Here is a 135,875-nt window from a genome sequence, read left to right on the forward strand (position 1 = left end):
TCTCATCTTATTTCAAACTTGAAATTTCACCTGTATAACGTTCAATTGTGGAGCAACAATAGAAAGTCATGGACTAGGGGTCAAATGGCTTGACATCTAATCTTAGATGAGGCGTTAGTTAGTCAAATCATTTGTCCTCTATGGGCTTCTGTTTCCTCTCTTGTAAAATGATGATGTCATAATTCTCAGTATTCTCCAAGGTCTCAAATTCTATGATTCTCTAATACTCCAGGACTCCATGTGTCATTTCAGCTCTGCTAGGAAATTAACATTTTTTTAAAAAGTAATTTTAGGAATAATGAAACCATTGAAGATATTTTTTAAAACTTACTGCAATTTTATTTTATAAATGAATTGTTTTAAAAACCTCATCTTCCAGAAATTACAGAGTGCACACTTAATTGCAAGTCATGCTTTGTCAGGTAGCACCTCACTTGCATGCCTTTTCTAAGCATCTGCAGAATTGTATGGTATTTCCAGAGCGCCACGTGAAGAAACTGGGCAATTTTGCAATTTTGTATAGCTAAAAGATAGTTGTACTAGTTGGTGGTCTAATTCCTACAACAGTCCTGAAAGGCATTTGCTTTCATCTAGCAACTGGCTACCATGGTGGTAATGGACGACTTTTAAACAGCTGTCACAAGCTGAAAAAAAACAAAATAAAAAAGCCACCCTCCTACACTATGTAAAGACAGCCTGCCAATAGCTAAAACAAATCCTTCTTGGAGCAATTTAACAAACAAACTTTTTGTTGTTGTTGTTACTATTAAATAGAAACTCATAAAACTCAAACAAACTGGCTTCATGTTTCCCACACACTTGAACAGCCTAACTTTTCTTATGGGATCACAGCAATTAGTGGTTTCCAGATGCATTTCAAATGTGTTAAGTGCCTGCAGGAATTGGCTTTTAAAACATACCCACGTCTTCAAATGCTTCAATCTCAAGAATCTACTATAATCCCCATGAGGGACTATGATGTCTGTGTAATGTTTGACCACAGTTTGGTGCTTAAGTTGCAATTAATATTAAATAGGAAAAAAAATTGGGAAATGAAAAAAATTCTGTCTTACACGCCTTTTAAAATTTCCTCCTTTTTTAATGATCACATTACCAGTTCCCTTGTTATCCTGAAAATCATGGAAATAATCACTAACTTCTATTGGAGAAAAAGCTGGAATAAATGAGATTCTGAGAAGAAAGTTCTTGGTGTCACTGCGTTGTTAGGCACTCCTGGAAAACTCATTCCTGGACTGTGGCTAATTGAACTACAAACATGTCAGTCTGACAGCATTAACAGTTTATGACTCATGCGTTGGAATGTCCAGCTTTCTTCACTTGCTCCTGGACAATTTCTCCCTGTCATGAGACTCTTCCTTAACTGGAAGACTGGGTCCTTATGTTTACACCCAGTATTTTACCTTTGATTGAAACTAGACAGAAGGCAAGTTCACGGTCTGTCTTCTCGTAACTGTCAGTGCTGAAAACAAGACATGAGAATAAAAACATGGCTTTTGGGAAAAATGCATTTAACAAGTGGTTTATCCTCCATTGACTGACGTAGTTATCTTCCCTTGAGATACGGCCAAGTCTCATGTTCTTTATATTTTTTCCTTTTAGTTTCCACGTGGACGACTCTTAAATAAAAATGAGAAACACGAAGAGAAATTAGTCATGCTCACCAATCAGTCAGAAGATTCTGAAAGGTAATTACAGACGCATTATTTAGAGGATACATGCCTCTAATAGTAATATTCTAGTAGGAGCACTTCAGTTTCCAGACAAAGGTTTTCAGTCTATTAAGAGTAGACGAGAACTTATCTGGATACAACCATAAAGAGTTGATAAGAAATATATGGTGGATAACAGTGTGGACTATTTGAACACATTTTTTTTCGCTGCTCTTCAAGGGGCAAGAATCATAGCAAGTTACGGAAGTTATTTGATTTTTTTTTTAAGTATTTGATAAATTTCCCTTGACAAGTTTGGATCTTCAGATAATTTCTCCTCAATAGCACACATTTTCACCTAGGAAACAACTCTATATCTTTTTTTTTTAATTTATTTTTTAAATTTATTTTCGTTGCTGCGCGCGGACTTTCTCTAGTTGTGGTGAGAAGGGTCTACTCTTCTTTGCGGTGCACAGGTTTCTCATTGCGGTGGCTTCTCTTGTTGTGGAGCATGGCCTCTAGGTGTGCAGTCTCAGTAGTTGTGGCACGCTGGCTTAGTTGCTCCGCGGCATGTGGGATCTTCCCAGACCAGGGCTTGAACCCGTGTCCCCTACATTGGCAGGCGGATTCTTAACCACTGTGCCACCAGGGAAGTCCCAACTCTATTTCATTAATAGGGTGAAGAGTAGCTATATCTTCTCTCCTGAGTTCTTAAATCCTTAGCTCAGGTATAGGATGAGAAATGTACTAAGTCCCTTAACAAAAAATCCCTTCTTCAGTCACTTTCTACATTCTATCGACCATTTGTGGCTTTTCTCAAGCTTCACTCTATTAATTGACCCATGTAGTTATTTCTTTGACTTCTTATTTGGCACCTTTTTTTTGTGCAAGATATTGGGCCAGCTGCTTCTAGACAATGAATCAGATCCTGTCCTTTTCCTCTAGCTGCTTGCAGTTTAGAAGTGAAAAGCCACACACACACCTAAGTATAATAAATGTTGAATGTTTCGTGTCATAAAAGAGGCACAGATAATCTGCCCTGAGACATCAGAGGAGGGTGAGAATCCTAGTTGTGAGCATAAAGAGATGCGTGAAGAAGGATTTGTTTGACCTAGTTTCTGGCAAAAAGAAAACAGGGGGACAAATGGAAAAAAAGAAAAAGGAAAGTGTATTCCAGGCTGAAGGCAGAATGTATACAAAATGTTGTGTAGGTAAGTTGAGGACTTGTGTTGGTTCCAGTGAGCTTTTTGGTTTGACTTCCACATCTGGCATGTAATACAAAACTCATCTTGAGTGAGAGACTAAATAGTTGAGGACTTATTGTACACGCCAATGTTTCTCTGTGTATAAAGACAAAATTTCTTTCAAGTGAAAGATAATTTAAAGAAATAATTACCCTCAGGTTCTCAAGTCGGTGTTGCTCAAACTTGGGTTCTCATAACCTGTGGATCTGGAGACATATTCTCAGGGTTCTTGGTCTGTGAAAAACTTCATTAAAAGAAGCCCATAGGTACTTCCACTGTGAGAATCACGACTGTGTACAAGGGAAGCCAATAAGAATTCTGAACAAGGATTGACAATAGGCTAACCTGGCCACAGTGTCTGAAATTGGCAAAGGGGGGAGGTGACTAGAAGCTTGAATAAATATAGAATTGCTGATTTATCCCATTCCTCTCAACCGGTTACATTCAGTATCAATAACAAGCATTTTAGCCTTTAATTGTATAAATTTAGCCTTTAATTGTATAAATTTATACAATTTATAAATTGTATAAATTTAGCATTTTATTATGCATCACAGTTTATTATTCTATAATTGTGCTGTATGTATAAGTCTTGTCTCGTTGATGAGATTTTATCTACCTCAAGGGAAAGAACTCAGCATACAACGGTATAACCCACTTTAGCAGCAGGCCTATAATAAGCATTGATCAGTTTCATATAAATTATTATAAAATGTGTAAGCAAAATAGAAATTCAGCTCACAGGAGTAGTTTGAGGATTAACCGATTATACTGACAACCTTTAAGGTACTGTAGATATTATAGAAGCGTAGAAGACAACATATGATGTTGAACGATTTCTAGGAAAGATGATACCCCACATTTGCCAAACATGGACCTTTGGCAGCAAAGGTCCATATTTGGCAAATTTTACCAGTTTTAAAAAAAAGAGAATGAAAGAGAGGAAAGGAAAGAGAAGAAGGGAGGAAAGAAGGAAGAAAAGCAGGCAAACAAACTATTGTTTCTGTGTTTTGAAGTTATGTATAGTCTAGCTTTTCCTTCAGTATAACCACAATGCAAAGAAGTAGGGTTTACCTCCCCATCCCATCCCACCCCACACACCATTTTCTTCCAGGTGGAGAATTACAAGGACTCTGTAAGCTCCTGAGTCCCATTCTATTGCCCCCTCTCCTCAGCAACTCAAATTAATGTTTAGAGTCTCTCCATTTACCCATGATGAAAATTACTCAGAAGTTAGTAGTTAACATATTTTTTTCTACAGTAGTAAAACTTTTGTATTTCTAAGAGAATGAGACAGGTAGGTCCTTTGACAGTAACTTAAAATGCTCAGGAGATGGTTTTCAGGTTAACCTTTTAGGTGTATGTGACTTGGAGTCCAGAAGAAGGATGGTGGATGAGGCAGATGCTACAGTCCATACCCCCCTCTCAAGGGAGGTGAGAAAGAGAGAAGAAAGCAGGGAGATGAGAGGCCACAGAGTAGGAACTGAATAGTGAGTGCTGGTCATCTTTCCCTCTTCCTCTCCTGAACTGACCCCTTTCTACTTGAACCATTTTAGGTTCTGCGGGGTAAAATCTGCCACTTCTTGAAGGTGATACACTGATATCACGGTTGTCATACCAAACTTCTTTCTAAAGTAAAGGGGCAGAGGAAACAACTTTGATCCCAGTGAGAAACTATCAAAGTAAAAACAGTATTTTATGGTTTTTATTTTTCCTGTTAACAAAATCTCAAAGCATATTGTTTAAAAAGCAGCCCCATTCAATATATCATGATCCTGGGGTCATCCTTGCTTTGATGTACTCTTATAAGACCAGCTCCTCATTTAAATTTTCCTAAAACAGAATTTTTTCCCTGTCCTAACATCTATTTTAAGAAATTTATTTTTAATAAATTATGTGTTCAGAAAATTATAATTATTACCTAGCAAGGAAAACTATTATGATTCATTATAGCCTCAAGTAGAGGTAATCACAGTAGAATAAAATGAATGTTAAATTCCCATGACGTCCCTCCTTTACCTGGCATTAAACTCACTCAAATTAGCACTTGTTCAACCTACGTATTGAACGTGGTCAAATACAATCTCTGTTATTCATTGCTTTCTGGGAACAATACACTGGTTTCAGATGCCCTTAAGGAGCTCCTGTGTCTTTCCCCACATTCAAAGCGTTTAAATGTCTTGATGCAAAACACTGGTGGACTTTAAGAAAATTAAACAACAGGTTTTTGTTTTTTGGTTTTTCTTCCCATACATGAAGAGTACACTACCCTCCAGATGCAGTATTTGGAAGCCAAAAAGCTGCTGGCTATTAAACATCCCTTAAAGCTTCATTTTTTGCTCATAAAGGGAGGAACAGTGTAGGGATGTTTACGGGGTGATAGGCAAATATTTTGGTTGGAGCAAGACTGTGTGGTAAGCGAAAGCTAAAATGATCATTTTTATGATATCATAAGCATTTTTACAATTCTTTTGGCCTCTTCATTTTTAACCTACTTCTTACCTGACCCTAAATTAAACTATTCTGGGAGGGCCATTTATACAGTTGCTGTCCACATGGTGAAGAGAGAAGTGAATGGTGTCATCTACTTTCTCAGACTGGCATACGTATTTTCTAACCATTCATATTGTTTTGTCAGATAAAAGAGAAATTAATTTTGAAGTGCTAAGTGTTTTTAATTACTCACAGAACATCACAGATCCTCATCTATATTTTCTCATAAATTTTGTTAATTCTTAGTCATGCTTTAAACAGTTTCAATATTTAAACTTATGAGACAAATTTGTCAGTTTTTCAGAAATTACAGTTCTTCAAACTAATAAACATCAAAGTTACATTGGGTTTCTGGACAAAAGTCTAATTAAGTCTCTTCTCTTTGCAAAATAAGAAAGTAGCATCTCAAGCATGTGTTTATGTGTAATATATTACATAACATTAACTTTTATTGGATGGATACATTCACAGAGATATAAGACGAGGCTTTTAGAAAACTTGTGTTTTCAGCCAGACTCCATAAAGCACTTTTCAGAAAAGCTTTTTCCATACAAACAACACCCATGGGATAGACTTTCCATTTTCTAAGGCCCAGCTTAAACAAAATGCCAAAGAAGGTATCTATGGTATATCTTTTGTCTGTCTGTTTTTAATACTTTATGCCCACATAAACTCTTTGTTTGATTCAATGCGACAATAACTTGTAAAGTTACTACCATGTGTTAGGAAGTGTTTGGGGAAATACTGTTGGAAAGAATACCAAATTAGAATTCTCCAAAGGAGCTACTTATCAGTTAATCTCGGAAGAACTGGCACTACCTCTCAGCATGAAATTTGTGTATCTGGAGACTGGATCTGCCAACTTTTACCTCAATGGAAACATCTTTGGCATTAACTGGGAAGGCACAGAGGTCACTTGGAGGTCTAACTAGGCCCCAGGCAGGCTGCAGACAGCATGCAGCCAGCTGAAGGAGTTATAAGTCTGTTCTTTCTGTGTGTGGCAGTTCTTGAGTTGCCCTTTTTTTTGCAGAAAGCTTCAGAGTTTAAGCTAATGACATGTCCTCCAGCATGGTAATTAAATACACAGACCCTTCTAAGGCAGTACATTTAGTTTCGTGGCTTGAATTTGATGTGGTTCAAGGCCAATTAACATGATGGAAATATTGCATTAGCAAAATTCCAGTTTTCAGGGCAATTTGGAAATAACAAGTTCACAACTCTCTTTATGCTGCTCTGACAGGAAGTTATATCAAAACACTAAGTGAGGAAATATTGCGGAAAAATGAAGGGACTTGAGTTTGGAAAATTCAATTTGGTTCTGGTTTGGATCTTTCTCTTTTATTCCTTCATATAAATTGAAATTTTAAGTTTAATGCCCTCAGTGAATTGGGTTTTTTCATTGCTGGTAGGCTTCTACTTTGAATACTATATATGTCTCTGATCAAACATAGGTTTACTTTAGAAAGTAGGGAGGTTATGTTCAGAATTTGTTTGAAATCAATTTTTATTCCCTGTTTTTAGTCATTTATACCATTTGCTAATTTTTATATTGACACAGTGCTCACTTTATATTCTGAATATATTGCTCTGTTAGGAAGGATTGTAATTACTTAAATCACACATCACCTCACTTTCCAAGGAAACTGCACTAGGGAATCATTTTTCCGTTTCACATCTAGGAAATATTTCTAAGCTGGAGACATCTACTTTCCAAATACAATGACTTTCATTGTTCTAACCATGTGAGTTCCATTAGTCTCCTTATATTACCAGCTCAGTATTTTCAATTATCACAGAAAATATCAGCACATTAAAAAGTGAAATAAAATTTATTTTAAGACTCCAATCATTCGGATGATTTGCCTTTTTAAAAGTTTTTATTTTATTCTGTACTATATCACACTTTATTTATTTTAGAATATAAACAGGAGGGGAAATGTAAATATTAGCAACGAAACTTAGATGAGTTTCACACCCTATACTGTTGTTATTATCAGTACTTGAATACGACACTCTTGAGGTGTTACTGTTCAAAATCAGATTTACATTTATTTAATACCTTATACAGCTTGGACAGTCTTTTCACATTTATATCTAAATTTAGAGTAGATTACAAGCTACACAGAAAAGTAAACTTCAGTATGTGATTCTTGGTTATTTCCAGTTGCTTCTGTGTCTTACCTGCCGAAAGGTTAGTTGCTCTTTATAGGAAAAGAGCTGATCACAGTGAGTAGCACATGGTAAAGTCTCTGAAATGTTTGTTGAATGAGTAAGTGGAGACTAATTTAGCTGATAAGTTTGCTCTGCCCCTCCGCTAAACAGAACATTTTTCTGACCATTACAAATGAACCAGCCACCATGCCGCCATCTTATTCTCCTGGTCTCTTTCTTTTTTGAAAATAGTTTCTATTTTCTAATTATAACAGTAAAACGTGAGTTATAAGTCAGTTCTTTCTGTGTGTGGCAACTCTAAGAGTTGCTATATTTATGTAGAAGCCTTTAGTGTTTGCAAATACAGATGAAAAGGAAGAAAAGAAAACTCAGGTTTAGTCCTAACACCCAAAATAACTACTGATAGAATTTTTCAGATCTCTCTCTACCTCTTTTTATCTTTTTCTTTAAAAACAGGACTATAGAGAAAAGGTTGCTTTTGAAAATTTTTAAGTAGGTATATTATAAATATTTTCCCAAGTAAATATTCATCTCGATCATATCCGGTTATATAGCCATATCAATATTGATTTAACTGATGCCCTGTTTGAGACATATAGGTTGTATCTAATCTTTTACTATTAGGAACAATGCTGCGACAGATATACTTGTATTTAAATCTTTGTGCACATTCACCTTTGTTTTCTTAGGGTAAATTCCCAAAAGTGGAGTGTTGAGTGAAAGTACAGAAAAATTTAAAACTTTTGATATGTACTTAACAATGCTCTCAAGCAGAATAACCCCAGTTTACCTTCCCTCCAGAAACAGAGTAATTTTTCTACATTGTTATTATTGCTCCAAATATTATTCACTGTTGAACCAAGTACTTCACTCTGGTCAAAATTTCTTTCCTAAGAATACTATCCCTTACTGGAGTTAAAGTTGCTCTGCCACTTCAGTTGGTCAGCTTTCTAGAAGTCCTTCTCACCAAGTGAGACAACCTACCCATACTATTTTCTCTACAGTCAACCCCATGAGTTACTTTTTTTCTAATATCCTCACTTCTTGAGCTCTCTTTCGTTCTCTCCAGTCTGGATTGTTACTCTTTGGCCAACAGTGCAGTCTTTCCTAGAACCTTCTTTACCACCTCAGAATTTCTAATCGTTGGTCTTTTCTGGCTGTTCAGTTTTTCTAGTGAGGGTCTTTCCAATCTGTAGTCTTGAGATATATGAACGGCTGTACTATTTAGAGCAAAAGTGAGGGACGAGATCTCAGACTACTACAGTTTACTATGTAGATTTCCATGCAACCTCTCAACCCCACACCAGACCTCTTCTGTGCCTTCTGTCTCTGAATCCAGAGGCTTTGGGTTTCATCTTTCCAAAAGAATAAGCCTCTGGCCATGCCTGGGGTATTAAGACAGCTGCCTGGGAATAAAGACGCAGACAGAGAGAACGGACTTGAGGACACGGGGAGGGGGAAGGGTAAGCTGGGACGAAGTAAGAGAGTGGCATGGACATATATACACTACCAAATGTAAAATAGATAGCTAGTGGGAAGCAGCCGCATAGCACAGGGAGATCAGCTCGGTGCTTTGTGACCACCTAGAGGGGTGGGATAGGGAGGGTGGGAGGGAGATGCAAGAGGGAGGGTATGGGTTTTGCTTTGTAAGCCACATTCAAAATCGTGTTCATTAAATAACCTAGTTAAGCCCATTTACATTTGTTGATATGATCGGCATGTTTGTTCTCAATTCTGTCGTATTATTTGATGTTAATATTAATGTTAGATTTACTATGTTTCTCTCTACTTGATCCGGCTTCTTTGCTTATTTTTAGTACTTGTTTTTGCATTTAGAAAAGCTTATATTTTTATTCTAGTTGTTGCCTAACTCTATGCTAATAACTCAAACTTCCCTTGATCTTTTTTTCCCCCTTAATTAGGTTTCTCCTATCTGGTTTGTTAGATTTAAGTGATACTCTTTGACTCCTATCTATAATCTATGCAGCTATGAACTTATGCTAATTTCTACTTTTTCCCTTCTCCTACAACTTTTTCAATTACTTTTATTTTGTCAGAACGCATATTTAGATGATGCTTTTTCATGCTTGTTCTCCCTTTTTTAGTCTTGGGTATACTCTTAGATCTACTATTTTAACACTCATCAGCAGTCTTTTTGCCAAAGTTTTCTTTAGTTTTAATACATGTAAAACAGCTTAACTGGATACAAGATTCTTTACTCATACTTTCCTAAAATTATTATTTTTTATTTTTATTTTTTTGCGGTACGCGGGACGCGCAGGCTCAGCGGCCGTGGCTCACGGGCCCAGCCGCTCCACGGCATGTGGGATCTTCCCGGACCGGGACACGAACCCGTGTCCCCTGCATCGGCAGGCGGACTCTCAACCACTGTGCCACCAGGGAAGCCCCTAAAATTATTTTTAAAATGCCGTGTCATTTTTGTCTTGCTTCTTATGTTTCAGTCAAGAAACTTTGTAAGTTTCTTGGTAATTTTTACCCCAGATGACGGATTCTTAAAAACTAAATAGGTTTACTAGACTCTGTCTTGTAATTTCGAAGGCATATGGGGGTGGGGGGGGCACTTTCAACAATAAAATTAAGATTTCGTTTTTTACTTTGATTATAGTTTTAATGGTTGTTCTATTTCATTGTTTTATTTTTCTTATTCAGCAAAATCAAATGTGTATTGGATATTTTTTTCTGTTCTATATCAAGCACTTCCTTTCTGATCCTATTTATTTCTTCATTTTATTTTTGTTCCTCTACTCAAAATCTCTTATGAGACTCTTAACTAAATCTCTTCTTCCTTGGATACTTTGTAATTTTACCTTCACCCATGAGATGATTTTTATCTTTTTTTCAATTTTTCTTTCCTGAATTTGGTCATATCTCATCTTAAATTGTGCTTTCACTCACTTCTGTCCTGGGTTTTCTTGAATTTATGATTTAAGGTTCTCTTTTATATCTAAAAATGTTTATTTAGAGATGTTTAGAGCTTGTTGGAGTTTTATTACAGTTTTCCTGTGCATCTTTTATTACAGTTTTATTACAGTTTTCCTGTGCATCATGTTTGGTTTTTTAGAGAATATTTTGATCAGCTAAAATCTGTTGATTCTCAATTTCTGTTTTTCTTCTTGTAGCTTTTAGGGTTGTCAACTGTCCATTTTATAATCAGTTTCCTAGACTGGAAATAATAGATGTCTCGATGTAAACTTGGTGAGAATGTCTTACTAGGTTTCCTAGTTCAAGAGGACCCTCCTCTGATGGTAAAGATAAATGCTTTTTCTTTGGTGGTTGGTGTGTTCAAGGTTAATGTATTTTGTTTTTATAGGTAGGGTTCAATTCCACAGCCTGGTTTATTACATCCCTTCATCACCAGACTCCACAGGATGCTTCCTCCTTCCAAGTCTCATACTCTCCTTCACAGTGGTGCCCACCCAAGGCTGCCACTGTCAGGGGACAATTCTGCATGGGTCTTTCATGTTCATGCATGTCTTACAAGCAGAGACACTGAGTGCCTTTGTTCTGGGTTACCTTCCCAAGACATTTATTTTAAAAAATTCTTAGAAGACAAAAGTAATGTCTTCTCTGGACTGAAGGGCACAGTTGCTTACAGTTTTGGAATATAGTGTCCCCCTTCATAGCAGGGGCAGTCATATTTACTGTCCAGTATAAAATATTCATTTTACTAAGATCAGGGCTCCTCCTCTGTAATGCAATAAACTTCGTCACAAGTGCTACCTGGCTACCTTTGCACCTCTCTACAAGAACTAGGCTTGAGGAACTAGCCCAGCTTATCAAAAACACCAATACCTGGCTACTGCTATTTCTGTGAGCAATAAAGTCCTTTGTCTCTGATATATAAGTCTCATCTCTTCTGTCAGTATCCATAAAACACTGATGGGCTAAATTGTTAGCCTGCAAGGAGAAAGTCTCAGCCTCTTCACAGTTCTTGATGGCGGCCTTTTGATCTTTGAGTCACCAGAAGCCAGTTCTCAGACATGTTCTGAGTGTTTTCTCATTCAGAAGGGAACTTTCACCTCCTTTTTTTTGTTTTTCAAAATTCTGATATATTCCTTTTGAAAATATATTATGAATATTTTCAAACATATACAAAAGCAGAGAGAATATTATGGTGAAGCCCTTAATCATCACAGCAGTTTTTATAATATTCAATACATAGGCAGTCTTATTTCATCTATATCCACACCTATCCCCCAACTTTGAATTATTTTGAAAAAAATCGAAGATGTCATTTCATCTGTGGATATTTCAGTATTTCTGAAAGATAAGTATTTCTTTTAAAAAACATACCCACAATATCATTATTACAACTAACATATTTAACAATTCCTTAAAATCACAAAATATCCAGTGTTAAGATTTTTCCCAATTGACTTGTTTCTATTTACAGTTTATTGAACTAGGATCAAACATTTGATAATTCTAGCTAATTATCTTTTGTTCTACAGCTTCTTCTCTTTTTTCTTGCAGTTTTGTTGTTGCTGTTGTGTTTTGTTTTGCTGTTGTTGTCTCTTGAAGAAACTGGGTAATTTACAGAGTTTGCCAACAGCAATCACATTGATCATATAATACATGTTCCTCTGTCCACTGTATTTACTATAAATTGCTCCTTAGATCTAAAGGCTTGGTCAGAATCAGATTTTATTTATTCATTTGGCAAGACTACTTTATAGGTGATGTTGTATACTTCTACCTGAAAATACTTAATGTTTGCTCATCTCTTTTTTGGATTACTATCAGCTTCTGATAATTGCTTAGATCCATTCATTTATTATTATGATTATAAAATAGCAATAGAGCATTCTACCATTTCTTCTTTATTATGTAGAATAATTCTATAAAAAATTTCCCCAAAACTATATGACTATTCTGAGATACAGATTATACAGGAGAGGCAATATAAATAACTTGATTCTGTCATGTACCTGTTTTTGAAATAATGGGGACATTTTTTTCTCAGGGAGATTTTTTTGATGTTCATCACCACTAGACCACAATGGGTTTGCTCCTCTTTTCAACTCATTCTTCACCAGACCCTGTTCTGGCATGGTTCCCAAATCTAGCTTTGTTGGTTTGAGATTGAAATTTGTAGTACTCTCTGTCTCTTATTGCTATGGACTGAATTGTGTTCTCCCCAAATTCATATGTTGAATCCCTAAGCCAATATGACAGTATTTGGAGATAGGGCCTTTAGGGGGTAATTAAGGTTAAATGAGGTCATAAGGGTGGGGTCCTGGTGCAATAGGATTAGTGTCCTTATGGGAAGAGACATCAGAGAGCTGCCTTGAGTTCTCTCTCTCCACACACACACATGCAAAAAACAGAAGAGATCATGAGAGCACACAGTAAGATGGCACAATCTGCAAGCCAAGAGAAGAGGCCTCAGAATAAAACCTACTTTGCTGGCAACTTGATCTTGAACTTCCCAGCCTCCAGAACTGTGAGAAATAAATTTCTGTTGTTGAAGCCACCCAGTCTGCAGTATTTTTTTATGGAAGTTTGAGCAGGCTAAGACACTTATTTATGCTACAGATCCCTATTGTGGATTTTATTTGCCCTTCTTGTTGATCTGTAAGCATTTTGGAGGATGTGTGGAGGAATTTGGATTAGGCAACTGCTAAAATGTAACAGGAATCTAGAAGCCCAGGCAATATATTGAGAAATAATCCCCTAAAGAAACACATGCACTTTTATTATCAAAGGTATGATTACCAAACCTGGTTCAATTTAAGATTATTAGAAATGTTCCAGAGTACAAGGATTTATTTCATCTCTTTATAGTGGTAATCTTTATTTTCTTTATCGTATGGTATAATTTATTAGAGGATGATGAGACCCCTTCTCATCAATGGCTCAGAGAAACTCCTACCTATTCTTTTGAGCAAAACTGATAGAAGTTCTTATTTACTGACAAGTAAAGAGCATCCACTATATCAGTGACACCATTTAAAAACAGTCTTGTGGTGGAAAGTGTGGTTTCTTGAGTCAGACTGCCTGAGTTCAAATCACACTTTTTAGGTAAATTACTTAATCTCTCTAAAAATCATCGTTTTCTCATCTTCCTGATGGCAATAATAATAGTCATGAGGATTAAATAAGATAATACATATAGAGCTTCTGACACATAGTAAGTATTCAGTCATCCTACAGATGCATTTAAAACAACCAACTTAACTTATGGTTAGAAAATGTTTCACCTTAAAAATATTTCAGTTGTCAATAACTCTCTCTATACTTAGAAGCAGTCATGTAAAGTTAGGTAGAAGCCTATATAATGTCCCCAAATGTGTCACTGACTTGTTTCTTACAATAAGAAATATAAGAAGCATTGAGGACAGTTCTTGGCCCATAGTAAACTTCAATAAATATTTGTTGATGAGTGAATTAAAATCACATAGTAAAATTATGTACCTAATATTTATCTCACCCCATCTGGGATCAAAGCATAGAGGACCTTGATTCTTCTGCAGTTATTTTATAGAGCTTCAGAGACACACATGTATACATGTGAGACTTTCCATAACTTTACTGATCTGAATTTACAAGGCAATATTCTTTCTGTGTATAATGCTGCTTGGGTTTATATAAGCATCACTTATGCCCATTGTAACATCTTTTTTTCTGACACCAAATGAGTGACTTTTTCCACAACCAATTCTCCAACACCAACTGTGTGTCCAACAATTCAATTCAATTCTGACACTAGCTACTTGGAGTTAGACCCCACAGGTTAAGGGCTCAGTCCCACAAGACTGGCCTCACTTTGAATTCCAGTCACAGGGGCCACCTATACTTCTGACTGACAGGTTATAAATTTGGGGGATCCTATAACCCTCTCCTCAGGTTCTATAATTCACTAGAATATTAATACCTTAACTCAGTGTTAGAGCAGTTAAATAGAACATTTAAAAATCACCAGACTTATGAAATAGTCTAGAGAGATTTAAAGAAGTAGAGCATCTATATAGAATTAGTTGCTTAATTTATCAACATTTAATAAATCATGTACAGAGGTCCCCAACTTATGATGGTTTGGCTTATGATTTATTTAATTTATGGTGGTGCGAAAGTGATATGCACTCAGTAGAAACTATATATCAAATTTTGAGTTTTGATCTTTTCCCTGGCTGGTGATATGCATACCATACTCTCTCATGATGCTGGGTGGTGGCAGGAGACAGAGTTCCCAGTCAACCGTGTGATCACGAAGATAAACAACCAATACACCTGCTACCATTCTGTCCCCATACAACCATTCTGTCTTTCACTTTCAGTAAAGTATTCAATAAAATAGACTTTGTGTTAGACGTTAGATAATTTCGCCCAACTGTAGGGTAGTATGAGGCTAAGCCTTGATATTGGGTAGGTTGGGTGTATTAAATGCATTTTCGACTTATGATGGGTTTATTGAGATGTAGCCCCATCTCATAAATCAAGGAATATCTGCATTAGTGTATCCTGGTTTCTACGAAACTAGAATAGATTTAATATTAATGAAATCTTTGATTTTCCTGAGACTTGTTAATTAATTTCTCTCTATGATTTAGAAGTTCCTGCACTTAAAGCTGTCAAAGCTTAATGTCTTCTTTATGTTCTCAGTTATACATCATTGATCACTGTTTTTTTACTGATCTTGAGGTTATTTTTCTCTGTGCCTCTGAAGAATTCTCTGAACTTTCACGGTCCCTTCATCTTTTCTCTTCAATTGTGGGTATTTAACAACACCAACAAACAAACGGCAAAAAACATAAAACAAAACAAAAAAACCCAGACCACATGTAAAGTAGTCTCACTAATGTGACTCTCCATGACTGTTCTTTTCCAATGAGAAGATTTTCCTCTACCTGACCACCTTTTTCTGCTCTTAGCTCCTTGCCCTTTGGAGTCGATACTTAAATTTGTTTCTATTTTGAAGCAAAATGTCAAGAGGCAACCCCCATTAATATAAAATTAGATAGCTCTGTACCCTCAGGGGCTTAGTACAAGATCCAGGTTATATATAAGTCTAACATTTCAACACCTTTAAGTAAACTTTTATTTTAAAAGTCAGAACACTAAGTAATGTGTCTATGATAAAATGCGTCTGACAATAATGAATACTTTGTAGACCTCTCATTTCTCAAACTACCCAAATTTGCTCCTCCCTCAGTCTTCTGTCTCAGTAAAGGGCAACTAGCATCTCTGCCCAGATTATTGAGTAGCCTTCTAAGTAGTCTCCATGCGTTTTCCCTTGCCTCCCTGCAGGCTACTGTAAACCCAGCAACCAGAGTGATCTTTCCAAAATATGTCACATCATATTACTCTTTTGCTCAAAACCCTCATCTCCTCAGAGTAAAAGTCAAGATTTTGTTAACACCTACAAGCCCTCCATGAGCTAGCTCCCTTTTACCTCTAGTATTATTGACTACAACCTCCCCTCCAGCTCTGTCTACTCCAGGCATACCTTCCTCCTTGGGTTCGTTGGACACACCAGGCAAGCTCTAGCCTTCGAGTTTTGACACAGCAGTGAGTGGAATGCTGTTTCCCCAGTAAGCCACAGGCTCACTCCTACACCTCCCACAAGGCTTTGCTCAAATGTCACCTTGTCAGTGGGCCTTGCCTTTGATTACCCTACATAAAGTTGGAATCCCTACTTCCCCTACTTCTGACACTCCATAGTTCTGATCCCACTTCCCTTCCCTTGTTTTCTGTAACACCTCTACCTGTGAAAATGATGACTAGACAAAGAAGTACTGCAAATGGGAAAGGGAAAAGGCATCTGCAAAGAAAAGTCAGTCACGAGCCAAGACTAACAGTTATAGAAGAGAACAAGCAAATAAAAACAAATATATTGAAATATGATCAACATCATTGGTAATTAGGAAAATACAAATTAAAACAACAGTAGAATACTCATTGTTGGCAAAGATATTAATACACATAGAGCTGACGTCAGTTGCAGGAAAATAAAAATTCTTATATATAGCTGATAGAAATGAAAATTGCTATAACCAATTTAGAAAGTAATCTAGAAGCATTGTTAAAAGTTTAAATGTTTATACCCTTTGGCTAACAATCTAAATCTATTCTATGTAAATAAAGCACCAGTATGTAAGAATAAATCTAGACAAATATTTCTTTTATGATGTTAACTAAAATGACATCAAAAAGAAAAAACTGTTAGAAACAACTTGATATTCCATCATAGGGAAATAGTTAAATAAATTTGGCCCATTTATAATTTTCAATATTATTCGGCCATTAAAAATAATTGGTTAGATCTATATGTATGAACCTGGAGGAATGTTCAGAAAAATGCAAAATAACCAAATAATTAGCAGGGTAATGTATAATATGACTATATTTTACTTTTTTAGAAAAGGAAGAAAAATTATCATATAATCATATAAATATACACATATTTGTGTGAGTATAGAGAAGAATATGGAATTGGTGCAAATACTAATTATCACAGTAAGGTGGAACTGAGGGAAGAATAAGTTTATTATTTTTTAATCTTCTCTAGTGTTGGCTTGTTAAAGTGAGTGTACTTTTATAGTGTACAATACAGAAAAAAAGAAAACAGGCTTTTATTTGAAAATACATAGTCTAATGCTTTGATAAATGCAGAATAAGTGTATGTATCATATCAGAGGACCTAGGTTTTTATCTCAGTTCTCACAAAAAGGTGACATTTAAAATTAATTATATGATTCCAACATTGAATTGATCTAGGGTAATTCCTTTAATTTACACATGAAGAAAATGAGATTACCATGCACAAGGCAGGTTCTCAGTATAAGGCCACTGAATAAATGAATGGATGCATTAATTACTAGACAAAGAACGAGCTAAGTACTTGCTCAAATCACAGCTAGTTAGTGGCAGAGGTACATCTGGAATACAGATCTTCCGATTCCAGGTGCAGGGCTCTTTCCCTTGACAGAGGCTTGGGAAAGCAACATGGAGAAAGATGTGTGTATGGCCCAAAGCAGTGATAAACTCTGGCTCTAAATTTGCCTAAGGCAAAAATCATGATGCACAGAGTAAAAGACCATAGTTACCTTTTCCTCTTAGAAAGCTTATTACTTTTTGTTTGGGGTTTTTTGTTTTTGTTTTTGTGTTTTGCTTTTTGAAACATACAAAATAATGCTTAGAAATGAATTTTAAACACATGAGACACAAAACAATGTCTAACAACCAGATGTTCTATGCTGGAGCCTGCTGCTCTGTCAGAAGCAGGCCAGTGACTACACACCATCTTGCATGGAACAGCCTCGTGCTTTCGGTGCTGAGTCCTACTCTGGTCCTTCCAAGCACTAACTAAAGTATCAATATGGCTACCCAGTTGTCCCCTTTTGTGGAACATTTGATTAGCATGTTTTCTGGACTTTCCTCACACCCCAAACTTCCTCTCTTGCCCCCTACTCACTCAGGCACGTCAGAAGCATTCACTGACGAAGCCTAGAGTCCATTCATAAATTAACTCTAGTTATTGCAGCCACCAAATTTCCCCCTTGACCTTCAACTCCTACTCTTTTCCCCAACAGACAGTTCTGCTTTTACTAACATTCAGAGCCTCTTACCAAAAAGTGACCTTTACTTTCACTCTCACCTAGCAAATCCAAAGAGCCAGTTTCGCTTTTCAATACTTCCCTCCGGATTTAGTTCCACCTAAGGTACATTATTTTCCAGTACAGTTCTGTTTTTCCTCTTAATAGAGCCTGAGCAGAGGACTTGAAATGGCCAGCTGGGCTGAGGGTTCCAGAAATATGCTGGATGAAAAGGAACAAAAAGCTCTCTGCGGGAATAAAAACAAACAAACAAAAATCTGTTGAGGAAAATATAATCAACATGCCTGTTAGCCGGCAGTAATTCCCTGATCATTAAATCAGCCACACAGTAAGTGTCAGCCACAGTTCTGTTTGAACTAGATTGTTCTGTCATAGGAAAAGGATGTTTTCTAATCAGCAGTGGTTACCTAAAGCACCAGAGGAGCTGGGAGCCTGCTAGTTAGGACGTGTGTTCAGGGGTCCCTTTCTGCATCCAGAGACTGCTGGTGACCCGACAGCTGCCAACTGCCAAAATTTTGTGTAAAGATGAAAAACGTTGTTCAGAGGTGTGGAAAACCCCCCTGAGCCTAGCAAATTCTAACTAGGTACAGTTTTGAGAAATTGGGTCTAAATAAAGACAGTTGAGGCCCCTACTATGAGGTTTTTGAGAAATCTTGGACTCAAAAGTGTCCTCTTCTTAATTTAAGATTATGCAGAGGGAATTTGTAATTTTTATAGTGTCCTATTCATCACAATCTTTCTGCAGTTATCCCAGTAAACCCACTGTTTAGCACTCTCAGGTGTGGTTGGTGTCACCTATTTGGGTGAGAACAAAAGCAAGAGGAATTTCCTGTAGCGTGTCTGTGTCCATTTGGGGGCGTTAAAGAACCAGTCGCAGGTGGTTGCCATGTCTCAACATACAAACAGAAGAAATGTCAAATGCCACCCCAATGTTGCCAGGTATGGGCTTTGCCTCTGACGATGGTTTTTGACAGCAGACACAGTTTCCAGGGCGCTGCTAGCCCAGAGAGTGCCTTTGTGTAATTGAGAAACAGGTGCTCTTCTTTCTGGGTGTATGCGGCCCCACGCAAGAGCTCCTGGCTTGGCCAGAGAAGCATGGGTGAGATCCCAGCCTTCCGCAGCACCAGCCAGGTGCTCTGACACAACAACCCACAAAACTGTCCTCAGTGAGCTACCCTGACAAGTTACCTGCCCTGTCACCTCAGAAGGATTAAGTAAGCTTCCTTAGCTTCCTTTCTTATCTGAGGGTATCAGAGGGATGCTTCAACTCCAGATATTGTGTCTTGGGGTTGACATGACCCGTTTCCTCTTCTCTGGGACGTTATTCCCCAGCCATTGTAGCTAGGTGCACACAAGTAGTTCCAGTTCTGTGGGGGGGAAATTTGGAAGATAATAATCAGTTCAGTTATTAGTTTAGTTTCACATCTCTCAGCTAGTCATGGGTTGAAATCTTCAATCAATGATTCCCAGTTGCCACTTCCTTTTCTAATCCATTGACCCTGACTCATGGTCAAGACACCTGGAGTCCTTGTTTTCCCTGCCCAGGCAGGGGTATTTCCAAGCTACATGAATAGCAAGACTCCTTTCTTATAGGCCCCATGCCCGACTTCTTTTACTTTTAAATGAAAATTGCTGTCAAAGTAACAATGAGCTTCATCGATATATCTTTAAGCTCAGTAGCCTACCGATATTACAGATATTTTACTGAACTTTTCCTGGCTCTCACATTCCTCACTTACAGCGTCCCTAAGGTGGTGTCAGCCCCCACCTCCTCGAAAACTTCTCGGCTTTCCTTTTCTCCTGATTTTCCTCTAGATTTTCTTGTTCTGTTTTGGGGTTATTTTTTTTTTTTTTTTTTTTGGTTGAACTCTCTCTTTTCTCTTGTCCTTGCACAGTGCTTTCAACTGAGCCAGCCATGTTGCATCTGGGTTCTCCCAAGTTTTTTATTTGTTTTGTTGCTAGTTTCACTAAACTTCCTCCTAAGTTTTTTCCAACTTTCTATCTCTAGCCATCATAGAAGGTCTATACCCTTTCCAAAACACCTCTTTAAAAACATTACATGTTAAAGATAATCTTTTTCTTAGTAAGCTCCATAATTATTATTATTTTTTTTTAATTTAAATACCTCAGAGCTGTATGAGTATTTTATGAGGAAAAACTCTAGGGTCACAGCGCCAACTGCAGTCACTTTTGAGAGGAAGGGTTCTTCTCATAACGTATCCCATGATTCTGTTAACACTCTCTTTGAACCTACTCATGTTTTCCAAGCAGATATACTAAACTCTCGATAAGCTTCAGGCAGTGAATCTTCTTGATCAGCATAGCTGGCCCTCACTGGATCTTCTGAGCCATGTTCATTAATGAACTTGACAGCAAATTCACTGCAGTTTGTTTGGAGGCAGGAAAATGTTATAGCGGCCATTTGTAAGAAATCCTGTAAGCTCCACAAGCGGAGGCATTTTTTTTTTCTTTTCTGCTCATTGAGATAATGTGCCAACCACTAGCAAGAGTGTCTGCCGTATAATAGATGTTCAATAGTTATTTGCTGAAGGGATAGATGATAAAATCCAGTCATTTTTTATTTTACTTTTTTACCTCTGTAGCACTGTGAGGATGATTCATAAGGAAAAAAATCTTCAATGCCTTCATTGCCATGTAAACCTCTTTGTAACTAAAAATTTAGGCCGCAGATATCAAACTCATATGTTTCGGGTTATATTTTCTCTGAATGTGAGTCTCTACAATGAAGGTCATGTACTACTTTTCAGCCCATTCCTTTAAGTTTTTTTACCTTTCCTGTAGTCCATTCCTTTTGCTTTAACATTTTGGTTTGCAAAGTCTATTAAAATGTCATTCATTGCTACTGTTTACCTTTCCTTTCCTGTAGTTTACAAAAAAAAAAAAAAAATGAAATCTTTCCTAGCCCAGATCCCTAAGAGAAACCAGATCGCTATGCTCACCCAGAAATTTGTCTATTATCTTACTCCCTTCAGTTCTTTTCTAGAATCTATTTTTAAAACATGACAAAACGTTTTTATATGCATTCAATTTTTAAAATTGCCTTTGCCTATAATCTTAGTGGAGAGATTTTATGTGTGTATTTAATCAATCAAGCAAGATTTGTCCTTACAGAAACTTTTCTTTCCACTGCTTAAATTACTTTCATGTTAGTAAATCTGTATCATAAATTCTACTTCTCACTGATAAGGTCTTTGAATTTCTTACATGGCTATTCATAATTAAAATAGTATTAGCAAGCCTTATTTCTGTGTTGGCTAATAAATATTGAGGAAAAATCCTAAATTTGTCCTCAAATTCCTTCAGAATTCTTGGGTGAATCCCACTATTTTGGTTTTCTGTTTGTTTGTTTTAATATTTATTTATTTACTTACTTATTTGGCTGCGGGGTCTTAGTTGTGGCACGCGGGAGCTTAAGTTGCCATGTGTGGAATCTTCCTTGTGGCGGGCGGGCTCTTTTAGTTGCCGTATGTGGGATCTAGTTCCCCGAACAGAGATCGAACCCAGGCCCCCTGCATTGGGAGCACGGAGTCTAAACCACTGGACCACCAGGGAAGTCCCGCACAATTTTAGTTATGTTTAGCTTTATAGCTAGGCTTAGAATAGATCTTATGTGCACTTAAGCTTGGCCCTAGATGTTAAGGGACACTCAAAATCTTTAACAGTTAAGTCAAAAATCAAGTTTCTTAACTCTGAACAGCCATCTACTTGATGAGCACAACTTTTACATTGTACTGATAACTTTCTAACTGGTTTAAGTTCATTAAGCCTAATACTTTGAGCCAAGTCTGTTCATATTTGCTCTTGAATGTTTTAAATTGAATTTCTATGCTACTCATGGATCTCTTTACTGAAGGAAAGGCCTTTAATACTCTGATGATATATTAATCAGAAAAAAAATACAATACTTTATATACCCCTAGCCCCAATTTACAAAAATATATATGTGCATAGAAAGGAAAAAGGTAAATTTACCACGATTTTATTCTATATTAAAGTTGTATTACTATTATATTAATTATAAAAGTCTTTATTACTGAAAATGCTACTAGATATACATACTTATATTTGATATGAATGTATATTTTTAAGTAATTATTAATTCTTTTCATCTTCACAACTAAATACTTTTCCCTGGCTATTTATAATTCCATTTTTAATGACTAAGTCTGACCAATTCTTTAGTTTTCCAAACTTCACTGGAATTCTGAATTTAATTGTGCTATGATCTCCATGGCACAGTCAAGCACACGCAATTACTTCCTGAACAAGTTCCTAATTTTTAGCTCTTAAAAACCGAACATCGTATGTGGCCCTTTCTTTTCTTACTGTCTTTTTTTTTTTTTAAAAAAAAGTACTTATATAGAAAAATGAACTGTTTATTAAAAAGATCTGTTTCTACCAGTATTAGAACTGGTGATCTCTTCTAATTCTTTACCTTTGGCAATCTACACAAAAGCTGTGCTCAATGAAATGCAATGAGAAGAGCTCACCTTGGGCGAGTTACTTCGTCTCCGGGAACCTCAGTTTCCTCACCTGTAAGACAGGGGAAGCAGTTGCTACCTCAAGGAGGCCTTCTATGGAGTGAATGCGATAAAGCATATGCAGTGCTTAGTGCAGCATCTGGCTCAGTAGACGCTGCCATTGCTGTGACTAGCCTGGCCAGGGGACTGTGTGTTTGTACATATTTCAACAAGTGTCAGGTGAGTAAAGGTGAATGTCGTTTTTTTACTAGAATGCTACTGTTTCCCATCTATTCTGTCATCGCTCATCAGAACAATGTCACCTCACCCACCTGCTGGTCTTGTTTTCACTACAGAATGCTACCTGGCCTTTGGAGATGATTTTTTTTTTTTTTTCACTTGATCTCAAAAGTGCCAGTTAAATGTGAGATTTGCTTTTTCTGCCAAGTATTCTAACTTACCGTGTTTTAGGAACGCCTCCTCTAGTCTTGGTGTAGTTGCATTTATACAAATACCTGAATTGCTTTTATGTCAATCTTGTAAAGATGTCTGAAGAACAAAAAACAACTTATACCAAATAACTGTTTCACTTTGCTGGTTTCCCGCATAATCATGACCCTTGATAATTTCCTTCCGAATTCAATGATTTGATGTTTTATAACAAAGAGAAACCAGTGTTGTTTTTTTCCATTTCACTCAAGAATAAATGATCCATTCTCTCTACTCAGAAATACACAAGGTCAACAATAGTTTTATTTTATAGTTTTTGAATCTAAAAATAATGCTGTGATAAAAATCCATTTTATTTATTTATTTATTATTTTATTTTTGTCTGCCTCAGGTCTTAGTTGAGGCATGCGGGGTCTTTCTAGTTGTGGTGTGTGGTGCAAGGGCTTCTGTAGTTGTGGCGCACAGGCTCCAGAGCATGTGGGCTCTGTAGTTGCAGCACACGGGCTCACTAGTTGTGGTGCGCAATCTCAGTAGTTGCGACATGCAGGCTTAGTTGTGCCGCAGCATGTGGGATCTTAGTTCCCCGACCAGGGATCGAACCCGCATCCCCTGAATTGGAAGGCGGATTCTTAACCACTGGACCACCAGGGAAGTCCCTAAAAATCCATTTTAAACCCCTGTGCTATCCCTTGATGCCAAAAGTCATATCATTGTGTTTTAAAAAAAAAGTAATTAATGAAAGAAAAACACTCCCTTTATGCGCATTTCTTTCTTTTGGAATCTCACCCAAAATCATGAGGACATAAGCTCTTGAAGGTTAATGGACTTTATTACACAAAGAAGTTTTAAAGAAATATTTGTTGAATTAAATGAGAAAAAAAGTCTTCCTGAGCTTGGGTTTTTTCTTTTTCTATTGTGCATGGATTTTAGCACTAACCCACATTTCCAAAGGCAGGCTTCTATAATCTGAGGATTTCAACAATTTTTAATATGTTTATTATGAGAAGTCCACAGGGAGGTGAAATGCCAGACATTACAGAGCAAAGATGAAGACATTCAAAGTTTGGGAGTTTTGTTTATTTATTTTGTGTTTTTTCCTACCTGGGCTTTAAATATTATGGTGGAAAGAGCTCATTTCATTTTTGGAATCCTTGGGTTAGAACAGATTATCAAAGTAATTGGATTCACACACATGCTCTTCCTCCACATTCTTTTAGAAAAGCAAAACCCTAAATCATCTTTGCTTTGTTTCGGTTTGCACTAATTCCACAAATCTCCAAGAAGATTTATAGGCCTGCATCTTAGTTTCTGCAATATAATGAAATGCTAATTTCATTTTCATAAGATGATTTCTACATTGAGTATAAGGTAAAGTGTCAAACCGATTTTATTTTTTTAGGTTTACTATTTATGTACTTTTTTATTTTAAAATAATTTCAAACTCCCAAGAATTTCTAAGTGTATCAAGATCTTTCTTTTTTTTTTTTTTTTTTAACTGAGCCATTCAGAAATAAATTAACACTGAATTATTTCGTGTGCATTTCCTACAACCAAGGACATTCTCCCATGTAACCACAAGAAAGAAAAAAACTTTTCCTCTACCCTCTTAGGTTCAGTGTCGGGGGGGCCTGCTAATTTAACCGACAAAGGTTGATTAACAGGAGAAAAGGAATACACATTTATTAATATTTGTATTTTCATGGGATTTCACAGAAAAGAAATTCAAAGAAGAAGTTAGACTCAGGAGCTTCTATACCCTTCTTAGCAAAGGAAATAGTGTTTGGGCTTCAGGGGACAATAAATTGTATGGAAGTAACTCGGAAATATATGGGCTATTTTAGTAAGGCTTGTTTATGCAGACTCATTTTGGTTGCCGGCTTTTGATCTCCGGTGATGAGTTGTTCTTCTCATCCTGGTATAGGAAAAGGGCAAAATTTATGCCACCTTCACAAAAGGAAATTTATGCCCTGCTTTTAGGGAGATCAAGGAGGGCTGATAACTCTTACCATACTTGTTGATTCTTCAACTCAAAATAATCTTCATATCAAAGTGGCATATTTTGAGTGTGGCAAATTCTGATCCCCTTTGAATCAAAATCAGAAAACGAACATTGTAACAATACTATCATATAATCCTCAAAGCCATTCAAGTTTTTGCCAATCATTCTGTTCGTGTCTTTCCTAGACAAAGAAGGATCCAATCCAGGAACATAGATTGCATGTAGTTTTCATGATTTTTAGCCTCTTTCAATCTGGGACAGTTTCCCAGTCTTGCTTGACTTTCATGACCTAACACTTTATACATTTTTAGCAGGAATACCACAGATGTGAAGCTATGTTTTGATGCATCCTATCAGATGGTCAGTTTGGATTTTTCTCATTACAGGTGATTTTATTCTTGATCATTTCGTTAAGGTGGAGTCTGCCAATATTCTCCAATGTAAAGTTACTCTTCCGTATTTCCTTTAGTATTAGCTAAGTATTGGCGGGGGGGAGATCCTATGAAATGATGTAAAGATGCCATTCCTCATCAAAATTTCAGGCATGAGTTTTAGCATCCATTAATGTTTCCTATTTAAATTATTACTATGATGGCTGCCAAATAGTGAATTTCTGATACCATAATTTCTTCTACATTTATTAGTAGGTATTCTAACGTAAAGAAAAAAGATTTCTCCTGTCCCCATTTATGTCTATTTCTAAATTTTTTATCAGTATAAATTAACTAATCCTATTTTTTTAATGAGTTATAATGCATTTATATCATTACTTATTTTGATGTGAAATTGTCCCATGTTTAACCAGTTCTTTAAGTATTTCCTAATTTCTAGCACAAAAAGAAATTCTAGGCTCATCAATTTCACATCCATATGAACACTGAAAAAAACAGAGAAAGAAAGAAAGAAAATGAATATAGACCATTTCAATCTTTAACAAAGTTAACTTACCACTATAGTAGGAAAGCTATTCAGTGTAAGTCTATTACATAAATGTCAAACAACAACTGCAAATTTAAAAAAACTTTATTAAAAAAGAAAGAAAATTTTTATTAAAAGTTTAAAATTCGGTAAAAAAAAAGCTACAATTATTACAAATGTACACACCACACACTTCTCTCTCTCTGCTGACCTCAAAATTCAAAATAAATATAACAGAAAATGTGAGCAACATCAGAAACTAGTTTCTACCTGAACTGAATGCAGAGTGCCCTCTAGAGGCATCATTTAATCAATGCAATATTTCCAACTGCAAATGAACCTGTTTATAATATAGCTCTGTACAAAGTTTTCAGAAGCACTTCTCATTCAATACGTAGGTTTACTCTACGCATACTAATAACTCATAATGATTTGATTCAGTGTATTATGTACCACCTCTAACAAAGCTAATGCAAGGGATCCAACAAAATGTGGCTCTCACTTTATCAGCTAGACAAGAGAATTGAGACACATGATCACAAGATAAGACATCGAATTGTCATATGTCAGTTTGTGACTTTTGGTGAAGCTATTACCAAATCTGAGATCTCCCAAAAATTTTATGCAGAAGAAATGTCTCCATAATTTATTCCATTATTTCCTCACCATCCATAGACGAATCAGCTGTAGATTCAGCTTGCAAGCTGCCTCACTTGGCTCTGTACTTTTATGTACTGCTGCAAACTTCAAAACTGCTGGTGAATTAAAATCGAGAACTGTAGTCACATCTTGAAATGAAACTCCAACACAGATGTGAAAAATTCTCATTTAAACTGATATAGTTTAAATAAGTATTACTTAAAGATCAAGTAAATAGAAAGGTAAACTACTTCTCCTATTATAAAATTTTTATACAGCTCTCAAGTATATGGGGGTCCAAATTACTTAATACTTCAGCTATAGTTATTAAAAGTATCACTTTCTCACCTTCTTTGCAATAATTTAAAATAATTTGAATAAAATTATTTTACCAGTGGCTGTTCCTTAAAAAAGTCCTTTCAAATATTTGTCCCAATGAAATTCAGCTATAACAATATAGATTTGAGTTAAGAGAATAGTTTTAAGATAATATTGTTTTATTTGATCATATGTTTTACCTAAATATATAGTCAATATTAAACAGCAATGAGATACTAGGGAAAATATTATAATTAGACTTCCAAAGTTTAGTCTTCCAACATTCCTAGAGAATGTCACAACTTGGTATTGTGTAAAGAAGAGATACATTTTGATAAATTAAAGGAAAACTATAGTTGACACCAAAATGTGGTTATATCAGATGAGTGTAACCAGATCTAATTTATCTACTTTGCTTTTTTGATATAGATACAATTGTAAAATATATAACTTAATGTTCCTGTTGAAATGCTTATTTCCAAGTACAGTGTAGGGGAGGAAAATTCTTGAATGGGCTCTGCAAGAAAAGACAGCTTAATAGGAGAAAATCGCACAAACAAGTTTTTGGTGACATGGGAGCCTAAGAGGTTAGGAAATGAAGACCCAAAGAAATGGCAAAACCTAGTATACAATGGTTTTATACTAAATTGATCAAAGAAAGACAATTAGGGAAAAGTAACTGAAACATATGATGAGGCTAAAGGAAGATAAGAATTATTTTAACAAGGTCTGTTTGTACAGATTTCTCTTTGTCTTAATTTCCCATCCTTGATAAGAATGCTTCTTTCTTCCTAGTATAGGGGGACATCTTTCACAAGGGAGTTTTATCTCCTGTTTTCAGGAAGAAAAAGGGGAGATCAGAATGCTTTTTTTTGTATCTGCTGTTTTTCAAGTATCTTTTGTTCAAAATAATCCTTATGCTTAAGTGGCATATTTTGGGCTGGCATTCTCTGCCATCATTCAACATTCACAATAAAATATATAACTTTGCTCTGCGTGTATAGCTAGCTTAATTTTGTTTTCAATAAATCAGCATGAGCATATTTACTCTGCAGAGCACTGTGCAAAAGCTTTAACCACGTGATACAAACGCTAAAATGCCAAGGTTTTCTTGACCTTCAGGTCAAGCTTAACGTAACAGGCTTAACTTATTCACAATGCTGGTTGGGAATTATGTTTCCTATCACCTGAATCTTTAAGAGTATTCACTTTTTATAGTCTCTGCTTCTTCAAAAGAATGGAATTTTAAGTAAATAAAGAACAACCTTCATGATAGTCTGCCATATTCAAAAGAAATAGTAACAAAAACACCAAGGAATCTATCCCCTATTGACCCATAAAGCTCTCAAGCTATGTCCCTCCTGTATCCCTGTTAGAGGGTGTATTTTGTGTGTTTTCAACCCCATAATAAATAGTAGGGAGAGTAGCAATATTTGCATGACTTCTTCGTCTTTCTGCTGTTCCTCCAACAGGGTCCCTGCTCCCTGGAGTAGAGAAACTCACATCCTAACAAACCTTGGTGTTCTAGGCTCAGTCTATCCAGCAGATCTAAGATCTAAAAACGGTGTCATTTTTCTCTCAATAAAAACTCAGAAAACTTGTTAGGAGAGGAGAGAATCATGCTTCCTACTTGCCCTCGGACAAGATTTTATCCTGACTTATATTTCTTCTCAAGCATCAACCTGAGGTTTGATTCCAGGGAATTTGGAAGGACTCCACAGCTCTGACATCCCTCCAGAACGCTGCTTGCTGATGCCTAAAGCTCTATGGCTGGTAGCAGGAAGCTGTGTGCCCTGTTACAATCTCCATAGCTGTTAGGACTTTGTCACCTCCTTCTCCCAGAGGCTGACTACTGAGATGAGGAGGGAAGAAATCATATAGATCCCATGGAGACAATGCATCTAGAGAGAACAGATGAGCAGCCTACACGTGACTTTTTAATACAAGCGCCCCGCCCTTCAGGACTACCTGGCATCCTTGTTGACCTCAGACCTAGCTGTTCTTGACTATCTGTTCTCTTGTCAAACATTTCATAATCACTCTGAGACTCTGGAGTTACAATGATAAGCAAGCCAAACCCGTGCCTGCCTCCAGGAGTTTCTAATCTAATGGAGGATACATGTGAGTAAACATGCAATCAGTAATAAGCTACCTAATGTAGGAAATACACTATGGAAATACAACTAGGGAAATACATAGCTGGAACATCTCATGCGATCTAGGGTCTTGTCACGCTCCCATACTTAAGGTGAGAACTGCACAATGGCTAACATTCAGCCAGACAAAAAGGCCAAGGTTTGCATGTATCACAATATCTCCTGTTGAAAGAGTGTGTATTTATAGACGCTGTATCCTGTCTCATCTGTTGCTCTGCCCTTGTGAACAAGAATGTTTTACTGGTGCAGAATAGTTCCAGTAAGATGGCCAAACCTTAACTCCGTAGGTAAGTTATAGGAAGATGTGGTTTCTACAGAACTATGCTCACCTGTAACCTTTCGCCATCTGAACAGCACCTGCAGCTGCACCTTATCTCCACTCCAATCTGGCTCCTCTGTCCACGCGGTCCTCCAGGGAGCAGCCACAAGAGGTTTGGCTGGGGTATGTGGCATCAGTTCAGCGACCTGGCACATCACAAAAAGCAGAGAGGAGATAAACAGGGATCCAACCAAGAATGCAGATAGAGGGCAGTAACAGAGTCCATGTTTATAAGAAATATCCCGATCCTCCAGGCTTTTGTTTCAGACATGCAAAGACCATTTTTAGATATTTATTTAAATTATTAAGCCACATAGCCTTGGGTTGAACTCTAGAAATATTCACTCTTGCCCGAGGCCGATGCTACTCTGAAAATTTTGTGAGCAAATCTTTTCTCTTCCATTATCTCTTTAAGCCACAACTGTTAAAGCTCTCAATTACGAAATAATTAAGACACCATGACTTGTGGATCTAAAGCACATTTACACAGAGTAACTTCTTCATTGAGCAGTTTGTTTCTCCCCCTTATAGCCAGTAGCACACTCAGACTACTAGTCACAATAACAAAAAGTAAAACCTAAAAGTCACGGGAAAAGAAAAAGTTCCCATTTTCTTAATTGTTTTGGATTCGTTATTGTAGGTCTTTTCCTTCTCTTGTGTTTCTTGCCTAGAGAAGTTCCTTTAGCATTTGTTGTAAAGCTGGTTTGGTGGTGCTGAACTCTCTCAGCTTTTGCTTGTCTGTAAAGGTTTTAATTTCTCCATCAAATCTGAATGAGATCCTTGCTGGGTAGAGTAATCTTGGTTGCAGGTTTTTCTCCTTCATCTCTTTAAATATGTCCTGCCAGTCCCTTCTGGCTTGCAGAGTTTCTGCTGAGAGGTCAGCCATTAACCTTATGGGGATTCCCTTGTGTGTTATTTGTTGTTTTTCCCTTGCTGCTTTTAATATGTTTTCTTTGTATTTAATTTTTGACAGTTTGATTAATATGTGTCTTGGCGTATTTCTCCTTGGATTTTTCCTGTGTGGGACTCTCTGTGCTTCCTGGACTTGATTAACTATTTCCTTTCCCATATTAGGGATATTTTCAACTATAATCTCTTCAAATATTTTCTCAGTCCCTTTCTTTTTGTCTTCTTCTTCTGGAACCCCTATAATTCGAATGTTGGTGCGTTTAATGTTGTCCCAGAGGTCTCTGAGACTGTCATCAGCTCTTTTCATTCTTTTTTCTTTATTCTGCTCTGCAGTAGTTATTTCCACTACTTTATCTTCCAGGTCACGTATCCGTTCTTCTGCCTCAGTTATTCTGCTATTGATCCCATCTAGAGTCTTTTTCATTTCATTCATTGTGTTGTTCATCATTGTTTCATCTTTAGTTCTTCTAGGTCCTTGTTAAACGTTTCTTGCATTTTCTCTATTCTATTTCCAAGATTTTGGATCATCTTTACTATCATTATTCTGAATTCTTTTCAGGTAGACTGCCTATTTCCTCTTCATTTGTTAGGTCTGGTGGGTTTTTATCTTGCTCCTTCATCTGCTGTGTGTTTTTCTGTCTTCTCATTTTGCTTATCTTACTGTGTTTGGGGTCTCCTTTTTGCAGGCTGCACGTTCGTAGTTACTGTTGTTTTTGGTGTCTGTCCCCAGTGGTTAAGGTTGGTTCAGTGGGTTGTGTAGGTTTCCTGGTGGAGGGGACTAGTGCCTGTGTTCTGGTGGATGAGGCTGGATCTTGTCTTTCTGGTGGGCAGGTCCACGTCTGGTAGTGTGTTTTGGGGTGTCTGTGGACTTACTATGATTTTAGGAAGCCTCTCTGCTAATGGATGGGGTTGTGTTCCTGTCTTGCTAGTTGTTTGGCATAGGATGTCCAGCACTGTAGCTTGCTGGTCGTTGAGTGAAGCTGGGTGCTGGTGTTGAGATGGAGATCTCTGGGAGATTTTCGCCATTTGATATTATGTGGAGCTGGGAGGTCTCTTGTGGACCAGTGTCCTGAAGTTGGTTCTCCCACCTCAGAGGCACAGCACTGACTCCTGGCTGCAATACCAAGAGCCTTTCATCCATACAGCTCAGAATAAAAGTGAGAAAAAGTAGAAAGAAAGAATTAGCAGAAGTAGAAAGAAAGAAAGAAAGAAAGGAGGGAGGGAGGGAGGGAGGAAGGGAGGAAGGAAGGAGGGAAGGAAGGAAAAAAGAAAGAAAGAAGATAAAATAAAATAAAGATAAAATATAATAAAATTATTAAAATAAAAATATAATTATTAAGAAAAAATATTAAAAAACAAAAAAACGGATGGATAGAATCCTAGGACAAATGGTGGAAGCAAAGCTATACAGACAAAATCTCACACAGAAGCATACACACTCACAAAAAGAGGAAAAAGGGAAAAAATCATAAATCTTGCCCTCGAAGTCCACCTCCTCAATTTGGGATGACTCGTTGTCTATTCATGTGTTCCATAGATGCAGGGTACATCAAGTTGATTGTGGAGCTTTAATCCGCTGCTTCTGAGGCTGCTGGGAGAGATTTCCCTTTCTCTTCTTTGTTCTCACAGCTCCTGGGGCTCAGCTTTGGATTTGGCCCGCCTCTGCATGTAGGTCGCCTGAGGGCGTCTGTTCCCGCTCAGACAGGACGGGGTTAAAGGAGCCGCTGCTTCGGGGGTCTCTGGCTCACTCAGGCCGGGGGGAGGGAGGGGCAAACCTGCGGCGGCAGAGGCCGGTGTGACGTTGCACCAGCCTGAGGCCCGCCGTGCGTTCTCCCAGGGGAGTTGTCCCTGGATCCCGGGACCCTGGCAGTGGCCGGCTGCACAGGCTCCCCGGAAGGTAGGTGTGGAGAGTGACCTATGCTCGCACACAGGCTTCTTGGTGGCGGCAGCAGCAGCCTTAGCATCTCATGCCTGTCTCTGGGGTCCGCCGTGGCTCGCGCCCGTCTCTGGAGCTCCTTTAAGCAGCGCTCTTAATCCCTTCTCCTCGCGCACCAGGAAATAAAGAGGGAAGAAAAAGTCTCTTGCCTCTTCGGCAGGTCCAGACTTTTCCCCGGACTCCCTCCCAGCTAGCCGTGGCGCACTAACCCCCTGCAGGCTGTGTTCACGCCGCCAACCCCAGTCCTCTCCTGGTGCTCCGACCGAAGCCTGAGCCTCAACTCCCAGCCCCGCCCGCCCCGGCGGGTGAGCAGACAAGCCTCTCGGGCTGGTGAGTGCCGGTCGGCCCTGATCCTCTGTGCGGGAAGCTCTCCGCTTTGCCCTCCACACCCCTGTTGCTGTGCTGTCCTCTGCGGCTCCGAAGCTTCCCCCTCCGCCACCCTCTGTCTCCACCCGCGAACAGGCTTCCTAGTGTGTGGAAACATTTCCTCCTTCACAGCTCCCTCCCGCTGGTGCAGATCCCGTCCCTATCCTTTTGTCTCTGTTTATCCTTTTTTCTTTTGCCCTAGCCAGGTACGTGGGGAGTTTCTTGCCTTTTGGGAGGTCTGAGGTCTCCTGCCAGCGTTCAGTAGGTGTTCTGTAGGAGTTGTTCCACGTGTAGATGTATTTCTGGCGTATCTGTGGGGAGGAAGGTGATCTCTGCATCTTACTCTTCCGCCATCTTCCCAGAAGCCTCCAAGGGGTTGTTTTTAAGGGATGAAAAATGATGAGGAAGGCAAAAAAAAAACTATGTAAAGAAAAATAACAAAATGAATGTATTTTTCTCTTGAATTGTAGGGTTTTTTTTCCTTTTTTTTTTTTTTTTTTTTTTTTTGCGGTATGCGGGCCTCTCACTGTTGTGGCCTCTCCCGTTGCGGAGCACAGGCTCCGGACGTGCAGGCTCAGCGGCCATGGCTCACGGGCCCAGCCGCTCCGCAGCATGTGGGATCCTCCCGGACCGGGGCACAAACCCGTGTCCCCTGCATCGACAGGCGGACCCCCAACCACTGCGCCACCAGGGAAGCCCTTGAATTGTGTTTTTAATGAGAAGATTTCTCCATCATGCCAACATGATATAATGGAAAGAAAAATGGACTGGAGTCAGAAAATCTGATTTAAATTTTGATGTTACCTGTTAATAGTCATGGGAATGTAAGCAATTCATTCTTGTTCTCATATAAATGATGCAAGTTGGACTAAGTTCTTTTTAAGGTAATTTCCAGATACTCTTTGACTCTAATATTTCCATTTGGTGGCAAATAATTCCTTAGGGGTTTGTTCTCAGTTTAACTGAAGACATACAGCAAACATAGCCAAGAGACAGGCCATAGAACCCTACAGATCTGCGTCTGATCTTGGTCCTGCCAATGTTCTGCAGTGTGATTTCATGTAAATTAGTCAGTTAATTAACTTCCTAAGTCTGAGTTTGCTCATCTGCATAACGCAGGTAATGCTGACTGTGGTAATGCATTGTTATACCCACTAAATAAGAATATGGATGTAAAGCATCAGGCTTACTGGGAGTGCTCAGCTCTGGTCATTGTTATCAGACTGTGAAAATCCCTAAACTTGCCTGTATCTTACTTGATTACTTGGAATAAATGTGCAAGTAAGTGAAAATTAAACTCCAATACTCTTTATAGTTCTCTAATGGCAGCAACTAATGAATACAAAATGAAATTAGAGAACTGGGATTTTAGAGGGGTATCATACACTAATAACACCTCCACATCATTCACAAAATTATAATCATTTTTAATTATCTTTGTAAAATGTGACTTTCCCATGTCCCCTGGGCAGATGTGAAAGCATGGAGCTGGATAATAAAATCTGCGATCTGATTGAGAGGAATGTTTCTCCTGATCCCAGAGGGGTCACCCCGGGACCAATGCCAAGTCACAGAAGTCCATGTTCTGTGAAGGTAAGAAAACATCTTCTTTCGCGGTTTCTCAATACACCCTTCAGCAGCGTGTTAACCGAGAAGAATGCATGGGGACAGTCCCCAAATCATTTACAGTAATGCACTTCCTTGATGGCTGAGAGGACAAAGTGAACCAGTACCAACTTCTCATACACAGTCACTTCCTGTTACCAAGGAAACCCTCAGCAGAAGCTCCTTCCAGTTTAAAGCGTGATACCAGGGGAAGCAGAGCTCAAGCCGCAAGAAAGAACACTTATTGCAGCGACAGCTCTTTTACTGGGAGGCGCTAACCTCATTTTTGTAAACCCACTTACACTAGGTTGCGAAAGTCTGCACAACTCACGTCCATTTTTTTGATGAAAGAACAAGGTTTTCCTGATTAGAGTTGTTTGACTTTGACTTTCCTCTTGTTTTAGGATATTTGTCTATAGTGCTTTATGTAAGCAAGTAAAATTCAAGGGTAAGCTCAAGCTAGGAATTTTGTGCATGACTTTCTAGAAATACATCATAAATGACAACATAAGCTCTTAAACTCTGCAGTCCTTCTGATTAGAAACCGTCTCTAATGATCATTTCAAAAGAGATCTAATGTAAGTAAATTAGAGAGCATGGCTGACATTAAAAACATTTACATAGGGCTTCCCTGGTGGCGCAGTGGTTGGGAGTCCGCCTGCCGATGCAGGGGACACGGGTTCGTGCCCCGATCCAGGAGGATCCCACATGCCGCGGAGCGGCTGGGCCTGTGAGCCATGGCCGCTGAGCCTGCACGTCCGGAGCCTGTGCTCCGCAACGGGAGAGGCCACAACAGTGAGAGGCCCGCATACCGCAAAAAAAAAAAAAAAAAAAAAATTTACATAACTTCTGCTTTGGTTCTTAGTTCTAAAATAATTCATGCTCATTGTGGAAAAGCTATACTAAGCATAGAGAATACTATAAAAATCACGTAGAGACAGATTTATTGTGGAGCTAATTAAGCTTGGATTCCCCTAAACAAATATTTACTTTTGTAACTAATTAGCATTCACAGATTTGTGTCTTTTTCTCTTAAAGGAGGTCCTGGAATTGTATAAGCCTCAGGCCTCACCAAACATGTATCCGCCTCTGAAATCCCCTCCATGCCCACAGCTCCTAGAGAGCCTCTCTCAGCATTTGGGCTCTGTGTGTCTCCTTCTGTCACACACACACACACACACACACACACACACACACGTGCACACCCTGTTTTGTTAAACTCACCTTTTTTCACTTAATAAAATGTTGTGGATATTCCTATAACTCTTTCATTCATTTAATGACCAAATAGTATGGTGTGTGTTCTTCCCACTTCTCCCTGAAAAAGAAGTATTTCTTTTCAGAGTTAGAAATGACTGTCTGCTAATGATGAGGGGCAAGGAGGCTTTCCTCCCCTTTTCTTTCTTCTCTTCTCACTCCCACCCCCATACACATATCTCTAACTCCCAGTTAAGACTCCCTTCCTTCACGGAATGTGTGCTTCTTTGTAGTGGCCATCCTGTCTAATCCCGGAAAGAAATTTAATGATGAGAATTTGAATCCCCTCCAGTACCTCTGATCTGCATATTCTCTGATTATCAGCCCCCAAGACTCATTTGACTGACTTCCCTCCCCATTCCGTTCATTTTGTTTTCTGGATTCCTCCTTATGTGCTAAAGACCTCTTCTCCATCCTTATTGCTACTCTCTTGGAAGTTAGCTCGCTCTGTGCTGGGGACTTAACTGGAACTTCTACCTCTCTTTAAGATACTGTTTCCCCTATCACTTTGTTGATGAAATTGGCTCGTTTTCCAATACATATCCAGGCAAAGGAGAACAGGTACCTGGCTGATGTTTTTTATTGTCCTTGTGAAGTGTGAGGTAAAGACATCTACAGAGAATGAATGCGAGGGTAAACGTGAAGTCCAGTGGTTAACATAAGGGAAGATATGAAATGGCCATTGAGAGACTGAGAGACAGGAGAGAGGTGCAAAACTAAAATGAGTTGCTGAGTAGCAGTGAGGACCACTTAATAAGACCAGTCACTAAAGAGTGTTTGGGCTCCTAAATCTTCAATCTCTCCATCACCTCTTGCCAGCTTAATTCTCCTCAACTTTAAATATTTATGAGACCTCATGTTATTTTATGGGCTATGTTCTTTCTTTCTCACCATTAAGTATGATTTTATTTTATTTTTTAATTTTTTTATTCAAGTACAGTTGACTTACAATGTTGTGTTAGTTTCAGGTGTACAGCAAAGTGATATGTATATATTCTTTTCCAGATTCTTTTCCATTGTAGGTTATTACAAGATATTGAATGTAGTTCCCTGTGCTATACAGTAGGTCCTTGTTATTTATCTATTTTGTCTATAGTACTATGTCTCTGTTAATCCAAAACTCCTAATTTATCCCTCCCTCACCCCCATTTTAGGGGTAATGTTCTAACTGACTCTAATATATCATAGCCAAGCTTATTGATCATGACGTCCAAGACTTTGCAGCCCCTTATCACACCACTAATAAACTCTACCCTGATAAATCCACAGTCACTTTGCATCTGATTTTTCACTTGTCCTCCCATTTGCATTTGATACTATTCACTAATTCAACTTTCTTAAAATGTCTTACTCCATTTACATCTATAAAAGTATCCCTCAACACCCTCCTTTTTCCTCTGATCTTTTCTTCTCACCTTCACTGACTTCTCTTTCATCACCTGCCCGTGTTATACTAGTGTCACCCAGGGATCTGTCCGTAATCATTGGCTCACTAAACTACAAAATTTAGGCTGATGACTTCCGACACATACACCTACTAAAGGTCAAGTACTTTTCTATACTCATATCAACTTCACTCAGCATTTTCAAAGGTGAATTCAGTATCTTTCCTGTTAAAACTGCTCGTTTTCTTTTTTTCCACTCTCCATTTCCCACTTCCCAAAATGCACCCATGTCCCACCATTCCACAGTCCTCTAACAGACGATGCAGTTTCATGTACTATGCCTTTTCACATGCTGTTTATTCTTCATGGAAACCCTTGTCTCCTTGCCCATTGGATGAACTATCTTTTATGCCAAGGTTTGGACATTTCATGACTCTTTAGTCCCACAGAGTTCTCCAGCCCCCTTTTGCTCTGTCCTAAATAAATACCTTCTTTATACTTCATTCATAGGCTTTATCACCTTGGTTTTGTAATCATTTATGTATAGACATGTCTTCCCCACCGGTCATGGACTTCCTGTGGATGGGGTATAAAGTGTCATATTAATGTGTAAAGTATCACAACATAGGTTTTTCTAGAAGGTACCAGTGTTATGCAACATGTTTGTTTTCATGCACTGTGAGAAAACTAGATATACAAAATCAACTTATCTCTAGAATCCCTTCACAAATAATTCTCAAAGTCTACAGGGGAATATTGAATATACACTTATAAGTCCAGTTTCTCATCCTCAAGCTTTTGACTGCCAGTGATTGTCAGATGCCCACCTATCACTGCTGCTTCTAGACGTCAGCTTTACCACTCTCGGTGACATTGTTGTGGTACCACTCACTGTGACAAGTCAGCCTAATATTTGGATATATTCTCCAGAGCCCAAATGCAGCTAAATGCTATTGCTCTCTCCATTTCAATGGAAAGACCTTTCCTTTTGCAACTTTAGCTACACAGGCCCCTAATGCTACTTTACACATCCAGTGTTTGCCAGAAATATGTGTAACAGTTTGACTTTCATCCTTCTGCAGATGGGGAAACTGAGGCTCAGTGAAGCTAGATCATTTTCTCATGGTCCTATAGCTAGTAGAAATTGGTTCCTGGACCTAAACCCAGATTTGTCTGGGTTGCCCTATATATCCTGCTCTTAACTTCCCCTCCCTCACATAAGAATCATTCGGTGACTGGGCCCAAGTTCAAGCTGGTATCAGGAATGATGCTATTGTCAGAGCAAACCCTCCTTTCTGGCTTAAAGCATCACCATTGGATCAAGCTTCTGTGCCTTTACTCTCTCTTTGAGGGTAAGATCTCCCAGGAAAAATCCCTGGAAATTTCTCTTTATCTCACGGACTTCTGGCATCTCCTCCTCAATTGTCATCTGAAGTATCTTAAAATATTTGATTCCTTAAGTAAACACAGCTTAGTTTCCAGCTGGAAGCTCTGCTGAATTACTGTTTACAATAGCACTCTGCAGAAGTAAATCCTACATTCAAAACAAACAAAAACTGTTGCATTCTCACTGAGATACTGATGGAACTAAAAAAAGTATAGGAAAAATCTTTTGGGGTAAGACAAGGGTGAGCCAATGACAGAAGAACTGTGGAGGGCATCTCTCATTTTTCCACTGGAGGAAGTAAGCATAAGAACGGTAAGGTAGACTCCCTTTCCAGGAAGAGGAAATGAACTTCTTTATGACATTATGAGATGGGAAGAGTGTGGCTGCATAAAAGAAATATGATTTAATGAAAACTCCTGAGACATATGTCATGTTCCTTTTTTGCTCTATCTTTGCCAAGAATAAGGAAAGAGGGAGAATTACTATAAGAGAAAATGAGCAGACTGACTCATTGCTTTGAGGAAACAGAAAAACATTATTGATGAACATGAGGAACTCCATCAGTATGAAAGCAGGTTTTAATATTGTGGGAGAGCTGAAGTAGACAGCTGGTGAACAGAAGGCATTGAAATTCTTATAGGCAAAGGACAAATAATTTTCTAAGTGAGATTAACATTCAATTCCAAAATGGGTGTTAAATGGAAGTTACACTAAACCAAGACACGGTCTTAATACTATGAGAAAATTAATATATGAACATTAATTTATGACCCTGTAATTGTATGTCTTCAAAGACAAAAGAAAGTGATAGGAGGCTTGAGATGTATTTCTTGGACAAACACATACATTCCAGTAATGCTTGGAAACAAGGGTGCCACTTGGGAAAGGGAAGGAAAAGTGTCCAAATTTTAAGAAGATATACCACAACTGAATTTGCTTAAGAGCATTGTCTTGTGTTTAAATTCTATTTTGCTTTTCTGATTTTAACTGAGACAGCACTAGAAATTGGCTTTTAATAACTTTGGTACCAGCTGAGGGAAGATTTCCCAGTAACTGGAGAAAAATTCTATCTCTGGACATTCTTCTCAAGGCAAAAAGCTTTGGGAAAATGTTTTGAAATGTTCAGAGAGTAATATGAAACTTCTTGGAAAGTACAGTAAGTTGACACACGTTTTTTGTAACCACATTTGTTGAAAAAAACAAAAGATCTAGTTTCCGTTTCCTTATTTCCCTTTTTAGAAAGTTAAGCTATTTCTTTATCAAAATAAAATTTTGATTATTGAAATCTTGTTTTCTCATCTCTAAAATGGGTTGTCACAAGAATATACTAAAGTGAGTGAAGGAGAGTGAAGCCGTGTGCTTGCTCAGCAGCTGCAGGCACCGCTGCTCCTCTGCTGCACCAACGCCACAGCCTCAACTCGGATTTTCCCCTGATTTCATGCCTCTTGACCCGGGTCTCTTACCGTTCTGTGGAAGCTAACTCCACACATGCCTCCTCCTCGAGGTAAATACTTAGGAGTGGAATTGCTGAGTCGTATGGTTGTAAATCTGGGAGGTCCTTATCCTGGGATCATTTATTCTGCAGTTATCTTGAAGGCTCCACTGTGGCTGGAGGGTCCAAGTTGTCTTCACTCAGATGTGTGGCAGTGGGTACTGGATATTGGCTGAGACTCCTCATTTCTCCTCCACATGATCTCTCATCTTCTGCCACGTGGCTGACAGGGTCTTGGTGCTCCAGCCTGGTGTCAGGCCTGAGCTTCTGAGGTGGGAGAGCTGACTTCAGGACATTGGATGACCAGAGACCTCCCGGCCCCACATAGTATCAATCGGCTAGAGCTCACCCAGAGATCTCCATCTCAATGGTAAGACCCAGCTCCCCGCAGTGGCCAGCAAGCTCCAGCGCTGGACACCCCATGCCAAACAACCAGCAAGACAGGAGCACAACCTCATCCATTAGCAGAGAGGCTGCCTAAAATCACACTAAGTTCACAGACACCCCAAAACACACCGCCAGATGCAGCCCTGCCCACCAGAAAGGCAAGATCCAGCCTCATCCATCAGAACACAGGGAGCAGCCCCCTCCACCAGGAAACCTACAGAAACCACTGAGCCAAACTTACCCACTGTGGGCAGACACCAAAAACAACAGAAACTATGAACCAGCAGCCTGTGAAAAAGAGACCCCAAACACAGTAAATTAAGCAAAATGAGAAGACAGAGCAATACACAGCAGATGAAGGAGCAAAGTAAAACCCCACCAGACCAAACAAATGAAGAGGAAATAGGCAGTCTACCTGAAAAACAATTCAGAGTAATGATAGTAAAGATGGCCCCAAATCTTGGAAATAGAATGGAGAAAATACAAGAAACATTTAACATGGACCTAGAAGAAGTAAAGAGCAAACAAACAATGATGAACAACACAATAAATGAAATTAAAAATTCTCTAGAAGGGATCAATAGCAGAATAACTGAGGCAGAAGAACGGATAAGCGACCTGGAAAATAAAGTAATGTAAATAACTACCACAGAGCAGAATAAAGAAAAAAGAAATGAAAAGACTTGAGGACAGTCTTAGAGACTTCTGGGACAACATTAAACGTAACAACATTCAAATTATAAGGGTCCCAGAAAAAGAAGAGAAAAAGGAAGGGTCTGAGAAAATATTTGAAGAGATTATAGTTGAAAACATCCTTAATATGGGAAAGGAAATAGTCAGTCAAGTCCAGGAAGTGCAGAGAGTCCCATACAGGATAAATCCAAGGAGAAACACACCAAGACACATATTAATCAAACTATCAAAAATTAAATACAAAGAAAAAATATTAAAAGCAGCAAGGGAAAAGCAACAATTAACATGCAAGGGAAATCCCATAAGGCTAACAGCTGATTGTTCAGCAGAAACTCTGCAAGCCAGAAGGGAGTGACAGGACATATTTAAAGTGATGAAAGGGAAAAACCTACAACCAAGATTACTCTACCCAGCAGGGATCTCATTCAGATTAGACAGAGAAATTAAAACCTTTGGAGACAAGCAAAAGTTAAGAGAATTCAGAACCACCAAACCAGCTTTACAACAAATGCTAAAGGAACTTCTCTAGGCAGGAAACACAAGAGAAGGAAAAGACCTACAAAAACAAACACAAAACAATTAAGAAAATGGTAATAGGAGCATACCTATTGATAATTACCTTAAATGTAAATGGACTAAATGCTCCAACCAAAAGATGTAGACTGGGTGAAAGGACACAAAAACAAGAGTCATATATACTGTCTACAAGAGACCCACTTCAGACCTAGGGACACATACAGACTGAAAGTGAGGGGATGGAAAAATATATTCCATGCAAATGGAAATCAAAAGAAAACTGGAGTAGCAATTCTCATATCAGACAAAATAGACTTTAAAATAAAGACTATTATCGGAGACAAAGAAGGACACTACATAATGATCAAGGGATCCATCCAAGAAGAAGATATAACAATTGTAATTATTTATGCACCCAATATAGAAGCACCTCAATACATAAGGCAAATGCTAACAGCCACAAAAGGGGAAATTGACAGTAACACAATCATAGTAGGGGACTTTAGCACCCCATTTTCACCAATGGACAGATCATCCAAAATGAAAATAAATAAGGAAACACAAGGTTTAAATGACACACTAAACAAGATGTACCTAATTGATATTTATAAGACATTCCATCCAAAAGCAACAGAATACACTTTCTTCTCAAGTGGTCATGGAATATTCTCCAGGGTAGATCATATCTTGGGTCACAAATCAAGCCTTGATAAATTTAAGAACATTGACATCGTATCAAGTATCTTTTCCGACAACAATGCTATGAGACTAGATATCAACTACAGGAAAAAATCTGTAAAAAATACAAATACATGGAGGCTAAACAATACACTACTTAATGACCAAGAGATCACTGAAGAAATAAAAGAGGAAATCAAAAAATACCTAGAAACAAATGACAATGAAAACATGGAGACCCAAACCTACGTGATGCATCAAAAGCAGTCCTAAGAGGGACGTTTACAGCAATACAATCCTACTTCAAGAAACAAGAAACATTTCAAATAAACAACCTAACCTTACACCGAAAGCAATTAGAGAAAGAAGAACCAAGAACCCCCAAAGTTAACAGAAGGAAAGAAATCATAAAGATCAGATCAGAAATAAATGAAAAAGAAATAAAGGAAACAATAACAAAGATCAATAAAACTAAAAGCTGGTTCGTTGAGAAGTTAAAAAAAAATTGATAAACCATTAGCCAGACTCATCAAGAAAAAGAGGGAGAGGACTCAAATCAATAGAATTAGAAATGAAAAAGAAGTAACAACTGACACTGCAGCAATACAGAGGATCATGAGAGATTACTACAAGCAACTCTATGCCAATAAAATGGACAACCTGGAAGAAATGGACAAATTCTTAGAAAAGCACAACCTTCCAAGACTGAACCAGGAAGAAATAGAAAATATAAACAGACCAATCACAAGCACTGAAATTGAAACTGTGATTAAAAATCTTCCAACAACAACAAAAAAATCTTCCAACAAACAAAAGCCCAGGACCAGATGGCTTCACAGACTAATTCTATCAAACATTTAGAGAAGAGCTAACACCTATCCTTCTCAAACTCTTCCAAACTATAGCAGAGGGAGGAACAACTCCCAACTCATTCTGTGAGGCCACCATCACCCTGATACCAAACCAGACAAAGATGTCACAAAAAAAGAAAACTACAGGCCAATATCACTGATAAATATAGATGCAAAACTCCTCAACAAAGTACTAGCAAACAGAATCCAACTGCACAGTAAAAGGACCATACACCATGATCAAGTGGGATTTATCCCAGGAATGCAAGGATTCTTCAATATATGTAAATCTATCAATGTGATACACCATATTGACAAATTGAAGGAGAAAAACCATATGATCATCTCAATAGTTGCAGTAAAAGCTTTCGACAAAATTCAACACCCATTTATGATAAACACTTGCAGAAAGTAGGCATAGAGGGAACTTAACATAATAAAGTCCATATATGACAACCCCACAGTCAACATCGTTCTCAATGGTGAAAAATTGAAACCATTTCCTATAAGATCAGGAACAAAACAAGGTTACCCACTCTCGCCACCATTATTCAACATAGTTTTGGAAGTTTTAGCCACAGAGAAGAAAAAGAAATAAAAGGAATCCAAATCGGAAAAGAAGAAGTAAAGCTGTCACTGTTTGCAGATGACATGATACTATACATAGAGAATTCGGAATATGCTACCAGAAAACTACTAGAGCTAATCAATGAATTTCGTAAAGTAGCAGCATACAAAATGAATGAACAGAAATCTCTTGCATTCCTATACACTAATGATGAAAAATCTGAAAGAGAAATTAAGGAAACACTCCCATTTACCATTGCAACAAAAAGAATAAAATACCTAGGAATAAACCTAACTAAGGAGACAAAAGACCTGTATGCAGAAAACTATAAGACACTGATGAATGAAATTAAAGACGATACAAATGGATGGAGACACATACCATGTTCTTAGATTGGAAGAATCAACATTGTGAAAATGACTATACTACCCAAAGCAATCTACAGATTCAATGCAATCCCTATCACAAACCAATGGCAGGGCTTCCCTGGTGGTGCAGTGGTTGAGAGTCTGCCTGCCGATGCAGGGGACACGAGTTCATGCCCCGGTCCGGGAAGATCCCACATGCCGCAGAGCGGCTGGGCCCGTGAGCCATGGCCGCTGAGCCTGCGTGTCTGGAGACTGTGCTCCATAACAGGAGAGGCCACAACAGTGAGAGGCCCGTGTACCGCAAAAAAAAAAAAAAAAATACAATGACATTTTTCACAGAACTAGAACAAAAAATTTCACAATTTGTATGGAAACACAAAAGACCCCGAATAGCCAAAGCAATCTTGAGAAAGAAATACGGAGCTGGAGGAATCAGGCTCCCTGACTTCAGACTATACTACAAAGCTACAGTAATCAAGGCAGCATGGTACTGGCACCAAAACAGAAATGTAGATCAATGGAACAGGATAAAAAGCCTAGAGATAAACACACACACATATGGTCACCTTATCTTTGATAAAGGAGGCAAGAATATACAATGGAGAAGAGACAGCCTCTTCAATAAGTGGTGCTGGGAAAACTGGACAGCAGCATGGAAAATAATGAAATTAGAACACTCCCTAACACCATACACAAAAATAAACTCAAAATGGATTAAAGACCTAAATGTAAGGCCAGACACTGTAAAACTCCTAGGGGAAAACACAGGAAGGACATTCTTTGACATAAATCACAGCAAGATCCTTTTTGACCCACCTCCTAGAGAAATGGAAATAGAAACAAAAATAACCAAGTGGGACCTAATGAAACTTAAAAGCTTTTGCACAGCAAAGGAAACCATAAACAAGATGAAAAGACAACACTCAGAATGGGAGAAAATATTTGCAAAGGAAGCAACTGAGAAATGATTAATCTCCAAAATTTACAAGCAGCTCATGCAGCTCTATGTCAAAAAAACAAAGAACCCAATCTAAAAATGGGCAGAAGACTGAAATAGACATTTCTCCAAAGATATACAGATTGCCAACAAATACATGAAAGGATGCTCAACACCACTAACCATTAGAGAAATGCAAATCAAAACTACAATGAGGTATCACCTTACTCTGGTCAGAATGGCCATCATCAAAAAATCTACAAACGATAAATGCTGGAGAGGATGCAGAGAAAAGGGAACACTCTTGCACTGCTGGTGGGAATGTAAATTGATACAGCCACTATGGAGAGCCATATGGAGGTTCCTTAAAAATCTAAAAATAGGACAACCCTACGACCCAGCAATCCCACTACTGGGCATATACCCTCAGAAAACCATAATTCTAAAAGATACATGTACCACAGTGTTCATTGCAGCATGATTTACAATAGCCAGGACATGGAAGCAACCTAAGTGTCCATTGACAGATGAATGGATAAAGAAGATGTGGCACATATATACAATGGAATATTACTCGGCCGTAAAAAGAAATGAAACTGAGTTATTTGTAGTGAGGTGGATGGACCTAGAGTCTCTCATACTGAGTGAAGTAAGTCAGAAAGAGAAAAACAAATACCATATGCTAACACATATATAGGGAATCAAAAAAAAACAAAAAACGGTTCTGATGAACCCAGGGGCAGGACAGGAATAAGGACGCAGACATAGAGAATGGACTTGGGGACACAGGGAGGGGGAAGGGTAAGCTGGGAGGTCTCAAGCTGGGACGAAGTGAGAGAATAGCATTGACATATATACACTACCAAATGTAAAATAGATAGCTAGCGGGAAGCAGCTGCATAGCACAGGGAGATCAGCTCGGTGGTGCTTTGTGACCACCTAGAGGAGTGGGATAGGGAGGGTGGGAGGGAGACGCAAGCGCGAGGGGATATACGTATACATATAGCTGATTCAGTTGTGGTAATCGTGGAGTATTTCAATCCTTTCTTTGTTAGGAAAAAACGTTGCATTTTTGTGTGAGGACCTGTTTACTGTTCCCTGGGAAATGTTTGAATAGCTGGCTGGAAAAACAGCAAGTTCTTAGGCAACAAGAAGGCCTGTCTCAACTCAGCTGCTGCACTTTGTGGTGTTTGAAGCTCACAGTTGGCAACCTGGGTGAAGTCATTTAAATGAGCTATGTATCTTTCTCTTATATCTAAGTTCAGCTAGTAGTTTTTAGTCTTATAGTTCTAAAAGTATAATCAAATCTCAAAACTAAACAGATGAGTGGATAAAGAGACCATGTTGTGTTTCCCTAAATATCACCATGCCTTATCTATGACATATTATTCCTCCATTCATTACAAAGATTTTAAAAGCTTCCACTACGCATGAATATCAGGTATATGTCCAGATAAGGAGATCTTGCTGTGTCTGTCCACCTTGAACTCTATTTTATAATAAGGTATAACACCAGGCACCACAGGAAAACAGACACACAAGTCTGTAAGCTAAAATCGAACTCTAAGACACAATTAAAACTCTTAGAAGGGAGACAGAAACTCTCCCTAACACTTGAGAGGCATCCATTGTTGGACAGATGGCTGTCTATTGGATAGAAGTGAGGTGATAAGCTCAAGCTCCTCTTGGTTAATAAGTAAGAGACACTTTTGAGTAGGACACTTTCTTACTCAAAGGTTTTCTCTTCCATCGCTGGGAGGATTTGCCCCAAGTTCCACAAGAGAGGGATTTAGAGAACACTGGAAGATGCAGGTTGTCCTTTGGAGATGTGAGCAGTAGGTGCAAGACGATTCCATCTGCCTCTGAACATAGTGATCCTGGAAGCTCCAATGCAGGCTGCTTCGGTGGCCAGGAGAGCAGCATGCCAACATGAGGGGGTGTTAGTGGAGGAAGCCACCAAGTCTTGAAGTGAAGGGTGACATCTGGGTGGAAATTATAATACATTTTATAATTTTAACCGAATAAACGAACATAAGGCATCCAAGAGGCTGCAAAGAGAAGAAAATGAATTCGGAGTGTCAGGGCTTCTAGCAAACAGACTTTTGGAGCTAAAAGTATTATCCTTACTTTTGGAATCGTTGCCCTCTCCTAGACTTATATGACTTCAGCAATTACACTTGAAAAAAACTTTAGATATGTCTTTCTTATTATGCAGAAGGAAGAGTAACGTCAGCCTCTGGGTTCAGAGATTTGTAAATTTGTGACACTATTAAGGAAGCTAAATTCTTGGCTTGGGAGATACCACGAATAAACACGTTCATAAGAGTTGTTTAGCAAATATGTATTCTTTATATTCTTGATCTGTTTAGCTTTGTGACAGAATGTGGATCTCTCGTAAGGGCTTCCAAACCTAAGATGGGCTTTGGAATCTAATGCCTCAAGAAACCTTTTTTCTCAAGCAAGCCTTCCCATTTCTAGTTTGGTTAGAAACAATTTCTTTAATGGGCGTGGGGAAAATACTAGCGAAATGGGCACTTTCAGCTCTCACTGAAGAAGGCTCATTGTATTCTAATGTCTACCATCTAGATGAAATGCATCTTAAGACTCTTTAGCTTCTTTTGTACTTGTGAGGGGAGTGAGGCTGGACCCACAAAGTTTATAAATATCTTTTCCTATGGGATTCTGGGATAGGTAGCAAAAAGTGGGATAATTTATTCCTTTTATTTTTTTCTCCAGTAAGGAAGATTTAGTTTTTTAAAGTAAATGTTCCTTAAATCAGTAAGATCAGCTAGTAAATATTTACAATATTTTCAAGCTCTCATATTGAGAGATTTTCTTTGAGTCAGGCTTATTTTCAGACAAAACAGTCCCAATGTACACTATTTGATCACTTGTGTTTCCACAAGTCATCACCGTAGGCTCCCATTATTCCCACGTAATCTATATATGTACATGCCCTTTCTTAATTACTATATGTAACTATAATTTTTGCTATTTAAAAATAGTATCTAGGGGGCTTCCCTGGTGGCGCAGTGTGCAGGGGACACGGGTTCGTGCCCCGATCCAGGAGGATCCCCCATGCCGCGGAGCGGCTGGGCCCGTGAGCCATGGCCGCTGAGCCTGCGCGTCCGGAGCCTGTGCTCCGCAATGGGAGAGGCCACAGCAGTGAGAGGCCCGCGTACCACACACACAAAAAAAGTATCTAAAGCTATGATATGTTGAGATGTATTGTCTCAGGAAGAAAGTAGTCTCTTTCACCTGAGGTCTCCAGGCTAATCGCTTGGTGATTATGAAATGATGCAGAAAGGATTTCATTATCAATGGAATGATCCCTCTAATCTTCAGATTTTATTTTCAAAAACCAGAAAATACATGAAAGACATGTCTGTTTTGCTCATCTAGTACTTATCTCATGTCCAATACACAGTCCATAATCAATAAATATTTATTATAAGAATGAGTACATGAATGAAGGTAAAGTCAACACATGTAAGCTAGGTACAAGAGAAAAATAAAGTGATTTGCAAAGATACCGAGTGATCAGGGATTAAAGTCTGGCAGAGAAGAGAACGTTATAAACTTCAAATGCAGGATTACAATTTTCGAAGGCTAAATTTCTCTTTTCTGACCACCAGTTATTGGCAGTAGAAATTAATCTCTAGGCAAGTAGCGATGGGAACTGGTAAGAGTTTGTTTGGATATGATCTTGAAGGTCAAGCCAGTTCATATGTAGCCCTCAAGAAAGCTCAACTCCCTTGAAACTTTTCTGAATTATATTTCTTAATGGCTCAGGCTCCTGTATCAAACAAAGTAAATTATGTTTTGTCCAATAATCTTTAGCTATGTTATTCATGTCTCCTCGCATAGGTAAAAAGGTTCTTTGTGGGGAATACGCCTGGGGACTGGGGTCTGGTATGGGTTCAGCCACCCACTCATCATGTAATGACCATGGGCAAGTCACTTCTCAACTCTGAACCTCAATTTAATCCTTCTTTACATCAAAGATGCCTCTTCTGACAGCTGCACGGGACTGTTATGAAGTTCAAATTGAAGTAGATAAGTTTTCAAACCACAGAACTCACATGTGCAAAATTGTAATTTTCTCCGTTTTTTAAGCTGAACTTAGTTTCAATCTAGGACCGCTATCCTGTCTTTTAGAAGATAATTTAATCCAGTTGACTTCAGGAAATCTCAGCCACTTCAGTGTTTTCTCAGGCAATTTATATTTTCAGTGCAGCCTTATGCAGGGATTCTCTCCTCTGTCTTCTTCTCCCTACAGCAGCACCTACAGTCTGTGATGCAGATTTTGTGGGAAAATGCAGGTGGAGTAGAGTTGCCAGATGTGGCAAATAAAAATACAGGATGGGGCTTCCCTGGTGGCGCAGTGGTTGAGAGTCCGCCTGCCGATGCAGGGGACACGGGTTCGTGCCCCGGTCCGGGAAGATCCCACATGCGGCGCAGCGGCTGGGCCCGTGAGCCATGGCTGCTGAGCCTGCGCGTCCGGAGCCTGTGCTCCGCAACGGGAGAGGCCACAACAGTGAGAGGCCCGCGTACAGAAAAAAAAAAAAAAAAATACAGGATGCCCACTTAAGTTTGAATTTCAGATAAACAACAAAATATTGTATCGGACATACTTTTACAAAAAAGGTTATTGTGCATCTAACACTCAAATTTATCTGGAGGTCCTATGTTTTTCTGGCAACTTCAGGGTGAAGGCACCAGGTTGCAATAATCCATCATCTTACACTGCAATTAGCACTGGTGTAATCTGTTCCTTATGCTCTTTTCATTGGCTCATTGCTTCACTGGCAATCACTGAAGCTTCCAGGTCCCCCTTCTCGTCTCCTGTCCTCAGATCCATGTGATAAATACTGCATTTTCCTCAGTTTTACAGCAAAGCATTCTTAAATCCACAAAACCCTAGCTAACCACTGTTACATCCTTCTCAGGAGTGCAGGAAATTTCTGACTCTGCTTCCACACCACTCTGGGTTTGAGGGGTCTGTCTCAGGACCTCCCTCCCTAGACATGCTGCGAAGTCCCAGATGTGTGCTATGCAGAAATTCTCAAGACTTGCCCCTTCCCCAGGTTTACCTCAGGGGGTAAGGCCAAAGCTCTCTCTGCTCTTTGATGTTCAATCTAGGCATTTCGATAGATGATGGATGAGTCCCTAGAAGAGTTGGACTCAGTTTCCCCAAGAGTACTCACAACATTCAGGGCTCTTTTCCCCTGATTCTTTTCTCATTTTTCCTCAGGGCCATATACTTTTTTTACTCTTCTCTGGGTGGGATGGGGTAGGGAGTGTGGAAGAGGTAAGGAATAGGTTATACCATCTCTTCATCTACCCTCTTTTCTGTCAGTTGTTTATGGTGTAAGATTTTACGGCTTGATTCTGATTTTTCTCAAACATTTTGTTATGAAAATTTCAAATATATAGCCAAGTTGAAAGGATTTTATGTTGTACACCCATAGATTTTACTATTAAAACTTCACTCTACTTGTTTATCATATATCTATCCATCTACCCACTGCATGTTTCATCCATCAATCCACGTTACTTTTTGAAGCATTTCAAAATAATTTCACAAAAGGAATTAATCTTAAAAAAATTTTTTTTAAATATATTACTTTCAGAAATACTAGCTCTTAAAATTCAAAGCTTTGGTTTTCAGGATGGTCTCTAGAGTTTGAAGAGTCTATTTCGAAGTTCAAAGGCTGAACAGGGACTGTTTTTCCCTTTGCATTCAATGACAAACTTACTCAGCCCTGAGACGAAAGATATCTCTTACTGAACAAAGAAAGGATTACTTACATGAAACAAAGAACCATATGTGTTTGGGGGAATCACCAGTTAATACTTCAAGAGATTAACTTATAAGATATAATAAAGTATGGTACAAATGTAGGAGATATCATTAAAGACCACATTTATACCTTTTAAAAATTCCCTCATAACATGTATAATCATTTATATTATTTATTTATTAAATATTAACTAGGATTAGGAGAAAAAAATTTAAGGAGGTTTTGTATGGAGACAAAACAATATTAATCATGTAACCAAAATAAAAAAGGGTGAAATATTTACCTATAAAATGAATAAAAAGAAAATACATTTAAACAGAACAGCTTTTTAAAAATGGATACCCCTACTTGATCCTTTCTGATTTGGAGACAAAACATATAACTTTGTTTATCTCTGTGGTCATTCTCCTCTGGGCTGTGTTCTGAGATGTAGAAGTATACTATGATTTCCTACTGAAAATTTATACATAAACAGGTTTATTTTTTTTTCAGTGTGTATGTCACTACTCTGTCCTCTGAAGGTACTATGTCAGTTCCCAAGGCTGAAATGATAAATACCGACCCTACCTTCAAGAAACTTACAGCCTTGGGAGAGAAAGGTACATAAAATTAATGACAGTTTTACAGTAAGTGCAGGAATTGATGCTTCACAAAGTGCCCTGGATCACAAAGGAGGAGGTAACTAACTGCTCTGGAAAACCAGGGGAGACTTCAAAGGGGCTGGTGGTCAGGCTGTGTCAGCTAGTTTACTACTTTGGGCAGCGCTGAGAAATCTTTAGACATGGAAGTTTCATAAATTCTGCAGTTTCCTAAAGACTAGAGAAGAGTCAGCAAAGCCCAATTTGCCCTGTGATGTATCTGCAATGCACTAAAAACTAAAAGTGTGCAGTGGAAGCAGACATGTATGTACTGCATGGAAGAAGTGCTTCAAAGCGCCAACCTGGAGGGACACAGCCTGTATCCCCCTTGAGGCTCTGGAATTTGGGACACGCCTCTCATGCGGCTCTTCTAGTCCAAACCCAGGTTTGGGGTATGAAAGAGAGGTAATTTACTAGTTTGGAAGCCAAGAAGTTGACTTTTCTGATCTTGAGATCTTCTACAACCTCTTGAGAAGATACATGACTCAGCAACATTACAGATTTAGTTTTGGGTAAGGAGGAGGCTTTACGTGTGTCTGAGCACTGTGTGTACTTGCATAGGCACTAACATAATTGGCACTATTTTAGGTTCGAGAAATACAGAATGAACACAGCAGACAACAACTGCTGTCATGGAGTTTAAGCTCTAATGGTGGGAGGCAAAGAACAAAGAAGAAAAATATATAGGGTATGATATACAGTGCTGTGGAAAAAATATAGCAGGAGAACACTGGGATGGAGAGTAATTTTAAATGGAGGGGGGTTAGGTAAGATCTTAATAAAGAGGTGACATTGAAGCAATTACCCATTTGGGGTGGAGGGTGGGATGAGCCATGAGGTTATCTAGGAGAAAGATAGTTCTGGGCGGACAGAACAGGGAGTGCACACGAGAGGTTCATGGACCAGCAGTGTGGCCAGGACATAGAGCAGAGTGAACAAACAGGAGGATACTGAGAAAGAGGTCAGAGGGGCACAGGCTAGAGTATCTAGTACCCTGTGGGCCACTATAAAGAGTTTTGCTTTCACTCTGAGATGGGGAGCCATTGAAAGGTTTTGAGCAGAGGAGTGACATGAAATGACATATTTTAAAGACCCACAGTGGCTACTGGGCTGAGAATAGATGGGAAAGGAGCCAGAGGGGAAGCAAGGAACATTGCAATAGTATTGCAGTAATCCAGGTAGGAGATGATGGTGGCTTGATCAATGCAAAGATGCTAAGCCTCTTGCCCAAGCTCACATATCTAGTAAAGGATGGAACTAGGATTTGACACAGAGACAGATGTCAGTAACTACTGGATGCTCTCTTAAGAATTTTCATGTGAATAAAATCAGGAAGTAATCATTAAAGTTTCCATTTTGAAAATTTATAAAATTGCACGTTTATTTCACTCTCTCCTTAAACTGGGAAGTCTCTAGTGGCAACATGCTGCTCTCCTTTCTGTGTATGTTTTTTTTTGTTTATTTGTTTTTTGTTTTGTTTTTTTTTTTGCGGTACACGGGCCTCTCACTGTTGTGGCCTCTCCCGTTGTGGAGCACAGGCTCCGGACGCGCAGGCTCAGCGGCCATGGCTCACGGGCCCAGCCACTCCGCGGCATGTGGGATCTTCCCGGACCGGGGCACGAACCCGTGTCCCCTGCATCGGCAGGCAGACTCTCAACCACTGCGCCACCAGGGAAGCCCTCTGTGTATGTTTATAGAGAGCCTAAAAAATGTTCAGTTAGATTGGGTATAAGCTGTGAGGAAAAAGAGGAGTCAAGGATGACTCCAAAGTTCTTAGTCCAGAGCATGAAGTTTGTCATTGTGATGGGGAAGACGAGTCTTGTGAGGGAAGATCAAGAAGTAGCTTTTATATAAGTGGATAAGGAGGTACCTATTAAGCAACCAAACAGGTATGGTGAGTAGGCAATTAATATAGGTGTCTGGAGTTCAGAGGTGTGGTTCATTCTGAGTGCCCCAGGTGAGCTGATTATTAAATATTTTGATTACCACGAGATGTTAAGTATTTTGAATATTACTTTTGATAATATCTATTAAGTGGTATTGCAGTTGTCAGTCTAACCCATTTAGTACATAATGTGCATATCCAGGTTTATTTTTACTAAAAAGCCACTTTGATCATATAATTCCTTTCCTCAAGGGTCTTTAGAAGTGCCCCATGGCCTATGCAATAGACTTAAAATTTCTTAGTCTCAAATTAAAAGCCTTTCACAATTTGATCTAAATCGACTTTAGATAGACCACATGAGCCCCCCTCTAGTTACACTGAGCTTGCTATAATCCTTCATGTTTAGGCTTGTCCATCTCTGTTTCATTTAAGTTGCTCCCCTTACAATAATATATCTCAGTTCTCACCATCTATGAAAATCCTATCCAGCCTTCAAGGCCCAGCAGATATTCCAACTCCTGCAATAATGATTAAAGCTCTGAATGAGCTCTCTCTGAATTCTTACAGTCATGTCTCTCTCTCTCTCTCTCTCTCTATATATATATATATATTTATTTATTTATTTATAGATATGTAAATTTCATTAGAAGTAGGAACTTTTGTTACTTTTGTTTATTTTCCTTTGGAATCCACTTAGTGCCATGTGCATAGTAAGTGATGTGTCAATGATTGATGGTCCCTATCTTTAAGGTCATATTATTATTAACATCTAAGCTCTTCTATGTATTATCACAGACAGCAACCCCAGGAAGAAGACACCTCTACTATCCCTAGTTTACAAATGTGGAAGTTGAGACTTAGGGGCCTTAAGCATCATCCCCAGATTTACAAGCAGTGAAGGCGGAGCTGAGATATGAATCCAGACGACTGGACTCTAGAGTCAGATGTTTAGTCACCACCACGTACTCTCTCTCCTACCTAGATAGCACATTCACTTAGAAATGTATGCAAATAGATTCAGGAAGCAAAGGAGGTTTTTTAACCCCCATTCTAAATGGATATTAAAGAAAAAGCCTGCCAAAGAATCCCTCCAAGCATGTGTAGAAATGTGACGATCTCTCTTGAACTAATTTTGAGAGAATTATCATCAACCGGAATGATGGTTACAGACAACTGACCGGTAGTTCCTTGGTCCTTTACTTCACCACATTTCCCTCTGTTAGTTATTTTCCTCTAGAGATTATTTTAGTCACTTGAGAAATGAGGACTCTTCAAAATCACTTTGGAAACATGGAGTGACATGTCCATTTCTCTGAAAGTTATTGCAGCTAGCGAGACTTCTCATGAAACAAAGCTTGACTAAAAGCCAGACTCTTAAAGTATACAGCATATGCGAAAGGGATGGAGGCGAGGTGAAGAGGGCATGTGTAACAGAAAATATCCAGTTTATTCCTAGGACAGTACTAATGCAAATTCCCTTTTTCTCAAACCGAACTTGGGATACTCCAGAAGAGTTATTGTTTATTCATAAATCACCACATGGCTGTCTGGAGCTAATAGAAAATCTGTTTGTTGTTAAACTGCCATAGCAGCAAAAGAGGGAAAAAACTATAATAAAAAATGCAAAGATACAGGATTTCCATTCAGTAGAATCACTCACATCATGATGGGCTACAACGATGAATGTGCAACAGGAGGCCCATACAGAGGGGACCCAACGACGACAGTGCCTGGCCAGAAAATGTTCTTTCTAACCATTTCTTTAGGTCAGTGTTAACACGTCCACTGGGTTATTATTACCAAATACACAAATAAGGCTGAAGGGAACCTTGAACCATATATAATTATGTTTTGTGTGTGTGTGTGTGTGTGTGTGTGTGTGTGTGTGTTTGCAGCAGGGATTGGGAGGGAGAAAATATATTTTCATGTTATTGTCTTTTTTATTCTTTTCTGATGAGTAGATTTTACTGTTAATGAAGTGTCAGTCTCCAGGAAATCCCTGCTTATATTCCCTAAAGTCAAATCATATGTGAGTCATAAGTTTTACCTTTAGAACTGTGAACAATTTCATTCCCACTTGTATTTTTGGATATTGCCTTAAGGAAATATCATTCTATTTCACTCAAGTGTACCCCCCAAACAGACCAAGAAACCAGAAGAAAGTAAACACACACACACATACACACACACTCCAGGTGGAGAGAGCCACAGATGTCAGGGGGCGTGATCAGTTCAGGAAGCAGAGGGAATTCAGTTCGGTTGGAGCCCAAGAATTGGAGACGGGTAGAAGATCTAAAGGAGAAAAAGGAGGGCCAAATCTTAGCCACCCGTTCATTCCCTTTTAAAGAATCTGAATTTCAGGAGTTTTAGGATTTATCCTACCTATATGTGGATATCAAATAGGGAGGTCTAAAGAAAAACGTAAGTTAAGTGATTGACTAAATTCTTCCTTTTCTCCTTTCAGCAACACATTCTTTCCTTTCTATATTGTTGCCTTTTCTTCTGTTCCCTCTCCTCCAAGTCAAGAATGAGGTCTTCTGCTCTATCACGGCCCATCTGTGTAGCTCCAAACATCTGCTTTCCGTGCTTTTTTTTTTTTTTTAACATCTTTATTGGAGTATAATTGCCCTACTTATCACATGCTCTATTATCTCAGTGCCCTGTAAAACGACAAGCCAACTCATTAAAGGTAAATGTTAGTGCAAAGATTTTACTTCCATGGGATCATGGAGAAAATGTGGACAACCTATTGAAAAGACAGTCTTGAGACTTTAAACTTGAGAACCAAGTTTAAACTTCCTGCCAATACAGATTAGTTTCACGAACAATACCCGATAACCTTGTAATGAATTATTTTCTTTTTAGTTCCATGAGAATTATGTATGACTCATTAAATTCTGCACAGCTAAGCTGACATGTATAAGGCATTGCCGGAAAATCCTTCCCTTAGGGAAGCAAGGAACTGGGCTGTCAAAAAGTCAACAGTTACCTAATTGATCTGGAAATACAGTGAAGTTACGGCAGCTTGTCTGCTGAGGAAAGACTTGCCTTGCCTAGGCTTTCTGTGGTAACTTCTTCCTCCAGTGGGAGAAACTTCCAGTAAGGGAAGAATGGCAATTTACATACCATAGCAAGGCTTATCTGCCTTGCGTGTTAGTCACAGCCTGCAGCTTGAGACATCCTGGGAAATCCCTATCTGGAAGAGAAGAAAAGTTATAATCACACTTGCTGTGCTTTTAACCTTATTCTGTATAATTCACATACAGAGTCACTTCTGTACATTTTCAGTTAAAAACTGTTGCTATTATTTTCTATCATCAGTTAACTATTTGTGTGGTATTTTAAAAATTATATATATATTTGCTCTGACTTTAAAAGACACCATTCAGAGATATTTTCTTTGCTTTTTTCTTTCTGCTCTCCAAGACTCCAGAAAAACCAGCTTCCGTGGCACATTTCCTACAGTGCACAACTAGAATGAGTGGTACAGAATCTTCTACTGAGCATGCAGAGGTAAGAACGCATTTCTAGGGGATGAACTGACCATATATATCATCGACAGCATTGCTAATGGCGAGTTATGCAATGATTAATAAAAGTAGAAATGGCTAGTTTGCTTTCTTTAACTAAGATGTGCTCTATATATTTCAAGAATGTTATTCAACAAAGGAAAAATATCTAGGTGACTGGTTACATTTCCTTTGACACCTCTGAGCTACATTTCTTCTTTTACAAAGTGAGAAATAAAATCTTGTCCTGTCAGCTTTTCGATTCTATGTGTTTCATATTTTGCTCTTGATTTCAAGGAATTTGGTTTAATGTAAAATGTAAAAAGAATATTATATTTGTGTGGTTAGAAATAAAAGCTATTATAGCAATAGAGTATCTATGGTGAAATACTTCTATATATGTAATTAATACCACAGTCATTGTTCTGTTACTGGTTACTGCAACAGATACTTACTAATTGAATGAATGAATGAAAGTGCTTTCTTAAAGATTTTTTTAGAGATAACTAAGATATAATAGGACTCTGAGACTTTTTGGTACATTTAGGTATTTAATTTAGCAGTCTCAGAACTTGGATCTTTTAGAAGTTGGTCTGGGTTTTAGGGTAAATGAGAAATCAAGGTCCAAATACTTTAAACACAGATTACATTTTATAGGGAATAAATGTTCTTTAAATGAGCCCTTAGAAGGACCAGTGACTAAAATTCTTTCTATGCCTTTATTAGCAACTGGGAAGCACAGCAAAAACAAGTGAAAAGTTTCCCCAAAACTTTGTATTTAATTGATTTTCTTTCATTTTAATGCACACCTAAGACATATGAATGGTGGTAAAATGTTGATTAATCCTCAGAGAAATCCCTAGTGATACATTTATGACTTATAAGCCATACCTATTGCTGTGCTTTCTCTGTCTTGCAGATTTAATATCTCTACTAAATCATTTTATAAATGATTTTTATAAAGTTATTTAAAAATAACTCAGGGCTTCCCTGGTGGCGCAGTGGTTGAGAGTCCGCCTGCTGATGCAGGGGACACGGGTTCGTGCCCCGGTCCGGGAGGATCCCACATGCCACGGAGCGGCTGGGCCCGTGAGCCATGGCCGCTGAGCCTGCGCGTCCGGAGCCTGTGCTCCGCAATGGGAGAGGCTACAGCAGTGAGAGGCCCGCGTACCGCAAAAAATAAATAAATAAAAATTAAAAATAACTCATTTATAAGAAAATCAAGGGTCAAAATATTTCATAATTTTTTTCCAGAGAAAATTATATATGGAAAAAAATGCATGCTATCTGATTACTCTTAATCTAGATTCCCAGAAAGTAGGGTCATACAAATATTTGTTGGTCACAGATCTTTTTTTTTTTTTTTGGTCTATATCACAAATAGAAAAAAGACTTTTTGAGGACCTAAAATTCATATTCCGAAGAATGGTATGGAATGGAAGAACCTTGAACTTTAGTGTAACTCATGATAATCAGTGATATTTATTAAAAATAGAGGTGGGATAAATTGGTGGAGCACAGAGGATTTTTAAGACAGTGAAACTATTCTCCATGATACTACAAATGATAGATACATGTCATTACACATTCGTCTAAATCCATAGAATGTACAACAGCAAGAGGGAACCCTAATGTAAACTGTGGATTTGGGTGATAATGATGTGTCAATGTAGGCTCATCTATTAACAAATATACCACTCTGATGGGGGATGCCAATAATGGGGAAGGCTACCCATTTGTTGGGGCAATAGGTATGCAGGAAATCTCTATACTCTCCACTCAATTTTTCTGTGAACCTAGAACTGCTTTAAAAAGTAATCTATTAAAAAGAAGGTAGAGGTGCTATGGCTCCCTTTCAGAAATTCTGATCAGTGTTCAGGGTGCCCTATGTTTAGCAAGCTCCCAGGGTGATTCTGATGTGCTCCAGTGGTGAGAACCACTGGTCTAGAATCCAGTCTCACCAAACCTCTGCTTCACAGAGCCCAGGACACACTAAGTAGGGTTGGCTCACAGCATTCTCCAAATCAAAGATGCCTAATATTTAGTCTGTGCTGATCCAGAATAAGTCCAGTCCCTTGGAAGTCTTCCTAAAAGAGGGAAATCTCAATTGCAGGACCCAACATACTTGTCACCTGGAAATTGATGTCACTTCTGGCACTGGGCTAAACCACCTTGAGGTCAGAAGCAGGTATAATCATTCTGATTGTGTTGACCTACGGAAGAATGTCTCTTTTTAAATGCAGTCTTAGTTACACATGGATCTGAATAGGAAGTAGCTAAGAAAACTAAGAACAACATCTATAGGGGTATAAAATACCCTCGAATCGTAAAACATTGTGAGACAAAGATAAGTAGAGAAAAGATAGAAAATAGTTTTATAAATCATTTCTAATGAAAAAAGTCCTTGAAATCCTGTGATGATTGCAAAACGGCATTTCCTGTAACGTTTGTGGCAAAGGCCAACATGTTTTGAAAATATTTCTTAATTGTTCATGAATACCCTTAAGCAATTTCGTGGTCCACAATAGCTATTGAGCCTGAAACTGAATAGCAGATTTAGGGACGACCCTCATTACCGCATTCATTGTATTACTTATATGACTCAGCCATGCGATGGTTTTAAGACTATTGAGTTAAAACAGAGAAAACAGTACTTAAGAGAACTTTGTTGATGGTCGATTTAGACAGATGGCAGGCAGTTTCCAGAGCTTTTGTGCTTTCTTTAAATGAATAATATTTTTTTTTAAAAAACTGGAAAGAAAGGTGGTTAATTTTTCACCATACCAATGATTTATTATTAATCTAAATTTGTCACCTAGTAGCTTTATACAAAGGGCTGGTTAAAATTACAAAATACCAGATAATCTATGCCCACCTCTATAACATAATCATAATGATGGTCACTGAGGTAGTTAATTTATTGTATTATTGTTTCAGAATCAATTTGTTGCCATTTAACTGTAGTGTGTTGGTCTTTTTTTCTTGGTGTTTCTATCACTTCTCTGACTTTTGCCAGGGCCACTCTTCAGATCATGGGTATGTCTACAAAAATTATTTTTTAGAAATGTTTACCAGGTAAATACCTAACATATATGCATGAAACTTACCTGATTTCTATATACATTATACTCTGAATTTTCATTTTTTTGGAAAAGGGTTGAAATCCAAATTCATAAAATCCTAATTTCTTACTTGCCCATTATATAGATACATTCGTAATTTATTAGAGAATTATTTTGGTACTTAATTCATATAAAAGAGTCTAAAATATAAAGCTTTTTCATCAACAGGTCTCTATGAAGGACTATGGTGTGAGCATTATTATTGCTAAAATATTTTTATGAATTACAACATGAGAGTTTGTGAAGAGAAGCATTTCTCCTGTTTATAGACTATTCTGTTTCACTCTTTTTCTTCTTTTTTTTTTTTTAAGTGGACTCAATCATCGAGAAGAAAGAACTTAACAAATTTCCTTGAACAAAAGATAAGGTGCCTGGAAAAACAGAAAAAAGAGGTAATTTTGAAATATTAGTTGAAGCATGTGCCATGGATTAATGCTGAGAATAAAATAGGCATCTAGTGCCTTTTATTTTTGTTATTGGGTCACAGTATTTATCTTAAGGATACTGGACTGCATTATTTTGAGAGCAAATACTTCTTTCTTATTCACCTACATATCTTACTCGGTCTCTCAGTGCTTGTGCAAATGAATAAAAATGACAAAGCCATAAATCCAATAATTATAATCTTACTTTTTTTCAAAACTTAGACATTTCCTCCACACGGGCTAGGTGAGCTTATCATCTGTGCCCTTTCTGCTCGGCACTTGACACACCTTGAAACTCAAACTGTCAGAGGCTTTATTGTATCACTGATTAGGTGCTATGACTTCATGAGTTGGGCATATGACCAACAGGGGTTAAGGAGCTTTATCATAAAAGAAATTTGTTTTAAAATGTCATTGGGAATGTGATGGATATTATTTTGAGTTCCGTTTTTCTGAGTTTAATGAATATTAGAACCTCTTTATTCTCCTTAACAGTTCTGGCACTCTGTTCTCAATTTTGTAATTCCTTTTCGAAATCATTTTCTGTGCTACAGCCTTCATGTTTTCTTCTATGGTTTCCTCTACTCTTCTTTGATACTGCATAAAATAATGTGCCCTTCTGGAAAATTACTGAACTATAGCAGAGTAATGTTACCATAGCATAGAAATGTTAGTCCCTAAAATAACAACAGATCAGGGATCTTTACATAATAATATTATATAGTCTTATACTAAATAGTCATATCTATTTCCAGCATAAGAGTTACCTAGCAACTGCCACTCTGGATTAGATATTTTGTTTTGTAATTAAGAGAAAGTCTTGCTACATTTTAGTCATTGCGACAGTCTTCTCCATGTCTGTCCCATATTTATAGGTGTCGGAATTTCTCTTAATGTGGAAAGTTGTAGACTTCCCTTACAAGAAAACTGAAAACAGGTCTTAGTGTTTTTTCTTTCATCTATTTGGCACACAGTTTTAAAACTTTCAAATTGTTTGCAGCCTAAATTGTTTCTAAATATTGTCTTATGACAAAAACTATTTTTCCCTGAAAAACCTATGCTTCCAAAAAGATGATATTATCCATTAGCTGAGTATATAATACAAATCATGTACTGACTTTTTTTAAAAAAACACAGTATTGCAAGCAAATGATTATCAGTTAATTGAACTTGGAATTTTTTTTGTGTGTGTGTGGTACGCGGGCCTCTCAGTGTTGTGGCCTCTCCCGTTGCGGAGCACAGGCTCCGGACGCGCAGGCTCAGCGGCCATGGCTCACAGGCCCAGCCGCTCCGCGGCATGTGGGATCTTCCCAAACCGGGGCATGAACCCGTGTCCCCTGCATCAGCAGGTGGACTCTCAACCACTGTGCCACCAGGGAAGCCCGAACTTGGGATTTTTTAATATAAATTGTACCTTTAAAAAGCTAGAAGAAATATTTCATTTTAATAATCAATGTAAGCACATAAAAAATATGGAAAGGTTTGAAAAAAGTCCCTTCAAATATTAATAAATCTTACATAAAACCATTAATACTTACAATTTTTTATCAGATTCTGGTTAGATTAAACAAGAAGATGGAAATTCAAATAACTAAGCAAAGTTAGAAGTTGCTAATAAACTGATATACCTAAGGCTTAATAGTTTTTCATATGTGAACCAATTATGAAAGGCGAATGTGTTCAATTAACTTATCCCAGGTCTACCAGAACTTGGTGGAAGGAATACTGTCTTCCCCCATGGCTTCCAAAACCTTAGTAGCCTCGAAAAGTGATTTCATTTTGGCTAAATTTCCAAATGGGCAAAATCCTTTGTTGCTTTACCAAACTTTAATAATTTCAGCTCCTGGAAGTTAACCAGCAATGGGATCAGCAATTTAGAAGCATGAAAAAGTTATATGAAAGAAAGGTAAACACCTCCCTGTTTGGTATTTGCTTTAAATCGGTAATCTCGGGGAGACAAGTATGTGAAGATTCTCATTGATTTCAACTACAGGAGATTTGTGGGTAGCCAGCTGTCTGTTGTAAAATGATGAAGGGTAGGGTGCTGAGTGCATTATTGGCCTCTTGGTACTGAAGATTAATGAACGAAGGAACGTGTCAGTGAATTGTCTTAAGCATGGCAAAAGAAAGGTACTAAATATAGCCCCCAGTGCCGTCTCTAGAGTTCTTGCCCACATCTATCATAGCTCACACAGTATCCTGGCCTCGGCTTTGTTACTAGCAGCCATAAAAACACAAGGTTATATGTGAGGTGAGAAATGGCTTAAAGTTCATACTTTTTTGTGCAAGGCTACTTCTCTAATTCTTTATAACATAAGCTGTTTTCCACAGAAAAATAGACAAGCAGTGTTAACAGCGTAAGTGTGAGGGGAAGTGGGGAATCCCTTCTTCTCTCCAAAGCATGTTCTCTGTCAAGAAACTTTTGCTTTGGTGAGAAAGAATTTTTTTTGGAGGAAATATATTTTGAAGGGTAAAAGTCAGTTTATAATTTAAAACCATTCCATGTTCTAAAAGAGAGGAAAGAGAAGGTAAACTCCCCAAAATAATTCAGAGTCAAGAAACTTGACCACACGTGAGAAATATATTAGTATTGCTCTTTTCTTCCTCATTTTGATACTCAGAGTACTAAATTTGGAAAGAGCAGGGTAACGTTTCACTACACCAGGCCATGGTCAAGCCACCGTATAATATTCGGTCTGGACAGCTTTGGGATCTCCAAATTTTAAAGCACACGATCCCAGAGAAAATTGTTTAAGCTGCCTTCCTGAACGGCTTGCAGCTGCATGAAGACCCAGGGTTAACAATGGTCACAGTTCCCATCTTTGATGACGTGCCTGTCCCTAAGGCTTTTCTCACTGGACCCTTGTCACTCAGACGACTAATTTGGCATTTAGTAGCAGGTCAAATGCTGCAGGTTACTGATGAGTTAAAGGTCATGTCTGTTTTTCGGCAAGGAAGGTATATTCACTTATCCCCTATCCTTCGCTGTCCTTTTCAGATCAGATGAGGCACACCTTGCGAGCTGAGAATAGAATGACAAGCCTAGAAGGCTTCCTTAAGGTCTACGGGTTTATTTCCTCGAAAGTGGTGTGGTCTAGAGAAAGAAGGCTGGAGGCCGTTTTGGTGTTTGCTTTTTTCTCTTGTAGAGGAAACTTCTTTTTAAAAGCAAAAGACCCGATCTTGGTTTGGGGCGGTGGGAAGAAGAGCCACTCCCTAGGGGATGCCCAAGACTGAGCCAGTTCTGTCCCCGGGTGCTTAGGCTGGGAATAAATCCAGGGGGTTGTGGGCTTCAGGCGAGGTGTCTGCAGCTGTCTGTGAACCACTTCTTCAGGTCACAGAGCTGAAAACGAAACTGGACGCCGCAGAAAGCTTCCGAGGCACGCTGGAGAAGGAGCTGCAGCAGAGCCAGAGGGAGAGCGACCTGCAGCAGCGCGAGGAGGTGGGCGGGGCTCGGGGAGCGACCTCCCTGCCCCCAGGAGCGCGCGGTAGGGGGAAGTGGGGCGGGGGGGGGGGGCCCTGCCTCCAGATGGTTGAGAACCAACCGTTTATTCAAATCAACCCTCTGCAGAGCGGTGACCGATGGGCAGGGGGGTACGGGTTATGCAAGTCCCCAGAGCCAAAAATAGGGGCCACTTCTCTAGAATCAGAGGGCGGGAGGTGCCGGCTCACTTCCTTCTTTGTCGCGCAAACAGGCAGACCTTAATTTGCCCGGCTCCACCCGCGGGCAGAACTGAGCCAGGGCTTTGGGGTGTCTTTCTCGGACGTTGCAGCCTAGGAGAAAATTCATTTTGCATTTTTGCTTTTACTCATACTAATCATTTTTATTACCAGTGTTGATAATATGACAATTCCTTGTATTTGTACAGCTGCTTTTCAGCTTACAGAGAGCTTTACAAATAAGTATTACTTTTGTCATCTTAAAAATATAACATTTTTGAAAAGTATCTCACCCTCATCGTCTCATTTAACATCCTCAGCCCATCTGTGAGGAAACTCTTATTTTTGCCGTTTTAGAGATGAAAAGGCTGAGACGTAGGGCTTAGATGACTTAATGTCAATAATGTAGCACAAATCAGTGCAGACATCATCAGTTCAGGTTCCCTTCCTTGCTTAGCAACTCCCTTTCTGCCACGTAAGAGTCCCTTTCGGTTCCATTTACATGCAGCACAGGAATCATGGTAATTTCTTCCCTATGAAGTTGGGACCATTTTCTTGTGGAAATAATTTTCTCTTAAACTATGCTGAGTTAGAAAAAGATTGGTAAATTTTCTGTGTACACATGGACCTATTCTGTTTAGACAAAGGCAAAGAGAAGTGTTTTCACTTTTAAAGAAAACGACTCACCTAAAGTAGATTTCTTTAATCATTGTGATGGGAAATGTTAGCTATTAAAATAATATACTTTAACGTATATCTTAGCTATTTCCTCATCTTGATTTACCTAAATTCCAGAATGTTTATTTTACTGGGTTAAAACTGCAGTCTCGTTAAAAATTCAATTCACTCCACAAAAAGTTTACTGTCCAGAATATAAAATTAAGAGATAGGAGGCAGATGTTGTCTGAATCCTGTTATTGTCTAAGCCACCGACCTTGCTTCAGTTACTTAAAACACTGGATTCCTTGAAGGTGATCTGAAAAGTGGAGGAGTGATGGCAGTTGGACTAGCTCATCTCTGCCTTTTGAAAGTAATCATCAGAACAATACAGTGCTCTGAATAATTATCTGTGGTGAAATGTCTTATTGCCTGAGGTTTTATCCTTTATCCTCTTCTTTGTCTCTCACCAGTCCTGAATGATGCAGGATTGGGCTTTGAGTTATTTGGTATTTTTTGTTGCAATGACACTTTGCATATTAGAACTTTCAGTTATTTTTAGTGAGTCACTCTTTCAGCACCTTGTAAGAGCAAGTAGCTTTTTCTGCAGACCCATTTGACCCTTGAAAGTGAGGAGTGGAGATTTTGATAGCTTGTTCTGGGGTCGCAAAACGTAGTAGCAGTAAGGATAACATAAAGATTTCTTCTATCCTAATCCTGACCTCCACCCAGAGATTATTGCTCAAATGGAATGTTAAGTGAAAATCTAGCAGGTCCTGTTTTTGTTTGTTTGTTTTTTATTTCAGAAGTATTCCTACAATATCATCTCATCTGAATTTTATTGATTTTGAATTTGTTTTCTTGCTTTCTACTTCAGAAGGAAAAGGAGAGCCTAAATGAAGAATTACATGAATTGAAGAGAGAGAATAAGCTTTTGAAGGAAAAAATTGCTCTCGCAAGCCAAAAGAAGCAACATTTTGAATGTGAAATAAAACGCCTCAATAAGGTATCAGGCCAGGTGAAGCTGGAGAGATGAGAGGTTTCTGTATAAAGAGCACTTTCTGGGCTGAGGCTCACAGCAAAATCCACACTGCAATGCGGCTCAGTCTCGGGGGCTTGCACGGAGGTCTCTGTAATTGCATAAATCACTTGTATCTGCTTCGTTCAGCCATACTTGGCTAAGAATTTTGGGGGGAATTCATGTCTCTGCAAAGAATTGTCATTAAAGAAAGAGATAAGGAGAAAGTATAGAAGAGAGTCAGAACTTTTTTTTGGGGTAGATCAAAGAACCACATAAAGCAAGTGGGTGTTTGCGAACAGTAGCGTTATCTCTTGGTCAACCGCGAAAGTTTCCTGAGGAAAACAGGCTGCTCTTTAAAATCATCACTGTGGAGCTGCTGAGTGTAATACAGACTATATGGAAGCAAGCTAAATGCCAAATCCAAAAATGAGATGGCGGCCTTCCTGAGAATAAGCCTAAAACTCACCTTTAATGGGGGGTTGGGGAGTAGTGTGTAGGTCTATTAAGAAAATGCTGGTGATTTAATGCCTTTGCTCCAACAACTATTCAAAGGAGCTACCTGTGAATTGCTGCAAAAGGATGACATGTAAGTGAGTGTGTGTGTGTGTGTGTGTGTGTGTGTGTGTGTGTGTGTTGTTTTAATGGACTAAACCTTAATTTTCTTGGGGGGAGGGATTGCTGACTTGTTCTGGGAAAAAAATTAAATCCTTTGCTGTTGACTTTTCCAAGAGCCACATCGTATGTGGACCGTAGTAATACTTGTAGTACATGGTTGAGTTGAGATAGTCACCTCTCAAGCTAGATATTTCTTGACCAAAGTAACAGAAATTATCTTCTAAAAAAAGTAGGTGGTTGACTGGCCTTAAACACGTGCTCAGTGCTTGCCTTTGGGACCGTGTGCCATCTTGTAGTTAAGTAGTGTTCAGAGGTGTAACTTAAATATCCCCAAAGTGTTAACTATATGCCTGTATGGTTGATAGGGTGCTTTACAAATGTGATGCTATGTTTGATCTGTTTATGGGGCAAGTTATTATTCAGGAGAAAATGAGAAATTGGAGATTGACTTCGTAAACAGTGTACTTCTCTGTCGTTTAAGAGAGAAAAACAATGTTCAGAGATACAAATTCAGGGCAAATGAATTTTCTGTCTTAATCACTGCTGGAAATCCTTCGCAAATGAATTAGAGGAACAGACATTAATTGAGATTATATTTGAAATCTCTCCCATTTTTGATATGTTGTTACTTATCAGTTTTCTTCTGTTCTCTATTTCTATAAATGTAGGCACAAGGATATAAAGGCTGTAGAAATTAAAACAGCCGAGAACTCTGTTTTTTACTCAAACCCATGTATAACCTTCATTTTTGTGTAGGTGTGTTTATAGAAAATCTTTTTTAATTAGTAAAATCTTTAAAAATCATGATTATAATCAGAAAATCTCAGTGAGAAAAATTAATTTGAGTAAAATTCAGAGCTTGTCATCTTCTCAAAGAGGATTTCTCTGGTTATCTTAATTAAAATTACATACTCCACTTCTAATATTTCCTGTTTTAATATTTCCTTGGAATTCATTGCATTCTAGTATATGCATAATGTCTCATATTTATTATCTTAATTGTTTCCTGTCTCCCAGTCTTGATTGTAAGCTCCATGTGGGCAGGATATTTGCAGGGCAGATTTCTCTCCTAGGCAAGGTGGACACAGTATTGAGGGCCCACAATACTTATAGTGGCCCATTAATATGCTTAATTTCTCTTAAAGTCAGAGGAAAAAAACTAAAGTATGAGGTTGAAAATATATTTTCATATTAACATATTCATCTTTGTAAGAATGCAATTATAATATATAATTTTACTACATATTTATTTGGAGGAAGGGACTCACAAAGACAACAGTCATAATGGGGCCCTGAGTTTCTCTATTTTGTTCACTGCTACATTCCAAGTGCCTAGAACAGGGCCTTGCTCATAGTATGTTCTTAAATATTTGTTGACTGGATGAATGGATGAAGTAACTAATTAATGTAATTTGCTGGTACATAATATGTTCAGTAGCCAATTTTGGCCCTGAGATTCATGTTTTAATAGGCGTAACACATTACTTATGAGTAGTAAGAAAAAATAAAAGGTACTTCAAGCCAGAAAAGATTTCATCTCACACACCTATACCTTCAACTGTCACTTTAAAAACATAGATAGAAAGTGATGAGCTATAAAGAGATTTTTTTTCTCATTTAATGCAAAGAGATGTTTTTCTCATTTAGGTTTTTTTCTCATTTAGTATTAGCGTCTAATGAAATGTAAGAAATTATTATTTTACAGTATAGATTTTTCTTCTGTTCCCTTTTACCACTGTAATAAATAGAAGTTACTCAAAATGATGATTTGGGTAGCTAATTGTGTGCACCATTCATTACAGCATGGAAGCTTGGGGTCCACCCCCCTTGCACAAACCCACTGCCTGCTGACCCGGTCTCAGCAGAAATTGGTAGCATGTCACCTTAGCAATTAACATATGGTTTTCAGAAGTTCACACAACTATGTGTACTGAATTTTACTTATTTGCTTTGAGGGAGATACCTAAGGGCATTGTTTTCATCAGGTTCTTGACAGAGAAGCCAGATGTTTGATCAAAGTGAGAGAAATTACCTGAGGCTAGTCAACCAGGGCCACCCATGGGCAAAACTGATGTGTCTGACATCTTGCCATTGTGAGATGGGTAGATCTGTTTAGTATATCTGTGCTTATGGTAAACTGCTGCTCTAGAGTAGGTTACAGGTGTTTGTTCAAGGAAGTTGGAAAACCCCAAGATGGAATAAATGTCTACTAGACTCGCCTTTCATTTATGACTCATTTGCAAAATTTCTAGAAGTCTGAATAGCATGAAAGGTAGATCAGAAAATTCAGATATTACAAAACCTACAAAAGTAGTCTATTCATAGCTGTAGGATATAGAACCAGCATATTTGATTATCTTGACTCACTTGGTTTACCCCACCCTAGATTCTATTACTAGTGACACATGTTTTAAAAATATAACTATTATGATAATTCCTAGAACTATGTAGCTTAGCAATAAATTCTAACAAAACATAAATTATTAAACAACTTCTGTTGTCTAATAATTCTTGGAGGAAGAAAAAAGTTCTTGTTTTTCTTACAACTTCCTGAAAAATGATATTTACATCAGGCTAGACTATAAGACATTCTATTAGGAAACTTCTAATCTTAGCTATGCATATTTAAGACCTTAAATTTGCTTTTCTTTTCTATCCTTATGACCATATTGTGTAGTAATGCAGGGAAGTGAGTTACTAATAGAATCATCAGATGAACACCATCGAAGCTACTAAAGAAATACAGAGGCAGTAAAGTCTTGGAGCTTTGGAAGTGAGCCTTTCTATTTGTATAGAGGACTCATTTGATAATGAGCAAGTAGTCACATTGTGTGTGGGCTCTGAAACCACAACAGAATGAGGTATGTCCTGTCACAGTTTTTGGTGGCCGTTTTATTTAACTCATCATGAGCCCAAAGTCTTCAGAATAGAGACAATGTCTTTCATATAATCTGGAAAAGTATAGTATATGTAAGAGTGCCATGGAATTATGAGTAAGGATGATGATCTGGTTCGCAAATCTAAGTGTCTCTTATTTGCTTCACTTCCTCACCCCACGGTGAAAACACCAAGTTGTACTGCATGTCAAGAAAGCAGAGCACTCTCTCCACCCTCTAGTGGGTTAGTGGGTGTTTTATTGGAGAATAATTATGACTGTGTCTAGGCCAAGGCACGTCATGCTAAAGGAGTACAGAGCAGAACCATACAACAATGGATAATGAATCTGCCTGGGTTCCCATTTATGTGAGTTTCCCTCTCTCCTGTAAGGGACATGGTTATATAACAGAAATATATCATTCAAAATGTCATCTGATGGGGATATATGTATATGTATAGCTGATTCACTTTGTTATAAGCAGAAACTAACACACCATTGTAAAGCAATTATGCTTCAATGAAGATATATTTTTTTAAATGTCATCTGAGAGCAGGAACGGCAGCTTTTGAGGAATGCAGATTCTCAGGCCCTGCTTCCAGATATACTGATTCAGGATCCTTGGAGGCAATGCCCAGGCGTGGGCATGTTTGCTACCTCTCCAGGTGATTCTGATGCTCCCTGAAGTTCAAGCCTTATTGATGGAGCATATATTTGACTGAAGCAGACTCTAGAGAAAGGCTATGTATCTGTTTTCCACTCATGGTTGGCTAGGTGGAAGGATCTCTAACGCCAAAGCCTTCTCAAGTAACAATGAGAGTTGAATAACATAAGCACCATCATGGAGAAAAGATGGAGATTCTGAAAAATAAATGCATATATGAAGAAAGTTACTCAGTGATGAAGGTAGCATTAAAAATGAAATTCTACCTTATGAGTGCACTTGAGATGACTGTAGGAATTGTAGAGAAATTCATATGATGTGGCAACTCTCGGGTCAACAGTGTGCTTATCTTATAACACAGGCTCTTCAGGATGCCTTGAAAATGGAGTGTTCTTCATCTCCTGAGGATTGTTTGCGGAAGTCTGAAATGGAGTGCAGCCATGAGGAGATGAGAACAGAAATGGAAGTTCTCAAACAGCAGGTGAGAAGTTGAAAGTGGAGCGGTCATGTGGAGAGCTTAGGGCCCATTGTTCATGCTGCTTTAGCCATTTCTGGAAGTCCTCCTATTCAAAACATGTCAAAGGTTTTTGCATGCATTTTAATTAGAATTACCTAATTTTAAAGCTTTATGGGAAAATATAGATCAGCTAGTCCAACTCTAGAGAAAAAAAAGAGAAAAAAAAAAGAGAAAATTGAGTTTCAGATGGATTAAGTGGCTCGCCCAAGATTATACACTTAAAAAGGGGGTATGCCAATTAACCTTTTAGTGAAATTCTATTAGCACTGGGTCTAGAGGGTTTCATGTAGACATGATTTATTTTGAAGACACTATTAACCCAAACTCTGGACCTTTTCAGAAAATGGTAGCAGCTGGGCTATTATTCTGTAGCTGCAGGCCTCTGGGCTTTTGAACAATGAGGGCAGTTTTAAAGGGAATGCTCTGCACTGGTCATAGTCACTGAAGAGCCAGGTCTGTTCATCTATCCCTACATACAGATGGCACCACCTAGGAATTTACTGATGTAGAATGGTTTCCTCCTCCTAACTCACCCAACTTCACTCACTGTTTCCAAGTGCACAGCAAGAGTAAAGGATGCTCTCTCTAAGCTTCTGCATGCACCAGCACCATGGGGCTGTGGGGATATAGCACTGCCTAAACTACTTTAGTCTAATTTTAGTTCACCCAGCTGGAGCTGGCTTAGCTGAGGAGCCACCCATGCATATCACATCTCTTTTCCTGTAAGAGGTTAAATAAACTAATATAAGCAAAGGGCTGGAACAGTTCATAGTGATATTGATAAGTACAGAAAATATAGGAATTCCAATCCCAGAAGCACACATTGTCAGAAATATGTTAGCAATGGCAGGGGCAGGGGATAGGGTGACATAGTACAAAGAGCCGGGAAGTATTATTTTCTGATGCCCCTGGGTATGACTTGTTGGCTGTTTTGCTCTGAGCAAGTGCCAATTACAAGGATTCCTGATGCAATACAAGGAAGAATAGAGCAATTGTGATATTGTTGTTGTTGTTTACTTTATTGTTATTACTTCATAGGAAGTAACCTATCTATAAATCTAAAAAATTCAGAGCATTTGACATAAAGTTGGATTTTCTCTTCTATCAACTCAGTTTGAAATAATCTGCTTCATTACATTCAGGATCAAATATAGAGCTTGAAAATAGACCCATGGAAAGAATAAGTGCATAATCAGAGTGTTAAAACTGCCAAATTCTCAGCTCCTAAAGTACCACTGGCTCTAGCCAGCATTCCTCTGAAAAAGGTACTGCTTACGTTCAGACACCTGAGTCATCTTCAGTGCTCCCGTATAATGTACACCACATGCGAGAGAGTTGCTCTTACACGTGTTTACAGTAAAGGTTTAATTCGTATTTGATACAGACAATGGCAGGTATTCTTCTTCTCATAAACCCCAAGAGTAGACCAGAATCCGTCTCCTTCGTTTCTGTGTGGCCCTTTTGCTAGCTTTCGGCATTCACATTTTAACTGTGCACATTTCTAATTGGGTACCCACAATCATTACATCACCAAGTGCTGCGTGAAACCCTAAAGGATTTAAATTCACAAAGAAACTGAGCTCGAATCTTGGCCATCTAAGTGATGAAATCGCTATCAGTGTTGTGTTTGATAAAGAGCGTCCATCTGTTCTAATCAGATGGACTTCTCCCACTTCAGATGCCTCTGGTAATTATTTACAGAGCATTGGTTTAACTGTGTCTGGATTTGAACCTCAGCTCTCAACTAAAAAAAAAAAAAAAAAAACCACCCCAAAACAAAATATCAGATTGGCTGGGTATAGTTCCCTTGCAACCTTCTGGTGAATAAAGCCTTGAAATTAAATATGTATATCTGCATCTAGATCCATGTAAAATATTTAATTCCCCCCCCTTGCCTATTACATTTTGTTCTATTATTATTGACTTAAAATTGATAATCCTCTAGTTAAAATTTGTTGCACTGTTGCTGATGGTGGTGCAATGTGCATTAACTTTAATAGACGAAATCTAGCTACTAGGTTCCCATGTAAGTCGTAGTTTAAATCTGGTTTTAGAGGAAATCCTTTGCTTCATTTCTTAAGCTTCATTTGTTTTCATAACTCCACATTCTAGTCTCCAAGCCATCAGCCAACACTACGCCAATTAAAACAACAGTAATTAAATCTGGTTTGGGGGGGTTTGTTTTGATTACTTTTCTGGAATATTTGGAGTACCTCTTGAGAGGCATTCCACTAGAATGTTACTCTTTTTTATGATATACTCCCACAATTACTTATAAAGGCCAACTCTGGTGAATATCTTTCAATAAACATGCTTTGCTCTCCCACATACATGAGCCTTTCATTTCTATGTTGTGCTAAACTTATAATTTATATTTAGAAACTTTGGCATGTCAGTATTTAGTGGCTTCACTTAGCAGCTATTGTCAGTAAACTGTCTTTCAGAACTTCAAGCAATATTTATACATCAAAGCCTTGTTTTAGAGATGGATGATTTGCTCCAAAACAGTGAAACTTAACACTGATGGGGTGGGAGGAGCAAGGCTTCATCACAACAATGGAATATGCAATAAAAAATCGGGGAGGGGAATTATTTTCAAAATATCCATGTTATTACTTTACTTATGAATTTCTGATATATGCTCAAGGAGAAAAAAGTTGAGAACTGCCATTATAAACAAAGTGAAAGGTAAAATTATAGTCATATGTATCAAGATAGAGCCCCACCATAAAGAAATATTCATGAAAAGAGGACGGAATGTCTCAGATTGGACAAACCCAGATAGCATCTCTCCGGAACTCATTTAAATGGCTTAAGAGAAAAGGAAGCTAGCAGTAACAGTAAGTTAATATTTCCTAGGTGCAAATATACGAAGAAGACTTCAAAAAGGAGCGATCAGACCGAGAAAGACTTAATCAAGAAAAAGAGGAGCTACAGCAAATTAATCAAACTTCTCAAACCCAGTTGAACAGGCTGAATTCTCAGGTATAAGTCCAATAATCTTTGCCAGCACGTATGTATTTTATTTTTATTTTCTCATTTAAAACTCTAGACATTTTGGCTTCCATAATTGGCTTCCATAATCCATAATTGCTGTTGGATTTTTTTTTTCTTTTTTGAGAGATTAGCACCTGGGATGAAATCATTCTTAAACAATCTTGTAAAGAGATGAAAATGACTAGAGATTTCTTTCATCTTAAGTATATTAAGGAGTTTTCCAAGAAATTGGATTCCAAAGCCTTTTATAAAATCCAATTCTTTTGATCTTTTTTCTCATAATATTTATCTTGGTAGAATGGGAGTTGGAACTACCTAGCACTCAAATTCAAAGCCAAAACACTCTAGTACAGTGAAGTTGTTTCTAAATTCTTATCATTTTCTTTGAAGGGCTATGTTGGAATGTTCCTGTCTTCTAAAAACATACATACTAAATGTCATTTATATACCTAGTGAAACCAAGAATTTTGTTCAGTGGTTTCCCAGATTTAAAGTAACTGGAGTGCTCTCAAGGAAGCCAGATAATGTTAGCCACTTTATTAGAATAGAATACTAAATGTAAGTGTACTAAAATTAGGTGCAATAGAATTTATTAAACATAGACTCGGGAAGTTGCCATGATGGGTAAATATTGATGTTAATGAGGGAAATGTAGCTAACACAAATTTGGCTTAAGAAAAAACAATGAACCAGGAAATTTTTAATCTGCAAAATTATGCAGTGTTTTTCAATAAATAAGGAATTGTTGTGGGACAGGCTGTGACAGCTCTGTAGCTTTAAGATTCTTAGTCTTAGAAGAGATTTTAAACTCTTTGTCATCGCCTTCTTCCTAATACAAAGTAGATTGTGAGTTAAATTTAGTTTCTTCTTTGATATCTTTTTTAAGGATTAACTTTAAATCCCTAGTTTTACATGGAGAATTGTTTGGCAGAACCATTTCCTTTCTAAGAAACTGGAAGGAATAAAATAACGATAAAAATATAATACAATGCTTTTTCTGAAAATAATTCATGCAACATACTTTTACAACAGTGGGTGAGAAAATGTTCTGATCGTTCTTGGTGAGAAAATCACTGTCTCAATTTGTATGCCTTACATGCAAAGCTGCCTTAATTTTTTTGAAGTTGTCACTGCACAAATCATTTTAGTTCCTGCCGTATTTTAATTTTATTCATTCTACTACATTAAATTCAGATTGATGATAAATATTTGTCTAGACTGGCAATGTTCTTGCCTTTATTAAAGCTGTAGTACAGCCAGAAACACACAACCAGATACTTACATTATAGACTATAATTCACAGTAATTTTCATTCCCGTGTTATCTGTAATTTTTTATTGCTATCAAAAAATAAATGTATTGTCTAATTACAGTACAGTATAACTGCTTATGAACTAGGGGAGGATCCTAGTGATATGCTAAAACTATCAAAATTTTCTTTATAATGATAATCCAAGCATTTATTCTTCAAAAGTCTCATTTACTCAGGTGAAAGGAAGACAGAATTCACCGGATATAATAGATGGTTTAACAATCTATGTTAAATGTATTAACAGCAGATTAAATGCCATGATAGAATAGGCATTACCTTATTTGAGTAGCATATTACCAGTGGTCCAAACGGACCACTTGACCAAAGGAATTTTTAGGTCAAGTCGATCTGCCACTAGTCGCTTACATACCAGAGTTTATTCTTCCTATCACGAAGGACATTTTAAGGCAGTGACTGGTAAAACAGTCAGTGTGGTGAAGTGAAAGATACTTAGGAGATATTTAAGGATAAAAGCCCGATGTTCATGCCTGCTTTGACAATCAGTGAGGACCTTGAGCAAATATTCAACCTTTCTTCTCTTCATCTGTAAAATGACAAAGTTGGAGTAGATGATCTCTAAAATGTTTCTTATAACTCTAAAACCTCTGTCTCTAAAAATAGGTTGCTTAACCTCTCTTAGCATTCTCACCTGTAAAATATAGATAATGATGCCTACCTCATGACTTCACAAAGTTGTTCTCGGGGTTAAGTGAAACACAATCTATGCAGAAACATCTAGTTCAAGTAATGGCTCACAGGGATTTCATAAATAATCTGTTGGAAGGGAGAATTTTTAATAGTTTCATTTAGTTGTATAATTAGCCTGCCACATTCAGTGCCTCGTAATCTAATTTTGATGCTTTCTTTCTGCAAGGCATTCTGCTATATGCTGTGAGGGAACTAAAAAATGATCCATTCTATTAAAAGACTCACAAGATAATGAGGGGGACATATATAGTCTGTCCTCATCATTTTTGCAGATTCCATTTTTGTGAATTTGCCTACTCACTAAAATATATTTGTCACCCCAAAATCAATTCTTGTGCCACCTTTAAGGTCACTTGTGAACTTGTACAGAGCAGCAAAATACTTGAGCTTCCTGACACACTTGTTCCCAGTGGAGGTCCAACAGTTGATGCTGTCTTCTTCTTTCAGATCTCATACTGTAAAAAGTGTCCTTTTCATGGTCTATATAGTGCCACATTTTTCACATATTTGTGCTTTTTGGTGGTGATTTCACTTTTTTTAAATAAATTTATTCTATTTTAATTTTGGCTGCGTTGGGTCTTCGTTGCTGCATGCGGGCTTTCTCTAGTTGTGGCGAGCGGGGTCTTCTCTTCGGTGTGGTGCACGGGCTTCTCATTGTGGTGGCTTCTCTTGTTGCAGAGCATGTGCTCTAGAGCACAGGCTCAGTAGTTGTGGCCCATGGGCTTAGTTGCTCTGCGGCATGTGGGATCTTCCCGGACCAGGGCTCGAACCCGTGTCTCCTGCATTGGCAGGTGGATTCTTAACCACTGCACCACCAGGGAAGCCCCCGGTGATTTCATTTTTTTAAAATGGCCCCCAAGCATAGTGCTGAAGTGCTGTCCAGTGTTCCTGAGCACAGGAAGGCTGTGATGTGCCTAATGGAGAAAAGGCATGTGTCAGATAAGCTTCATTCAGGGATGAATATAGCGCTATTGGCCATGAGTTCCATGTTAATGGATCTATAATATTTATTAAATGAGGTGTCTTTAAAAGAACACACATAAAACAAAATTATGTATTGATTGATTTACAAAAATGGCATGACCAGAAGCTGGTAGGAACCTAAGCCTGCATTTCCCTGGGAGAATGGTGCAGTGTTTGCTACTTCAGTGTTCACAGTGACTTTATAGAGCATAACTATCGTGAATCATGAGAACTGACTGTACATAGTACACATTAGACTATAAAAACTCATATAGTAAATGTAAAATGCTATCTATATGGGAGGACCAAAGGAGAGAATAATTCTGATAGGTAGGACTTGGAAAGGTATCATACAGTAGGGGACATTTGACCTTGCTTTATAGGGATATAGGGATGACAATAGCATTGCTAAAGAGTCCAAAGAAAACCAGCTTTCCCTAGATGTGTCAGATGTTGGGGGAACCCAGCATAGTTGACTCTGCTGGATGAGGTTGGGCCTCAAATAGTGAGAAGCATGAAGTGTAGCAGTGTGCCTTTGAACAAGTTACTCAGCATCTCATGCCTTAGTGACCTCGTCTGTAAAACAGGAATAATAATGTTAAGTATCACATAGGGGTATTGGGAAGATTGAATGTGAGTTATTAAGTGTAAAGCACTTAGATCACTGACTGGCATGTATTAAGTGCATATGCAACTTTTAAAATTTATTGTGGAAGCCTTTGACTGTACAATTGACCAATTCCAATTACATTCAATAAGCAGTAGAAGCTGTTTCTATATCCATATCTATGTCTATATCTATATTTATAGCTAGAGCTAAATACATCAACCTAAAACTGAGAATTATAATGGCCCCAACAAATTGGAATAACAATTTTAAACTATCCAACTTTCCAAACTTCATTTGGGTATTTCAAGATAGAACCAGTGCCTGTCTGAAAAATCCAAAACTCAGCTATTTTCGTTGGCATGACTGTTATCAGTGCTTCACCCCCTTGATTTCTGAGTAGATCACTGCCCTCTGGGCCAAGAGTAGCTTTAGAACATTTGAGCTCTTTCTGATATACAAATGCCTTTGTTTTGTCCACAGATAAAAGCTTGTCAGATGGAGAAAGAAAAACTAGAAAGGCAATTAAAACAGGTATGTTGATCCTTACTGAAATTCACCAGCCCTCTTGTCGTGTTTGTTTGTTCTTTTTTTTTGCGAGCCTCTCACTGTTGTGGCCTCTCCCGTTGCGGAGCACAGGCTCCGGACGCGCAGGCTCAGCGGCCATGGCTCACGGGCCCAGCCGCTCCGCGGCATGTGGGATCCTCCCGGACCGGGGCACGAACCCGTGTCCCCTGCATCGGCAGGCGGACTCTCAACCATTGTGCCACCAGGGAAGCCCAACCTCTTGTCATGTTTGAAATTCCAACTTTAAGTTTTACACATTTATTCCCAAATACAGCAGGTCCTCACGGTCCCAATTGAAGGCATTTTCAAACTCTGGTACAGATGGCCTAGGACAACTCATGCTTTTCATTGTCAACTAAAATGTCAGTGGAGAGTTAATGCTTAGGTACCACCAAGGCCTCTCAACCCTAACACTCATGAAAAGCACATGTTACAGAACATGTTTTTACAGTAGCACAAGCTTTGGTGTGTGTTCATGCAAACAGAGATTTCTTCATAGACTCACAAACACCTGGGAAATATATTTCCTTGGTATTTCTTGCAGTTGCTTCCACAACAGTGGAAAACTACGTCAAAGACTTGTGCCTTCTTTTGAGAAAGTAGAGTATCTTCTTGGGTATTGGAGCATTCTAGTCCATTGGTTCGCTAGTAACCTTAAGGAATGAATATTGTTTCTCTTAATTCCTAATTTCCTCTCTGGACTTTAGTTATGTCATCAGTGTCTCTGGCTGCAGTTTAAGAAAATTTATTTTATGGCTTAAAGGCTGGTTCTTCTTAAGCAAGGATTCTGTGAAGATAACTCAGAGACACAAAGTTAACTCTACATACATTTTCAAGTGTTTCTAATTTCTTCAACATGGAAAAGTAGCTACAGCTTCACCTTAAGTAAAATTTGGCCTGTGAGCTTCATCTGTATCAGTCCAGAGTCTGCATTGACAGGCCTCCTATCTTGAATTTGTATTATGCCAGATTTAGGCTAAACCTTAAGATTTTAACCAAACTTTGTGGTTGTATAAAACAAGTGTCAGTGTGATTCCCCAATTTCACCCACTTCCCATGAACCAACAGCATTGTTCTCCTCAGATGTATTTCCTAACCAGTAACTACGGCTGGAATTTCCACCTACGGGATCCATGCCTACCGACAGGCCCTGGGGCTGTGCAGGATCTACAGAAGTACCCAGTAAGTAAGAGCTCTCATTGCAACAAATAAGTGCTTATATCTCTAATAAGTGCTAATATTCTCTTTTGGTAGAAATGATGTCTGTCTCAGGAATTTTGGCACATAATACTGTCTACATAAAGAGCCTCTATTTATCTCAGCCTCTAATTTGCAGAGTTACAGTGGTCTATGTACATTATAATTATCTTTGGGTCACTGTATCCATAGGACATATAGATAGGAATACATTAACTGAAAGGTTATCGAATTGAGCTAAAATTCCAGGAACAAACATATAACACTTTATATGGGTCATTTTTAATGACATACCTGACTCTACCGAAAAGACATTTCTGTGTATAAAGAAAAGCAAAGTGAATATAGCAAAACAGTCTGGGTGATACCTTTTTCAGTTGTAGACTTATATTCAACTACTATGAATATTGCTACATCTGTGCAAAATAGTTTTTGACATTTTCCAGTTGAAAGCATCTTCTTAAAGGATCCAAGAAAAAGTGACCCACTTAAGTTGCTCTCTATGGCTGTGTCTACCCAAGCAAAATGAAGTGAACAGTGGAGCCATTAGTTGTGAGTGAAATTGCTTTGGACAGTCAACCTGAATAAGTCAGACCCAGAGCACCCTCCCTTTCCTTCTCAATAACAGTGTTCCACCCACCATCCCCCATGGTCTGGAAGTTTGTCTCTACTCTCTATTTTTGCCTACATAGACAGAATCTTCATACAGGAAATAAATCATGCATTTTTCTGCATTTTGGATTGGCTCAGACAACCTCCTCCCCCTTAGTTATTATTAACTGTGTTTCTAATTAGGCAAAGAATCTGAGATTTTAAATCCTAGCAGGATTTTCCTAGCAGGACACTTAAGGAGTACATAGTTCTCTTAGTTGCCTGAAACTTCTCACACTTTTGTATTTGAGTGTGACTCAGAAGCCCTTTTCCCAAGGGAAGAGATAATGACTCTTTGGGTGGTGGAAGGAAGGATGTCAGAATTTAATGAGCATCCCTTAGTTGACCCTGGTGTGACACAGCATACAGCTGAGAATTTGGTTCTTTTTGTGTTGTTGTTGGTTGCTTCTTCTGTCTGCTCTCCCTCCTCCATTTTCTTTTTTCTTTACCCGTTTGCTTACTTTTTACTTTTCACTAGAAACATTTCTGGGAATCTCCAAACACAGCTATCATTCTGTATTTTTTTCAGAATGTAGAAGGAAATTAATATTGTGGGAAACAAAGAGATAGAAATTTACTAAGGAGTTTAGTTGTCTGCAGGTTAGGGAATTGGGGGAAATACTCTCGTGGAAGGTTAACTATAAATCCAAGGACTCATTCAAGTTTGCCTACAAGTAAAAATGACTGTTTTCTTCAAATCTTCGTTTGTGGAAAAAAGGCAGAAGTTCACCTACTATAAAAGCTCATCAAACCTTTTCTATCAATTACAAGAGATAAGGCAGTCCAGATCACTTAAAATTATCACCAGATAAACGTCTGTATTTGAAACAAGATTCCACGCCATGTAACGACTACATTTTCAATCAATATTCACTTAAACAAAATCTCAGTATAAGGAGAGAAATTACAGAAACTCCCAGAGTTCATTTTAAAAGAATATTTCATGTCTCATGCTTATTTCTAAGCCTGAATTAAAGCACATGCGATAGTGTTTGTAAAATTATGGTATATTCACCTTCTTTTGGCAACTGTCCTGGAATATAAAACTGAGGCTCATGTCACTTATCCTATGTGTTATTTGAGACATCTAAAAATAAACGAGGAGATGAAAAACGGAGGTGATCTCATTTCCTGTTCTAGCTTTTTGTGGACCAAAAAGAGCCAGGAGCCTAGGTGTCTGAGTGAGGGTAAAGTGGGGTCAGGCAGTACCAAATGCAGCATTTCTTAACATCTTAGATAATTGAACTCTTAGTCTACTTTCAGTGGTCTGGCAGCCCTGTAAAATGCCCCCTATTGGCTCGTTGTTAGAGAAAATTCTCCTGAGTTATTTTCAGGTGGTAATTGGATAATAGAACAAAGGGCCTGTCTTCTCTGGGTCTTGGGGAGAAGGTAGAGGAAGCAGAAACAAGCATCTGGAGCAGGAAGACAGACCAACCTCCTTGGCAGGGAAAGCTGAGATTCCTCTGTTCTAAGTGGTTAAATACAAAGATTCTGGCCTTGGAACTGTATTTTGAAATTCAGGTCTATAGTTTATGATTTATTTCAATGCAATTTGTTTAACAGGTTTCCTGATGTTCAATGTCTAGCTGTTCTTAATTGGTGTAAATCTAGGAAAAGAAATCCCAAGAGAAAAATGCAAGTCTACCCTCTCTTCTCACTGACTTTCTAGTCTAAACTAAGCAATTTAGAATAGTTTCTGCAGAGGAACAGTACAAAGGGAAAGATTTTCACTCCTTTACCATCCTGAGCCTCTATAAGCCATGTCCTCATGTAATGGCTTAGATTTCTTCCTTGAGCCACCAGAAAACATTAAACTTGTACATTGTTGTCTTGGTCTTCCTGTTGCCTCCTGTGCGAGGGTTTTATAAAGAGTATTGTTGATGATAAATTCTTTTGTTTTATTTACGGGCTACAGTAAGTTTTACAAAAGTCTTTATACTTCCGCACATATCCAAAACACATCTGGTTTAAAAAAAAAAAAAACACAATCGCAAAGTAGTAGACATTCTGGCTGAACACAGAGTGGATTTAGGAGGGGGGTAGGGAGATGGTAATAGTGATGAGGGAGATAAGAGGGGTGAGCAAGTTTGGCCACAGGTCTGGATAGAAACTCCTTTTGTGTTGCCTGCATAACAAAAGCCACATAGGGTAGTTATGTTTTTAACACACCACTATGTTTGGTTTGAAGCCCATGTTGCTATAATAATGTTTTATTGTTCCACACAGCCAGACTGTCAGTGGTATGCTCCCGACCTGTTTCCGCCAGATGTGCAGGACAAGGCGAATGGTAAGACCGCAGCTGTATTGAGCATTCTTTCATGTTTACATTTTAATGGGCTCTTTTGGGGATGTTTACTCGACATACATTCACTCATACTCGGGGAGGACCCACTATAAAGTTGAGTTGCATACACACCTCTAATGTGATGCACTTGGGGTTAAATTGAACTCCTTTAGAAAAAGAAAATGTTCGAATGCGATGCACTTGGGGTTAAATTGAACTCCTTTAGAAAAAGAAAATGTTCGAATGCAGAAATGCATGGATCTCAGTTCTGGCGTCTGTTCCTATTCCATCTCAGAGTCAGTATTCCATCTGGGGTTAGAAATGAGAACTTCCAGCAGAGCTGCATTATAACAACAACAACAAAGCTCTGTGATTCTACTGCAAAGGCAGATGCACATCCACCATTCCAGGTTGAGTTTGCTAGACAGATGTTTTAAATGTCACTGGCAGACAGACAGAGGAAACCAAAGGCTCAGAGCTGTGTTCCCTAATGACTAAGTGTCAGGCTCCAAGTTTAGGCCAGAGTTGCCCACAACGCCCACTTCTAAGTATGCTGAGAAGAATGAAAAAGTCACCTACCAAGGACTCACAACTAAGAGTACTCTCTTACGTTATTTTTCTTTGGTTTACCATTCTCTTCTTTCTTTCCAGAATCTGCTATACTTTCTACTGCTTGTTTCTCTGATCTCATGAGGCCACCCAGGAGTGGGCTGAATACACTGGGCTAGAATTATAATCCCTCCTCTGTTTTCATCACATATAATCAGAAGTCAGCAATGTCTGCTGCATGTTTAACATTCCATATGACACATACCTGTGACTCTAAGTTGTTAATTTCCAGAGATTGGAATCTATCTACAAAAGCTGAAGAGGAGCCATATTCCAATTTCAGGCCATACTTGGAATGTTATCTCATTTAGTTCAGATCTGAGGTCACAGAATTCTAGTGTTTAGTACAAGGAATCCATTATGGAGTGGAAGTAGAGAGCCGGGGATACCGTATGTAATTTTCCAGTTGGGAACTTCACAAGTCCAAGGGCTTTTCATGGTAGTCTGCGTAAATGGAGCCTCCTACACTTGTGCACCACACAACCTGGACAGCTGTACACAGCAACACTGAGAGTGGCAAAGGCCGTAGCTCACAGTAGCATTATGGAGAAGAAAGATAAAAAGTGAGAACTCTATAATAAAATGTCTAGGTATTTATCAGAAAACTGTAGGACTTTCTTTTTTCTTTTCTTTCTACTACTAATATAACCATTGGTTTTAATGAAGTTCTTGGGTTCCAGTCATAAAGGAGAGCTTTTAATAGAAAGGCATACTATTAACCATAATGATGGTTGCATAATGTCTGTGTTTCTGAAATACATTAGCTGAGTTGCCATCCAATTATAGTTTCCCGTTTTATATTATATTGGTCTGGAATGAATATTAAAGATATTTTCTCCTGAGTTGGAGTTTAATCACTAGAAAATACAATTATGCAGTAGAGAATTCGATAATATCATAAAGCCATTTATATATCACTATAGTATTCGTCCTGGACCAAAGTAATAGAAACTAATGATTATATAAAATAGGACTGAATTGTGATGATCTTCAAAAACTAAATAACATGCAAAACTATAATTTTATAGTCAGTGTGTGAAACCTACTGATTTTTGTCTACTTGGGAAGAAATATAAGAGCTCTGTGATGTATAAACATGTGTGTGACAGGGTCTACAGATATAAAGTAAGTTTTATTATTATACCATTTTACAGATGAGGAAACTGAGGCTTGGAGAATTTAAGTAGCATGCCTAAATCACAGAGTTAGGAAGATTTAACCCTGGGATTAGATTCCAGGTATATAACACCTCAAAACCTGTGCTTGAATCATATCCTGTAGTGCCCTTGAAAAGCTACCTCTCTTACTGTATTAAAACTCTCTAAAACGGTAGATATAAAAATGACAATGGGGGTCTTAACTTGGATAATTATAGGTCTAGTATCTAACCCTCAATAATCTCTTCTTCCTAAGAACTCATAGCATATATTATCTGTGCTTCTCATTTGACACTTAGAATATCACAGGTAAAAGACACAGTACTATGTAAGAATAAGTGCATAATAAATGTGTTATGAGGTAAATCTTGCTTGGGCAGTCCTGGTGGAAACTGAAGGGTTATATTACCATTTGAAACCTGTCCTCCATACCAGCACTGCTCTGCAGCTGACTGTGGCTTGTCTACAGGGAAGAGGGCTGATCATGACTAGGGGACTATTATAGAAAGAAACCTCCTTACTTTAAAATCTACCTGCTTGGAATTCCTGTTGCCCCTTTTCTAGCTTCCAAAGCTGATGCTGTTTCAAAGCTCAAGCCAGGTCATGACACTTGGCAGAAGCTCTGAAATCACCCTTGTCACAAACATCCCACGTGCCATTATTTAATTTCGGTAGTGAATCTTGTTATTTTTTGTTTTATTTAATTGGAAAGCTCCTTTTGCTTTGTCGATCCAACACAATTGCTCAGAGTTCTTAAAAATAATTGTGTAGTATTGATTGTTAAAAAAAATATGGGTTTAAAGAGCTTTTATTATAAAGATATTTTTATTGTCTCATCATATGACCAATACATTTATTCTCCACTATTCAAGAATATACTGCTAGTCAATATAGCCTGTGTTTTGGACTAGAAATACCAAAATGCAAGCGACGGAAAGAAAAATGAGTGGAAAAATTAGACTCTGTTTCTGATAATCTATAAACAAGCTATTTCTGAAAACTGCTATATGTTTTATTCATATAATACTTAAAATATTTTATTTATATTTAAATAAAAAGGATCCTTTTTAAAATGTGGATATTTAAATTAATACTAATTAGTACATATGCTTCCTAGATTGTCCTAGTTCTTGGTTTTTATTAATTTCCTATTACTCCTGACAAATTTATTTTTCTGACCCCAATATATGTAGGATATTTTTATCTTAGTATCTTCCTTTATAATTATTCCTCTTATTATAATTTAACCTGAAATAGTGGCTCCAATGTCTACACATAGAGCGGCAGCCTTGTGATTTTTAAAAGGGACAGTGGGTACAAAGTGGGTGACTAAACGTCTATGCTACCGCTAGAGCCTCCTCTGACATTCCCAGGGTCTGCGACAAGAACACAAGGAAAGCTGCATACTTTATTTGTAACTATTTAAACATTATGGATCAGGCTTAGAAGCTATTAAAGTATAGTCTATCCTCCTATTGATAAATATAACTGGAAGGCCAGCATCAAATCTAGAACACTCAGATTCCAACCAGTTCTGTGCCAGAAAGCAGTGGCACGGGAAGACCTGAGCCATGGCCCACCCCCTTCCCTCCCACCTACCCACTGGGAGGGGTCTTGAGTGTGAATTTGAGGACAGCCAGCAGGCACATCCCAACTTCATATACCCCTCACTACCCTACAAACAGCACCCCTTGGCTTCGGGCCTGGGGAAGAAGACCACATGGGGCCTGGAAGCAGACCCGGGGTCACCTGGCAAAGAATCTGGGGGTCTGCTTGTGGGTGCCAGGAGCTTGTTCTAAAGCAAGGTAGGCCCACATGATGAGAGGGAGTCTGGCTGGAGCAGGGCCAGAGCAGGGTCCTCTGAAGAGTGGGGACCCAGTGAAGGGCTCCCTGGCCGAGGATTAAGGTCAGTTGGTACTGAGTACAACATGGGACAGTCTTCAGGTCAACTGATTTCCAGCCTTGCTCTCAGCCACTGTCTGTGGCTATTTTAGAGTGCTTTGGGGACACACTGAAAATCAAATCTTCTTTCAGAACCTCAAGATTTAAATAAAGGTTTTCAAGGCTTTGAGACTTTCCTAGCTTTCTCTCTGCATAGCATTAAATAATGGCATTTTTCTACATGATGTAGAAAATGCAACATCCACATGATGTCCCCAGATGTCAACGGGTTACAGTTTCTGTTCAAACATGTGATTTTACAAAGAACTTTTCACCTCATTTTATCTGTTGTCAGAATGAGGTGCAAAATGACTTCCGTGTTTCCCGAACAATTACGGCACAGCAGAGTTAGTATAACCTTGAAAGCACGTTGTTTGTTTCCTCCTTTTTGAAATGTCAAAAGGCTATGTTTTCTGACCCTATTGTATGCCGATCACTTCTGTACCTTCCAAAATTTTCATATGGTATAGAGCTGAACTTTGTCTAATGAGCTGGAGCTCAATTCTTACATATTTGGAATGGCATGAAATGTAGGCATGCAAGATTGTGTTGTGAGCAAACATCATTATTTCTTTACAATATAGAAGATCAAAGCCCAACCATTATAATTGGCCTTTACCGATGTCTAATAATAAAGAATTAATTGAATACTGCCTGAATTCGTTTCCTAGGGCTACCATAACAAAGTACCACAAACTAGGTGGCTTAAAACAGCAAAAATTTACGCTCTCACAGCTCTGGAGGCTGGAAGTCTGAAATCAAGGTGTTGGTACGGTCGTGCTGCCTTCAGAGCCTGTAGCGGAGGGTCCTTCCTTGCCCCTTTCAGCCTCTAGTAGTCCCAGATGTTCCTTGGCTGCGGCAGCATAAGGCCAATCTCTGCCTCTCTCTTCACGTGGCTATCTTCCCTCTGTGTCTGTGTCTAAATTTTCCTCTTCTTATAAGGACACCAGTCATATTGGATTAGGCTAATCCAGTGTAACCTCATATTAACCTGATTATGTCTGCAAAGCCCCTATTCCCAAATAAGGACACGTTCACAGGTACCAGGGGCAAGGACTTAAACATATCTTTTGGGGGGACACGTTTCACCCAATAACACTAACCGTATGCCAGAAACTATTTTAGGGGCCTTATATTTATTATCTGGTCAAAACCTTACAGCAACCATGTGAAACGAGGACTGCCGTTGTCCCTGTTTTGTAAATGTGAAAACTGAGAAGCAGAGAGATCACGTAACTTGTCCAACTCACATGGTTGGACATGGCTGGTTATTGGCTGGGACACAGACAAGCTCACACAGTCTAGCTCCAAAGCCCACATTGTAACCACTAAGCAATGTGGACCACCCCATGCTCTGCATTAAGTAAAATGTAATAGTGTCATACTTTGCATTTATTCTATTTAAATAAATTCTAATCGTCCTGTCTGTCCTGAAAACCAGAATCTTTATGTCTCAGGGTGTGTCTTTTTTTTTTTTTTTTTTTTTGCGGTACGCGGGCCTCTCACCGCTGTGGCCTCTCCCGTTGCGGAGCACAGGCTCCGGACGCACAGGCTCAACGGCCATGGCTCACGGGCCCAGCCGCTCAGCGGCATGCGGGATCCTCCCGGACCGGGACACGTGTCCCCTGCATCGGCAGGCGGATTCCCAACCGCTGTGCCACCAGGGAAGCCCCCAGGGTGTGTCTTTTTATAACTGTCTTTATTTAAACATTACAGGTGATTTTACATTGGTAAATGGCTTGGATTAGTTGGATTTTTTCCAGTTCCTAATAGTATGAAGAGATAAATGGACCAGTGTAAATAGTAAAAAGTACTTAAGAAATGTAAGAAACAGAAGAAACTTGAAGACCATACTTTGTATAATTTTCAATACAGATGGATAAATTATTACAATATTTTTCTTTTATCAAATACATTACTGTCTTAATAAAGGAAATTAATTGAAACTTAGAGGCAGATAATTTTGTGCCTGTTTCTAGATTGTTTGAAAAGAATTACAGGAGAAATGCCTCACCTTTAATGCTCTAAAGGTCAGCTTATCAGTAAACTAAATGATTTTGCTAAAAGAATAATAAAGCGCAAAAGTATATTTACATGTACAGGAACATATGAAAATACAGATGGTAAATATATTCCTAGTCAAACACTGATTTTATACGCAAAGACTAAACATTCTATTTAGCATTTTGTATGAATAGATACAGAAGATAGATAGATCGATCCTAGATGAGAAAAATGCACACAATAAGTCTAGACTAGTCACAATTCCACCAGGTAAATGAAATTGTAGTAATTCTATTAAATGGAAGATAAAAATCCATAGGGAAGGAAAGCAAGGTATATATTTTATTCTTCTGCATCCCAACTGGGAAGAAAGTCTCCTTACCTAGGTTTCCTTACTGTTCATGCCTAAGCGTTCACATTCTAAGGGGTTAGTGGGCATGTAGAGAGCAGAGTCCCCTCAATCCTTTCAAAACCCCTCTGCGGCGCTGATACCCCCTCCACTCTTAACCACCAACTGTACTTTAGATTCAGCGAATACTTGATGTAGAGTTGAGACATGGCTTCTGTCACCAAGATCTCTGGGGTCTATTCAGATCACTTTGGCATCAGGCTACTTAACCTGTGCTCCTGTGAACATGGAAACCTACAGTGTAACCAACACCATTAATAGATAATTACTTACCCAATTAGTGGGTAGAGTCCTTCACCAAGCAATAAGGCAAAGCCAATTCTTCCTAGCAGGTGAGGACCCACATTCCCTTGTGGTGTTTCTCTTGTCCTGCCCCCATAACTGCAGAGCCAAGTCTCACGACAGAAGTCTCTAACCAACTTCACTATATATAAGGACACTCTGCCTTCCATTCTAGGAACTCAAGACCTGTATTTGCCTTTGTTCAGATTTCCATTCTGCCATGGATTATCTCATGGGCCATAGCTGCTCTCCATCTAAAACTTGTGGGTAGTAGCCCTTGCCCCTATACCTATTTCACAAGAGTGCTGTAAAAACTACACAGGAACTAATTTTTCTTAATGTTTTAAGATACCTAGAGGTAGGCATCATTAATTAATGGATTAATTCTAAACTTCAGGATTGGTTAGACCAGTAGATCATGCTTCTGGATCCAAATTTATGTTCTCACCATATTAGATATCTTTTCTTTTTGGAAATGCAAAAACTTTTTGATCAAATTAAGGAATGCTTCCAGACTTTAAAAAATTATTACAAAGTTACATTCCCATCTAAACACATGTTTACCTGTATTTTTATATTTTCTCAGTTTAGTGCATAATCATGTCTAGTCTGTCTTTAAAATACACCAAAAGTTCAGGTATATATTGTAAATGAATTCTTTGCCATAAATTGTAATTCGGTGCCATAAATTGCATGTAATTTCAAAAACGTACACCACAAATATCTTAAGGACGTTATGGGCTGAGTTCCTGTAGAAACTGTAGCTCACATTTCTGAGAAAGTAAGATACTTATTACGTTTAATATAACTTTCCAAAAAGGCATTAAATATTTTTTTCTTTTTTTATTGAGGTATAGTTGATTTACAGTATTATGTAAGTTTCAGGTGTACAACATAGTGATTCACAATTTTTGAAGGTTATACTCTCCTCATAGTTCATTATAACATATTCATCCATTCATTATAAAATATTGGGTATATTTCCTGTGCTGTACAATAAAGCCTTGGAGCTTATTTATTTTATGCATGGTACTTTGTACCTCTTAATCCCCTGCCCCTTTCTTGTCCCTCTCCATTCCCTCTCCCCACTGGTAACCACTGGTTTGTTCTCTATATCTGTGAGTCTGTTTCTGTTTTATTATATTCCCTAGTTTGTTGTATTTTTTAGATTCTACATATAAGTGATATCATACAGTATTTATCTTTCTCTGTCTGACTTATCTCACATAATACCCTCCAAGTCATCTATGTTGTTGCAAGTGGCAAAATTTCATTCTCTTTTATGGCTGAGTAATATTCCGTTATATATGTATTATGTATTATATATATTATATATATCCATTATACATGTAATGGATATATATAATGCATATAGTATATATTTTTATACATATATATATATATATATATCCCACATCTTCCTTATCCATTCATCTGTTGATGAACACTGAGTTTGCTTCCATATCTTGGCTATTGTAAACAATGCTGCTATGAACACTGGAGTACATATATCTTTTTGAATTAGTGCTTTTGTTTTCTTCAGATACATACCCAGGAGTGGAATTGCTGGATCATACGGTAGTTCTATTTTTAGTTTTTTTGACGAAGCTCCATACTGTTTTCCACAGTGGCAACACCAATTTACACTCCCACCAACAGTGTCCAAGGGTTACCATTTCTCCACATCCTTGCCAATATTTGTTATTTGTGGTCCTTTTGTTGATAGCCATTCTGGCAGGTGTGAGCTAATATCTCATTGTGGTTTTGATTTTCATTTCTTTGATGATCAGTGATGTTGAGCATCTTTTCATGTGCCTATTGGTCAAATGACTGTCTTCTTTGGAAAAATGTCTGTTCAGGTCTTATGCCCATTTTTAATTGGGTTGTTTGTTTGTTTGTTTTGATATTGAGTTGTATGAGCTATTTATATATGTTAGATATTAACCCCTTATCGGTCACATCATTTGCAAGTATTTACTCCCATTCAGTAGCTTGTCTTTTCATTTTGTTTCCAGTAGATACCTTTTTATATAATGGCCGCAGTTCTCAGAAGAATATTTTTTCAACCTGAAAAAGTAACCTTTTATCTTCCTGTTACTAAAATGTTAGTTTAGCATATCTTTGAAATACCAAATGCAGGGCAGCAAGTATAAAACATTTAACATATACTAAAAAGTTATCATGAATCAGGGAAACACCTTATTTCTTGGCATTTATGCGATTTTTTTTCTGTTGCCATGAGTAGACTTCTTTGATTTTGTTTTCCCTATGGCACTTATTTGTGGCATTTTATTACTAAAATATTCCAAATTTTTCTTATTGGTTTTCATGATACACTCTCACATCATAAGAACTGTGATCTTTTCTATGGCTTCGGCAAGAACGCACCCAGTATCGTATTTTTAAAGTACTTTATTTGGCAGTTATCTCTCTGTGGGATGAGTACTGAACCAAATAGTAACACATATGACTCACTTTCATAAGCGAACGCCAGAGCCACCGAAATGCCAGCAAGGATGAGAAGTAGTGTATCCTTGTCAGGCACGACTAGGACGAGGCCACAAGTGATTTCATGAAACGGTAAGCATATGTCAGTCCTGAAAATAATAACCTTCCATTTGCTGCCTCTTGATTTCTCAGTGTAAACTTGTGGGTGCTCATGAATAAAATACTTCTTTTCTCACCAGCCTCGAAGTTTTTGTTAGCCCTAAGCCAGAAGAAGAGAAATGAACTTTTAATTTTCAATCTGAAACATTTTCCTGCTGTTTTTCGTAGGTTTCTCCTCAGAAAAGAAAGCCAATGCGTAGAAGCACACGCTGTTGGAGGAGCACACAGGCCGAGGGAGAGCTCGGCTGAGGGCCCTCGTTCCTCTTTTTACTGTGGCTTGTGTCTGCCACACCTGCACATCACCTCCTCCACTACTCATACCTGGTAATGTTTCCCTTTGGCACAGATGGAGGACAAGGCTGTGACAGCTGAGATCCTGATCAAGTCCTAGGGGCCAAAATTATACAACCTATCACAACTTCCAGCTTCCTGGAAATGAGAAAATCCTAATGTGATGGTGATGGCTTTGCTGCGTACATGTATACTTAGAGAAGTAGTTCAGAGACACATCGATCTGCAGTTAAATCTGTGTTTTTCTTCCTGTGCATTTGCGTAATTATTAACAAAAAACGTAACTCTGTCTTCTCAAACCAATTAAAACGGAAAACGAATGTATCCAAATTTTATTGCAATTAAATTATACAGTGACGTGACAGATGTCTAAAGATTAAGCAGGTTTAAAAGTATTCATCCATTTAATAAGGATTCTACTAGGACCAACTGGAGATCATCTTTGCGAGGGGGTATAAAGCAGGAGTGTGAGATTCACGGATATCTGTACTTCTAGAAGTAACCAAAGAAAACCAGGAGCGTCCACTGAAGCTGCAGTCCAGTAAACAATCCAGAGATAAGAGCTGAGACTATCTAGCTCCAACTTCCAAAAGTTATTCTGCTTAATTCCAGCTCAATCGTTTCTGTTTTTTCAATTTCTGGAAATACTTGAAGCTTTGTGTAATAGGAAGATGAAAGAGCCTTTAACTGCCTAAGCAGTTAAATACTTTCAACCTCAGTCTTTGGCTGTTTAATTCTTGATAATTCTTGAGAAAGAAATATCCTTCTCTTACGTTAATTCACTAAAGCTTTGTTTTTTCTACAACTGATTAAAGAGACAAATCATTCTTGGCCAATACTTCAGTATAAGTGAATCAGAAAAACAATAGTTGCATCATAACAGTTAGGTGTATTTTTTTTAATTTCCATTTCCTTGAATTAGTGAAAAAGTCATTGTAATCCAGCTCCTAGCAGTGGATTAAGTTTGCCAACTGAGGTGTGCTCACCAGAGTAAAAATTGAACGTATATATAAGAAGTACCCCTTGGTAGCCGTGTTGTAGGTCAATTCAACAGCAGTAAAACATGATTTAATCATACCATCACTATTACTGGAGTCATCCTACTACTAATTAGCAAACGGCCAAACATTGTCAAGATTGTACAAATGCTAATGTATTGGGAGAAAATCCAGCTTAGGCGAGACCTAATTTCATTTCAACTCCCGGTGGGTGACTGCAAATGTGCAAAGAGGACCCCTTGCTCAGAGTGCTACTGTAGTTCCAAGAAGACGGGTTTCCACATCCCCGGCCTGCGAGTCAGCCAGTCCCTCTTGTGACCCTCCCCCAGAATCATTTGGGGACGTCTCTGTCTCAGCTCATTATAAAGGTCATACCCCTGTGCTGTGGCACTTGCTTCATTATCACACACAGTTTGTAGAAACTGTGTGAGGAATAGCTCTATCCCTTTGAAAAGATAGGAAGTCACACCACACGGTGGTCTCTATTACTTTGGAAATGTAAGACCAGGCATATTTTAAGTTTTCAAAGGTCATGGAGAAATTCAGTCTTTGACTTGAAGGTATCGCATGAAGAGAAAGATGTATTCACTTTGTCATGGTTGTGATGTGATGTCAGAAGAAAACCTTCCTTGGAGTCTAGTTAGGTCTGGGAGTGAGGCCAACCTGTAACGCTCACTAGCATAGATATTTTTTTAACCCCATTTTCCTTATCAACAAAAATAATATTTCAGAATAAATTTCTAATATTATTAAGCATGGACTAACTTCAGATGATTTTCCTTAGTTTATTTATTCAGCTCTATCACCCAGCAAGAGAGGTATAATTATCCCGTTGTTACAGGTGATTAATCCAAGTCCCATGGCAAGATAATGGCAGAGCCAGGATTCAAAACTGCCTCAGGGCTGGCCGCCCAGTTCTATGCATGCTATAATTCTGCTTCCTAAATTATTCCAGCAAGTTCCACTTGTTTTATGGTTCTTTGGGTCTTCATCAATTTGAAGTTATAAGAGCATACTTCTAGGAGAAAGTATTTCGATAAAAAATACTATATATTTTATAGAATTTATGTTACCCCCTGGGTTAAGGGAAGTATCTCATTTAAGCTCCTACATAGAAAAAGGAAAATGTACATTTAACGTTAAAGTGCATTAAAGGTAGAAGCGTGGGCCTGATTGGTTGCTTTCATGTATTGATACTTTTTCATGTAGCTCAGACACTGCTAGAATTGAATCTAAAAGACATGTATCTCCCAATTCAATGATTCAATTTAACAATTATTCTTTAAACACTCACTTATTTTCAAAAATGTCCAGGCAGCTCAAAGCATCTCACACTGATTCTTTGTCTATGCACTAATTTTGGTTGAGTCCATATTTGGAGGGGAGGACAGAGTCATTTAGCAGCCATTATTCTCCCCAGCTTGAGGGTCCCTTTGCCCCATTTCATTTCTGTCACTTTCTTCTAATCATCCTGGGCACCTGCAGGATGTTAAATCCTAGGCAGATATAAAATCAGTTGCACTGCTGTTGCAGCCACACTATGATCCTTTTGCTGGCTTAAAATTGCTTAAGCTCCAGGTACAAGCTCAAAAGAAAAGAAAATGTTTGCTCTAATCCTTACTTTTCAATAATTTTAGAAATAGTTTCTCTTGCCTAGTTTCCATCTTATATAACTACCTCTTCACTTTCATCAGTCTTTGCTCCAAGGGAAAAAGGTGTTGGGGGAAACAGTTATACCTCCAGCCTTTGTGATTCCATAGAAAAGGAAAGTTTTACCAGCACACACATGCTATACACACACACACACACACACCAGGCACCTCCAGACACACACACACACACACACACACACACACACACCACACACGCCCCACCTCTGCCTCCCCAGCCTTCCAGGCAGCACTGTGGGACTCTCGTTTCTCCATTTGTGGCTGGGTAGATATATTCAAATTGAAAATTTTGCATAATAAAGTTATATCTTTCCATTTTGCCTCAAATGCTGGTGTGTGTGTAATATATTGCCAAGAACATTGACAAACTCTATCTTAAGCCTCCTACAGGAAGTGATAATGTTGAGATCTAGAACCAATTAACTTGCCAATAATTGCTGAGTAATAGGAGGGGAATTTAACGTTTGTGGAAATGCGTGAGTTTCACCACTTTGTGTCCTGCGCTCAGAAGGTAAGATAATTTCTCTCTGCTCTTCTTCCACTTTATTCCACTCCAGCAGCAGAAGGGGGAGCACAATATATGAGGCTCACGAAGTACTGCTTTGGTAAACTAAACCCAACCCCAGGGCTTCCCAATGCTCTTAACCTATTCCTGAGAATTAGTTTGTTGGGAGAATCATCATATGAGCTGATTTCCCTGAGTCTGCCCTTGAATGGGGGGAGCATTTGCACATCTGCAGGGGAACCTCACAGCTCCCTTCTCCCTCTCCCCCTCTGCGGCCGTCAGATGACGACCCACATCAGCCAACACAGACACAGAGGTGTCTGGCAAGCACGAGGCCCCCTCCACTTGGAGACACCTCTGCAGGCCGAGAGGCTGGCTTTGTGCTGGGGAAGCTGCTCAGTGTGTCGCTTCACGTGCATTTGCCACACTCGGGCCATTTCCAATCGCCCTGGGGGGGGGGGGGCTGAGGGAACACATGTGCGAGATCGCAGGGTCCGGCCTAAGCTGAGATGATACTCCGCATTTCTCACGAGGGGTTACAGCATTGAGCAGGATTTAGCATGTAAAGAATGAGACTTAAGCCTTCTCTCCTCCTTTGATTCTGTTTAACTTCCATAGGTTCTTTCTCTCTGTTCCTGGGTGGAGACCCTAATGTCTTCCTGCTTCCTGACCACTCCTGAATGCCAACCAAAAACATGTCTTTCCCTTCAGTTTCCTTTTTTCAGACTTTTCTCATGTTCCTTTTAAGTAACGGAAGTTTCAAAAAGGCAAGATGGATGCTAGCATGAATGTTAACAGTATGATCTCAAGTTCTCTCAGATGTGGTAACTTACACGGGGGTCTCCAGATTCCTATTACTTAATCCAGACCCCTCTCCTGATTCCTAATAAAGAGCTCAGTGTGTCCCAAACTGTGATGGATGCCATCATCCCTTCTAAACCCACTCTATTTCCTATTTTCATCTACAGAATTGTCATTCATCTAGTCCCATAAACCAGAGACCTTTGAAACAGTAGCAAAGCAACATTTTCGGCATATTATGCTTTACTATTTCGAGAAAGGTAAAAATGCAACTGAAACACAAAAAAAGATTTGTGCAGTGTATAGAGAAGGTGCTGTGACTGATCAAACATGTCTAAAGTGGTCTGCGATGTTTCGTGCTGGAGATTTCTAGCTGATCGATGCTCCACAGTCGGGTAGAACAGTTGAAGTTGATAGCGATCAAATCAAGACATTAATTGAGAGCAATCATTGTTATACCACGCAGGAGATAGCCGACATACTCAAAATATCTGAATCAAGCATTGAAAATCATTTGCACCACATAGGTTATGTTAATTGCTTTGATATTTGGGTTCCACATAAGTTAAGCGAAAAAAACGTTCTTGACTGTATTTCTGCGATTCTCTACTTAAACATAATGAAAATGTTTGGTTCTTAAAACCTCTGCCACGCAGCACAATAACTCTGGGAGTTTGACCAAAATACTCAACCTCTATGAGCATCAGGTTTTCCTTGAAAAAGTATCCCACATAGTATTGGGGGGCTTCAAGGACTTCTGGCTTGCCATCTCTGTTTTGCCATCTCTGTTTTACCAACTCACCATGACCTCCAAACCTCATGTCACCCTGGATGTAAACCTGGATATGAAATTCGGAACCTTCCAGAGGATCCGCAAGTAATCTAATCCCTGAAATGAGTTTCTCATGGTTTGTACAGTCCGTCCTAAATATTTGTGGGATCATGGGGATTGCATTCATAGCATCCCACTATAGGCTCCTATCTAGTATTTGTGTACCCTGCCTTGCCCTCTACCACAGCTTTATTGCCTTGTTATTTTTACTTTCTCTTCTGCCTTTTTCCACTTAGTAATCAGTCTCTGACATTTTCTCTAACTTCCAACTCTTTCCCTTCTTTCAGTAGCAACAAACATTACCCCTTTGTCATAAATATAATGACAGTCATTTATTTTTCAAATGTGTCCTTGAGGTCTTACCCTCTACTCAAGAGTATTATCAATGTATTGTGTCACCAAAACAAACAGACAGGCAAATGGCAAGGCTCTCTCTGAAATGAATTCTAATGAATTCTCTAAGTGCTAAGGCACAAAATGAAGAAAATAGTTATTAATTTATGGGATTATTTAACGATTAAACTATGTATATAAAGAGGTTAACACAGTGGCTGGTACATGGTAGAGACTCAATAAATTCCTTGGTTTCAATATCTATAAAGGAAAATGTCAATGTTGATAAAGGCTGCTATTGTCAAGAACTGTAAAAGTCTGAAATACATAAGTCAGTTGCCATAGTTTCAGGAATGCTAGCAGAAGACACAAGATTCCTGGGTCAGAGACAGAAGACTTCATTACTCCCAGCAATAGCAGTAGCCACAGTATCAGCATTTCCTTGTGCCCGTTATCTGAGCCGGATTCCCACAGGGCAAAGTGAAGAGGGCCAGCTGACACCTACACATGCAGTGGCCACATTACAGGAAAGGAACCCTAAATTTAGAGAACCCAAGCCTTTTATGATGGGCAGTAATCCTGCCTGACTGTTGCTTTGGAAAGAGACATTATCTTTATTATATTGGGCAGCAAACCTGTCTGCCACCTACTCCAGAAGGAGATACTTCCTCTATCTTCTGAAAAAAAAATATATATATATATATTTTCTTTTGTTTGTTTGTTTTTAATTTTTGGCTGTGTTGGGTCTTCATTGCTGCGTGCGGGCTTTCTCTAGTTGCCGTGAGCGGGGGCTACTCTTCGTTGCGGTGCACGGGCTTCTCATTGCGGTGGCTTCTCTTGTTGAGAGCACGGGCTCTAGGCACGTGGGATTCAGTAGTTGTGGCACACGGGCTCAGTAGTTGTGGATCGCGGGCTCTAGAGTGCAGGCTCAGTAGTTGTGGCACACAGGCTTAGTTGCTCCGCAGCATGTGGGATCCTCCCAGACCAGGGCTCAAACCCATGTTCCCTGCTTTGGCAAGTGGATTCTTAACCACTACGCTACCAGGGAAGCCCCTGAAAAATATTTTTAAAAAGATAATCCAGAACTAAGGCAATCAGTGTCTCTGCTTGCGAGATGTAAAGAAATGGGATATTCCCAAGGAGGATCCTCTCCCAACAGATATATGTGAATAAAATCACCAGTTTTCTAAATGCTGTAACAAATTTCTCTATCTATATGAGCTCGGAGTTAAAACTTGGGTTACATATATGGTAACTACCTCATTTATAAAATGGGATACTTCCAATTAACTGAATCTTAGACATAGCTCAATACCTCTTGTCAATTATATGCTTTAAAGTCAATTATTAGGCAATATTATTCCTTATATATCTTTGCATGTGCATACTCAAAAGAATGATAAAAAATACACATAAGATTTCCTGGTTCTCTGAGGAAAGTTACTCTAGCATAATACTTTATTAAAGGTATTTGAGACTGTTGCTTTCTTGATTTCCAAACATCCATTCCATCTTTTCAGAATAGCACCTTAATATCCTTTAGGAAAATTATATTTTTCCCCACTGGACCCAGTTTGATCTAAAGTGTCCTGTCCTCTCCTAGGCAAGGGACAACCAATGTGATCCAAACCAGGCAGGTTGGACTTTCCCTTGCTGGAATTTGAACTTCAAGGCAACAGAGTGCCTTGAGGGGATAGTGGTTGCTACCTTGGCCCCTTAAGATTGACCATGTTCTACAACTTCCCTCTTACTCATGTGAGTAACCCAGTATCTCTCCAATCAGTTGTTTAAGTCAGTCAGAGTTAGTTTCTCTAGTTTGAAACAAATGAATCTTGATCACAAATGTGGGAGTTAAAGCTCAGAGTTTAGGTCAAGGGTCTTGTGAGGAATATATGTACACATACAATATACATATTTTTTTCTTTATTATATCTCTGAAAATGGAAAGTAGGACTGGTGGTAGCTTTATAATAATATAATCAGATCCAATATACTCAGATGAGTTAAACAATTCAAATGCTATCCTTGCAAGTCTGACAAAGTATTACCTTGGATCATTGCACAGCACACTCAAATATATTTTAAAGTTGAAAACTTCATAATAAAAATAAAATACAATTATTCATTTGAATTTCTTCCAAAACGTGACAAAGCTCCTTAAGAAAATATTTTCATGAAGCAACTTTGGGAAAAGTTCCAGTGAAATAAAACCACCAAAGCCCATGTCTAATTTCCTTATTTCTTTCAATGAAGTGCCTACTTGCATATAACTGATGATCTACATTTTAATACGTTGTTAATAAATAAATCATAGGTAATAGAATTCCTTTGTGAAAGAACTATACCAAATGAGTTCTGCTTTAAAAATCAGTGAGATGGTGGTGTTACTTTCCAGCAAAGTTAAACTCTAGCATTATAAACTCCAGATTATTCTGCAGCAAAATGTGAATTCAAACACAGAGCAGCTCCTCAATAAGAAGTTAAGGTAAAATTCCTGATGGCTTAAAAATTTCTTTTAAACCAATACATTTTTGGACATTTGGCCAATTCTACACATATCCTAACTCTCATCTTGATCAATTATCTATTTTGGATTATTATTTGTCATTGTCATTTTATTGGAAATTTCTTTTATTTGCATAAAACTGTACCTTGTGTGGCGTGATGTGTGGGTGATACCAAAGAGAGGCAGTTCCTATTCTTTCTAATGTCTAAGGAAAAGTATTCTAGCAGCTGTGGGGAGAATGCATTGAAGCCAGGGGAGATTGAATCTCCTTTTAATTTCCAACCTATTCCTCGGTCTTTCAATGTCTCTAGAAGTATTATCTTCCTTCTATAAGTCACAGGAGGCAATCAGTCAAAATTTGGCAATTTAAAGTGAGCGAACTATTATAATATTCAAATATTCTAGCAAAACTTTGTACGTTTTTTTATCAAAATGTATTATTTCATTAATTAGCAAAATGTAGATCCATTTTCCCCAAAAGAATAACTAGCCTTTAATTTATTTTTTCTTTAATTTATTATTACTCCTAGTTCAATAGGTTCCAACAGTATGGCAGAAATCTATCTTTCCCATAAAACATTAGAGTTAATCCCAGGACATAGATTAGTCACTAAGAAACTTTACAAACAAAGTTAAAATGATTTTTTTAAATATAAGGAAGTGGTAGGCCAATGTTTCTGACATAAATTTGAATTTATATTCATAAATTTAATTTTTTCCAGCTTGTCATGTTTTTCAAAAGAAATTACCACTAACAATGTTTAGCAAACTTTTAATTTACATTTAGACATTTATTCTTGCTTTATTACCAAATTATTTAGCATCTATTGCCTTCACCCTCCACTGATTGCTTTCCAGTAAAATGAAAAAATCATCAGGTAAAAATAGGAGTTTTTTTCCCAATAGGAATAGTTGAGATAATTTAAGAGCTTTTATCTGAGATCTTCAAGAGATTCACTTCTATCAAATAAGAATGTAATGAATGAGTAAGTTTTGTAGAAAATTTTGTAGAAAGAGCACGGGATTTGGAGTCAGGTACAGATTCTGGCCCTGATTGCACAGGTATGAATGTGAGCAAGTGTGCCTGATGTTAATAAACCTCAGTTCTCATAACTGAAAAATGACAAGAAAACAATCTCAGATTTTTGTAAAAAGTTAAATGATATCAAATATGTGATGTTTGGCAGTTGGGTGGTTTTCATCATATGTTAGCTTCCTTTGCTTACTGTGACGGTTAAAGAAATTTCTCTTGGGTAATATTTCCCAAAATGTGCTTGATAGGAGGAAAAATAGGAGCTGTGCAGGAAAGGATTTCCTCATAAACGTAAGAAATGCTTTGTCCAACCCAGCTTTTACTGTAGGAGTTCTCAGATCTTTTCATGTGAAACTGCAAGTTACGAAACTCACTCTGAACTGTTCCCAGCTTGTGGAGAATTTAAGTCATGTTGATAAAGATACCATAAATAGAATTAACACAAAAATCAGATGCCATCCAAAGATTATCTCTGCAAGACAAAAGCATAAAAAGTGATTATTCTCTGTTAAGTTTAGATATATTATGCTTATTAAAAGAGTGGCTCAAACACAGAAAGGGTTATCCTATCACATACCACTCAAAGACATAGGGTTAGCTTCAGTGGCTGCGACAGGCTAGAAGTACAGGAAAGGAAGTACAGCACACCCATAGGGTGGGTGGTATAGACCCAGTTGAGGAAGACACAGCTGCAGATGATGGGAAGAATGGGTGGGATGTTCCAGGTTGATGGTGATAGACAGAGGGGCAGACCAATCAAGATGTAAGCCCCAGGAAAACCCAACAAGGAGTGATAACGATGTTCAATTTGAAAGCAACTGAAAATGGATCAAAGCATGCAAATTAAAAGAGCTCATCTTGATCCAGACAGAATGAACTAAAATAAAGACTATACAGACACTCTGAAAAAACTATTTGTATTACAAAAATAATAATCATAAACTTTAAAAAATTCTCATACAAGTTTCTAAACTAAAAAAATCAGCTGGTCTACAAAGGAACTGTAGAGGGAATACCAACCAATGCTGGACAACTTGACATACAAGGAGATAATGGAGAAACACTTGTCATTTTTTTGGCATTATACTTTCATTTTTCATTTATCTTTTCAGTCAACTTTCAGGGGTATCCTTGTATAAATAATATGCAAAAATTAATGACATTACATTTTATATAAATGGCTTTATAATGTCTTAATTTATGGTAAAGTGATTATAAATACCTTATTTCTTAGTAGTATATATTTTCATTTTAAAAAATACATTAAAGTGCTCCCATATCTAGGGTTAGTTAGAATGTAGCAATGGTACCATGCAAAGAGCCCGCCTCCCTGAGAGTTTATCTTTCTGTCTAAATATCTGAAAGTTATTAGTTTCATTATATATAGGCCACAGTTCAAAGCCAAGGGCTACATGAGCCAGAAGTGTTTACTTTTAAAACCTAAGAGCATTTTACATTTTGGCTATTACACAAAATTCTTTTCATAATTTTTATTCTATCTTGCAGTTCTGAGGAATTTCAAGTTCAACTCAGATTCCAGTTTTCACATTTACCTTCTTTAGAAAAACAAATCATATCACTCAAGGAGAAGCTAAATCACAGGTGTGGATATGGGGTTAGCAATTTGCAGAATGAGGACTTTTTATGTTATAGCCTAGTTTGCAAGCTGAACTTACATATGTCACTTTATATAGAGCCATTTTGGAGACCCAAAATGGCAATATTCTAGCTCCAGGCACACTCTTGATGTTCATGTCTGCAAGACAACTCCAATTTCCAAAAGACAATCAGATTGTCGATTAGTTTCAATAGAATATGCCTCCTAGCTCCTAATTAGATTATTTCAAAAACTGGAAGTACAGATACTCCAAAGATACACCTGAAGCTATTTATTTAAGTAAAAAAGGAAATTAATGGCAAGAAACATATATGCCAGATGTTTTCCCTTTATAGATAATACGTAAAAACAATTTATATATGATATATATGTTAAATCTTATATATATATATATAAAGTACAGAATTAAATAGTCTGATGGACAATAATCCAACAAAAAATTAACAATAAAAGAAAAACTAAACTTCTGATAAAAATTTTTTTCTTCTGATGACTTTCTGAAAGTTTTTTTGCACCAATAAACATACCACCTGAGTACATTTCAAATTCTTTATAAGCGAAGTCCAAACTGATTGCGAAGGATGTTACATTGCAGCTTGTAAAAGTTAGCAACAGTCAAGCCAGTGTGGCATTTACATGTTCTTGGACTGAGGATTGCTAGAATAAGAAGCAGAACTCAGAGTGTGGTAAACTTTAAAAAATTATTCTCCCATTCTCATCTAAATTGACCTCATCACAATCTTCTGATATTACTAAGCTTTTGCAAGGGGAAGGAGGCAGTTGGCAGAAAGAGGAAAGGCTGAGGGTTTATTAGTGTAATGGAGAAAGGACGACATCAAAGAACATCTATCATCTGACACTCCAGGAGCAAAACCAATCAGCCCCTCTTCACTGGGAACTGCAGGAACATTACAGCCAGAAGTTCCTTTATACTTAAGTGTCAATGTCTGAAGCATTGAGGTCACCTTTGGTAAATTAGCAGCCACTACAAAACTACATTACGATTATCAACCAGGCCAGCAGAGGACACTTTTCTGAGAAAGGCCATCTGTTGTGGCTCTTTATGGAATAAGAATCATCAAGTTCTTTTTTGGAGTTTCTGAGTCTTCGCACACAGTTCACGGTCTAAGACATTTCTCTGTGTTCTTGACTAGCATCCTGTTAGCTCGCGCAGAAAGGGGCTGCCTCTCTTCTGCTATACTGGCATTCACTGAAATCACTGGGTTTTCTTTTTCCACTCTTCACGAACTTTCTTAAGAAAAAACTGCTTTTCTTTCTTCACTTTTTCATCCACTTGGAAATCACTGTCTTTGATTTTTTGAAGATAATTCTTGACTAAGGACCTTCCTCATACTGACCCAGCAGCTGCAGTGTTGGGCCACGTGGTCCTTACTGACAGGGTCAGGGCTCTAATCCTAAACCTTCCACGTGGTTGAGAGCAGCTCTCTGAGCCAGATGGCTCCCAAAAGTCAGAGAGGATCCTCAGAAAGTACCTGTCAAAATCTTATACCATGTGCAAATGCTCATGTTTATATATCTACAATAACTATATATCTATAATATCTATATAGCTATAATGTATCTTTAAAATGTTTTTGTTTAGAAGTTACATTGTAGCTGAAGAGTTTATTCTAGATGGATTGAGGGGTAAAAAGGAAAAAATAAAATCTTAAAAGAAAGACATAACTGAATACATCTTATAGGGGTGTGCTCAGAGTAGGGAGCGTGAAGAAATGGCTCGTCTGTTTACAACACACTTGACAGGAATCTGGGCTCATTGTGACAAGGGGCACAAAATACCCAACAAATACCCAACACACATCCTCCACGTGGCTGCTGGGCAGGACCAGTGGAACAGGGCTCAATATTGGAAGAAAAGCTACAGTATTTAGTGGGGGAGTTTGCCACCTGGAGCCTGTCCAGTCCACACATGGGTGGGCCATGAGTGGTCTTATAGACATAAAGGCGTTGAAGCTCTCTTTTCAAGGAGAAAAAAAAAGAAAAATAGATTCTATATGCCATTCTGGAAAAGGCAAAGCTGTGGAAACAATAAAAAGATCAGTGGTTGTCAGTAGTCTGGGGGGAGAGGGGAGAGGAATACAGATTCCAGAAGTTTTTATGAGCAGTGAAAATACTTTGACATTATGATTGACATATGTCATCATACTTTTGTCCAGACCCATAGAATGTGCAACACTATTCACTTCATTAAAGTGAACCCTAAGGTGAAACAAACAAAAAAGAACCTACAGATTTGGTCTACAGATGCAGCCATGAGTCTGATGGCACCACAAGTATCATGTGTGGTATTACTGATACATGTAATATCTGTAAATATTTTTAAAGACAACATTAATAGGTAAACATAAACTAGAAAAACATATACATCAAATATGGTGAACAATTGACTAACATGCTTAAAATATATTTAATACATTTTTAATATGTAAGCTATTTTGTCACTATCAAAATTGTTTATAAAACCTTAACATGATAGAATGTCAACATAACTTTTAAAAAAATTCTTTTTTTTAAAATTTTTTCTAAAATATAACTTTAAGAAGCGACACTATTTCAAAAAATGTGCTTAGGCTCACAATTCATTATCTGCAATTCTGAAATCTAATAAGCTCAGAAAAACAAGAGACTATTTGTGATGAACTGTGAGTCAATTAATAGCAAAATATGACTGTAACTCATATGAGGCTGCTTATAGTCTTTATTAATCTCATGTATTATGAACAAACATTTCACTATTAATGTATTTTATTGCAGGGTCCTGCCCCAGACCACACTAGGGATATTATGTAATGTACAGTTTATATAAAATTACCTTTTTATACCCAATCAATTCTCAAGCACATTTTGGTTCCAGAGTTTTCAGATAAGAGATTGAAGACCTATGCATAGCCTCAATTAAAAAAAAAAGCAAAAAACCTATCCATTTATATAATTATTTTTAATTCTATCTAGGTGGATAAAAGGAAGAATGGAAGGAAGGAAGTGAAGGAGGAAGGGGAGAGGGAGGGAGGAAAGAGGAAAAAGGACAGGTATGAAGAAAGGGAGGAATTTTTCTAAAATATTAGTATTTATCTATGAGCAGTGGGATTATGGGTGATTTTTATTTTCTTTCTTTTTAATATTCTGAATTTCCTAACATAAGCAAGCTGTTAGAATCAAGAAAAACAAAAAATATTATAAAAACATTCTTTGAAGTCATTTTATGCTATTTAAAGCTCTTCATGGAAAACACAAAGATAAAATTTTAACCAATGTAGTGTTTGAATTAATCACAAACTTTAAATTAGTGGGAAATATATTAATAGACTTTCAGTGTAGAAACATACATATAGTTAATATTTAATTTTAACGTAGCTTGTATTTATGTACTCATGTAAATATATATTATATTATATATACACATACAACTTTATAAGATATACATACATCTTTCACCATGAGGTCTACCCTATCCACCTCATTTAAAAAGGCAACGTCTGCTGTGCAGTAGAAGCTAACACAACATTGTAAAGCAACTATACTCCAATAAAAATTAATTTTAAAAAAAACATAAAAAAAGAGGCAATGTCTCTTATGCTCTAGATTTTCTCACCCTGCTCTGTATTCCCCCATTGCACTTATTACCTTCTATCATAGTATATCTATTAATCTGTTATGTTTATCATTCATGGTCTCTCTTTTCCTCACTAGAATATTAGCTCACAAGGGCTTCAATCTTTTGTCTACTTTTGTTCACAAATGTATCCCAAGCACTCAGAACAGTGCCTGGCGTGTATGAGTTACTGAATAAATAGTTGTTAAATTTATGAATCTGTGTAGTTTTCAAATACTCAGTAACAAAAAGAACAACAACATTAAGTAAAACATAAAATCTTAGAATTCTTAGAATCATATTAGATCTGAAAGGAGCCTGAGCTTTCTTTAGTACAGCTAAATATGGTTTAGCTAAATATAATTTTAGGACATTAATCACTATTAGATAGGATATCCAAGTACAATTTTCTTTTATGCTAAAAAATGTTTATAACCAGTTTTTTTTAGTAGAAAGTCTTGAGGTTCGCCTTTCTTTAATGTTTTTCAAGTTTCCACAGAGAAGGTTAAGAATTCTTCTTCACATGAAACTGTTATGTGATTCTGGCTTAGAGATTTATTAAAATAACATCCCTTTGACCTTTTCAATCTTGTTTGAGGAAAAAAATCCTATAATCTACTTTGTAACCATAATGTAGAACATGATAAGAATATGCACTGTAAATGAAATTATCAACATAAACTTCCATTATATTATCTACATAATCTACATTGTTTGACAGGACCCTTACATTGAATTCATAGAACCCAAAGAGCTCACAATTCTTCCTGAGAACAAACACCTTCCTTTTCATCTCCTGTGCCCCTTCTCCCACAGGATGCCACAACCCAAGATCAGGCACACAGCAATGCTAGAAACAGCCTTTATGAATTTGTGTGTGTGTGTAAGCACAAAGAACCCATGGAGTTGTGCTGGGGAAAGAGGCAGCTGGACAAAAACCCTTTTGCTGTCCCAGTATTTTGCAAGACAAGTCATTATCCTTCTTGTACTTTGTATACATACTAGCTGAGAAAAGTAGCCTTAAGATGTTAGTCTGCCTTTGCCTTTGGTGATTAGGAGTCAGAGATAAAATTCCCAGATAGCAGAAGGGATATAGATGGAAACACTGACCTAATGTGTTTTCCTTTCTTTAAGTCCTCTAAGCATATCTTTCACTTATGCATTCTATTTTTTTAAATTAATTTATTTTTTGGCTGCATTGGGTCCTCGTTGCTGTGCACGGGCTTTCTCTAGTTGCCACTGCTACTCTTCGTTGCAGTGTGTGGGCTTCTCACTGCGGTGGCTTCTCTTGTTGCAGAGCTCGGGCTCTAGGTGCAGGGGCTTCAGTAGTTGCAGCACGCGGGCTCAGTAGTTGTGGCACACGGGCTTAGTTGCTCCACGGCATATGGGATATTCCCGGACCAGGGCTCGAACCCATGTCTCCTGCATTGGCAGGCGGATTCTTAACCACTGCGCCACCAGGGAAGTCCCTATACATTCTATTTTATATCAAGGTACCTTCCATGCTAAAAGTTTCTCCCCATCGATCCTTGGGGATGTTAATTTCTGTTGCTTTATGATGTGCCGTGTAGGAGACACTTGGTTTTTTGCCAAGAGCCCTTTTCCCTTCTGTAGAACCCATATTTGATGCAGGTATTAGGGCTCAGGAAAGATTAGTCCTGCCTCAGTCACAGCCCCAAGAGGGTGAATCCTGATTGCCTTCAACCGATCATAACACAGTAGTTCAATTTCCCTTTCCATTTTGAGATTGAGCTGGAAAGAGATACCTGATCCCAATCTAATAAGGCACGAGTGGAAATCTGTTGGAATAACTCCCGGAGAAAGATTCTAAGCTCTTAAGAAAGACATGTGAGAGAGGGCTCTTGAGTTTGTTTTTCCTCTGGACATTGGCGTGTGAGGATGTAAAGTTTGCAGACAGAATCATTTTGCGAGCATGAAAGGGCCTATCCCAGATGGCAAGGCTGATAGAAGAAAAAGAATAATTCTGGGTATTTAATGGCTTTCTTAAGTTGCTGAATTAACAAACCCTGGAGGCTCCCTACATCTGAAACACTAGTTATGTGCAACAATAATGTTTCCATGTTGACCACGTCGCTTTGACTAAAAGCCAAATGCGTGCCTCTTCAGCAACATGGTAACAGCTAATTTGCACCCATTTGAGCCTGGCTTGGCTATCTGCCGTAGTAATGATCCTTACATATTTTCAGTTCTCATTTTTGCCAACCTCAGTCTATGATTTCATTTTGAAGAATCATTTGGAAATTTTGAAGTTATCTGTCTACTGTTAGGCCACATCTAAGTCCTTTTGCTTTCTGATAAAGCAAAGTAGAACACAAAGACATGTATGGCCCCAAAATCTGGATATCTAACTATCTGCACATCAAACAACAAGCACTCATTGGCAGTCTTATTTTAAAGCTATTCTTTGAACTTAAAAATTTGGCCGAAATTTGAGTATCTTTCATTATATGGAATAGATGTGTATCAGAATGTTAACTGTGCAATAAAGCTAATGCTGGTGATTTAATTGCTGTCTTACATGATAAAATTAAAGGCATATTCATAACCAAAAATTCCTCTAAGAGGAATTGAATTTTAAAACTTCCAGCAAAAAGAGACTGATGATCAGCAAGAAGAGGTGCTTGCTGTTGCAATTGCTCGATGTCACTCACAGTCCTTTGAGAACTTGCAGAATTTCTCCCATGAGAGATTTTTATTGTAGCATTGCTACCAATTTTCAGTGATTCCGAGGTTATAGAACTTCTCACGTTCCCCAAATTCTTTTGACCACGTGTTTGTGATTCCCCAACGTGAACATTTTTTTTCTATTTGGATTGAGTATCTACCATACAAACGGGGACCCTGTGGTAAATTCAGATGGAAAGAATGAAGAATAAGAGTCTGTAAGTCTGTCTTCCCTGAACTTTTCTCTGAGCCTAGACACAAGCTGGAACATGACTTTTCTCATCTTTCAAACAAAGGGAATGAGCTAGTTCCAATATTTCTAAAAGTTTTCCACTGAAGAACCTCTAATAGCAAGACGAAAATGAATGTGTTTGAAACAGAGACACTTTTGGAAGATTTCCATCATAGATTAAAAAAAAAAAATCAGGCTAATTGTGCCATCTAAGTCACAATAAACATTTATTTTCGTATATAAATGTCGAATAAAATTGAGATGTCAGAAAGATGTGCCATGCATACTCTGTAACTACTTATACTCCAGACATAGTGTATTTTTCCAGGAAGATGCATTCTGTAATTTTAAAAACCTGACAAAACAGGGGCTTCCCTGGTGGCAGAGTGGTTAAGAATCCGCCTGCCAATGCAGGGGACACCGGTTCAAGCCCTGGCCCAGGAAGATCGCACATGCCACAGAGTAAGTAAGCCTGTCTGCCGCAACTACTGAGCCTGTGCTCTAGAGCTCGCGTGCCACAACTACTGAGCCCGCATGCCACAACTACTGAAGCCTGCGTGCCTAGAGCCCGTGCTCCGCCACAAGAGAAGCCACTGCAATGAGAAGCCTGTGCACCACAACGAAGAGTAGCCCCTCTCGCAGCAACCAGAGAAAGCCGGCACACAGCAACAAAGACCCAACGCAGCCAAAAATTTAAAAAAGTAAAAAATAAATAAATTTTAAAATAAATAAATACAAATTAAAACCTGACAAAACAGGTTCTTCCTATATTAAAGTCTTTAGAATTTCTTTCTAATGATGCTAGACTGCAATATCGTACATTGTCTGTAGGTGCCACTACTTCACATAATTTACTAGAAGGTGAAAATTCCTTAGTTCACTGTCCATCAACTAATTAGTATATTTTAAAATGAGTGTCAATTAATGTAGAAGATGCAGAAAGTATCTTTATTTACCTTCTGCTGAGATGTCAGCCTCTTTTTGCTGGAAGTTTTAAAATTCAATTCTGCTTAGAGGAATTTTTGGTTATGAATATGTCTTTAATTTTATCATGTAAGGAGGGATTTTTCCTCCAGGAATCTAGAAAAAGTTAAATTCTGTAGATGAATGCTATGCGAAATCAGTGGGGGAGAATTGCTGCATCCTTTAGAAAGGCGTCCATTATTTTCCTGGAGTTTGCGATACCAAGCATACTTTTATGATAGATTATGATCCTATTCTGCCTTGCAAAATCTTAAAATAAAAAAATATTGTTTCCAAATATATTAAAATAATTGTCCTTCTTCTTAGAGAAAAATACCAAAATGATAACACATTGTTATGGAAACTCATGGGATTTGGAGTCAGACAGACCTAAGTTTGAGCCCATCTCTCCCACTTACTACCTGGGCAATCTTAAGCAATTTACTTGGGCTTTTTTTCCTTTTTTTTTTTTTGCCAGAGTCCCTATATCTTACAAGGTTTACACATCTGACAGAGTTTTTAGAAGACTAATAATGTACATAAATCCCCTGGCACATAGTAGGCATTCAAAAAGCAGCAGTTATTAGCAGTTGTCATGTTTCAGCAAAGCCTCAGTAACTACATTACCACCATGGCATTAAACATGGTAGTGTTGAACATTATTATTAATATTAGTAATATTAAAGTTAATTTTAACTTGCTCTAATGCATATGAATCTAACATTTAAGAGGTAAATATATTTCCTTATCAAATCAAATTCCACTTAACTTTGAATCTGATCTTGAATCCGATCTTTTCCTTGGATTCATTTATGGTGAGCACACGGTCTGAAGGCCAAGCAGTAGGGAATAAACTGTAGGGACCAGGTCGTCCTCCTTGTTGGGAAAGCCCAAATACTCACAAGCGCTGAGGACATAAGGGTGCTGAGCGTGTCAGAAGTGCTTCAAAGAGGGGGTTAGCGTCCGCAGTTCCGCACATCTGCCCGCCAGGGGGCGCTCGGCCGGACAGCGACCCCCGGGAGCGGCAGGGCTGGAGGAGGAGGAGCCCAGCCCGGCAAGATGGCGCCGTCCGCCTTGTTGCGTCCTTTGTCCGCCTTGTTGCGCCCTTTGTCCAAGCTGGTGGCCTCGGCCAGGCTCCTGAGCAGCTTTTCAGCACGGTCAAAGTTCTACATTCGGGAATCGCCACTTGGCAGACCTGACTGGCCGAAGGTTGGACTGACCTTGGGCACCTCCGTCTTCTTGTGTATCTATCTCATCCAACAGCATAATGAAGATGTTTTAGAGTATAAAAGAAGAAATGGGTTGGAATAAACTTTTGAAATACCGATACAGTATATAGTGTTTATAGCAGTTCCTCTGAATTCACCAATCTGTTGAGCTGTAAACGTGAGAGAAAGAGTTACATGTGAATATATGTCAAGTCAGCATTTTGTGTTTCACATAATTAAATTAAAAAATACTTCTGTATTAAAGAAAAAAAAAAAAGAAGAAGAAGCGCTTAAAAGAACATGAGCTGCTTGACCGAAGTGGGTTAGGGTGAGTCTTTGCTGATCAGCCCATCTGGGATTTACGGTTACCTGGCTCTACCCCATGGGCAGAGTGCAAAATGGCAACCATCAAAATACTTACACCATGGGAAGAGGTCTAATTGAGGAGCCTTTGTGTGTACAGTTTAAAACAACACTCTATATTGGTCTTGGCGTCTTGCGTTTATAGAGGCACATTCAAGACACTCACACCACACAAGCAAAGCATGTAACTAGAAGGGGAACAACTGTTTTTTCCCAGTATAACAGAGCCATAACTAAAGGTGCTGTGAAGGCTCTGTCACATAGATCTCAGCTAGTCTTTATTTCACCACCTGGCTCCTTTTCCAGGGCTCCCTCAAAAAGGATATCCCTAACTAACCCAACAGGGCCTTCTCTCCCACACATCAGTCCACACAGAAACAACAAAAGATGTCAATTGTGCTGATTTTCTGTGTAAGGCCCCATACCAGGCTTGTTAGCAGAAGCCTCCTTCTTCACCCAGCCTGGCTGGCCTCCCCTTCACAGTCAGGAGTCTTCATTTAAGTCCCTTTTAATGAGAGGAGCTGAGAACGAACTCAATAGTCCCAACCTTCCTCTTAAAGGAACTGGGCCCCACCCTCCCATCACAGCTACTTCCAACAGTATTCCTAATAAGACTTGGTAATGTTTTCCTGTGATACTTACTCAGTGCCTGCACAATTTTATTTTCGGAACCAACAGTGTTGTTGGTTCACCAATCTGAGCTTATTCCACAGTAGTTCCAAACCACGTATCATTTTGTTGGGTGAAACCTGTTCATTGAAGAGATGAGTCCAGTGATCAAAGAAAGAAGGACAGTGTACAAAAGCTCTTTCTGCTTCCAATTATTTCAGTGATTTATTTGGGGCCAGATAAGCCACTCAATCTAAGCGTGTTTAAATAACGCACGCGTGAGTTGCAGCTGAATCTCAGTGGTGGCTCTTTTGATTTAAGATGCTTATGGGCTCCCAGACCTGCCTGTGGACATCACCAGGAAGTCTATTCCATGCTATTCTCTTTGTGCTTGTTTCCAGCGGATGGTATTCTTCAAATACAGAGTGGCACGTTCAAAGATATGTGTAGCATAAATTTTGCTCTGACATGACTGGAGCAAATATATGCCCTCACATTTACCTTTAGGGAATCTTTTAATCATTTAATAGAAAATTCACGACAAACTTGTCTACAGTTTCCACATCCTCCATTTACTTGGTATGACCCCATCAGCCTTGCCTATTATAATCAACTCTCACCCACTGAGGTCAAATTTATGAAACACTGCTATATTGCACCTGTCACTTTGGGTATGAGATCCTTGGTAAGCAGACTGGGGAAAACTGGCAGTCTCTCTTTGTGGCAGAGTGAGAGGTGCCCATATTTCCTGGGGTGTTGTCTTAACTCAGTAGCTGTATCACACCGCTTTATGAACTGTCCAACAGCTGTGACTTTGGGCACTTAGACACTGGTTTCTTCATTGTAAGAAATGACATTATTAATGCTTACAAATGGTGGTTCTCAAAGTGTGGTCCCCAGACCAGCTGCGTCAGCAACAGCTGGGAACTTGTTAGAAATGCAAATTCTCAGGTTATACACGAGAAGTTGAATCAGACGCTCCAGAGGGTGTTTTAAAAATCTCCCCCAGGGCCTTTTATCTGCACATTAATTGGGTAACACAGAGAACAGTCTCTCTTGTGCTGAGGAAAGTCTGAACACTGCACTCTATAGCAGACCTTAAGTAATCTTTTCTGAAGCCTTTTGCCTTTGCTACAGAAAGGTTGAAATTTCAATATTTTCTTGTTCTCACCCAATCCATTTTATCACATGAATCTTATTCCCTGAAACCGAAAGCCCTGTTGAAAAGAAGCGGGTGAATAATTCTAGGCAGTGGAAACATCCTAGATATGTACAGCAAGCATGGTTCCCACAACATAACTGGCAGGCTGTGCTTCTTTTAAATGTTTAAAAAATGAGAATCTCCATCTCTAGGCTATTCCCTTTCTTCCTTACTCAGCAGAATCTCTTATTTAGGATGTTATTTTGTCCAAGGACTCTATCCTTCTCCTAATAGGCTTTCTCAAGAAAATTTGCTTAATTCTCTCAGGTCAACTCCAAAAACAGCCACTCTGATAGTCTTCTCTGTTATTGTTTCTTGACTTGAAATGCCAGTAATTTCCTTTCATCTTTTCCCATTAATCACCAAGTTCATATCTTGAGCCCTCATGTTCTCCAGTAATCTTCACCAGGCTTCTTGGTGCTGTGTGGTCTTCTCCATTCATTCACCATCTTCTACCCAAGCCATTATTTTATTAGTTTCCTTCAGTTGGTCCTTAGAATCCCTATCTTTGCCTTTTTCTGGGATCTATTTAATATCTGATAGCGTCACCTGGTTTGGATGTAGGTAAGCTGAGGGGCTGTCCACAGTGACAGAATGGATCCAAGACAGGATGAGAATCAGACAGTCTCCTTGTGGGTGAAACATTTTAACATAGAATCTATCTGTGTGTGGAAAAGGATAGAGGTTGTTGAGTGAAACAGACCACAGTTGGAAGTCAGGTTGACCAGCGCGGAGCCATAGCTTCATCATCACTTGTTTTGTTCTGGGCACTCTAAGCCACCTGCAATTCCATCTCACTTGCCCTGCTTTGCGTGTTGCTTCCAGCCTTTGGTTTACCCCATGCCTTTGTGCAAGTTCCAAAAAAGTGGTCCCTCTGAGGAGACATACCCACAGGGCAGACATTTAACAAAGGGGCCCTTTTGGGTGGACAAAATACAGACCAGCGGCCCTTCCCAAATGCTTACATTGCCCTCAGGGCCTAGCAAGTGCAATAAGGGCTGGATTTCAAGGTCCGTTGCTGCCCCACAGCCCATGCTGGTGCCTTTGTTTCATGCTAAAACTGCACAACCTGACCTATGGCACTGCTTGCTTTTCCCCCATTTCATACTGCTCTGTCTAAATCAGTGGCTCTCAAAGTACAGTCCTTAGATCAATATTACCATCACCTAGAAACATGCTAGAAACACAAACTCTCAAACCCTACTGCAGACCTCCTGCCTCTGCAAACAGTAATCTGTGTTTAAACAAGCCCTCCAGATGATTCTGGTGCACACTAAACTTTGGAAACACTAGAAAACTATCTGACATATAACAGGTATTTAGTAAATGTTTGTTGGTTGAATGAGGAAATTAATTTCTCCATCAAAATTAAGCTCAAGCATCATTCCCCTGAGCCTCCTCCAGCCTCCATCTCATCAGGCTACGGCCCCTCTGTGTTCTCACCTGAGTCTGTATCGCTGCACTGTGCAATGAGATTTAACGCACTGCGGGAAATAAATTGGACAACTTGGCTCTCTCCATGACTCAAACTGGCGCTCCTTCAGGAGGAGAAGAGGGTAGAAACTGTGTTTACTGAACTTCATTTTTGTACCCCTCAACACAGTGCTTTGTCTGCAATAGGAACTCAATTCCCATAGAAGGAAGCGATGGAGGATGATGCAAACAAACAGGCAAAGAAAAAGTAGTCACCAGGCTGGGAACTGGTACTCCCGAGAGGACCCAGGGCTGGAAGTTTTCTTTGTATAAAATTCCAATCGATTCACAAACTCATGCTCAAAAAGATCTTTCCCTATTGTGCCTGAAGTAATATGCTACTTCCTCTTGTTCAGTTGTTTTGCTTACTTTTAGTTAATAATAAAATTTGTTTATTAAAGTATTTAAGCGACTTGTGTCTAGGGTGGTATTTGTTTCTAAGTCTATATGGAAACAGAATCAGGGAATGAACATTGCTGGACCCTTAAGATGCTGATCTACTCAGTAGCAAGAAATCATAAAATATTGTCTTTTTGTGTCTGGCTTATTTTACTTAGCTTACTTCACTTAATGTTTTCAAGGCTCATCCCTGCTGTAGCATGCATCAAAACTCCACTCCTTTTAAAGGCTGAATAATATTCCACTGTATGTACACACCACATTTGTTTATCCACGCACATGTTAACGGACACTTGGATTATTTCAACCTTTCGGCTATTGTGAATAATGCTACTGAGAACAATAAAGCTTTTATCGTATAGAGTAATGCAGTAGTTTCAAATTGCTTTCCATGGAGTTTCATTTGCTTTATATATCAACACTCCATTTGAGGGTTAAAAATAATACTTTTACTGGTAAAGTAGAACAAGCTAAAGCTTTGGAGTCAGACAAGATGCCATTTTTGTCTTCTGTCTTCTATGTGAACTTGGGCAAGTAATTTAACTCCTCAGGGTCTTAATTTCTTCATCTGTTACATGGATCGATGTAATAATTTCTGTTGTACAGGTTGTAGTGAGGATAAATAAGACAGCATATATAAAGCACCTAGTCTAATATTTGGCAACTAGTACGAAAATAGTAACTGGAAACCATTAGCATTATTTCCAAATGGCCACATAATCCAGCCCCTACACTTTTTGTTGTTGTTGTTGTTCTACGCGGGCCTCTCATTGTTGTGGCCTCTCCCGTTGTGGAGCACAGGCTCCGGACGCGCAGGCTCAGCGGCCATGGCTCACGGGCCCAGCCGCTCCGCGGCATGTGGGACCTTCCCGGACCGGGGCACGAACCCGTGCCCCCTGCATCGGCAGGCGGACTCTCAACCACTGCGCCACCAGGGAAGCCCTACACTTTTAATCTAACTATACTGCTTTCTTCATCCCATTGTCACCCGTCTGGCCTTTATTCCCACTTTTTCTTCTAGTTGCTGTTAAGAGTTTTATTTCAATCACTTGCATAGGTCACAATACCCCTCCCCAGTTTTATAACCTGTTTAATATTTTATATCAAAAAGTCTACTTTATCAAGTTTACCTTCTGCTCTAGTTTATAAGTTGGAGAAAGATCATAGGAGAATATATTTTTAGAAATTCAAGATCATTCATGTATGAATTACTCTGAAGCTCATCTATTAAAAAGTGTTTATGTGGTATCAAAGACTTCTTCCATCACAGTGAAAGGGCAAGGAGATTGACCTTTAAGGCCTAGATAGAAGACATTCATGGACCATATCACCTAACTACTGTTTTTTAATTGAAAAGTGGCATTAAATCGCCCTGCAAATATATATAGATCCCTGGGAGGATCCTAGCTCATATGCCTATATCCAGGAAAAGCATTGGGAAACCCTGAAATTAGTCCCAGTGTGTGCAAAAGAGGTACAGAGACGCTACGTAATTCAAAACTGCCCTGGTAGGCAGTTTGTCTGCTCTGGGTTGAGCCACTCATAGTCAAGGAATATAAGGGATAAAAGAGAGCCAGAAACGTCCTCAATCCAAAGACCCCTGCACCTGGAAATACAGTCTGCACATTCTAGAAGATTTATCCAGAGCTTAATCATTTTAATTTTGAACCGAACTAAAAATAAATAATGATCCAATCAATTATCAATGGTTGATCCTATCAACCATTTCAGTCTTTTAAAATAAAAGAGATCCATAGATTTAGGTTTCAAGTTCATGAAATCAGGATAACAATAACAAGAACTTCTGGCTTACCTTATTCCAAATGTTTAGAGGTTTACTCTGTAGGCTGCCAATCTGCTTTTAGACATAATGTGATTAGAAGTAACACTGCCAAATCAGTAAAAAAAAAAAAAAACCAGCCATGTTAATATTTTGGAATCATCCATATGATTAATATTTGAATGAAACATCTGAATATATTGGCCATCTTGCTATTGTGTTGCAAATTAGAGCCACTATCAGAGGTCAAGTTTTTGTATTTCCGATAGTTCACTTTAGATGGCCACTGATATTGATAGGAAGCCCCTCTTGCGCTATAGGACTAAAGCAATTGTCAGTATCATAGAAGCTAGAAAGTGACTGGCATATATCTGATGCCGAACGCCAATAAATATTGTTGCTGAAATGAATAAATGAATGATTTCTATTACTCTGCATTTTGGGAAACGTGTACCAGATTTTTGTTTTTAATCAAATTGTAGTTTGTTTCTTGTCACAGTCATTCCAGTGTTACCTAGTTTGGCTCTCCACATTGATTAAATTATCAAATTTTTTTACCACATTTCTAGTGTGTTCTTAAACATAGGAAAGTGTTTTATTTACAGGTAGATATTTTTGTTTGTTTTCCAGCGTAATTATTTGGTTTCTACCTTGTTACTTGTGAATTTAATATTTTAAACAAGTTATTTCTCCTATTATCCTTGTTATCTTCCTCTAATGCTCATTTCATTAAAGAAAAAAAACTTTCTCTAACTTTTGGTATCAAAGGTTTGTTTCTAAGGAAATGTCCACTAGATGGAACTATTGTTTCAAAAGAAGAGGGTGATGCCTTAGAAAGGACCCATTTCTAAAGATTTCCCACTGAACTTTACCTCATAAAAACTGCTGATAGGTAATGTCTTTTCTTTCTTTCTTTTAACTAACTCTTTCTTTTTTTTGTAAGTAACATTACCATTTAAAGCACGTGCTATTTGAAGGCTTATATTCTGAAGACCTTTTGCATCTCTAAGACTTTTAGTTAATCTGCCTCAATGCAGGGTTCTCTTTAAAACTTTTTTCCTGTATACTTCAAGGGTTTAATGACAACAAATGAAAATATCTTAGTTGTAAAATGTGCCTTAAAAATGGAGGGAATTTGCTTAATGAGTCAGAAATTTAAAGATACAATTCATAGAGGTTTAAATAAAAACCCTAAAACTAAAGTCCTTAACAAAAAGATAATAAAACTTCAAGTGTGGAAACACCTACACAAAGATTAAATGTGAGTGTCTATTAGGTATGTTTCTCAAGTTCTCAAAGAAACAATATCACTGTGTATTCACACATTCTTGCCCAGTTTACACAACTGTATTTAAACTGCATAGCTTACTATTTGCTAATGCAAATGACATAGTAATGTTGCAAGTTACTTTCCTGTTTGCATTTGCTGACATGAATATAAAAATTCTCTTTATTAACTGAAATTTGTCATGATTTACCCTTAGTTTAGTATGCTTAAGCTTCTAAAGCAGTTTTTACATTTTCTTACTATAATGTTTATCACCAATATTTTTAAAGTATTTACTTAATGTCTTATGGCATACTATGTTTTATAATTAAATATGGCTTTGGAGTTATTAACTTATTACCTTTAGGAAGTACAATTTTAAGGAAACAAAGTTATGATGCAATATAAAAGCATTTTAGTTTGAGGCTTCAAAACTTCAACCTAATGATAAGCTTCCTCTACATGTTATCCCACAAGTGTATACTTTCAACAAATGATAAAGAGAAATCTATCAGCTCCTTGACAAACTCTTTGTGGTAGTGACTGGAGACATCAAAGAGTACATATTTCATACAGCAAGTCTGAGTCACCAAGATGTCATTGAAAATTCTATGATTCCTTTTCTTCTCTATAAAGTCTGAGGGGAATATTTTTATCATTATTATGTAAGTTTCAGGTGTACAGCATCATAATTCAACATCTGTATATGCTACAAAGGGATCACCACCACAAGTCGAGCTACCACCCATCACCATACAGTTGATGCTAAGGAGACTTCTTTTTTATTTATTTATTTATTTATTTAGGCTGCGTTGGGTCTTCGTTGCTGCGCACGGGCTTTCTCTAGTTGTGGTGAGTGCGGGCTACTCTTCATTGTGGTGCGTGGGCTTCTCATTGCAGTTGCTTCTCTTGTTGTGGAGCACGGGCTCTAGGTACACGGGCTTCAGTAGTTGTGCGCACAGGCTTAGTTGCTCTGCAGCATGTGGGATCTTCCCAGACCAGGGCTCAAACCCGTGTCCCCTGCATTGGCAGGTGGATTCTTAACCACTGCGCCACCAGGGAAGTCCCAGGGACTTCTTTTAATTAAGTTGAAATAGTTATAATACTTTCTTAAAGTTTTCTTCAAAGCTCTCACAACTAAAAAATATTTTTTAAAGCTTTGAATGTAAGTGTTCTTCCTTACATAATTTACTTAACGGTAAAATTTAGCAAATAAATTAAAGTTCTTAGAAACTAATAGCAATTTTATAGTCTTTCTTTAAATCATTTGTCAAAATAAAATTTCAAATATTGGGGGTTTTTCCAATTTATTGAGAAATAATTTACATAGATCACTGTATAACTTTAAGGCATACAGCATTATGGTTTGATTTACATATATAGTGAAATGATGACCACTATAGGTTCAGTTAACATCCATTTTCTCATATGGATACAATAAACAGAAAAGAAGAAAGGAAAAAAATTTCTCCTCGTGATGAAAACTCGTAGGATTTATTCTCTTAACAACTTTCCTATATATCATACTTTAGTGTTAGCTATAGTTATCGTGTTGTACATTACATCCCTAGTAGGGATAATTACATCCCTATTTTATTATCTTATAACTGGAGGCTTATACCTTTTGATTCCCTTCCTCCAATTCCCTCTCCCCCCACCCTCCTCCTCTGGTAACCACAAGTCTGATCTCTTTTTCTATGAGTTTTTTAAAGAATATATTCCACAGATAAGTGAGATCATACAGTATTTGTATGATCACTTAGCATAATGCCTACAAAGTCCATCTATGTTGTTACAAATGATAGGATTTCCTTGTTTTTTATGGGTGAATAATATTCCATATTTTATATATATTCAATATATACATATATATTATATACATAATGGAATATTCTATATATATCACAACTACTTTATCCATTCACCCATCAATGAACACTTAGGTTGCTTCCATGTCATGGCTATTGTAAATAATGTGGCTATGAGCATCAGGGTGCAAATATCCTTTCAAGTTAGTGTTTTTGTTCCCTCTGGATGTATTCCCAGAAGTGGAATTTTCGGATCATATGGTAGTTCCAGTTTTAATTTTTCAAGGGTCCTCCATATTATTTTCTATAGTGGCTGTACCTATTTGCATTCCCAGCTAGAATGCCCAAGCATTCCCTTTTCTCCACATCCACACCAGCATTTGTTATCTCTTGTCTTTTGATGATGGCCATTCTAGTAGGCAAGAGGTAATATCTCACTGTGGTTTTCATCTGCATTTCTCTAATGACTAGTGATACTGAGCATCTTTTTGGATTCTGTTGGTGTTTCATATATCTTCTTTGAAGAAATGTCTATTCAGGTCCTTTGCCCATTTTTTAATTGCACTATTTGTTTTTTTGCCATTGAGTTATAGGAGTTCTCTATGTATGTTGAATAGTAACCCCTTAACAGATATATGGTTTGCAAACATTTTTTCCTGTTCTGTATGTTGTTTTTTCACTTTGTTGATGGTTTCTTTTGCTGTGAAGAAGCTTTTTAGTTTGATGTAGTCCCACTTGTTTATTTTTTTTATTTTGTTGCTTGTGCTTTAGGTGTCATATCCAGAAAATCATTTCCAAGACCCATGTCAAAGGTCTTATTTTAAGAGTTTTATGGTTTCAGGTCTTACATTTAAGTCCTAATCCATTTTGGGTTAATTTTTGTGAGGGTAAGGTATGGATCCAGTTTCATTCTTTTACATGTGAATATCCAGTTATCCCAGCACCATCTATTAAACAGACCTGTCTTTTCTCCACTGAGTATTCTTGGCTCCCTTGTCAAATATCAGCCATATATGCTTGGATTTATTTCTGGGCCCTTGATTTTGTTCCATTAATCTATCTGTCTGTTTTTATGCCAGTACTATACTTATTTGATGACTATAGCTTTATAGAATACCTTGAAATCAGAAAGTATGATGCCTCCTGCTTCGTTCTTCTTTCTCACAATTTCTTTGTTTATTTAGGGTCTTTTGTGATGTCATATAAATTTTAGGAGGTTTTTTTCTGCTTCTGTAAAAATTGCCACTGGAATCTTGTTAGGGATCACACTGAATGTATAGCTGGCTTTTGGTAGTATTGACATTTTAACAATACCAATTCTTCCAATCTGTGAACAAGATATCTTTCCACTTCTTTGTGTCTTCTTTTAATTTCTTTCATCAATTTCTTACAGTTTTCAGAATATATCTTTCAGCTTTCTTAGAAAATTTATTCCTAAATATTTGGTAGTTTTTGATGCTATTATAAATGGGATTTTTTTTTGAAAGTACATTGCTAGTGTTTAGAAACACCACTGAATTTTTATGTTAATTTTGTATGCTCCAACTTTACTAAATTAGTTGATTAGATCTAACAGTGTTTTGATTGAGTCTTTAGGATTTTCTATATATAAAAGAGACAACTTAACTTCTTCCTTTCTAATTCTGATACATTTTATTTCTTTTTCTGGCCTGATTGCTCTAGCTAGAACCTCCAGTACTACACTGAATAGGAGGGGTGAGAGTGGGCACCCTTTTCTTGTTCCTGATCTTAGAGGAAAATCTTTCAACCTTTCAACATTAATATGATGTTATCTTTGGGCTTGTGATATATGGCCTTTATTATGTGAGATATGCCTAATTTGTTTAGCGTTTTTGTCAAGAATGGATGTTTTATTTTGCCAAATGCTTTTTCTGCATATATTGAAATGATCGTATGATTCTTATCTTTCATTTTATTAATGTGATGTATCAATTTGTGTATGTTGAACCATCCTTGTACCCCAGGGATATCATACATTAGGTTTTAATTTAATGTTGTATTATTTGTACAAATACAAAATGGTCTTTGTTCATCCATCCCTTGATTCATTAATCAATATTTATCAAATTCCTAATATACCCTTTTTAGCATTCAGTGTTTTCTAAATCTTTATTTTTAATATGCTGTCATGCCTTTCTAATTTGATTCTCAAATGTTCTACTTTTTAAACATAAAAAATTCTATGACTTCCCACTGCCTACTGAAAATAAGTCCAACTCCAAACTCCTTGGTCTGACATGGTGCCTTTCCTCAATGAAGCTCCAACTTTTGAGGTTCATCACCTATTATTCCACCTATTTGACATTTCATTCAAATCTTATCTAGTCAACATTCCCTAAATATCACCTTCAATTCCCTTTGCTTATTTTCTTGCAATGTAATGGCCTACACTTCTGAGTCCCTCACATACTTTAAGAACTATCTCAGACTTTACCTCCTTTATGACATTCTACTCCATCCCAAATCAGAAACAACCTTTCCATTCAGTAAGCTACCATTCTTTGCCTTCTATTTCTAACTCTCTCATGTCATCTATCACTTTCTACTTAATAACAGAATTATTAGCATATGTTTTATCTCCCTCTTCCAAACTGAGAGAGGACTGGGATCCTGGCATATTCATCTTGGCATCTCGAAAGCTCTTATCACACTCTCATTACCCATCCTGGGACCATCTGGACCATCATCACTCCATCCTCCTGATACTTGGAGGGATTGCCTCTTCCTGGTAAAGGGTAATGCTTCCACCAGTGCACTGTATCTCATACCCTCCTTCCCACCTCCTTAAGGATCTCCTGCCACTGGCTATTCTCTTTTCCTTCTTTATTGGATCCTTCCTATCAGCATATAAACATGCTTAAGTCTCTCTTAAAACCTTCTTTTCAACCTGATACACCCTTTCAACTAGCACACTATCTCTCTTCTGCCTTAACAGTCAAACTTCTTGAAAGCATTTTCTACACTCACTGTCACCATGTCCACAGCTCCCACTCACTTCTGAACCTTGTGTGATCTGGTTTCCATCCCCATCACTCAAATGAAGCTGTTATCACAAGGGACACCAATGACCTTCTGGTTGCTAAATCCAATGGGTACTTCTTAAAACTGTTTTTTTTGGGGGGGGGGTGCTCTCTACGTCACCTAACACTATGGACCATTCTTTCCTCTTTCAAGTGCCCTCTTCCCTTGAATTTCTGTGATATTTTATGCTCCTGGATTTCCTCCTGAGTCTCAACCATCTCTTATAATGTGGGCTTTGGTCATTGTCCTGTCCCTTGGCTTTCCTCTGTTCTAGGTCTACACACTTTCCCTGAATGGTCATCTAATCCACAGTTTCAGATGCCATTAGACTGGTGACTTTTGTAGCTTTGTTTTATTTCCAGCCTAGATGTCTCTTCTAACTTTATACATACATAAAGCCTTCTAGACTTTTCTGTTTGGATGGTCCATATGCACCCAAAGTACAACATGTCCCAAGACAAACTCATCACATTTCCTCCCTTCACCCAAATCTGTTGGCTTTTTTTGTTCCTCATCACATTGAAAGGTAGTACCATAAATCAAGTTTCCCAAGTCAGAAACCAGAGTACCTTTCCTGAATTGTCCTTCTCTTTTATTCTATATATTCAAAAAAAAATACTGAACCCTGATGATTCTAACTTCAAAGCTTTGGAATATGGTCTCTTTTCTCCCATCTCTTTCACATTACCCTGGTTAAGACACCATAATTTTTAATCTGGATTTCTGCTGTGCTTTCTAACTCATCACTCTGCTTTCAGTCTTGGTTTCTGGCAATGGATTTTCCACACTGAAGGTTGAGTAAACTTGACAAATACAAGTCATCCCCCTGGTCAAACACATCAATCATGCTAATGATTTGTAGGAGAAAGTCCAAGAGAGTTTACAGTAAGATAGTTTACAATAGTGCATAACCTGATTGCTACTCACTTCTCTGGCCTCATCTATGGTCACACCCCTTGAAACTCAACATTCCAGCTCTCCAAGTTCTCTCAACATACTGCGCTCTCTCACCTTGGGTGCTATACACGCGCTGTTCCCTATGTCTAGATCACCCTTATTCCCACCTCTCAATGCCTTTGCAAGGCTAACTCCATCTCATCTACCAAGTCTCTCAGCTTACGTCTCTTCCTCCAGGAAATCTCTACTAACTTACTGCCTCTGGGTAAGGTATTTGTCCTATGTACCTGCAGTGGCATCTCACACTTTGTAGATCAAACTTAATTGTTATTGCCTGTTTACCTGCCTATATGCTTATGAATTGCGACTGTCTATTATGTACACAGCCATAACCTAATGGCTAATACATGCCTAATACAATGCCTGGTACATAGCAGTGACTGATATGTATTAAAGAGATCATAGATGCTCAAAAATGTATATAGTATGTGATGGATTTTAAAAAGTAATCAAACTTACCACAGTGGGGAGAAAAGGGCTTCTGGGCTTGGTTAGATAGTTTTCTTTTGTTTTTCGCCATGTGACTGTAAGATAAAAATTGTTTCATCTAAGCAAGTCAATACATTGTCATATACATAAGCCATATCATGAAATAGTAGGGCAATTCTATCAAATTATATTTCCGTATGTACATAGATGGACAAGTCTACACAGATTGCCATATCCTAACACTTGGGTCATCCTGTGGTAATCAGCACTGACCTTTAAGAGGATCCAAATAAGTGAACTGGCTAGGGGAAAATCTGTACATTCATGACTTTAAACCCAGCCTGTGTATGTGTTTACACATTATAATATTTATATTGAAGAAGTAATTTATCATAGATTATACTGAACTATTGGAGAAATCACTTTTCTTTGGGCTGGACAATTCTAGTCATTCACAAATTGAAATAAATTCTTCAGTTCAGTTTATAGATCTACACCAAATGTATTGAGTTAGCCAAAAAGTGCCTTCAGTTTTTAAGTAAAAATAAAAGACACATTTTTCATTTTCACCAAGAACTTTATTGAACAACGTATTCACCCTTTCGTTCCACTACCTTCTGCCATTTTTCGGGCAACTTCATAATTCCATCTTCCCAAAACTTTTTAAGCACAGAACTGTTCCATAGGCCTTTTACAGTCTTCCAGGAAATTGAGATTTTTTCCATTAAGAGAATTTTGTAAAGACCTAAATAAATGGAAATCTGAAGGTGCGATGTCTGAAGGTGAATATGGCGGAGGAATCAGAACTTCCCAGCCAAGCTGTAACAGATTTTGCCTGGTCATCAAAGAAACGTGTGGTCTTGCGTTTATCCTGATGGAAGGTTATGCGTTTTCTGTTGACTACCTCTGGACGCTTTTCGTGGAGTGCTGCTTTCAGTTGGTCTAATTGGGAGCAGTACTTGTTGGAATTAATTGTTTTGTTTTCCAAAAGGAGCTCATAATAAAGGACTCCCTTCCAATCCCACCATATACACAACATCACCTTCTTTGGATGAAGACCAGTCTTTGGTGTGATTGGTGGTTGTTCATCTCACTTGCCCCATGATCTCTTCCATTCCACATTATTGTACAGCACCCACTTTTCATCGCCTGTCACAGTTTCTTTTAAAAATGGAACATTTTCATTACGTTTAAGTAGAGAATTGCATGCGGAAATACAGTTAAGGTTTTTTTCACTTAACTTATGTGGAACCCAAACACCAAAGTGATTCACATAACCAAGCTGGTGCAAATGATTTTCAACGCTTGATTTGGATATCTTGAGTATGTCAGCTATCTCCCGCGTGGTATAACATTGATTGTTCTCAGTTAATGTCTCGATTTGATCGCTATCAACTTCAACTGTTCTGCCCGACTGTGGAGCATCGTCCAGCGAGAAATCTCCAGCACAAAACATCACAAACCACTTTTGACACGTTTAATCAGTCACAACACCTTCTCCATACACTGCACAAATCTTTTTTTGCGTTTCAGTTGCATTTTTACCTTTCTTGAAAGAGTAAAGCATAATATGCCAAAAATGTTGCTTTTTTCTTCCATCCTCAATATTAAAATGGCTACACAAAAATTCACCAATTTTGATGTTTGTTTTTTTTTTAATGCACACTGATATGACAGCTGTCACAATACAATCTAACAAAATTGTTTCCAATAAAGTTAAAGACAACTAAGTGCTACCAGAGCCATCTTATGAGAAAAAAACGAATGAAACTTTTGGCCAACCCAATAACATTTTTAACTGTCCAAAATGGCTAACTGCATAGAAGAAATAAATAAATAGCAGTGTGCTTAAATCCTAGAGAGTGTTCAGTACCTAATTGTCAATAGCTGGACAAGCAAGGGTCATCTTTTTCAATTCCCTCCTCGTACAGATGAGGAAAAAGGAGTCCGGAGAGGTCGGGTTTCATTGTTCAGGTCACCCAGCATATAGAGGCAAATCTCCCATCTTGTTAGTGGGATCAGAGTAGAACCCATTTGGCACACCTTCCTACCCAGTCCTCTTTCCATTACAACGTGTGGTCCCTGACCACCCTCATGTCCTTTCATTTGCAGCTTGTGTAAACACCCTCAGCCTGGCTCAGAATTTCCAAGTCTTGCAACTTTGAGGAGGTATTTCAATGACGTATGTTTCCTGGCTAAGGTTGTAAAAAAAAAAATTTTTTTAGTGAAATCTTATCTGGAATCACAATATAAAAAACAGATAAAATCAATGAATGAGTTTTTCAGGCAATTTAAATCTTCGTTGTTTGTGGAGCCCCTGAAGCCCTTTCGAAGGTACAAAATACCTAGGGAGGGGAGTTGGGAAACTACTCTAAACTGAGGGAATTGGATATTTGGCAGCAGGAGTTCTGGGTTCTGCCATTCTCCTTGGACTTGGAGAGAGCCAGTTGACACAGCAAAGCATTACTTTAGCATCCCTATGTGTTTTAATAGGGTTGATTTTTTTTTTTTACCGTAATCAAGCACTGAATAATTACTACAATAAGATAATAGTGTAACTCGGAGCTCAGCCAAAATGATAGAAAACTGGGGGGAAGGAGTTCTCATGCTTTCTTCCCTTGTCATCTTACATGCATTCATTCAACAATTTTAAAACTGTTATGTATTTATTTTTGGTACTATTTTCCCCAGAGGGGCTTTGGTCACCAGCATCTCAGTTAATGCTCCTGCATCTTAGATACCTGTCCTAGGGGAGGCAACAAATTTTTTTATTAACATAGTTTATGTTGCAGACACTGTTTAATGTCGTTAAAACATTTGCACGTTCCATCTGCCCTGTTTTGCTTTCTTCCCATTCCTAACTCCAAGTCTACTCCATATTTCAGTTGCTAATAATTCTTCAATGCCTATTTCACCCTCGCTCTCTCTTGAATAAAGCCATGTCTAACTCACCTGCAGGAGACTAAGATTGCTTCCTCCTTGAAACCCTTATGGCATTTGCTCAGACTTCTTTTATAATGCTTGGATTTATGAGTTTTAGAGTTTTCACAGTACTTGTCTCCCTCTGCCCCACCATCCATCCACTCCTCTCCACACTTCTATTTTTGAGACACAAAATAGAGAGACACTCTATTTTGAGACACTTACTTACCTATGTATCCATTGGAGCAACAGTCCAATGACTTTTTAAAAAAAGAACAGGCTATGGGAAAGATGAATTGAATACACATCCTTGCCTTACAATTTTTTTAACCTAATACGTTGGTTCGGTAACCTTTCTGCATCTCAATTTCCCCATCTGCAAAATGGGGAGAAGACCTATTTGTAAGCCTTTGGTTAAGATTGCAAACAATGCATATAAGGTCCTCAGCCCTGGGCTAGTCAAGGAAGTCTGTCACTATTGAATACATGAATTAATTCACATAGCATGGAGCTTTGATCTGCAGGTTACTGGGGCTGCAGTAACAGTCTTTCCACCAGGTGTAGAAACCTTACATGTGTAGATACATAGGCCAGAGGTTGGTCTGTAAACTCTGTCTTGTAAAGGCCGATCTTCTTTCTACACAATCTGTTCTGTAGTCCTGAGCACACATAAGGTAGTGTAATATAATGGAAAGAACTACTCAAGAGCAAGAAAACCTTGTTTTTAACCTAAGCCTTTTTTTTTTTAACCTAAACTTTGTTTGTATGATACTGAGGAAGTCAGACATTTATACCCTCAGGTGTTCATGCATAAGACAAGAAGAACCCTGCCATATTTGCCTCACAGGCTTTTAGTGTGGAGCAGAGAGAATTACGGAAGTGAGAGCCATTTGGAAACTGTGAAGGGAAATACCAATATGAATTAAACATTTAGTTGGCTTTTTAAAATGTTTCAGTAGGTATTATATAAACTTTGTACACAATTTAAAAACTATAAATGGGTAGACAGTGAAAGGCAAGTCTTTCTCCCACTCCTGTCCCCCAGCCATGCAGCTCCCCTCACCAGGGGCAACAGATGTTGTATTTTTTGTTTATCTTTCTAATATATTTATATGCAATGTATTATGTAACTTTTTATAAAAATCTCCAACAGCTCCCTACACCTTCCTCCAGCCTAAGGTTCCACTTCACACTTTTAAAGCCAGCAACACCCAGGGCTGACACTTATAGTTGGCCACCTTGCACTGTTAACTGCATTTACTATTAAGAGGTACTCAGTCACTGAGAAAGATTCTGTCCTAAGTCTGAAAAAGCCATCATTCTCAGCACACAATCCCTCCAGGGAGCAGAGGGCCCAGTGAAGCCCAAAGATGCTACATCTCTGCTCAGAACCATAATAACTAAATGGTCCCTATTCTCACACATTCCAACTGAAGCCACAATCCATTGAAAATCAGTTGTTTTACTTTTTTTCTTCCACTTGCCCTTGCTCAACTTTGATATATATGAAATGATTTATTTGGATTTCCCCCTATATTTGCTTGAAATAGTTGTTTGTATACTACTTGAAACCATCTTAATCTTTGGCTGACTTTTGTGCGATATTTACATCCTATCACATTCACAAGATTATATAACACAGATGAATTAAGTGTCATTATACCAAGCTCTTCCAAATCTTTAGGTGAAAAGTCTTCAGTAGCTTAAGTATGTGGCTTTAAATATTAGAGAGTGTCTCTAATATTAAACTACTTCAAATGAGCGTTGTAAACCCTGAAACTTAAAGATTGTATTCTTTGAAGTCTTCTGGTAGGTACAGCCTGAATTTTGAAGATCACACTTAAAATGATCAGGATTAATGTTTTAAGTGATCATCTGTGTTAGTCTTTAGTCACTTATTCAGTCAGCGTCCAATCAAAAGACAGAAATCCTGTCTGTTCTTTAAAATAGAGAGAATGTAATATAACCAGGTGTTGGAGAACTGAAAAGGGCACAAAGGGAACTTGGAGGTCTCCCAGAGGTAGCCAGTGAGAAAGCAGAGGGTTCCCCTGAGCACAAAGAGAAGAGGTGGAACTGTTCAAACCTACAAGCCTGGAATTAGAAGCATGAAGGAGTTTGGTGGAGCTGAAACTCAGATCTCTGAGGATGATACACAGTTAAACTCATGCTGCTGTGTCTGACCTACGACCTGTGACCTGGACCTCTAAGGACAGGATGCTGGTGCTTCTGATGGGATGTGATGAGGCTGACTCTACAGGCCAGGAAAACCGCAAACGGGCATCCATTGCTGCTACTGCAAAATACCACCATGGCCAAGTGGAGAAGCCCCACTGGGTGAAGTCTGAGGGCACAGGAAGCAAAAGCAGCAGTGGGAATGAAACAGGAAGCACTGAGGAAGGCAGTGCCCCTTCTCCGTCCTCCAACCCTGCACTCTCACCCCATCATCCATAGGCAGAGCCCATTCCAGAGCAGCTGGCAAAGCAGAAACCTGTTTTGCCAGCTCCTCAACACAACAAAGCAGGGAGGGAAAACGGAGTGAAAAGAGCTTAATACCAGGCACAAAAATGTTATGTATTCAGAGGGGAACCTTTGAAAAGAGAATCATTCCCAAACCCGAGAGGTGAAAAATGAAAAGTCCATCATTGTTTTAGGAAGACCTGTGAACTGTCCACAGCTTCTCAAACATTGGTCAGTAGAATTTATAAGTTATTCTCTTCTATGCTTTTGAGATAACAAATATATTAGAAGATTTTGATAAAACACCATAATATTACTCTCAGTTAAGAATTAATTTAGTGGAATATAAATCATCTCTCCATCTCCACTCTGAAGCAGAACTATTCCTCTACCTTAAGTGAATATCTGTCTCTTGAGATGCCTGAATTAGGTGGTTCACCCATTGAGAGATGCCATTTAAAAACAAGACATTTTGTGTTTACTTTAGGTTAAAATCAATTAAGTTGGCCTTTAATTTGGTTCTTCCCATTCGTATTATAAAACTGATTTTCTAGTTCTCTTGAACAAAGACAGTACAAGAAACCTATAATAGACCTGGAGGTGTGTGTGTGTGTTTCTGTGAGTGTGTGTACGATCTATAAGAACTGGCATCCCAAAATAAAAGTGAGAGTTAGAATAAAACTGTTGCTATACCCTTCTTCTACTGACCTAATTCTGTTAAACTTAGCCCCAAACATATTATAGCTTCAAAAGAACACAAAAATGACATTTCAAATTAATATCACCTCTTTTGAATTATGTTGATGACCCTCTCTTGAGTTTTTGAGCCTGTGAGTTGAGGTAGATTAAAAATGGCCACAGGGCTTCCCTGGTGGCGCAGTGGTTGAGAGTCCGCCTGCCGACGCAGGGGACACGGGTTCGTGCCCCGGTCCGGGAAGATCCCACATGCCGCGGAGTGGCTGGGCCCGTGAGCCATGGCCGCTGAGCCTGCGCGTGCGGAGCCTGTGCTCCGCAACGGGAGAGGCCACAACAGGGAGAGGCCCGCATACCGCAAAAACAAAAAAACAAAAACAAAAATGGCCACAAATTCTTTACAGATTCTTCCATCAAGAAGTGGAGTCTAGGGACCTCCCTGGTGGTCCAGTGGTTAAGACGACATGCTCCCAATGCAGGGGGCCCCGGGTTCGATCCCTGGTTGGGGAGCTAGATCCCTCATGCATGCCTCAACTGGGAGCCCGCATGCCGCAACTAAGAGATTCCACATGCTGCAACGAAGATCCTGCACATGGCAACAAAGATCCCATGTGCCACAACTAAGACCCAGCACAGCCAAATAAATAAATATTTAAAAAAAAAAAAAAAAAGAATTGGAGTCTACTTCCTCACCTCTTGAATCTGGGCTGGCTCTGTGAGTTTCTTTCATCAACAGAATGAGGCAGAAGTAACATTGTGTGACCTCCATGCCAGATCTCAAGGGGCTATTTCCTCATCTCTCCCCCTTTCTTGCAGGCCTCGGAGGCTCACTGCCCATGGCTCTCCTTTATTTCCTACCTCTTTAGGGTCTTTCAAGAGCTTCCCACTGCTGTGGATCAGACAAGAGTCCTTCCTGCCTTCCTCATAGCCTAGGACTATCTCACTTTCCATGCCTGCAAAGCAGCAACAGCATGAGTTATTATTTTAAGTGGTTCCATAGCAAATATTTTATTTATTTTAATGTGTATGAGAAAAAAAACATAACTAGCATGTGAAACAGATATTACTGTTTAGGTTGTTAATTTCCTTTTTAAATAAGCTATTTAGTAAAAAAAAAAAAAGAAGGTCTACAGTTTAAACAGATCAAGTAAGTAATAGTAAAGTCTGTGTTTAAATATGGAAAACTTTTGGGAAATTCTACTGTAAGGCATATTGGCTCAAATCCCACTCAGTGAAAATACACAATCCAGTTTAGTTTCTCTCCTTTTACCAGTAGGACCCCTCTAACTTCAAAACCCTCCCCACTTCAGTTTTCTATCTTCCTTCTTTTCACTCAAATTGCCCATGAAAATGAAGCAGCTCTTTGAAGCTTCTCTAACTGATAGCGAGATGCAAATTCTTGAAATATGCTACTCTGCCTCCCAGTAAATGTAGGTGTACGTTTTTTGTTTTCTCATTACGTAAGTATTGACTCTGTGATGTTACCTCTAGATTTGGTGCTAAGTCACATACCTTTCCTTTTTTCTTGGGCTTCTCGACTCCTCTGATGCACTCTGTATTTTCCGGCCCCCATGCCCACTACTGACTAACCTTAACCCTAATCACTTTATTACGTGTCTTTATTTTCTCATCACTCTTTATTTTAAGTTCTTAACTACTATTTTGTCTTCTCTTCACTTTTCTCTCTCCTTTTTATCCCTACTTCCCATCACCTTTATTCTTCATTTTATTGTGTTTCTCCCCCTACATGTGTTTTGCTAGACTTGCCTTGAAATCCAGAGGAAGAGCAAGTGGGGGATTTGTAAATGTATTTGCTCATGTAAAGATGAAGAGAATCAAACATTTTTGCACTTCTGAAGTTCTTTCTGCACTTGGATCCTGCTTGATTTGTATCACCTATTCCCTTAAGAACATTCTCACTAGAAATAAATTACAAGATTTCTGGTCTAGAATTGATCGGATATAAGATTATCTTTAGTTCTTGAATGAGACTTTGTGTTTAACACAAATTACATATTCCTCATAGGTTGGTGTGCAATTTCCCACACAGATAAGGTCTTTGAAAAGTTCTTTCAAACTCAGAATGATTTTTCTATGTTTTGACAGATGTACAAATGAGTTCTTTGGAGTTTAGTGTTTCAAATGACCACTGAGTTTCCAACCTATTTGAATTTTCATGATGTTATTCTCTTTTAATTGCAGAAAAATGTCCAGCCCCTAAGTTTTGTTTCTTCACCATAGGAATTCCCTCAGATTTTGACTGAGTAGTCTAAGGTTTGGAGATTGGAAGTGATATGATACCAGTATGATTAGCACATTCATAGAAATTTATAGACTTAGAAATATAGACAGTTACTGATAAAACGCTAGGAAGACAAAAGAGAAAAATTCAAGGTTCTAAATAGGTAATATTTATGGACAGAATATGTCATATAAGGATCGATCTGAAGAAATGAAGCAGGTTTAGACTAGATAATCTAAATTTACATTAACAAAAATCAAAATTTTCCTTTGTAACACCAAGAGTTTTCAGATTCACATCAGACCCTATCAGAATGAAAGCTGTTTTCCCAAAATACTTTCAGTTGTTCATTTATAATTTATTATCTAGAAAAATGGCTTTATTCCTTTTAAATGACTCAAAATAATGCAATATTTTCCTTCAACAGAGCATAAGATTGTTGAGAAGTTATTCTCAGGGAACAAGAACCACCTATGTTTCTTATTACCTTGCACATACAGATTTTGAATTTACAGGGTAGTGATTCATATTTGATGTAGTTTTATAATAGAATCTGATTTGGCACAATGGATTAAATATTAATACATTTGTTTCATAAATGCTGGAGAGGGTATGGAGAAAAGGAAACCCTCTTGCACTGTTGGTGGGAATGTAAATTGATATAGCCACTATGGAGAACAGTATGGAGGTTCCTTAAAAAACTAAAAATAGGGGCTTCCCTGGTGGCGCAGTGGTTGAGAATCTGCCTGCCAATGCAGGGGACACAGGTTCGAGCCCTGGTCTGGGAAGATCCCACATGCCGTGGAGCAATTGGGCCCGTGAACCACAACTACTGAGTCTGCACGTCTGGAGCCCGTGCTCCGCAACAAGAGAGGCTGCGATAGTGAGAGGCCCGTGCACCGCGATGAAGAGTGGCCCCCACTCGCCGCAACTAGAGAAAGCCCTCGCACAGAAACGAACACACAACACAGCCAAAAATAAATAAATAAATTTATATTAAAAAAAAAACTAAAAATAGAACTACCATATGACCCAGCAATCCCACTACTGGGCATATACCCTGAGAAAACCATAATTCAAAAAGAGTCATGTACCACAATGTTCACTGCAGCTCTATTTACAATAGCCAGGACATGGAAGCAACCTAAGTGTCCATCGACAGGTGAATGGATAAAGAAGATGTGGCACATATATACAATGGAATATTACTCAGCCATAAAAAGAAATAAAATTGAGTTATTCATAGTGAGGTGGATGGACCTAGAGTCTGTCCTACAGAGTGAAGTAAGTCAGAAAGAGAAAAACAAATACCGTATGCTAACACATATATATGGAATCTAAAAAAAAAAAAAAGGTTCTGAAGAACCTAGGGGCAGGACAGGAATAAAGACACAGACGTAGAGAATGGACTTGAGGACACAGGGAGGGGTAAGGGTAAGCTGGGACGAAGTGAGAGAGTGGCATGGACATATATACACTACCAAATGTAAAATAGATAGCTAGTGGGAAGCAGCCACAAGGCACAGGGAGATCAGCTCAGTGCTTTGTGACCACCTAGAGGGGTGCGATAGGAAGGGTGGGAGGGAGGGAGACGCAAGACGGAGGAGATATGGAGAGATATGTATATGTATAGCTGATTCACTTTGTTATAAAGCAGAAAGTAACACACCATTGTAAAGCAATTATACTCCAATAAAGATGTTTTTAAAAAAATACATTTGTTTCCTAGATGTGGCATTTAAAAGTAGAAATGTGACAAAATCCAGTGTTAACTGGTCTAATCCAATAAGGAATTTAATGTTTGAGTCTGTTACTGCACACTGAGAAACTTAACAGGTTTTTTAACATTATGTTATTCTATCCAAGAAAAGTTTTATTTTCTCAAAGGGAACTTTTTAATATGCCACACTACTAAGAAATAGTTAAAATGTATGTTGATGTGACTGGACTTGGCTTGTTCTTGAATTCTTTAGTTCATTCCCCACATTTGTAAGGGACTACCTTGAATCGATTCCAAAAGGGGGCCAAGAGGGTGTCATAGCCAAAAGCACTGCCTGGGTTCAAATTTCTTCTTGGCAAGAAACAGGACAAGTTCTGACAGCCTCAGTAGCCTCATCTCTAAAATGGGCATCATAACAATACCTACTGATGCTGGCTCTTGTGGGGACTAGTGAGCAGTAACAGTAGAGGTGTGTAGAAACCACCTAACAACAGGGATTAGATGGACAAAAGGTTAATGCTGGGATGCCTTTTTCTTTTTTTTTCCAGTAATTGACGTCTAGGGTTAACAAGTTCCTTGTAATGGAAACTGGTTGAATCAAAGGTATATATACTCATGTCTGCTTTTTATGAGCTGCACATGTGAAGATTTTTAAAAATTATGTTAGCCCTCCTAGCCACACTGTTTTTCATGGACAAGCCAGTTTGTCAAGTACCATTAGGGAAGTACCCATACTGTGTCAACTGGATGGAGTTTAAATGGTTTTCAAGTAAAAGACTCAGGCAGCTAAATCAGGCTGGACTATTCCACTTCCCTCTGGTTTAATCTTCCAGACTTGTGACCTGAGAAGTTTGTGGCTAGAACTGATGAATTCGTACACTTTGTGAAAACAGTATGTGTGATTAAATTTGCTTTTATAGAGTGCCAAGGAGCCACCAACTCAAATTCTGTGGTAAAATCTTTTTTTCATTATTGTCTATTAACATGAAAGAACCAAAAAGAGAAAGGAATATGTGAAAACAGTTGATAGAGAGGGTCCAAGTAATATACCTGGACAGCCTGGGGAGCTGGTTAAGAACAGAGGATTTGGGGTCAGACAGAATGAGGTTCAGGTCACTTGTGTCCCTAAACCTCAGTTTCCTCATCAGTGAAATGTGGAAAATAATGTTTTTCAGTCTTTGTTTTAAGGAATAAACTAGATAAAAATTTGTAAAGGGAGGAGTATTCGATATAGCACATTTTATAAACCTGAAATTTCTCATTTTGGTCATCCTAATGCCCAGGTTCTCGATGATTCCATTCATTTCATTTTTTTTCACTTACAAATGGTCTTCTGATTAGGCAGGGGCAAATGTTTTATGCGTTTTCAGGCAAGTTGAAGCCAGGGAATAAGAATGGGCAGTTATTTAGTGCCTATTTAGATATCCGGCACTTTACATATTCAAAACTGTTTAATTCTGACAATAAAGTTCCTCTCAGGGAAATTTTATTATTCCCATTTTACAGATGATAAAACAGAGCTTGAGAGAGATTAAACAACTTTCCAAGTCACACAGTCTCCAAGTCGTTAAGGGGCAATGTAGGAAACTGTACGCAAGACCTCTGATTCAGAAGCCTGTGTTCCTTCCACTCTATCGAGGCCATTCAGCTTCAAAACATTAAAAAAATAACTGAGCTTTGTGACCACCTAGAGGGGTGGGAGGGAGACGCAAGAGGGAGGGGATATGGGGATATATGTATACATATAGCTGATTCACTTTGTCATACAGCAGAAACTAACACAACATTGTAAAGCAAGTATACTCCAATAAAGATGTTAAAAAAAAAAAGAAGAAGAAAATAGAGGGCTCTGGAGAAAAATCAAAGAAACTGAAAGCTGATTCTTTGATATAAATATAATTGATAAATCTAAAAAAAATAAAATAAAATAACTGGGCTTTGTGTCTGAGCGGCCTTAAGGTAGTATGACATCACTGGCATGTAGCTATCGGGCACTTAGGCCAAACTTCCTACATGAAAGAATTTTCTTTTTAACTGTGTCTAAACAAGCCATGCGAGGTAGAAAATAAAGCAATTTTTAAATTATCCCAAATTATAAGAACATATTAATCACATAATCCTGGACTCACTGTTATATCTAAGAATACCTCCCCACCCCTATTCCTTTCAGCCCTTTTTCTGCCCCAGACTGGCCTAGTGTTTTCACGTCTCTTTTTGTGGGTGTGCACATATCATCAGTACCCTCACTACAGTGCTGCTAGTTTATCTTGCATGGTCTGCTCTTTCTACATAATCCACACAGTGCAGGCTACTGAAAATGGCAACCCATGTCGATTTGGTCAACCAGCCTGGATCAAAGTACAGTGGTGGAATACCACAGGCTGAGGCTCAATGTCACCAGTGGATTCCTTCTTCTAGAATATAGGATGCACTCAGGAAATGTTTTTCTGGATTGACATTAAAAAATACTTAGTTTTTCTATCACATAACTGATAAAGTATAGTATATCAACTAGAAAAATTGTTCACAGGAAATGCAATGAATGAGCAGATATATACAGTGGACCCTTGAACAACACGAGCTTGAACTGTGCAGGTCCACTGATACGTGGATTGTGGATTTTTTTTAATAAATACTACAGCGCCACATGAACCTAGGTTGGTTGAATCAACGGATGAGGAATCACGGATATGAAAGGCCGACTATGGGACTTGAGCATCGGAGGATTTCAATATTCACAGCGGGTCCTGGAACCAATCCCCCAAGGATA

The 135,875-nt window shown here is 38.3% G+C and overlaps 1 protein-coding gene, 1 long non-coding RNA gene and 2 pseudogenes across 4 annotated transcripts; 3 read left to right on the forward strand and 1 right to left on the reverse strand.

The window, feature by feature from the left end:
• Nucleotides 1–21,706: 21,706 nt before the first annotated feature.
• On the reverse strand, nt 21,707–32,811 carry LOC149749095 (uncharacterized). Of its 2 annotated transcripts, XR_016393208.1 has the most exons (4): nt 31,789–32,811; nt 29,447–29,582; nt 25,094–25,170; nt 21,707–24,999 (listed from the first exon to the last, which is right to left on the reverse strand). It is a non-coding gene; the product is annotated as an uncharacterized LOC149749095 (long non-coding RNA). The 2 variants fall into 2 exon arrangements; XR_016393207.1 differs by lacking the exons at nt 21,707–24,999; nt 25,094–25,170 and adding an exon at nt 26,092–27,792.
• A 1,303-nt stretch (nt 32,812–34,114) lies between these two features.
• TNIP3 (TNFAIP3 interacting protein 3) lies at nt 34,115–92,513 on the forward strand. 2 transcript variants are annotated; one of them, XM_089911547.1, is made up of 12 exons: nt 34,115–34,240; nt 56,525–56,611; nt 60,041–60,121; nt 61,995–62,060; nt 63,486–63,593; nt 65,346–65,474; nt 70,005–70,124; nt 73,020–73,145; nt 77,231–77,281; nt 78,398–78,496; nt 81,389–81,449; nt 90,624–92,513. In XM_089911547.1, the coding sequence occupies exons 1-12, from the start codon at nt 34,130–34,132 to the stop codon at nt 90,653–90,655; spliced, it is 1,071 nt and encodes a 356-aa protein (XP_089767673.1). In that variant the 5' UTR covers nt 34,115–34,129; the 3' UTR covers nt 90,656–92,513. The 2 variants fall into 2 exon arrangements, with proteins under 2 accessions (XP_089767673.1, XP_022452039.2); XM_022596331.2 differs by having other exon boundaries at nt 34,119–34,240; nt 78,383–78,496.
• A 10,231-nt stretch (nt 92,514–102,744) lies between these two features.
• On the forward strand, nt 102,745–102,862 carry LOC115801995 (small nucleolar RNA SNORA11; annotated as a pseudogene).
• Nucleotides 102,863–109,294: 6,432 nt separating this feature from the next.
• On the forward strand, nt 109,295–109,964 carry LOC111186137 (NADH dehydrogenase [ubiquinone] 1 subunit C1, mitochondrial pseudogene; annotated as a pseudogene).
• The last annotated feature ends 25,911 nt before the right edge of the window (nt 109,965–135,875 follow it).

The sequence above is a fragment of the Delphinapterus leucas genome, chromosome 5 (assembly GCF_059928025.1).
Source record: "Delphinapterus leucas isolate spDelLeu-1000000601 "Yukka" chromosome 5, BTC_Dleu_Yukka2, whole genome shotgun sequence".
Lineage (NCBI taxonomy): Eukaryota > Metazoa > Chordata > Mammalia > Artiodactyla > Monodontidae > Delphinapterus > Delphinapterus leucas.

Bases quoted from the DNA above. Each gene is read 5' to 3' on its own strand.
- TNIP3 (XM_022596331.2), top strand. From the start codon at position 34,130: ATGGAGCTGGATAATAAAATCTGCGATCTGATTGAGAGGAATGTTTCT. The intron at 62,061-63,485 runs GTAAACACCTCC...CCACTTCTTCAG, and splicing joins AAAAGTTATATGAAAGAAAG to GTCACAGAGCTGAAAACGAA. The intron at 65,475-70,004 runs GTATCAGGCCAG...CTTATAACACAG, and splicing joins AAATAAAACGCCTCAATAAG to GCTCTTCAGGATGCCTTGAA.